Source organism: Engystomops pustulosus, chromosome 7 (genome assembly GCF_040894005.1).
Source record: "Engystomops pustulosus chromosome 7, aEngPut4.maternal, whole genome shotgun sequence".
Classification (NCBI taxonomy): Eukaryota; Metazoa; Chordata; class Amphibia; order Anura; family Leptodactylidae; genus Engystomops; species Engystomops pustulosus.
In genome coordinates, this window is record NC_092417.1 from 69,614,791 (window position 1) to 69,728,807 (window position 114,017).

A 114,017-nucleotide genomic window follows, 5' to 3' on the forward strand; every position below is an offset into this window, starting at 1 on the left:
TTACTAAGGGCCCTATTCGCGTTTTCCCTACGTGTTACCCGAATATTTCCGATTTGCGCCGATTTCCCCTGAATTGCCCCGGGATTTTGCCGCACGCGATCGGATTGTGGCGCATCCGCGCTGGCATGCACGCGACGGAAATGGGGGGGCGTGGCCGAACGAAAACCCGACGGATTCGGAAAAACCGCCACATTTTTGTGGAGCTTGCACTTACCTTCACTCAGCCCGGCTCGGTGTATTCCAGTGCGTTCCAGGGAACTTCAGCGCAGCAGCGCCACCTGGTGGACGTCGGAGGAACTGCCTTAATGAATCCCGGCCAGACCCGAATTCACCGCAGAGAATGCACCGCTGGATCGCGAATGGACCAGGTAAGTAAATCTGCCCCAATGTCGTGCCTGTGGAGCGACCTGTTGGTACCACACTGCAGCAAGTCCAACCCACTTTACGGCGGGCTCTGGTGAAAACCGGTTACCCAGGGGCGTTGCTAGGGTCACAAAAGATCTGGGGCACGGGCCCCAAAGCATACGTACCAAATTCTTAGTTGCGTCCTCTTTTGCACATACTCCCTATACACCTGAAACAGCCATACTTAAAAACAACTGTACAGCTACAGAAAACACAGTAGATATGCTGATCTGTTATATCCAGGGACTGCAGTAGTTGTTCTTCATGTTCTCCATTAAGCCCCCTATCACCATTTCTCTTCTTCCAACCAAGCGCTGTGCCTATGGAGATTACCACACTTATCTGCAGTTTTCTTTTGTCCCCTAACAGTGTTATCATTCTTCTACCCCTAAAGCTCTTCAACCAAAAAATGTATTACAGATACATACAATGTCCTCCTAAAATACTGATAATGCCCTCTAGTGTAACATGTTATAAAATCCACAGCTGTAAGCCGCAATTTCCAATTAAGCCACAATTATGGCAACAAACTTAACACCACACTCCTTCCTTGTGCCCCTCACATTTAAATTAAGCACCCACATTGTGCCACCAACCTAACAATGATCCCTAAATGTGGCCTGACATGTAACAATGCTACCTACGCTCTATAATAGAACCCCACACAGTAAGTGCCCCCTATACTCCCTAATAACCCCCTACACACTTAGTAATATCCCCCACACTCAAGCTCCCACATTTAGTAATAGCCCCCCACACTTAATAATATGCTCTTATATGCTCACTAAAAGCCCCCACATTCAGTAATAGCCCCTCACTATTAGCCCCCCACATGCACTAATAGCCAACCACTTAGAATCTCCACATTCAAAAAAGATCATTTAGTAATGATAACACTAACAGTAATGCCCCCGCATTCAGAATTATATATAATATTAGTAATATTCACTTTCTAATAGCCCCCCTAGATGCAAAAATAGCCCCCCACACTCAATTATAACCTCCACAAACACACTCAGTAATATAACTAAATAAGGTTTAAACCTAATAAAACCCGTTTAAATGTGGTGCCCGCGTAATGGACAAAGATAAAAACATTACAACAAACATAGAACAAGCCATAACGTTTGGCAATATAACACAATAATATAAACTAAAAGAAACAGAAAAAAAAAAACTCCTGGCCCAGCCACGCACACACACTCAACAAGAAAACAAACAAAACCCTCCATCCCCCTCCCAAACCTAACACCTACACCCCAAAACCAAACTATATACACATATAAACTATAACTATACTCTATAACAGTGGTGGCGAACCAATGGCATGGGTGCCAGAGGTGACACTCAGAGTCCTCTAAATGGGCACCCTTGCCAACACCTCAGGGTAGAGTTTGCCAAACAGGACTCAAGGCCTCTTGCACCCCCAGGCAGCCCAGGACCCCAGACAGAAGCTACAATGATAATCCAAACTTCTTCTCCTTCTCTCTACTGTATTGGTGTCCTAAGGTGCCTACACAATTTAAACCCATGAAAGAGCAGGGAGTAATAAGTTACTGCTTAAATTGTTGCATTGGCACTTCGTGAAAAATACGTGGGTGTTGGTTATAGTTTGGGCACTCAGGTTTGCCATCACTGCTCTATAACTAAATATACACTGTACATTGGATACAATACATATAAAGACACCGCATAAAGCCCAGGTTTGGCGCCTGCAAGCCCTGCATCCCTCATATACTAACAAAACAAAACATAAATCTACAGTGCAGCATCAGCCCAACACCAGGAGGGAAGCTGACTAACACTAAAACACTAATAGAACCCACTCCAAAGGAGAGTGGCCCTCCCTGTGCCCAGCCTCTCATTCTCCAGAGAGTGTACCTTCACCAGGTCACCAAGAATGCTCTTAACCACCTCATCCACCGGAAGGGTTTTATGTTGAGATGATACTAGATAATATCCGTTCCACATGAAGTTCCTGACCACTGGACTAACTAAAAATAAAGTGCAGTGGTCCCTGCCACCCAGGCCTCTGAATGCCTCATATGCCCACTCCGTGTAGGAGAGACCCGCCAACCAAAGCCAATGGATGGAATCGCCCACCCTGTTGTACAGCTTTGTGTTAAAGGGACAATGAAGCAGGAAGTGGTCCATGTTCCTCAGCAGGTCCAACCCCTTTCTTAAGAGCTCCAACACTTCAGATTGCCCCAAAACTTCAAAGGAATCCTAATGGAATTCAAAAGACTTAAACTCAGCCTCATATCCCGACCAGAGGCTTCTGGAAACTGGTAAACTTTTCCTTGACCCCACCACTGAATCACCATTAGAACCGCAGTAGCGTAAGCCGGAAGATGCCTATGCTGTGTGTTGAGATCTTTCACTTGCCCTCCTGTCTCCCATTCATGGAAGAAAACCCGAAACCATCCCCTACGGGAGTATACCCACCAAGGAGCCTTCTCTTTCCAGAGGTTTACAACATAGATCTTAAAAAAGGTATACACAAGGAATAAAACAGGGTTGACCATACACAACTCTCCTTGTCTCCTCATGTGCTAAGTTACCTCGCTCTTGATTAGGCTGATCCTATTTCCCCATTACAGCTGGAAGAACCGACTGTAGACCCAAGTCCAGAGAAGCTCCAGCAAGACGCACACACTGCCCAGGTATATCAGTAACGGGAGCAGGGAAATTTTTAATCAGGTTTACCCTTTCCATTGGTCCACCTTCTGAGCGGCAATCTTAAGCAAGCTGTCCCAGTTTTGCATGGGGTAATCTCCTCGGCCAAAATCGATGCCGAAAACTTTGGCAGAGTCTTGGGGCCCTGGAAGAGTGTCTGGGAGATTAAAGCCTGCAACTTCCTCTCCCAGCCAGAGACTCTCACACTTATCCCAGTTGATCTTGGACACAGAAGCCTCTGACATCACCCGATGCGCCTCCCGTCTCAAGGACACAAATAAGGTGACATCATTGGCATATGATACCACCCTTAGAGTGTCTTCCGGTGTCACCTGGTCCATCTCAACTTCCACCAATGGGCCACAATCAAACCTCCTAAGGAATGGGTCTATTCTGAACACATATTGCAGTGGGCTTAGAGGACAATCCTGGCGAACACCAGATCCAACCTCAAAAGAGCTGCCAATCCAATTGTTCACAAGCGGGAAACTCTCTGGCTGAAAGTTTTTTATGCAGGGCCAATCTACAAACCCCCCAACAGGCCATACTTCAAAAGGACAGACCAGTGGTACTTGTGGTTAACAAGCTCTAACACTTTTGCCTGATCCAAACACAGCAGGTTTCCAGTGACCTGCTCTGCACCACTGCCTCCCGGACACAAAGCACAGCACTAAATCTACTGCAGCCTGAAACAGAGCAGTACTAGGTCTCTGAAAGGAGCTGGGGTGCAAACTGTACCAACCGATTAAACAGCACCTTTGCCAAAACTGTTCTGTTTGTATTGAGAAGCGATTTAGACCACAGGTTATCAACACGAGATCGGTCCTTACCCTTTGATAGGACGATCATTGAATACTTCAGTCAAGATGGGAACCAAAGGCATCCCTAAAGGTCTTATAAAACTCAGATGTTAAGCCTTCCAGATCTGGTGATTACTTGAGGGTGAGCCCTTCAAATGCCAGGCTGACTTTCTCTTTCCTGATCATCTCTGTCAAAACATCAAGCTCCTGGCTCAGGTACAGTTTCAGCCAGGAAAGCCAATATTACATCCTGATCTAGATCCTTCATACACCAAGAGGTGTGATTAGAAGGATCTAACGACATCCACAATCCCTGATCTGGACATTTTCAGGGATGCTGTACTGTCAACCAGTACTGTGACAACTTTACCACTCACTGACATCTTGCAGTTTCTGTAAGGTTCGGGCGAGCTGTATTTCCCAAAATCCCTCTCAAAAACTAATGCGTGTCTAATGCATGTCTATCGTACTGACACCTCTTAAGTAAAGATTTCACTCACACTACCTCTAGTTGAGACAAGAAGCTCGAGTTTCCTCCTCAGGCCCTGATACAGGCGGTACCTGTCCAGACTTCTGAGGTTTTAGAGCTGGGGGAAAAATCTTACCACCCTTTTCTTGAACATCTCCCACCACTCTGATTTATTGCAACAAAGGCCCAGAAATGGTACCTAGCTCTAAGGAAAGTCTTACCTCTGAATTGAGCTTCCAATAGTCTCTTCCCATCCCAGGGGTCTCTTTAACATTCAGAGAAAACAAAATTAGACAGTGGTCAGAGAACTCCACCTTAACAACAGAAGAAATGGCTTCCTCCTTTTAATAAAACCTGCCTATTCTAGACCTGCAGTTACCCCTTTAATAGGTGAATCCTGTGTGATCTGGGGTGTGCCAGATGTGGACATCCACCAGGCAACCCTCACTAGCTTTGCTACTAAGTGCAATGCTATCATAAGTCAGTTTGTCCCTGGAACAACATCAGACTTAATGCTGGCAACATTAATGGAGTGGTTGCCAACATACTGAGTGATTGGGCTAGACAGCTTTTTTTCTTACTACTTAACTTCCCCCTATTGTCTTCTGAAGAGGATCGTATTTTTCCCTTCAGAATTGAGGCAATTTCTCTTCAAAGAAATTGAGGTGTCCATATCATTAGGGGACTTCGTGGTCCCTAAAGACCCACCCCCTTTTTCCTCACTGTCTCCTGACTCTGAGTCAGTCTCCCACTCAGAAGACCCTGCATCCCCAGAGGAATGAGACCCCCTTCAGGCTCCTCAGCCATCTCCAAAACCCCATCCTCACCCCCTCCTTCCGAAGAGGTGATCACATCGTGGGGGAGAAGAGTTGGAAAGTTCATCCAGAGGGAGGAGGTTTTCCCTTCCTTAGGTACCTTTGTTGGGCCATGTTTTTATCTTTTTAGCCATCATTTGTCAGGGCCTCAGTAGCAAGATCTTCATTGACTTTGCTTTGGCGAGACACTGCTTGGACAGCAAAGTCTCACCAGGCGGGCTCGTTCTTTGCCAGCTCATAATTTGACCAGAAGAGGTCTAAGCCCTCTGATTGAACTTTGGAAAACCATAAGGATGTATCAAGGAAAACAGGTCACTAGCCTTGAAGTCCATCTTCAGAAGGAACTACACCAGCCCTGAGCTTGGTGGGCATGTGCCACTGCCCCTTCAGCGAATGCGAACCACATTCCCTAAGGGCAGCTCCAGGCCTAGTTGTGGGAAAGACCATACCACCCCCCCCCCTTTGCACTCAGAAAGCTGCCAGGCCATGCTTGTCTATCCAGAAGGACAGATCAACCACTCTCCCCTCTACAGTAACATTTTTTTCCCCTCTCTTAAGAGCCTTCAGAAGACGCCTTTGCAAAATGCTATCACGAGAGCCAGGAGACAAGGAGCTTACTCCACTTACTTCAGTTTTGACATTCGCAGATGGACCTGAGGGTGCAGATGTACCAGCACTCACCACAGGGTTACCCCCCTCAGCACTATTCACCACCACCACACTATGTACATTACTGCCCCTGCATCAGACACACCAGTTGGGCCAGGAGAACTTGGGGTTGCCTTGGGATCATAGACACAGGGGGTAGAGCCACTTCCATTGCTTATTCAGCCTGAAAAGAGACAGCTCCAATCCTGATCTTATCTCTGCCAAGCGGACATTAACCTCTTGCTGTCCAGGAGGTTTTTTTTAACATTTGTGCTCTGCTGTTCAAACAATGCTTGAGGCTGTTTGTCTCTAGAACATCCTGACAGTCTCTGCTTGTCCTTAGTGGTAGGTAGTTCTTGGGCTAATGACTGCCTCTATGTTTTGGTGGTGGTCCCAGGATGGAATACTGTCACTCCTTTTAAGAGAGGAGTGACAGTATGCTGGGCAATGTGGGATACGTGACCTGGGGATGGGCTTAGTGTGTAAGCAGTCTTGAGTAGGGCTATAGTTAACAAAAAGGGGACTGGTGGTGCTACTCACCCTCTTTGCCGGAAATCTTCCTGCCCTCCATCCCTTTTAGTTGTGCTTATCTGGATTGCTTATGTCACAGCTGTCAGTCTCTAAGTGGGTTTGTACCTACAAGTAAGTAGGCCTGTATACAGGTGCCCAAGTTTGATGGTTTACAAAGTTGCTACTATATGAGTAGAAGTTTACAGTTATTTATTTCTAATAAAGCTGTGGCCAACTCCCAGTTGTCTTACCACAATTTAAACTTAAAATGGCGTCTGTGTTTATTATTATTGGTTAAAGGGAACAGTCGGGGTAAGACTATGGTGTGAGTTAACAATATGCAGGCAGTCTTTACAGTACACTGCACCAATATAAAATGTTTTTTTTTCTGTGATTCTTTAACTTTAGCTGCTTCTAGTGATGCAGATTTATTATGATGTTTGAGAGGTACATTGTCACCAGTCCCAGCAGCCCCCACTGCTATCTGAAGCAAACAATAGCCACAGCTCTGGGAGCCACAAGAGCCAACGGCACCGAACCACAGTACCAGAATTTACTGGATTTCCTTCACTGTCTGCCCTTTTGGCCGATACCTTCCCTTCAGCAACCTTGCTATTGCAAACAAAGCTGATGCTCTGCGCCATGATTGAACCTGACTTTGACATTTCCCTGCACACTCGCACCTAGTCCACTCAGGCTGGGCTGGGTAACGGGGTTTATAACAATTAAATAATTCATTTATTTATAAAGCACTCACAGATTACGCAGTGCTGCACAGTGCGTGCCAAATCAGTCCACAATGCTGCCTGCCCGGAGGACATAAGGAGGGGTACTTACACCAGGCTCACCTCCCGAGACGCCTGGTATTCTCGTCTCTCTTCCTCTTTTGGCTCTCATCTGGCAAAATATTGCCAATGGTAAAGTTCTGGAGGTGAACTGAGGACTCAAGTTGTCTTATCTGAGCCATTAGTGCCATTCCCTGGCCACTGCCATCACTTTCCTCCTCTAGGCTGGCAGAGCCTCAGCTGGATGGTAATGCTGCCTTCTCTGCAGGAAGCTTGTCGTGTGAGGCCTGCAGGTGTTGGTGCAAGCTACAAGACGGACATGGCTGGTCTTCCTCATCCTCCTCATCATTACCATCCTCCAACTGGATCTCAAGCTCCTTCAGATTTCTATTCTCAAATCTGGTTTAATTCTCCAGCTTTTCCCATAATAGACCGCTGTTCTCACGGAGATGTCCCTTTCTTCCTGAGCAGTGCCCTTGGCTTTCAGTCTGTTGATGGTTGTCAGAAGATCAGATTTTTTCTACTTAAAAGCCACCTCCAAGGGCGGACTGGGAATTTAAAGTGTCCCTGGAAAAAACTGTAAAAGTGGCCTCATTTTGTGGGTGGGGTCAAAACAAGTAGGTGTGGTCATGCAATGTGGGTGGGATTCCTAAACTCCACACAAACTGTTTATAGATGGTCTAAATTAACACGTACAGGAATAAAGCTTCTTTTTATATACTTATATATATATACAAAAAACTCCTACAATACCTTGTCCGCTAAATAAGAATATAGCTACTATAATACTGCCCCAAAGGTTCAGGAAGATAGCTACTATAATACTGCCCCCTATGTACAGGAAGATAGCTACTATAATCAAAAGCAGAAACAAAGGTACGGACTCCAGCAATGGAAGTATAGAAGAGTTCGTTTTTTTGGATAAAAATTTCAAAAAATATTTATTAAATCTTCAATTAAAAAAACTTGCAATGGCAAGAAAAACAGGCATGGGTGCACACAAGACATGACACAAAAAACAGAGCTTGCGGTAACGCGTTAGGGACTTTAAGCTGTGTAGTCCTTACTCATACCATCACTCATACCATGCGAAATGCATACCTTACATCAGGTATGAGTAAGGACTACACAGCTTAAAGTCCGAAACGCGTTACCGCAAGCTCTGTTTTTTGTGTCATGTCTTGTGTGCACCCATGCCTGTTTTTCTTGCCATTGCAAGTTTTTTTAATTGAAGATTTAATAAATATTTTTTGAAATTTTTATCCAAAAAAATGAACTCTTCTATACTTCCATTGCTGGAGTCCGTACCTTTGTTTCTGCTTTTGGACATTTGCCTTCTCGGCGGCCCTAATACCGGATGGGACCCTGGACTCCGTGCAACCTGCCGTTCCCAGGCCATACAAAGATCTAGTCTGGGTGAGCTGTTTTTCTCTTTTCTTATTTGCATAGCTACTATAATACTGCCCCCTATGTACAAGAATATAACTACTATAATACTGCCCCCTATGTACAAGAATATATCTACTATAATACTGCCCCCTATGTACAACAATATAACTACTATAATACTGCCCCCTATGTACAAGAATATAACTACTATAATACTGCCCCCTATGTACAAGAATATAACTACTATAATACTGCTCCCCTATGTACAAGAATATAACTACTATAATACTGCTCCCTATGTACAAGAATATAACTACTATAATACTGCCCCCTATGTACAAAAATATAACTACTATAATACTGCCCTCTATGTACAAGAATATAACTACCATTACTACTGCTACTATGCCATATAACACGCCAGCCAGTCCCCTCTATATAGCCAGCCAGCCCCCCCAGGTATATAGCCAGCCAACCCCCAGTATATAGCCAGCCAGCCCCCCCTAGTATATAGCCAGCCAGTCCCCTCAGTATTCAGCCAGCCAACCCCCCCAGAGTATATAACCAGCCCCCCACAGTAAATAGCCAGCCAGCCCCCCCTCACAGTATATAGCAGCCTACCCCAGTATATAACCAGCCAGTCCCCCCGGTATTCAGCCAGCCAGCCCCCCCAAAGTATATAACCAGCTCCCCCACAGTATATAGCCAGCCAGCCAGCCTCCCACCACAGTACATAGCAGCCTGCCCACCCAGTATATAGTCAGCCTTCCCCCCAGTATATAGCTAGCCAGCCCCCCCACAGTATATAGCAGTCTACCCCAGTATATAGCCAGCCAGCCTTCCCCAGTATATAGCCAGCCATGCCCCCCACAGTATATAGCCAGCCATCTCCCCCCACAGTATACAGCCAGCCTGCCTCCCCCCAGTATATGGCCAGCCCCCCACAGTATATAGCCAGCCCCCCCCCCACAATAGATAGCCAGATGGCCTTCATCACCACAGCATATAGCTAGCCCCCCACAGTATATAGCCAGCCTGCCATCCCCCTCCCCCCTGTATACAGCCAGCCTGCCCCACAGTATACAGCCAGCCTGCCTCCCCCCAGTATATGGCCAGCTTCCCCACAGTATGTAGCCAGTCCCCCAAAGTATATAGCCAGACAGTCCCCACCCTCAGTATATAACCAGCCCCCCACAGTATATAGCCAGACAGCCCCCACCCTCACATATATAGCCAGTCTGGCCCACTGTGTACAGCTAGCCAGCCCCCCACAGTATGTATCCAGCCCCCACAGTATGTAGTTAACCCCCCCACAGTACATAGACAGACGGCCCCCACCCCAACAGTATATAGCCAGCCTGCCCCACTGTGTACACCCAGCCTGCCCCCCCCCCCTATACAGCCAGTCCCCTGCCCAACACATAAACAAAAACAATTAACTCACCTTTCTGATGCTCCAACGAAGCTCCGCTGATCCAGTCCGGCTGGCAGTGACAGCTCTGTGAGCTTGCCGATGCCATATTCTGTGCACGGCCGTTCCCCTGCTGTGCCATAAAAGCAAATCTACCGGTGGCTCGACACAAATCTAATGGGCTATATGGGGGGCCAAGCGACTGCCCAAATTACTCACACTGTAAAGCACCATTGGTGGGGGCCCCATAGGAACACAGTGGTGGGGGCCCTGGGGAGTGCGCCCTGGGAGTCCACCCCATAATTCGGCCTTGGTGCTGCCTTCGGACTACAGGAAACAAAAAAAATTTGATGAGCAAAAGTTCGTCCTCGGGCAGCACTGAATGGGATTTAATACGCTGGGGAATAAGGGTGGGATTAGGATGAAGCAGTCTACTCCAGATCCTACATTTGTAAAGTTTCATGAGTGGAAATAGAAAAGACAAAACAGCAGCTTTGCAGATTTGATCCATTGTTACTTGCGCTCTTTCTGCCCAGGAGGCCGCCACTGACCTGGTAGAAAGTGCTTTAATCTTAAGAGGAGAAGAGAGACCCTCCAAAGTGTAACACATCGAGATGATACTTCTCAACCACCTGGCTAAGGTTGGCTTACTTGCCTTTTTACCTTTGTTATAGCCCCTCTATATTGTAGAAACAACGCCTCTGTTTGTCTAATATCTTTACCTTAGATAAGTATCAAAGGATACACCTTTTCATATCTAATAATTATAGGTTTTCCTGTCCCACTTCTTCTGGTGCTGGTGAAAAAATGCAAAGAATGATCTATTGATTAACTGCCAACTAGGATAGTACTTTAGGCAAAAAAACCTGGCATGGTGCGAAGAATAATACAGTTACCCATAACCCTCATGTACGGATCTTTACAGGAAAATGCCTGGATCTCACTCACTCTTCTTGCAGAGAATATAGAAACCAGGAATACTGTTTTCCATGAAAGAAGGTGAAGAGGGATATCCTGAATAGGTTTAAACAGAGGCAGGGCTAGGCACTTCAGGAAAACCAACAAGTCCCAAGATGATAATGGAGATTTCTTCAAACCCCTGAAAACTTTGAAGCAGAGGGTTATCTGAAAAAATACCTCCCAAGATGGAGTTTATAGCTGTCAAATGAACTAGTGTATTAAACTTAAGACCTTCCTTAAGACCGTCCTGAAGAAATTGAATTTTATGGTTTTAGTTTTACTGGAAGCGAATAATGTCTCTATGACCTCCTCAGAAAAGCCAGACCTTTTTAGCTGCCTCCTTACAGCCTTCGGGCAGTAAGATGAAGGTGATCTGGGTTGGGATGAAAATAACTGCCCTGAACAAGAAGGTCCTTCTAGTAGGGCAGCTTCCAAAATATCCTCTGAGAGAGACCAAGAAGCAGGAAAAATCATGAACTCCTTGCCAAAAGGGGATGATTGCAATGACTAGAGTTTTCTCTCTTCTTATCTTTTGTAGTATCTTGGGAATGAGAGGTAGAGGGGGGAACTCATAAAGGAACCAATTCTCCCAACTGAAGAACAGAGCCTGAAAAGGTTTCCCTAGCTTTTCAAAGAACAAAACATCAGTAGTTTTCGTCGCCATTAGATCCATTTGAGGACAGCCCATTTTTTGAATGACCATCTTAAACACTTCCCTGTTCAGGGACTATACTGCCAGATGGATTAGATTTGGGCTCAGCTACTCCACTTTCACATTCAGGAAGTCCCTTGGATGTATTGCCATCAGGCCCAGGGCCTTCTTCTCTGTTCATCTCATTATGTGAGCAAATTCCTTGGAGAGTGAGGTTGGCTGACCAAATCAAAATCTCTTGATCCTACAGGAGACTCTGAAAATGCTGGAGTGTCGCACTCCAAACTGCCTCTAAACCCCCTTCTGGTTTTCCTGTTTTTTCTCATCGAAGAGAACCTGTGATAACTAAGACGGCAAGACCTGTAAAACTTCCTCCTAGCATTAACCCCTTAAGGACGGAGGGTTTTTCGGCTCATTTCTCGCTCTCCAACTTAAAAAATCCATAACTTTTTCATTTTTCCGTGTACAGACCTGTGTGAGGGCTTATTTTGTGCGTAACAAATTTTACTTTCCCGTAATGTTATTTATTTTAACATGCCGTGTACTGCGAAGCTGAAAAAAAATTCCAAATGTGGAAAAATTGAAAAAAAAACGCACTTGCGTCACGTTCTTGTGGGCTCAGTTTATACGACTTTCACTCTTTGCTCCAAATAACATGCCTACTTTATTCTTTGGTTCGGTGCGATCGCGGAGATACCAAATTTATATAGGTTTTATTGTGTTTTAATACATTTTCAAAAATTAAACGAATGTGTACAAAAAAGAAAAAAAACATTTTTGCCATCTTCTGACGCTAATAAGTTTTTCATACTTTGGCGCACGGAAATGTGTGAGGGGTCATTTTTTGCGAAATGAAGCGACGTTTTCATTGCTACCATTTTGAGGTCTGTGCAACATTTTGATCATTTTTTATTTCATTTTTTATGTTATGTAAAAAGGTGCAAAAGTCGCATTTCGGACATTTGGGCGCCATTTCCCGCCTCGGAGGTCACCGCCGCCCGTAACCGTTCTTATATTTTGATAGATCGGGCATTTTGGGACGCGGCGATACCTAATATGTTTGTGATTTTTACTGTTTATTATGTTTTATATTAGTTTTAGGGAAAGGGGGGTGATTTGCATTTTTAATATTTTATTAATTTTTTTTATTTTTTAAACTTTTTTTTTCTTTTTTTTTTCACTATCTTTTAGACCATCTAGGGTACATTAACCCTAGATGGTCAGATCGCTGCTACCATATACTGCAATACTTCTGTATTGCAATATATGGCATTTTTGCAGCACATTCATTACAATGAGCCACTGGCTCATTGTAACGAATCTGCAGCTGCCACATAGCCTCGTGTCAAAAGAAGACACGAGGCTACCATGGCAACCGATCGCCGCCCCCCGATGACGTTCGGGGGCGTGGCGATCGAAAAAATCGACTTTGCCGGCGGCAACGGGGGGGGTTAATAGCCGCGATCGGTGCTAGCTATTAGCGGTGGGGGTTTTATGCATTATGCAAAAACCCCCACCTTTGTATGAAGAGGACTCAGCCCGTGAGCCCTCTTCATACATCCCTTATACCTCTGCGCCGTAGAGCTACGGCGCAGAGCGTTAAGGGGTTAAGAAAAGAAGAACATTATAGGCTTTCAGAATGTCCTCCAATTCAGATCCAAATAAACTTGATGGTTGAAAAGGAAGAGCAAAAAAATTAGCTTTTGCTAGGACATTCGCAGGCCAAAGCTAAATTCATAACGCTCTACGAAGAGAATTTACAGTGGCTAGATTTGCAGAAGATAACTTACCGTATATACTCGGGTATAAGCCGAGTTTTTTAGCCCAACTTTTGTGCTAAAAATTCAACACTCGGCTTATACTTGGGTATACAAAAATAACTTTCATAACCTAGAGATAGCTACCATGCGCGGACACTGGAAGGGACATGAGGAGAGTGCGGCAACAGGAAATATTCCTTAAGGCAACAATTAAGTCTTGGAAATGCAATGACCATGTACACACATGACCATGTACACCCAAGCACCTAGTCACTAAGCTCTGGGACAGGGAGCCAAGCTCCATAAACCTTCTGAATCGATATCTGTGTCCAAACACATGAGATGGGTGTCTCTGAAGTATCTTATAGGGAGTAAGCTGCCAATCATTTTGCTAATCAATTGTTATCTTCTGTCCAATAGGAGGAAAGTAGACTCAACCCATTCAGTGCTGGCTGAGGACGACCAGAAAATGTTTAATGCTCGTTGAACTCTGACAAGATTAAAAAGTACATATACTTAGGTTTTAACAACAAAGTCCGAAAGATGGTGTGATAACCATCTAAAAAGAAGCGTCGGCACAACCAGACTCGTATAGGAAATTCACGGACAGCCCCGTATTGTGGCGTTCAGGTAAGGAACATTCCTAATGCACGGGTGGTGCTCAACCAGAGAAGGAATGCATATATGAATCAATAGGTAAGGAAAGTGCCGCCTCTTTCCTTACCTATTGATTCATATATGCATTCCTTCTCTGGTTGAGCACCACCCATGCATTAGGAATGTTCCTTACCTGAACGCCACAATACGGGGCTGTCCGTGAATTTCCTATACGAGTCTGGTAGTGCCGACGCTTCTTTTTAGATGGTTATCACACCATCTTTCGGACTTTGCTGTTATTTTAGTGGATTCCTATACCCACGTCAGAGCACACCGGTAGACTTTTTCGAACATTTGAAGAAATGGAAATGGACATGACTCAGGAATCGGACTCTAGCAACACCGCATTCAACATTGGCAGGGAGGATGCAAACACGTCCTTTTAACAATGTGATCGGAAAGATGAGTTGCAAGTTCTTAGCACTCGAGCATTGGAACAAAAAATCTCACAACTAGCTGAAAAAGAAGTACGCCTATTCTGGACCATCAAATCATTAAAAACATACAGTGAACACGATCGGGCCCCCAGAGGCTTACGCCCGTATAAAGAAGCATCCCAATATCAAGAGGATCCGACTTTTATTGCAAAATGGAATGCCATCCAACTCACTTGCTCGCTGGAATTAATGAGATTAGTCTTAAGTAAAAACGAAGAAGAATACGAACACGTCACTTCAGAGTTGTGCAGAGCCAAGACAGAGCTGAGAACCCGTCTAACCGATAAACAGAATGAAATGTTTCACAAAAAATTTGAAAAAAGATTAATCCCCTTACAAGCAGAAATTAAAGAGAAGAAGCGTGATAAGTTCATGCGAGATAAAAGTGACTTTGAATCTGGTCGAGTGTTTATCTGGCGATCCAAGAAACCACTAAAACGCAATAAATTCAATAAACGTCGAACAACTGATTTCTGGACAACAGAATCTGACTCCAGCAGTTCGGAAGACCGAGGCTCCACAACAACTATTAATAGAGAAGACCCCATTTCGACAGCAACAAACATCCCTTTAGGGGGAACGAACCGAGACGCAGAGTCTGAAGGGGAAGGTGCCGGAAAAGGAAGAGGAAGACGGAGATCGAGCCAGAAAAGAAAGAAAGTTTCCTGGCGATAACCTCAGCAATCCCATTCCCGCAAGAACTACCGGGATCCAACGTAATCAATTTGTCCTCAGTAAATCTAGACAATGCATGTTTATCGGCCTTATCCAAAGGCCTGAATTTCAGTTTCCCCAGAGACTTTGACTTTGTGCAGTTCCAAGTTGATTTGTATAAATCTATTAGAAATATAGCATTAAGAAAATTGTCTGACAATACTTCTTTCTCTGGAGGAAATTATAATGTAAATAGGTTGGAAGGCGAGACACCATGCATAGGCCCTTTAGGTTTTCAGGTTGATACTCCCCCTGAGACGATCGATCTCACCTGTCTAGATATATTAGAACAATTACTGAGAGAGAATGATGGCGTTGAATTTGATGCATCAGCCTCTAATGATATAATCGCAACCGATTTCAGAGGTGGCAATCGATCCACTTTTTGTCCCCCCTTGGCGGCCGGCTCATCTATCGATATATTTTATGAACAAGTTTGCAGAGAAGTTAAGGCCTTAATCTATCCCAGCCAAAATCCTAACTTAACGAGTGAAGAATGGAAAGCCTTACAAAAACTTAAAAAAGAGAAATCGATAGTTATTAAGCCGGCCGACAAGGGGGGCAATATTGTGATCATGCAAAAAGAATATTACATAATAGAGGCTGAGAGACAATTGAATGATCCCACGACATATATACGTTTGAAGGGAGATCCAACTACAAAATATCTTTCACAGTTACGTACCATCTTGAGAAGAGCGGTAGAAAATAATATATTGACAGCTAAGACAGCTGAAAAACTCCTTCCAAAATTTCCAAAAAACCCCTCATGGTACTTCCTCCCTAAGATTCACAAATCACCGAGCCGACCCCCGGGCCGCCCTATAGTGGCCGGGATCGGCTCGGTGACTGAATCTCTCTCACAATTTTTAGACTGGCTATTAAGACCTATCCTTACAGATATACCTTCTTACCTGAAGGACACAGATTCGTTCTTGAGGGCCGTAGAGAATATCCCCTGGAGGGAAGATCTTAAACTTACATCTATAGACGTCGAAAGCCTTTACACGCGGATTCCACACCAAGAGGGAGTCGAAGCAATATGTTTGGTCCTGCAAAAAGCGGGTAAAAGTGGGGCCTTTGTCGAGTTCGTCCGTGAAGCTCTCATGTTCATCTTGACCCATAATTCCTTTTTATTCAATAATCAATGGTTCAACCAGATTACGGGGACGGCCATGGGCACACCTGTCGCATGTACCTTTGCTAATATATTTTTGGCGGTCTTTGAAAGTAGATTTATTCTTAATACCACCAACCCATATATATATATAGTATATACATACATATTTAAGGTACATCGACGATGTGTTCATGGCCTGGTCCGGATCTGAGTCTGAATTCCACGATTTCGTGATATTTTTAAATGAGGGTAACAAGATGAACATGAGATTCACGAGCAATTTCGGCAATAAACACCTTGAATTTTTAGACGTCCAAGTGGACATTGTCGTGGACCGCATTCAAGTTAGTGGCTACCGGAAACCCACAGCCACCAATGCTTTACTGCATTTTAACAGTGCACACCCAGACCACGTTAAAAAAGCCGTACCATACGGACAATTTGTCCAATTGAGACGTATTAATGACACTGACGACTCATTTCAGAGACAAGCACTTGAATTGAGGGATAGACTTAGAGTTAGAGCGTACCCGGATGAGATTATCGGGTCAGCGTATGAGAAAGCTCGACGACTCGACAGGAGACAACTTTTGTACAGGGAACGAAAAGTGCAGAGAGAGACGAAAAAAGATAGATTTACATTCACTTTCGATTTTGGACCCAATGAGGAAAACATTAAGAAAGTAATACGGAAAAATTGGAGGATTTTAGAGAGAGATCCAGATTTAGAAAAGGTTACCAGAAATGCACCCATAGTAGCCTTCAGACGAAATCCAACCATGAAGAATTTGTTGGTTAGAAGTAGATTCGGTGAAAATACGACCACTTGGTTGGATAGAGAAATCCCAAAAGGCAACTTTCAATGCCACAACTGCAACTTCTGTAAATTCCACCTTACCACCAATACCCTCCAGATTGGGAGTACCACAACGACAGTGAAACAATTCATTAGTTGTAAAACAGATTATACAGTTTATGTCATCTTTTGTCCCTGTAAACGTTTTTATATAGGAAAAACAATTCGACCCCTCTATATCAGATTTAGAGAACACCATCGCTCTATACATACGGGGAAAGGGTCCCCAAGACTCATACAACATGTTAGAACAGCCCATGCAGGTAACCCAGATGTACTTTCCTTTGCAGGCATCGAACGGGTCTTGACCAATACCAATGGGGGAGATAGACATAGAGAACTATTGAGATGCGAGGCACGATGGATTCTAAAGACAGAAGCAGAGGGCCCAATTGGCCTTAATGACAAGAATGATATGGCAGTATTTCTATGATTCATGAGCTAGTTGACAATAATATGCAATAATAATACTCATCATTCTCCCAATATTTCATTGTTCATATGGAGTGTTTTTAACATGTTTTGGTTTGTGTTAAGTTCATGTTACGATGTATTTGTTTACCCTTACCTTTGTGGTTGTGGCAATCACGTAGGTCCGGAGTGTACACGCATCTGATTGCGGTCACATGACATGATCTGACCACGTGACGCCCACCACGTATGTACACACCCCCTGGATTTCCCACATTACATGACACTTCCTGACGGGTGACTTCAGCGGAGGGTGTATATACACCCACATCCGCTCACGCCCCCCGTATGGCCAGACGAAGCGCAAGATAGCGCGAAACGGCCCGTTGCCATTTTCACAGCGTGTAGCACCTCCCTGCCCCATGCATTGGTGTTGAATTAAAAGAAGATTTTCCTATTTGGGTGAGTGCCGCCTCTTTCCTTACCTATTGATTCATATACTTAGGTTTTATGTCATTTCAGGGAATATTTTACTGTTACCTTCTAGTTGCGTACACCTTCCTACTCCCCTTTCCACTCCCGTCCCCCTTTCCCCCCCTGAATGCTTCTTGTAACACTTTTATAAACTATATACTGGTGAAAACAGGTTGTTCCGGTAATCTCCAGGAATCATTTGTCTTCCATATATTGTTACATTTTGTAAAATTCAATAAAACATTTTTAAAAAAACATGGGAGGTTAACCTTTAATTAAAAGGCAGTTGTAAAATATTGAGCGTCAGAGCTGGTACAATGGTTTCTGATAATGCAGTTAGCGACAGGTGTTCATTTTGCAGACAATTTCCTGCAGAAATATTTCTTACACAGATAACATGAAGCCGTAGCCTCCGGCTGACTAACAAAACAAGTGCGCAACATTCGCCTTTCTCCTTACACAATTAGTCAGAAGTTCTGATGTTCAACAGAAAAGGAAAAATAAAAGTGAGTGGGCCTGAAGATAAACAAGGATATGAAAGGCAGAAGCGGCCCAGTGTTGTTAGGGACAATGCAGCTGAATAGGCTCTTGGTGTTCTAATCACTGACAAACACGATCAGGTAATAAAGGGCCGCTGTCCTGTTTACAGACCGTATGGGAAGGAGCAGACTGTGCAGCAAGTTCATTATTTACAGAAAGAAAACAAGATAAATTCAGCCTCAATTATCCACAGAACGTTTACTTTCCCATAATTGATCCATAGTCAGACGAACTGTGTGACTCAGGACCGGCTCTAAAAGCAGGGCTAGGACTTAAAGGAGAAGAACCAAAAAATTTACACACAACTGTGTCAAGTCTCGGATTGCAGGCACACCCGTGCCACCCTCCTTGACGGGGCCCCGTTCTGAGCTCACTCACCATTCCACGTACCTAATCCGGTCCCGGCCGGCTAGTGCGCGCGTCCCTGCTCACTATGGTGGGCGCACCGGCAATCGCAGATTTAAAGGGCCAGCATGCCTCTGACAGGCGCTGGCCACTTCTTGGCTTCCTATAAAGACTGGCGGCTCCCAGCATCCGGTTTCAAGCCTTTGAGAAAGCTTCCCTTGCACAATACCTGTGTTCAGACTTCCTGTTGTGACCCCGAACCTCACCTTGATCCTTCGCTGCCAGCCCTGACCTCCTGCTTCATCCCCGACTTCACCATCTGCCTGTCCCTGACCAGGAGACTGCCTGTGAATCTGTACTTTAACCTTGGCAGCCACCGCGGATAAGCCGCGCCTGTGGAACGACCTGGTCCATCCTGCTTTGTGGCGGGCTCTGGTGAAGAACAGGTGCCACTTATATATCAGTCCCAGGTGTTGGCTTGTGTGATTGTCCGCGGTGGTCCCGGGGGTTCACTACCCCAGAAGCATGACAAACTCCAACGTAAGGGCCAATTATCCTTCTACATTACAGATCATATCTGTTGGTAAGGACTTTATTTTTGAGTCTCTTCCTCTCCAATGTTCCCCCATCATTCTACACTCGCAGAACTCAGTTCTGGTTTGCAGTGTTGGGGCTGTGCGATCCAGGCAGCACTCGTTGCGAGTTCATTGCATCACACTCGCGAGTGTAGAAGGGGCCTTAGTCACAGTCCATCCACAGGATTCATGTACTTAGCTTCGGAAGTCATCTACCATCAAGCTCAAGCAAGATAAACCAGGGGCACTTACTCATAGATCCAGGCACTGTGACTGTGGTATCTCCTTATATGTGATATCCATGGCCTCCTTCCTTCTAAAATACACTTTTAACGTTATGCTTATGAGCCTGGAGGGTTTTCCCAGAGCCCATTGGTGCTGTAGTTTCACAACCTGTTAAACTGTCTCCTTATGTAATCTCACTGCAGCAGAGGAAGTTTCAGCACACAGTGAGTGGTGGAAGTGCTCCTTGCACACTGTAACAGCCTGTGAATCTGCAACACAGAGGGGTTCTGGCGACACCCACAGGATCCTTTTAAGCTCATTAGCATAATTTTAAAAGTAGAAGGAAGGAGGCCATGGATATCATCTATAAAATGACCACATACATAGTGCCTGGATTTATGAGTAAGTTCCCCTGGCGTTTGCGTGAAAGTCATGTGACCAGTATCACTATTGCGTGGAGGAGATAATCAATCGTATGCATGTAAAACACACATACAATTAATTATCAGAGCGCATGGGTAGAGGCATATTTGTGCACACACTACTTACCCCCCCCCCCCCTAACATTGGGGCTTACTTACTAAGGGTCGCGGATCACACTTTCGTCAAACAGTGCACCATTTTCGGGATTTGCACAGCTAAGACAGGTATTTAACAGGGGCTTTGCGCTGGGATTGTGTTGCACATGGTCAGATTGTGGCGCTGGCTTTCAAGCAACATAAATCGGGGGGGGGGGGGGGGGGGCGTTGGACTGATTCAGACTGAGCACAGTATTTAAGATTCAAATTGTGTTGCAAGACAATGCACTTACATACACCAGGAAAAAGAAAGTGAACTCCGGCGGACCTGAGCGGGGAAGCGACACATGCAGTATATCGGGTGCACAATCTTTGTGAATCGCGGCAGAGTGCATTATCAGCGGACAATGCACTTGCAGTGAACTCCGCAGGACCAGGTAAGTATGTGCCCCATTGTGTGATGAGGGGGCTTGTCACTGCTAATGGTCAATTTATTAGTGAGGGGAGGCTGCTGCTCCTAGACATCTTATTATTGATGGGAGGTTATCACTGAACATCTTATTCCTAGATGTAAGTCTGATGAGGCACATTGGACTCACATCGAAATCAAGCTGCACAGCATTCCTACGGCACGTGCGCAGTGAAGTTGGGACACTCAGGTGCTGAGTAGAGTATAAAGTATTGAGGTTCTTGTTTTCACTTAATGCCTAAAAATCCAACAGGGTGATTTGGGGCACTGCACAACGGGACGGGGAGCCGGTTGTATGACGGGGCGCTGGCTGCATAATGGGGTAGGAGGTTGGCTATATACTGGAGCGCAGGGGCTGTTGGCTATATGGGCTGGCAGGCTGTATAGTGGGGGGCAAGGGCTGGCTGACTATATAATGGGGGGCAGGGGCTGGCCAGCTATATGCTGGAGGCTGTGACTAATGCATTTCTCACCCCCGCGAATCCGTCGGGTTTTTCCCGAATATTTCCGCTTTGCGCTGTATTTCACAGGATTGTGGCCCACGCGATCGATTTTTGGCGCAATCGCGCCGTCTTTTGCGCGACAGAAATCGGGGGGCGTGGCCACCGGACAACCCGAAGGATTCGGAAAAACCGCAGAATTTAAAAACCCATTTGTGTCGCAAGATCAAGCACTCACATACACCAGAAAAAAGCAGGTGAACTTCGGCGGACCTCGGCGCAGCAGCGACACCTGGTGAATATCGGCGGACGAACCTTAGTGAATCCCGGCAGAACCCGAATCAGCGTCGGAGAACCCACCGCTGGATCGCGACTGGACCGGGTAAGTAAATAAGCCCCAATAAGTTTTTCCAGTTTTTTTGTGGTAAACTAAGGGGCCTCTACTTAAACTCGAGTATATATGGTATTTGGTATTTCAATGCTCATTACAGAATAGAAAAAGAGCTGCAAGTTTTAAGATAAGTTAACTTGTGAGATCCGTTGAGAAAAGAAGATGAAGGATGGTAGATGACGATGTGTCCCGGTGACCTCCCCGTCTCTGCATTTCCTGTACTGTGACAATGAAACGGGCTCCAGCAGGAGACCTTGTACAGTTCCCGGTCACAGTGTCCTGTTAACTCTTCATCTGGGCTGTGAGGTTTCAGGACAAAAGGCATTGTAACATATAAATACAACATTACCAATTATAAAACTGCAAACCTCTATGGGTAACTCCAAGGTTCTTTTTCTGCATACAGAGCAGACATCTATATATACATTATGTATGCACAAAAAATATAAAGATTACCTATGATGTGTCAACATTACTTCAAATTATTATACAGATTTTTCATGTAGGTATCACCTCTGCCCTTGGTGTTTTGAAGTCATTATGCAATGAACTGACATCCTGCCAAGCTTATCGGGGTTGTACCAAGTTTCATGGTTATCCACTATCCACAGGATAGAGGATTACCATCTGGTAAGAGAAGGTCCATCTGCTGGGACCCCCAACGATCACGCTCACATGGTATGGAAATGATAGTCAGAACACATGTCTGACAAATACCTTGGAACAGCGTGGGTAGTGAGTTGAATGGAGTTGATGTACATTTGGGAGGGGTTACAGACAGGGGGCCATTATTCGTGAGGGGGCTAGAGAACAGGTGCTATCATAATACCCCCTTTTCTGTGGCCTGTCCTTAAAAGCATGAAAAGACTATTGGTTACTGTGGGGCAGGTACTGTATCGCACACTATCAGCTACTGTAGGACATTGGGGCACTTACACTATTGGCCTTCTGGTTGACACTGACTAAAAACTGGATTGGGGACACTATTGGCTACTGGTTGCCACTCTGAGAGTGGACTGTGACTACTGGCTAGTATGAGAGCACATATAGTCCCTGCCGATGTCTTATTCCTATCATTTTAACTGATGAAAATTTTATTTCATTATAACGTCTCATTTTGCTTGAATATGTACCCCATGATTTGTAAACTGCTGCAGAATATGATAAATATTTTGACCATTTAGATTGCAGATCATGCATTTAGCACCCCCTAGTGGTCAATATCTATATGTAACTCATTGAAAGACAAGAAAATCAAATCAGCAAAAAAAAAAAAAAACATAATTTGTATTTTATTAATATTTCATTGTACTTACTAAAATATTGCACTAGTCATTTGACAGCCCACAGTTAGGTTTATACAGATTGAAAAAAATAATTATTTACAGTTAAAATGATACAGGTGCAAAGGAGACAGAGCAAAGGACAGGAACGTTATAAATTTACTCTCCATTTACATTAAATGTTCCTGCTTAAAAAAAATTGAATACAGTATTTGGCGCTACAATCCAGGCAGCTGCTATGAATCATTTGTCATTCCCTTTAGTGCTGTTCTTATATGGACTGATAGCAGCATAGGGGCTTGTGTAGTTAAGAGGTTACTGGCTGACAGCTGGGATTTCTTAAAAAGTAATAAAATTCTGCGTAGTTTTTGATAAAGAAAAAACAAAAAGCCCAAAATGTCCACCTGCCATAGATTGTACCAGTGGCATTGGCTGTGTGAGCTGCTGGATAATAACCAGTAATGCTACCTAAATTATACAGAAAATAGACATCTGTGTCTCTTTTACATAGGCTTCTCATTTCAGATCCTATTTCCCCGGGGGGTGGTCATGGTGCATTTCTGGGGTATATGTAAGAAGAACAACCATTACCCAAAGATGAAGCAGTGCCTGCAAGTTAAGCAATTTAAAAATGTTAATGAACACTGATAATGATGTACAGAATATATTTTAGCATTATCTAAAAAGAATTCCACATCCGTGATATAAAAATACTATGGATACTGCCGAGTTCCAAAATACACATATTATCTAGAAATACTTTAGATGTCATCTAGGTAAGAGATTCATCAGTTGCAAGCAATGATGACGGGCTGGATGTAGCAGCCAAAAGAGAACAATGAGCAATACACCTCGCAGAGGTCCTTTCCGGCTTCCTAGATTACATTTTATATTAATAAAAGACTAAAGTACTGAATCCTGCAATGCTCACATGTTATCTACACCAGGGAACTCTACATGGACCTCAAGGAGTCATCTTCAGACCATTGTTGCCTCTGTCCACGAGGACAGTAAGGTGCATCACTAAATACTGTTTCTAGAGCAGAGCAGTTTTAATTAAACAAAAATATGTGACACAATAAGGAGTTTTGATGCTGTACAAAATGTAATTAATAAAAATAATCTACTGTATACTTACCATATAAATAATAATAAATACCCGAGCAATAGGATAGCGTCGAAGAAATACACCAAGTCGGATGCTAAGAAGAAGAAAAAAAGTTACTTATTTAAAAGGGTTAGATTTTATTTATTTAACCTCCTCAAGACTGTTTTTGAGTTTCTGTTTTTCTCCTTTCACAAGCCTTAACTTTTTTATTTTTTTTGTTTACCAAGCTATATGTGGGCTTGTTATACGCAAGACAAGTTGTACTTTCTATTGGTACCATTGAATATTCTGTGTCATATACTGGGAAGCTAGAAAAAAAAAATTCAAAAAGTGGTGAAATTGGAAAAAAAAAACCCAAACAGCTGAGCCATATTCCGATGGGCTTTATTTTTATGGCTATTCTATGGATCAGTACGATCACAGAGATAACTAAACTATATAAATTTGGTATGTTAAAATACCTTTAAAAAACATCTAAAAACCTTTATTAAAAAACGGCTATTTGCCATTATGGGGTTCATTGCAAGGAATAATTGTTTTTATATTGTAATAGACTGGATATTTTGGGACGCAGTGATACCTAACATTTGTATGATTTATTATTATTATTATTTCAGCCTCACTTGGGTACTTTAATCCTAGGGGGGGCAGGATCACTTATACAATAAACTGCAATACAACTGTATTGCAGTATATAGTAAATTTACTGTTTATATTACAGTCGGTCTCAGGCAGACTGTAATATAGAATTACTAATGACAGCTATGGGATGACACCACGGAGGGCGCCGACTTCCATTTAAAAGATGGCGGCGCCCAGCTGAAGGCATGTTAGGTGATGTGGTCAGGTTCGACCACGGCGCCCAAAAAGTTTGGGTACATTGTAAATCCAGCTGAATAATTCTAAAATTAATATTGAATGTGAATTTACTGTTGATAGAAATACTAAAAATAATGGGGACTTCAAATGTATGACTTGTAAAAAAATACACAGACATACCGAATATACTCATATATAAGCAGAGTTATTCAGCACAAAAAATGTGCTGAAAAACCTCACCTTGACACACACACCACACACCACACACACGTCAATAAAAAAAAAAATAAACATACATACTCACCTTCCGATGCGGCTCCCCAATGTTGGCGCAGCTCCTGTTCTATCTTCTCCGCGATGCTCTGGTCCCCACAGCTCTTCTGTCTTTTATCTGCTGTAAAAGCAGTCAGAGACGTTTCCATGCGATCTGCCAGCCGGCGCACACCATGACGTAATCAGCAGCCGCATCATAGTGCATGGCCGTGGCTCTGCCGACTGTTACAGCAGAGAGAAGACAGAAATGGGGACCGGAGCATCATGGAAAAAACAGAAAAGGAGCACGGCCGAGCATCGGGGAGCCGCGACAAACATCGGGACCACCCGAAGGCGAGTATGTAAGTTTATTTTTTTTAAGTGGTGGGGAAACTGTGGGCCGCCCGCGTAGTACAAGGGGGGCAGGCCGCCCGCGTAGTACAAGGGGGGCAGGCCGCCCGCGTAGTACAAGGGGGGCAGGCCGCCCGCGTAGTACAAGGGGGGCAGGCCGCCCGCGTAGTACAAGGGGGGCAGGCCGCCCGCGTAGTACAAGGGGGGCAGGCCGCCCGCGTAGTACAAGGGGGGCAGGCCGCCCGCGTAGTACAAGGGGGGCAGGCCGCCCGCGTAGTACAAGGGGGGCAGGCCGCCCGCGTAGTACAAGGGGGGCAGGCCGCCCGCGTAGTACAAGGGGGGCAGGCCGCCCGCGTAGTACAAGGGGGGCAGGCCGCCCGCGTAGTACAAGGGGGGCAGGCCGCCCGCGTAGTACAAGGGGGGCAGGCCGCCCGCGTAGTACAAGGGGGGCAGGCCGCCCGCGTAGTACAAGGGGGGCAGGCCGCCCGCGTAGTACAGGGGGCTGGATGGCTGTATACTGGGAGGCTGTGACCAATGCATTAACCACCCTCGGCCTATACTCAAGTCGATAGGTTTTCCCCGTTTTTGGTGGAAAATTAGGGTCCGAGGCTTATACTCAGGTTGGCTCATAGTCCAGCACATACAATAATTATTACACAGGACAAAAAGAAGAATGAAAATGTGACATGTACCTGAACTTGTCAATGGTGCTAGCAGCTTTCCGGACCTTCCCGTACATTCCTGAAACATTTGTGTCTGCATCATTAAACAGAACTGGAACATTTCTCATGCGAGTTCCCACTAAAAGGAAAAAAAGATTAAGCCAAATCAAAATCATTAGCCTCTACATGGTCCCTGATGTCTTTTTTAGTCTTTACTCCACCGCTTCAGTGTCACATACTATCTTGCCACTTATCAAGATAAGGAAATGGTATATGGCAAGGTTTACCACTCGCACTCTTATTGTTTGTGAATTGGATGCCTTGCCGCTAGGCTTCATTTATCTGTTAGGGGAGTCAGGATTTGAGATAAGTAATTTCATTAGTCAATGATATGCATTTGACGCACCACAGATTACTCAAAGGATATAGCAAATTGTCAGGCTATGAAGTTTAGGAAATAAATCTTCCCACTAAATATTCTAATTATAGCTACAAGTGGCATAACCTCTTCACTAGTGGTACATTTTACTTGTATCCATTATCTCTATCACTCTCTTAAACAACTGAGAGAAAGATGGCACAAATTAGGCACATCTCTTCTCGTCAGCTGTTGTATTGTGTTTCGAAACACAGTGGCCCACATTTATTAACCCCCTTGCATCAGTTTTTTTGTCTGACTTTGCACTTTCTTTTCAGTGCAAACTGCTTCCACATGTATTTATAAGGTGTCCGCAACACTATACCCCATGCAACACAAAATTCTGCACAGAAAGGCAGACAAAATTGATGCAGTGTCCGCCAGAATTGTGTCACACGCTCTATGTTAAAGATGCACAAAGATGGTGTACTCTGTTGGGGAAGTACAGGGGCGCCAGATTCATGAAGAACATGGGCAACAATTAATGAATGTGGGGTACCCTGCACACTTCACAGGCAAACTGTACATTATGCAGTTTGAGCTGCTTTTGATAAAAGTGGGCCAATGTAAACACCCACACGTTTTATATACACAGCTGTGTGTTTTTTCAATCCTTCAGCACATCCTTATGGCGTCTCCCACTGTGTATCTTTCTCTCATAGTCCGCCTCCCCGTTCCTTGTGTTTGACAATGAGACAGAGGGAGCAGGATGAGTCACAATCTCCTGCTGCTGCCCCCCCTTCATCAGTGCTCACTTATGTAAACAAAGATCCATAGAGTGTTTGCATACAGCACTAAAGTGAGTAACAGGAGTGCCGAATCACTTGATGAACATTCAGGGATAATTATAAGGGCAGTAAAGGTAACTAAAAGAGTTAAATAATAATAAAAAAAAGATTAATAGACTCAACAGAAACTAAGTCTACACACCTTCAGTGCTGTCCACAGCAGCCATGTTTATGGTAGAGCCGCTACTACTGTTCCCCTGTAGGTTCTTTAGCTGATGCTCCAGTCTCTCCAGCTGATAGACCAATGAGTTCTTCTCTGTACTCAGACTTTCCAGCATAGTCTGTTTTTGGATCAGCGTTTCTGTAAGCTGGTGCAGTCGGTTCTCCAGTTCGCTCTGGCTGCTACTGCTCAGTGTTTTGTTGGTGAGCTGTGTATAAGGTTTTATAAATTATATGATTGAGAAACTCTATAAGGAGATGCATATGTATAATTTAAATATCAGATGGACAACCTCAAAACCTGTGCAGCTGTACCGGGGCCCAAAAGGCAAGAGGAGTGCCATTGGTTGGCGAGGTATGGGGGATAAATATTATAACATTTGCAGTAATAAAAATAAATATTCTACAGGTATTGAGAGTTGTTGGCATCTATAACACACATATAAGATGTTATTACCACTCCTCGTTCTTAACAAATGCAGAACTACGAAAGAAATCAGGAACCTTCACATGTCTGCAAGTTCCAATAGATCTGGCACTTTATTAGTCGTCCATCTCTCAAGTCTAAGACAAGAACTGATTTTTAAGTAACAAAATGCAAAACCTGATTCCTGAGTTTCTGGATTTCATCCTCCCGATCTCTGATTCTTCCTTGCAAGGTGTTCTTTGTCCTGTACAGATCTTCCTGAGTATATTGCAATTCCTGTAAACAAAAATAAGCCAATTCTTGTCCATCAATGATTTACAAATGAGAAGTTTGGCAGGTTTGTATTTGGCACAATATAGCTGTACGATCTAGATTTCGCAAGACAATAAATGCAGACCATCTGGTTTCAAGGGTGCTGGAATCACTGGATGTTTACCTGTTTCTGACGCTCTAGTTCTGCCTCTAGTTCTTGTTTAGCTCTTCTGTGGTCTGCAATTTGCTCCTGAAGGTCCTGAAGCTGTTCCCGAGCAGACTCTGCTTCACTCACCTGCTGAGCCTCCAGATCCTGCAAACAATTACATGAATGTTATGTTTTCCTCTCATCCAGTTTTCTTTAATAAACTGAGTATTTTTTATGAAAAGAACACTCATCGAAATAGTACCATGGACCCTTCCCCCACCCAAAATAGTCTTGTTTAGTCTTAAATCACAGATAAACAACATCCTGGCTGAAACAGTCAGTACAAAATACAAAGTGTCCCAGCCATAACACAATAGAAGATCCTCAGTAATTTAACTACACAACACAAACCAATCCCACGGTCTCAGTCATACCAGTAATAGATTCTAATTAATTCTGAATCAACACAAAACGATAGACATGGGCACCTCTGATCATGTAAATCCTCTGGTTCTAACTTCAGTAGCCAATGTATTTTCACTGCCTAGCCAATGCCGAGCTCTTAACTTACAGGCCATGAGTACCACCATGACCTTGCCAGGATTAGGGTCACATATCTCAATATACTTTTAAAACAAAGAGGGAATGTACTACAGAAATATGCCTTATATATAACCAATTTACACTACAACCTTTCTGGGTCATTATTACAGGTATGCATCACTAAAACTGGATAACAAAACATTTTTTCTAAACTGTATTTATTTTCCTATTGTAGATTTTTTTTTCTTGCCAGAGCTATAGTCACAGTATTTATTACCGTATATACTCGTGTATAAGCCGAGTTTTTCATCACAAAAAATGTGCTGTAAAACGTCCCCTCAGCTTCTACACAAGTCTATTACAAAAAATGTACCCACTTTATAAAAAAAAACAAAAAAAAAAAAACGTATATACTCACCCTCCGATGTCGGCGCGGCTCCCCGATGTCAGCGCGTCCCGTCTTCTTTCTTCTCCGCGGCTCCTCTTCTTTCTTCTTGCTTCTCTCATGGACGCGGCCATGTTTTCTTCCTGGTCGCGCATACTTTGACGTCAGCAGCGGCCCCGTCATAGATGCCCCTGCTAGAAGAAAACATGGCCGCGTCCATGAGAGAAGCAAGAAGAGGAGCAGCGGAGAAGAAAGAAGACGGGACGTGCTGACATCGGGGACATCAGTGAGCCGTGCGGACATCGGAGGGTGAGTATATAAGTTTATTTTTTTTTTAAAGTGCTGTGAGGGCTGTCTGTACGCTACATGGGGGCAGGCTGTCTGTACGCTACATGGGGGCAGGCTGTCTGTACGCTACATGGGGGCAGGCTGTCTGTACGCTACATGGGGGCAGGCTGGCTGTACGCTACATGGGGGCAGGCTGGCTGTACGCTACATGGGGGCAGGCTGGCTGTACGCTACATGGGGGCAGGCTGGCTGTACGCTACATGGGGGCAGGCTGGCTGTATGCTGCTAGGGGCTGGCTAGCTGTATACTACAGCGGGCTGGTGGCTGTATGATACTAGGGGCTGGCAGGCTGTATACTACTGGGAGCTGGCTGACTATATACACTACAGGAGGCTGGCTGGCTATATACTGGGGGTGGGTCTGTGACCAATGCATTTCCCACCCTCGGCTTATACTCGAGTCAATAGTTTTTCCCAGTTTTTGGTGGTAAAATTAGGTGTCTCGGCATTTACTCAGTCGGCTTATACTCGAGTATATATATAATTTTTACAGCAGAATTAAAATCATGGGAAACAATAAACTGGAGTTAACTTTTACAAGCAGTTTTCTAGGCATGCTAAGGGGAATTTATAAACTGCTGCATTATTTATTGTCATCTATAAAGGTAATATCTTCTATTGTAATCCTGTGTGAAACAATAGAAAACCCTTATAAAGTTTTATGACAGGGTAAGTATAAGACCCTAATAGGGTCATACATATTATGCTTCACCTATTAAAGTTCATCGTTCACCACCAGGAGCTGTGGGGTCATTTGCCTCCCAGGACTCGGGACTTCCTATAATGCCTTGTGTCTTTCTGATAGATGGAGGGGTCTGTGCAGCCATTACTGTCTTCACGCCCTCTGACATAACCACTACATGCGTAGCCAAAAGGTCAAATTTGCTGCCAAAAGGTGCCCATAGTGCCCACAGTATTAGAAAAGTAATATGTCAATAGTTAGGAACAACAGTGTATTGTTGGCTTGGTATAAGCCAGTGGTATGGGTGTGGACTCTGATATCGCCAATGGGGCTCAATAGCAATGAGCACAAAAGACAAGGACCCTGTTGTATGAAGAGCCACATTTAAATACCCCCCTTCCTCTTCTCATAATATGCATAATTTCACCAGGTCTCTATTTGTCCACATGAGATTGTATTATTGTTTCCATCCATACATGCACATGTATACAGCTAGCTGCAGCACCATAAATGTCACGACTCCTCTCCACTAAATGGTAGGCTAGAGCAGTGGTGGAGAACCTATGGCCACCACTGCCATAGAGGAGGAGCAAGAGGAGCGGTGTGGACAGAGCCGGATTATCATTGGGGACCCTTCTCCGGGCCTTTGATTCATGCTGTTAAGTGGACCTTAAACGGAAGCTGCAATGATAATCCAAATATCTCCTTCTTTCTACTGTATTGGTGTCCTCAGGACGCCAATACGTTTGAAACCTGTAACAGAGCAGGGAGCAATAAGCCATTTTAAATTGGCATATTGGCACTTTGTGAAAAATATGTGTCTTTTGGTTGTAGTTTGGGCGCTCAATCTCTAAAAGGTTCGCCATCACTGGGCTAGAGGATAAAATATGCAGTCAGCCTCACCTGTAGTTCTATCTTCAGTTGCTGTATCTGTGCCAGAAGTTTTTGGATTTCTTCTCTTTGCAGGTCTCGTTCATGCCTCATTTCTTCCAGTTCCATGGTGTTGGTTGCATGACTGTCTAATCCTTCAATGCCAGAGCCCTCTTTCAGACTATTAATAAGTTTTTCTTTAGACTGTGAACAAGTTTAGAAAAATGTAAGTGATACAATGGCATGAATATTTATAGACACCTAACCTGCATTAAACCCAAACAACTAAAATTGGGAAATCAAACTTCCAAAATGTAAACCTAATCCATAAAAGTGGTTGTGACTGCGGCTTAGCCTGTACCTGTAAGATGCGTGTTGCCTTTTGTTTGTAATCCAACATTTCTTGTTTCACAGTCTCTGCTGAAGCTTTTGCAACCTTCAATTGCTGCTGAAGATCATCACCCCTCCTCTTTTCTTCCATGTACTTTTTTTCTGCTGCAATGATAGACTCAGCCAGGTTCTGACGCTCAGCTTCCACCTTGCTGAGGCGAGTTGTGAATTCACTCTAAAGGAATATATATGAAATATTGTGCATAATGAAGGACTGCACAGAATTTCCTTCCTGCACAAAATGACTACATATTGTATTTTATTGTATAATATACCTGCATTTGTTTGAAACCATCTTGCTCCCTTTTCAAAGTAGACTCGGCTTCCCGAAGCCGCTCCTGAACAGTCTGTAGTGCCTGGCTGTGTAGGCTGCTACCTTCATTGTGGTCCTGCAGAATCCTTGAAATTACAAATGACCATGAGCATATATTAGGAACTAATAATTTATAATGTAAGGAAAATATTCCTGTGGCATTGGATTCTATGCCCTATATCATACCTTGATTTCTCATTCTGTAGCTTTTCTAGAACCTCTGTTCGACTGCTCAGTAACTGGTCAGCCTCCTGCAGCCGAACCTTTAGCACTGCAAGTTGTGAGTCTTTTGCAGCTACAACCTCTGTCAGGTCATCTACCTGTGCACGGAGCTCTCTGACGGTCCGATCACTTTTAGAATTATCCCCATTCCATTTCTCTATTCGTACCCGGGAATCATTCAGTTCTGCAACATGACAGTATTATTAGTTCTGGCTCCTTTGTTGCAGTATCAAGCTGCCTTTTGAAATTTTGCATTCAGGACAAGATTCTTTTTTTACACAAATCATAGATACAGTAAGTACTGTTTTTGTCACTCAAGTTTATTACAATTTTTTTATCATAATTTAACCAGGCTAAACAATGTGTGCAGCACACTTGCCATTTAGTCTGTATGTAAGAAAGGGAACAGGAAACCCCTATCCCCAGAGGTGGAACCTGTGTGTGTGTATATGTATATATATACATACACTATCCGAGACATATCCTGTGTTAATGTCAGCAATAGCCCAGAACACAAAGCCCTCTTTAAATGTGCCATGATTGCATATGTTTTAAATAGAAGAATCAGAATTTCAACATATCCAATCCTTTGTTCATATTGGAGAGAAGATGCCAAAGTTGTCCTATCCGTCCCCCCCCCGCCCCTTCCATTAGGTAAATATTCATCCCGGGCCTAGGGGTTGGTGAGGGTTGAGAGGTATAAATAAAAGATTTACAGGTAATTGTGAAATAAAACCTGCCGGGCAGGTTAGAAATACAAAATAATATATATTAAAGGGACCCTGCCATTTAAATTAACCCACCCAAAATAAGTAGCTTCTGCGATAATTAGCATATTTATAAAATAAAGTTTTGAACAGATTAGGAAAAAATAGGTTTGGGCTAAGGACAGAAGGAGGAACATACCATTGTATCTACTTTAATAGGTAGATTCCTAATGGTAGGTTTCCTTTAAGAACAGGATCTGCTGAGCTCAGCAATTTCAACTATTGAATTTTAACATGTCAATGCCTTGGGATATCATACCACCAGAGGTGTCAAGCAGGAGATTATTCCCCTATACACAGTCATAATACATACACAAGCCAAAATTGCAAGTGTATGGGGACAAGGGGTAGGTAGAAAGACAGGCATATAGCCCACAGCCATCTAAAGTACATTGTCAGCTAAAAAGAGAACCTGTTATAGTATTCTCCATTGCCAAACGTTTAGGCACCCATTGACTATCAACAACCAAACCCAACATTACCGTCTTGCATCTCCTTGGAGCGCTGGATTAATCCAGCCATCTCCTGGTTGAGAGACTGGACTTCACTTCTTAGCAGCTGGTTTTCTAAGCGAAGATTAGACAGTTCTTGAGACCTTTGATCTCCATTAGTCTGGCCAAGACTTGGAGTTGGTTCTGACCCTATTGTGTCCTGTTCTGTGTCCTCTAGAGCAATTTCTGCAGGTTGGTTGTTGAGATCACCTAGGCAGCAACACACAAGTAGTAAAAACAAGTAAATTCTTCGCAGTTTTTTCAAAAAAGGCAAGATAAAGAATCTACCAAATTATATGGAACTAATAGATTATGATGGAAGCAGAATATACTAGTGCCCATAATGTATGCCCCTTTGCCCATCTTATTACCTTGGATTGTAGGCGGGGTGGTTTCAGGTGGCTTGACACTTTGTTGGTTGCTTCTTCCAGACTGACTTGTGGATACCGTTTCCTTGTTATTCTCTCTTTTAGACTCCAGGACACCATTGTGCACTTTGTCTGAGCTATTAAGGAAATCAAATAACTGTTCATCATCTGGCTCTGATTTCTTGCGTCTCACAAACTGGCTGGCCGTCCGGTGGGTCGCCACATTGGAAGAAGTACTGTGAGATATGTCTGTGCTGGTTCGTATAGTGGATTTAACATTTGCTGTGCCAGCCAAGAGAGTCGCCTTCTGATGCTTTATGTTATCAGCTGCAGAGGAGATGAAACTGGCCTTTCCGTAACTCTGACTTCTTGACTCTTGTGGCTTTTCCTGATAATAGTCTGTGGGGCTCTCCACTGTGGGAATTTCATCTTTGCTCTTGCTTAATGCAGTTGCAGCTCCTTGATCCACTAAGTTTAGTAGATCCTCTGCTTTTCCAGCCAGGTCAGCAAACCAAGACATAGCGGAAGAGTCTTATTTTTCTGACTTTTCTGAATGACAATCTGATTAATGAAAAGAAAGAGACTTTTAAGAAATGCTGGAAGTTGGTGCCGCACAGTAACCTTATGATATATGGAAATATAGAAATTGTTACGTGCCTGTGTATAGTGCAGGGGGGGCAGATTCATGATTTCTGGTGCTAGTTCTTCATGAATCTGGTTCCCCCTGCGCTGATCCGACATAGTGCACCACTTTTTTTGGCACACCTTTAACATAGGTTGTGTGATAGATTTGTGCAGGACTTTGCATGTCCGGGCGCACGGTCAAACTGTGCATCAGAACGCCCATTTCAATGACTAAATTTGTCTCGTGCAGCTGCGCCACAAAAGGGTCGCGTGTGACTCTTAAATACCTGTGCAAGCAGTTTGCACTAAAAGAACGTGCAAAGTCCAACAGAAAACTGGTGCAAGGTTCTTAGTAAATGTGCCCCATTGTGTTTCATTTCCACACAATTTCTCATGATCCAAGATCTCTACTTACTATTGGTTTAGCATTACTTTCCAAGGAATTAAAACTAAATGTACATCCTTACTATCACTTAAAATAAACTGCAAATGTGCATGGAAGTCAAGAATGCACACCTGCACTCCATTTGTAGGGGACCCTGAAAAAGGGTCTACAGTTTGCACACATCCTCATTTGCTTCTATAGGCTCATGAGCATGGCTGTGAATTTTACAGCCCCCATGCATGAGACAACACATAAGATCCTATTCCTGCTAGTCTTTGCGTCCCTGGAAGCCATTTTAACGGGCAGCACAGTGGCTGAGTGAGTAGCACCTCTGCCTTGCAGCGCTGGGGTCCTGGGTTAAATTCCCACCCAGGTCAACATCTGCAAAGAGTTTGTATGGGTTTGCTCCGGGTCCTCCGGTTTCCTCCCACACTCCATTACATACTGGTAGGTTGATTAGATTGTGAGCCCCACTGGAACAGGGACCAATATGGCATGCGTTGTGCAGCTCTGCATAATATGTAAGCGCTTTATAAATAAAGAATTATTATTAGTAGTAGTATTATTATGGTCATCTGTGCATGAACAGATCTTACCCGTGGAAGACTCACACTATACAAACAAGGGTCCCTAGACCCTTTTTTTTGCATCCTAGATAGCTGCACATGTAATGTGCAGGTAGCCTCAGAGTATCCCCCATTCTGTGCACAGGAAATAAGTCTATATACAAGCGTTTTTCATTTAATGCATTCCTCCAGCCTAATGAAATGGACAAAAGCAAAACTGTCTGGAGCCTCCATTCAACTCTTCTGCAATCTGTGATTGCCAGGACAAGAAAGAAATGTCTGTATTGGGCAAAACTGCTTTACATGAATCTATTTTTTTGGCATATATTTATGAATATACACAGCTCTCTATTCATATCTATGGGAATTGACAGTATTTTATGTTAGGTTGACAGTTCTCTTCCATTAAAAGGGTATTTCTACATCAGGTATTTTTGACATATCCACTGGATAAATCAAATTTACCCAACAGCTGGCCAAGCTTAGCTATTTTCTGCACTCTTATAGACTGTAATGGAGAGTAAGTGGTCAGGCTGACCATTACACCATTGAAGAAGCATGTGAGATGGAGATCCTCTGATGAAGCCACATCTATCAAGCATTTTTTTCTGATCCATACACTATATTAGTGGAATCAGAAAAGCAGATGTACACACAGACCAGTCATAGGACCTCATGGCCTCCATCTTCCACACCTGCCATAGACATCACACCACTTGATATACAGTGTATGTTCCTGCTGAAAACCTTCCTAGCAGAATTCAATCACATACAAATCCTAAGTGCCTTAGTAAATATGCTGGGCAGCGTAACCCTGTGCTGGTGGCTGCACACGTATGCAGTAGGTACATGTCTGAGGTAAGTACATGTACAGGGAGCCACCAGAGGTGAACGGCGGACACTTACCGGCTCCTCACCGCCTCTGCTCCGTCCGCAGCTCCATCCCCCACCGGAGACGTGGACCCGGAACTGCCGATACACGTCAGGTCCCCAAACAAGGCGTCCACAGAACTGCCTGACTGGAGCTAGAGCGGCGCTGCTTGTCTGTACACGTAAAACGACCATAGAGACGGGGTTTACCATAGAGATTAATGCTGGAGATGTTTCCTAGAGGCGAGGGGCTTCGGAGCTTTAGGGAATGACGCTTCTACCTGCTGCCGATGTCCCTCATCCATTAGATGCTGGGAATAAGTTCCCAGTCTTTCTGTCAGGAACCTAAACAATAAGTGAATATAAAAGGGCAGACTAGGTGACAGAGGTGGTCGCCCCTGCTCCCTACGTGTTTCTATAAGGGTTGCACATGCCAGCCATCTCTATTGAATATATGTGTTCGTAGGAGGTAGAAAGAAAAGATAATCGACCATGGGCAGCGTTCACACGTTCCGTTTTTCAGATGCAGTTTCTTATGTTCAAATAATGAGTGAAGTGAAAACAGAGGAGGAGCAGCTTCTATCAATGATATGCTCTCACCCATTATGATCCACAGCTGCTTTTAGCATCAAAAGCTGCATCTGAAAAACTGAATGTGTGAATGCACCCATAGAAGGAATGCAAAACATTACAGGCAGTCCCCGGGTTACATACAAGATAGGGTCTGTAGGTTTGTTCTTAAGTTGAATTTGTATGTAAGTCGGAACTGTATATTTTATCATTGTAATCCCAGTCAGAACTTTTTTGGTCTCTGTGACAATTAGATTTTAAAAATGTTGGGTTGTCATTAGAATCAGGATTAACACTAAAGCTTCATAGTAGACACCTGTGATAACTGTTACAGCTGTTTATTGTAGCCTGGGACTAAGGTACAATAAATTATCAATTTCCAGTGGTCCGTTTGTAACTAGGGGTCGTATGTAAGTCGGGTGTTCTTAAGTAGGGGACCGCCTGTATTGTGTCTGCTGAGGTCCACATTGTCATATTGTTCAACTTCAAGGGGCAACACTTAAAATATGCTACCCTAGAAGCACCAAATACCACAGTGAAAATGATACACAAAAAAATCTTAATCAAATACATAATGAAGATTCAGTGACTGTATAACCTGCCCATGTGTTAGGGCTGTGGATCAGTTGAGGGCTACACAGTGCAATTGCTGATGTTATTGTATCCACCTGCACAAGAACACATATTACTCAGACCACAGGCTGGAAACTATGGCCTGGGCAGTGTGTGAGGTGGTACAGAAAGAAGCAAAGATATAATTGGCCATCTCTGCCAGGACACAATTGAAATGACTTATTGGGGACCCTGTGACTATTGGTTACTATTGGGCACAGTGTTTATTGGTTACTGGGGGGTACTGTGACTACTGACTAATGTGACTGTTGGCTAATGGAAGCAATGTGACTTCTGGCTACTAGGCCATTATGACTATTGGCTAATGAGGGCACTGTTACCTTTGCACTACCTCAATCTGGTTCTCCTGTGCGGAAGACGATTCTCACACAGACCACGTGGTATACACTGTTGGTGCTCTGCTCTGAGTCCAGACAATACAATCAGGCAAACGATGAAAGAAACGGCGCGTCACCTGCCGCGGTGTTCTCCATGTCCGTATCGCTATAAAGTCTGTGAAACCTCGCTGTGACTATTGGCTACACTAGACATTGTGACTATTTATAACTGTGGAGATCTTTGACCATTGGTGACTGTGGGGCATTGTGACTAGTGACTCCTGTGGGGCATTGTGACTAGTGACTCCTGTGGGGCATTGTGACTAGTGACTACTGTGGGTGTCCTGTGATTGATTATTGTGGGGCACTGATACTATGATGGCTACTGTGCGCGATGTCTATATTGGCTACTATGAAGCACTGTATATTGGATACTTAGGGAGCCCTGTAGGAATTGTTATGACTGCACATTGCATGAATTTTGCAGAAAGAGACAGCGACGTCACCGGCTCTTTGAACGCTCTGTAGGCCGAGGGAATGGATAAATTCCATCGCGGTAGAGCCCAGAGATTCTCTGCAGAGCACCTGAAGCACGTTTGTGTTTTTTTTTTTTCAAAACCTCTTTTTCTGTGAAATGTGGTCGTTTCATACTGGTAGGTTTATTAGATAGTGAGCCCCATGGGGACAGGGACCGATTTGGCAAACTCTGTGCAACGCTGTGTAATCAATGCTATATAAATAAAGGATTATTATAATTATTATTCCAATCTATACTGACAGAGGATTACTACCTGCTATAGCTTCACAGGCTGTAACACTGTGCATGAGAAATCCCCCTCCCCCTCCTACTGTGTGACATTACATCAGGTAGAGGGAGATGTAAGTGCTAACAGCCTGTGAAGCTACAGCACAGATGGGCTCTGGTAACTCCCCCAGAGCAAGTCTGGCTCATAAGCATAATTTTAAAAGGTGATTTTCGAAAGAAGCAGGCCATAGATAACAAATATAAGACACCGTGCTGGATTTATGAATAAGTGCCTCTGGTTTATCCTACTTGATTTTAATGAAAGTTGTCCTTAATGGTGACAAAATTCCTGAATGATCCATAAAAATAAGCTTTTTCCAGAAAATTTGATTTTGTTTTTTCTCTTTTTAAATAAAACTGAAGGAGTGTGTACAGGTGATTGACGGTTTATTAAATGCACAAGTATTCATATCAGACTTCATTTTTTTTAAAAATTGGGATAGTTTTTAAATTTGCCAGTATAAAGTTCCCAATGATTTCTCTTCAGAATGTGTCCATGGGGCGGCGCATTTCTGATCCTACCTCTACTGGGAGCTCCAGGAATTTGAAATTCCCCACCAGCCCCAGAATTCCAGAGAAATCGATGAGTCAGGGTCATGAGCATCCCAGAGCACATGACTCGTGGGCGGGAATATTTGGGATGGGTAGGACTGTGATTGGCTGCTCCTGCAGGCCGGCTGCTCTCGCTATTCCTTCATGCTGATTGGTCTCCCGAGCTGCCAGTCACTGTGTGGCCGCCCCTTCTTGTTGTGTGTATAGAGTGCGGGGCTGATGTCCTGATAGCGCAGTGTCTGCAGTGCTGTGTAGCCGGACGTCACCCAAACTGACCGCAGACCGCCGGGAGCAGGTAATGGCCGATGTCCGGGGAGATAACGGCCGCAGGCATCTTATCTGTCAGTAAGACGATGTTAATCTCTGTCAGGAGCGGTCACTATTAGTTTACAGCAGCAGTCCTTTATTTCTGGACGTCTGCTTAGAGGAGCAGTTCCTGTATTGTCCCCATCAGTCTAGGTGAGAAGTCCCTGTATTGTCCCCATCAGTCTAGAGGAGCAGTCCCTGTATTGTCCCCATCAGTCTAGGGGAGCAGTCCCTCTATTGTTTCCCTCAGTCTAGGGGAGCAGTCCCTGTGTTGTCCCCATCAGTCTAGAGGAGCAGTCCCTGTATTGTCCCCATCAGTTTAGGAGAGCAGTCCCTGTATTGTCCCCATTAGTTTAGGAGAGCAGTCCCTGCATTGTCCCCATCAGTCTAGAGGAGCAGTCCCTGTATTGTCCCCATCAGTCTAGGGGAGCAGTCCCTGTATTGTCCCCATCAGTCTAGGGGAGCAGTCCCAGTATTGTCCCCATCAGTCTAGAGGAGCAGTCCCTGTATTGTCCCCATCAGTCTAGGGGAGCAGTCCCTGTATTGTCCCCATCAGTTTAGGGGAGCAGTCCCTGTATTGTCCCCATCAGTTTAGGGGAGCAGTCCCTGTATTGTCCCCATCAGTTTAGGGGAGCAGTCCCTGTATTGTCCCCATCAGTTTAGGGGAGCAGTCCCTGTATTGTCCCCATCAGTTTAGGGGAGCAGTCCCTGTATTGTCCCCATCAGTTTAGGGGAGCAGTCCCTGTATTGTCCCCATCAGTTTAGGGGAGCAGTCCCTGTATTGTCCCCATCAGTTTAGGGGAGCAGTCCCTGTATTGTCCCCATCAGTTTAGGGGAGCAGTCCCTGTATTGTCCCCATCAGTTTAGAAGAGCAGTCCCTGTATTGTCCCCATCAGTCTAGAGGAGCAGTCCATGTATTGTCCCCATTAGTTTAGGAGAGCAGTCCCTGTATTGTCCCCATCAGTCTAGGGGAGCAGTCCCTGTATTGTCCCCATCAGTCTAGGGGAGCAGTCCCTGTATTGTCCCCCTCAGTCTAGGGGAGCAGTCCCTGTATTGTCCCCATCAGTCTAGGGGAGCAGTCCCTGTATTGTCCCCATCAGTCTAGGGGAGCAGTCCCTGTATTGTCCCCATCAGTCTAGGGGAGCAGTCCCTGTATTGTCCCCATCAGTCTAGGGGAGCAGTCCCTGTATTGTCCCCATCAGTCTAGGGGAGAAGTCCCTGTATTGTCCCCATCAGTCTAGGAGAGCAGTCCCTGTATTGTCCCCATCGGTTTAGGGGAGCAGTCCCTGTATTGTCCCCATCAGTCTAGAGGAGCAGTCCCTGTATTGTCCCCATCAGTCTAGGGGAGCAGTCCCTGTATTGTCCCCATCAGTCTAGGGGAGCAGTCCCTCTATTGTTTCCCTCAGTCTAGGGGAGCAGTCCCTGTGTTGTCCCCATCAGTCTAGAGGAGCAGTCCCTGTATTGTCCCCATCAGTCTAGAGGAGCAGTTCCTGTATTGTCCCCATCAGTCTAGGGGAGCAGTCCCTGTATTGTCCCCATCGGTTTAGGGGAGCAATCCCTGTATTGTCCCCATCAGTCTAGCGGAGCAGTCCCTCTATTGTTTCCCTCAGTCTAGGGGAGCAGTCCCTGTGTTGTCCCCATCAGTCTAGAGGAGCAGTCCCTGTATTGTCCCCATCAGTTTAGGAGAGCAGTCCCTGTATTGTCCCCATTAGTTTAGGAGAGCAGTCCCTGTATTGTCCCCATCAGTCTAGGGGAGCAGTCCCTGTATTGTCCCCCTCAGTCTAGGGGAGCAGTCCCTGTATTGTCCCCCTCAGTCTAGGGGAGCAGTCCCTGTATTGTCCCCCTCAGTCTAGGGGAGCAGTCCCTGTATTGTCCCCCTCAGTCTAGAGGAGCAGTCCCTGTATTGTCCCCCTCAGTCTAGGGGAGCAGTCCCTGTATTGTCCCCCTCAGTCTAGGGGAGCAGTCCCTGTATTGTCCCCCTCAGTCTAGGGGAGCAGTCCCTGTATTGTCCCCCTCAGTCTAGGGGAGCAGTCCCTGTATTGTCCCCCTCAGTCTAGGGGAGCAGTCCCTGTATTGTCCCCCTCAGTCTAGGGGAGCAGTCCCTGTATTGTCCCCCTCAGTCTAGGGGAGCAGTCCCTGTATTGTCCCCCTCAGTCTAGGGGAGCAGTCCCTGTATTGTCCCCCTCAGTCTAGGGGAGCAGTCCCTTTATTGTCCCCATCAGTCTAGGGGAGCAGTTCCTGTATTGTCCCCATTAGTTTAGGAGAACAGTACTTGTATTGTCCCCATCTGTTTAGGGGGGCAGTCCCTGTATTGTCCCCATCAGTCTAGGTGACAAGTCCCTGTATTTTCCCCATCAGTTTAGGAGAGCAGTCCCTGTATTGTCCCCATCAGTCTAGGGGAGCACTCCCTGCATTGTCCCCATCAGTCTAGAGGAGCAGTCCCTGTATTGTCCCCATTAGTTTAGGAGAGCAGTCCCTGTATTGTCCCCATCAGTCTAGGGGAGCAGTCCCTGTATTGTCCCCATCAGTCTAGGGGAGCAGTCCCTGTATTGTCCCCATCAGTCTAGGGGAGCAGTCCCTGTATTGTCCCCATCAGTCTAGGGGAGCAGTCCCTGTATTGTCCCCATCAGTTTAGGGGAGCAGTCCCTGTATTGTCCCCATCAGTTTAGGGGAGCAGTCCCTGTATTGTCCCCATCAGTTTAGGAGAGCAGTCCCTGTATTGTCCCCATTAGTTTAGGAGAGCAGTCCCTGCATTGTCCCCATCAGTCTAGAGGAGCAGTCCCTGTATTGTCCCCATTAGTTTAGGAGAGCAGTCCCTGTATTGTCCCCATCAGTCTAGGGGAGCAGTCCCTGTATTGTCCCCCTCAGTCTAGGGGAGCAGTCCCTGTATTGTCCCCCTCAGTCTAGGGGAGCAGTCCCTGTATTGTCCCCCTCAGTCTAGGGGAGCAGTCCCTGTATTGTCCCCCTCAGTCTAGGGGAGCAGTCCCTGTATTGTCCCCCTCAGTCTAGGGGAGCAGTCCCTGTATTGTCCCCCTCAGTCTAGAGGAGCAGTCCCTGTATTGTCCCCCTCAGTCTAGGGGAGCAGTCCCTGTATTGTCCCCCTCAGTCTAGGGGAGCAGTCCCTGTATTGTCCCCCTCAGTCTAGGGGAGCAGTCCCTGTATTGTCCCCCTCAGTCTAGGGGAGCAGTCCCTGTATTGTCCCCCTCAGTCTAGGGGAGCAGTCCCTGTATTGTCCCCCTCAGTCTAGGGGAGCAGTCCCTGTATTGTCCCCCTCAGTCTAGGGGAGCAGTCCCTGTATTGTCCCCCTCAGTCTAGGGGAGCAGTCCCTGTATTGTCCCCCTCAGTCTAGGGGAGCAGTCCCTTTATTGTCCCCATCAGTCTAGGTGAGCAGTTCCTGTATTGTCCCCATTAGTTTAGGAGAACAGTACTTGTATTGTCCCCATCTGTTTAGGGGGGCAGTCCCTGTATTGTCCCCATCAGTCTAGGTGACAAGTCCCTGTATTTTCCCCATCAGTTTAGGAGAGCAGTCCCTGTATTGTCCCCATCAGTCTAGGGGAGCAGTCCCTGCATTGTCCCCATCAGTCTAGAGGAGCAGTCCCTGTATTGTCCCCATTAGTTTAGGAGAGCAGTCCCTGTATTGTCCCCATCAGTCTAGGGGAGCAGTCCCTGTATTGTCCCCATCAGTCTAGGGGAGCAGTCCCTGTATTGTCCCCATCAGTTTAGGGGAGCAGTCCCTGTATTGTCCCCATCAGTTTAGGGGAGCAGTCCCTGTATTGTCCCCATCAGTTTAGGAGAGCAGTCCCTGCATTGTCCCCATCAGTCTAGAGGAGCAGTCCCTGTATTGTCCCCATTAGTTTAGGAGAGCAGTCCCTGTATTGTCCCCATCAGTCTAGGGGAGCAGTCCCTGTATTGTCCCCCTCAGTCTAGAGGAGCAGTCCCTGTATTGTCCCCCTCAGTCTAGGGGAGCAGTCCCTGTATTGTCCCCCTCAGTCTAGGGGAGCAGTCCCTGTATTGTCCCCCTCAGTCTAGGGGAGCAGTCCCTGTATTGTCCCCCTCAGTCTAGGGGAGCAGTCCCTGTATTGTCCCCCTCAGTCTAGGGGAGCAGTCCCTGTATTGTCCCCCTCAGTCTAGGGGAGCAGTCCCTGTATTGTCCCCCTCAGTCTAGGGGAGCAGTCCCTTTATTGTCCCCATCAGTCTAGGTGAGCAGTTCCTGTATTGTCCCCATTAGTTTAGGAGAACAGTACTTGTATTGTCCCCATCTGTTTAGGGGGGCAGTCCCTGTATTGTCCCCATCAGTCTAGGTGACAAGTCCCTGTAATTTTCCCATCAGTTTAGGAGAGCAGTCCCTGTATTGTCCCCATCAGTCTAGGGGAGCAGTCCCTGCATTGTCCCCATCTGTCTAGAGGAGCAGTCCCTGTATTGTCCCCATTAGTTTAGGAGAGCAGTCCCTGTATTGTCCCCATCAGTCTAGGGGAGCAGTCCCTGTATTGTCCCCCTCAGTCTAGGGGAGCAGTCCCTGTATTGTCCCCCTCAGTCTAGGGGAGCAGTCCCTGTATTGTCCCCCTCAGTCTAGGGGAGCAGTCCCTGTATTGTCCCCCTCAGTCTAGGGGAGCAGTCCCTGTATTGTCCCCCTCAGTCTAGGGGAGCAGTCCCTGTATTGTCCCCCTCAGTCTAGGGGAGCAGTCCCTGTATTGTCCCCCTCAGTCTAGGGGAGCAGTCCCTGTATTGTCCCCCTCAGTCTAGGGGAGCAGTTCCTGTATTGTCCCCATTAGTTTAGGAGAACAGTACTTGTATTGTCCCCATCTGTTTAGGGGGGCAGTCCCTGTATTGTCCCCATCAGTCTAGGTCACAAGTCCCTGTATTGTCCCCATCAGTTTAGGGAGCAGTCCCTGCAACTCCCAGCATTTTACTTCACTGTAAGGGTCAGGCGTGTGTTTTAGGGGATCTCCCTCTGTATGGCCCCTGCCCTTTAATGAACTGATCACCGTATTGTCCCCAACATTATGGAGGATATGTCCCTGTATGGTTCCACTTTGGGATATGCGCCAGGGGATCCTATTGTTGCAGTTTTTTCTGTGTAATTTGCATATCTTGAACTTGTGTCAGAACAGTTCCTTGTTGTCCTTTGTGCTCGGAATTTACCTGCAGAACCTGTTACAGTGCCATGTTTGTGTATAATTGAATTATGTTCGGAGATGTGAAGAGCTCATTCTGCTGAATGAGTGTCGCTGAATGTCACGGGATCAGGAAGGTGAGGACATGGGTTCACCCTGTGTTCCCCTTACAGTGGACCTCTGATCAGTTACAGGGGCGAGGTGTACCCACAGCATTATCTGCCATCACATCATATGTTGTTTAATCAGCTGGCACTCATGCCCATGCATCTCTGTGGGCTCATACACATGGCTGTGGACCTTTTCTTCTTTCATTAGTACATTTTTGTGGTCCATGAATGCACAGGTAGCCTAAGTTCTGTTGCCAGTTCTGCAACTACCGAGGCTCAGTGGGGGTCAGGGTAGTTCAATGCTCATCGCCCAGTTATAAGAAAAAGTTTAAAATCCTCAACGTTTTTAAGATCTCTTCTTGCTTTGAGCAAATGAAAACATGGTTAAAAATAGATGAGATCTTGAAGATGGTGATGAATTGTTACACATGGCCTATTAGAAGGTGGCAGGATTTTTTAGTGTCCAATAACTAGATTTTATGTACAAAACTCTTAGGGATCATCTCCTTTAGTCAGGAAATTTGCACCTGTTTCTTTTCTTTTTTAGGCTACTCTGATTTATGTTAGGCTCCATTCACACAAATGTATTGGCTGCTGTGAACTGGCTGCACAAATGACAACCAGATCATGGCCCCCATAGAGGTCTGTTACACCCACTCAAGGTGCGGTGAGCACAAAACGTCTCAGCACAACATAACCAAGCCGGGGGGCGGCCACATAGCATAGTATAGAGCAGCTCCTCTTTCTGGCCTGACTTGTGGTGCAGTTACTCAGCTCCCTAGGGAGGGGAGAGGGGAGGGGAGAGGAGAGCAGCACTTCTCTTCCCGGCCTTGTTGAGAAAATGTTCATGTGAATGAGGCCTTGGAGGGTAGTATCTCTGGCCAATGAGTTTTTTGCGACTTCTTTTAAAAAGTTGCACATAAGTCGCAAATTTTTGAGCAACTCATATTTTCCTATGCCAAGGGGGACTGCAGTTATCTATAAGATCCTGCAGTCACTTGATACTCCAAATTCATCACAGTCCTGTATGTGGGGAAGAAGATTTGCCCTGCTGCTAGGTGTTAGACACGCTCATTATCTGGTTTATTTTGCACTAGAAGAAAATGGTTTTGTCAAGTTTCTGTGTCTTAGACACTTGGTAAAGAGTCAAGTAGGGTACAAGCATCCTTTTCTTTTGGGTGCAAATCAATATTAAATGTGCCTGGTTTGTGCCAGGAGCCAGGCATAAGAAAATGGTAAGTGTTTGGTTGCTTTTGGTGCACTCTTTGGTCTTTATTTTTTACTTTACTGACTGAGAAAACACATAAAATAAATGTTGAAAATTGACAGAATAAACGAGATGCAGCCCTCCCCTCTCCATTGAATGCATTACATATGGCCCATAACACTGTGAAATATAGGACATGTCTCCCCATGTACGGAGCGTTACGGTGCCCCGCATGCGCAGCACTGTATTGCTGCGTGCAGCCATTGCCGGTCTAAGGGGGACAAATGTAAGGCCGCAAGCTTGAAGCAGTACATGCGTCCCTCTATGGTCGTGTGAATGCGGTCTAAACTGGAGACTGTTAGCTGTCTTTATTGTCCATACCAACCAATCAGTGCACAGCTTTAATTTTTCAAAAGCAATATAAAAACTAAAAGCTGCATTGTGATTGGAAAGTTTTCTACATCCGTTACTATGTGTAAATGAGGGCTGGACTCCCCCTTATCTTGCGTATCTTGCCTCCAGTCTTGGGGGTTAGGGTGAAGACACACATGGCGTTTTTAGGCCGTTTTTAGGTTTTTTTTGAAAACGCATGCGTTTATTGTCCGTTTTTCTGAATTTGCGCAATTAAAAACTTCACGTGTGTCTTCACCCTTAGCGCCTCTCCTGCAGTTCTAGTCCAGGGCCTGCTGAATAGACAAGTCTTTCCTCTCCTGTGATCTTTCTTCCGTTTCCATCTTGGGTTTGAATCTTCGGACCAGAGGGCAAACTCATGACTGGATGTTATAAAATAATTTACAGCCGCCCTCCAAGCCCCTACCTATCTCTCTATCACCGATAAACAGATTTTGCTGTTATTTTTTGAGGGTGCGCTCACACGTAGCGTAACACATGCTTTTTCAAACGCATCACAACAGCAGAAAGGAGGAGATTTGCATAATTACATTGCTGTCCACATTTCGTGTAAATGCAACGTGTGAACGCGGACTCATATTATTGAAACCCCATAAGCTGCAGTGTTCCAGCAGGGCTCACATCCCCTTCATTTCACAGGTATGAGAATTCATGCTAAGGAATGAAGAGGATTGAACAGCTGATGATGTTATTATGGGGCAATACTTTGTCAACCTGGTTTTAACCCACCTGCGGCGTCACATGATAGTTCAAGCTGTGATGCAATTCTCTTCTCTGCCGGTTTATAAGAATTCCTGGAATGAGATGATTATTAGTCATTTCCAGCAAGGACACAAGTGCAGGGTGTGGTTGTTGGTTATCAGCTCTCAGCAAAGTCTCAAAGTACGTATATGTTCATTAAATTTGGCCAAGTGATAGGAAAGTTGTGGTTTATTCATAGACTTTTTGGTAAGCAGCCATAATTGGGCTTTGAAAGGAAATCTAAGATCAAAATCCATCATGATAAACCAGAGACGCTTCCTCATAGATCCAGGCACCGTGACTGTGGCAATTTTCTTATATTTGTTACCCATGTCCTCCTTTCTTCTAAAATCAACCATTAAAATTAAGCTAATAAACCAGAAGGACTCCTGGGGGTGTTACCAGATCCCCACCTTGCTGTAGTTTCACATGCTGTGGCCCTGGTTTATCATGATGGATTTGATGGTAGATTTCCTTTTAAAGGAATTTCATACAAGACAATTGCACATGTAAAATATATCGGGAACAAATGTGTGCAAGTTACATAAAAACTGGTTAGAGTTATAAGGAAGCCGTTTCCTATATATCTGAGTTTGTATTCAGGATGAGATTTACGGTTTTACTACCCGTACGTCTGAGTTGACCCTAACTAAAGGGCATAAGCCATATAGCAGAAGCTCAAAACTGGAAAGACACACATCTGCTTTGAAGCTTATTCCCGTATCCCAGTTAAGTGTTTTTGCACTCTTTCAACCCATGAAGTTTATAGTCCGTTTAATGCTGGGAGTAATGGAGCTCAGACAGGAGAATTGGTGCAAAGTACAGCGAATCCGCTAGCAAAAAACCTCCTCTTTCTGCTGTGCCTGTAGGGGAACTACAGGAACTATATGTGACATGGATACAAGTTTACATATAGATATTTTGTGGTGCCTACCCTCAGCTGAGCTTGTGATAAACTTGTTGATATAGACAATAATTGTTAGAACTGTGTAGTAGTCATCAAATCACATGGAAATGAAGGGGAGGACATCTCCTTAGACTTGTGTGTAACCACCTTCTAGGCACCGTTATGTAACAGATACAATGTGCTGATCAGCCAGAATGTTGTCCTTGTGACTTCCCATATGAGAAGCTGCTGGTCACACTGATTCTTGGTGGCTCATTACTGAGCATTAAGCTCTGAAATAACAGATCAAGTTGTAAAACAGTTGTGTTTATGGGAAAGCTGGTTGAAAAGGAGTCCTGGAAGCTTAGTTTAACACATACCTAGCCCACATTATACGTCCTGGAAAGGGTACACAACCAGACTGTTAAATTTTCAGGAAGCCTCTCAAACCCAAAAAGGTTCATTTAGAGCTCTGATATCTCTTATGGGAAATGTCTTAATGACTGCAAAGTCAGCAATTTTCTGATGATAAATAATTATAATTTTAACATACAGCACACAGGGGAGCTTTTACATTTTTAGGAAACAAATGTACCGTATATATGTATTTAATTCTCATCAATGACACTAAGAACATTGAAATCCTGTATCTTCTTATCTCTCTAGGTTCACGATGATTACTAAAATATTTCTGCTGGGCCTGGTGGCTCTGTCCACAGCAATGCCCATAGAGGATCCAGAAGACGATGGCAAACACTGGGTGGTGCTGGTGGCTGGCTCCAATGGCTGGTACAACTACAGGCATCAGGTGACTTTCACATGTCTGCAAACAATTGAAGTTTCTCTGCCTGCACTTATGATTACAATCTTACAAGACAATAGAAATAACCCAGATAGAAAGTCCTCATTGGATTTTTCTGACTTCTACCTTGTCAAATAATATCTTTTTGTGGTGGAATTCCATTGTCTTGCATTGAATACTGCAAAAACTTGAAGATAGATTCCAGTGTTGGCCTGAATTAATTCACCTAGAAGAAGGGAACCTTGAAAAAATTTGGGTAAAGGATAGTGGAATGGTGGAGCACTTCTAATTAATATTTAAATTTTTGAGTCAGCTAAAGTTAGTTAGTTACATTTTCTGTAATGCCTCCAGTAAATCCATCATGACTGTTAAGCACTGTTTAATCCTATGACTCTGTGATAATACACCTAGGGTGACGTCAGCAATCTGGAACCCTTGGCTGATCTCAAGTTTGTAATTGGCAGCAGTGATAGGAAACTTATACACTTATACCCAGAAGGGACAATATATAAAGTAACACTTCAACTATGAGAGGAGTTACTCAGAGAAAAGCCCATGAGCAGTGGACAAATTCCAGACCCACATAGAATGGGGGGTATAAAGGATGTGCAGTCCTGCATATGTCCCCATACAAATCAGATACAGGCGGTCCCCTACTTAAGGACACCTGACTTACAGATGACCCCTAGTTAAAGACGGACCCCTCTGCCCAATGTGATCTCTGGTGAAGCTCTCTCAATACTTTACTATAGTCCCAGACTGCAATGATCAGCTGTAATGTGTCTGTAATGAAGCTTTATTGATAATCCTTGGTCCAATTACAGCAAAAAAAATGTTGAAACTCCAATTGTCACTGGGCCAAAATTTTTTTTTAGTCTGGATCTACCATTATAAAATATACAGTTTTGACTTGCATACAGATTCAACTTAAGAACAAACCTATGGACACTATCTTCTATCTAACCCGGGGACTGCCTGTATTGTAGTTGCCATGTTAAACATTATCCGTCACAGTGATTCACTAACTTCTGTTATGTAGGACTATGCCCACACATGCAAGCCATACATTTGTCTTTTTATTGGCAAGCTAATCCATGGCATAACTTCACTATAAAAATATGCAAATTATCTGGTTTAGTAGGGCACCTCAGGGCTTTAGCTCCCCATCCCACTGGACCCAGGAATGACGTATCTGAATTGGGAAGGGTGAGAGAAGTATAGTAGGGGCGCTGTTATTGCTGTGTACCTGGAGCCCTGAGGTTCTCTGCGAACGTCCACCAAAGCACTGTTTATTTCTAAAATTGACGTTTGGCACAGCAGGAGCAATAATAACAGTGGTGTGGGTGGCATGTGTAGGCATAGCCAGCCCTACATAACCAAGCGGTTATTTTGGGTAGGTAAATCATAGTAAAAAGAAAATCTACCACTCATTAAAAGTTAAAAAAAACCCACATACTCACCTGTTCTCCTCCTTATTTTGTTCCCGGCACTTGTCTTCTTTAACCCCTTAAGGACGGAGGGTTTTTCGGCTCATTTCTCGCTCTCCAACTTCAAAAATACATAACTTTTTCATTTCTCCGTGTACAGACCTGTGTGAGGGCTTATTTTGTGCGTAACAAATTTTACTTTCCCGTAATGTTATTTATTTTAACATGCCGTGTACTGCGAAGCTGAAAAAAAATTCCAAATGTGGAAAACGTTCTTGTGGGCTCAGTTTTTACGACTTTCACTCTTCGCTCCAAATAACATGCCTACTTTATTCTTTGGTTCGGTGCGATCGCGGTGATACCAAATTTATACAGGTTTTATTGTGTTTTAATACATTTTCAAAAATTAAACGAATGTGTACAAAAAAGAAAAAAATTTTTTTGCCATCTTCTGACGCTAATAACTTTTTCATACTTTGGCGCACGGAGATGTGTGAGGGGTCATTTTTTGCGAAATGAAGCGACATTTTCATTTCTACCATTTTGAGGTCTGTGTGACATTTTGATCATTATTTATTTCATTTTTTATGTTATGTAAAAAGGTGTAAAAGTCGCATTTCGGACATTTGGGCGCCATTTCCCGCCTCGGAGGTCACCGCCGCCCGTAACCGTTTTTATATTTTGATAGATCGGGCATTTTGGGACGCGGCGATACCTAATATGTTTGTGATTTTTACTGTTTATTATGTTTTATATCAGTTCTAGGGAAAGGGGGGTGATTTGAACTTTTAATGTTTTATTTTTTAAACTTTTTTTTTCTTTTTTTTTTCACTATCTTTTAGACCATCTAGGGTACATTAACCCTAGATGGTCAGATCGCTGCTACCATATACTGCAATACTTCTGTATTGCAATATATGGCATTTTTGCAGCACATTCATTACAATGAGCCACTGGCTCATTGTAACGAATCTGCAGATGCCAGATAGTCTCGGGTCAAACGAAGACCCGAGGCTACCATGGCAACCGATCGCCGCCCCCCGATGACGTTCGGGGGCGTGGCGATCGAAAAAAAGATGGCGGCGCCGCCGTCTTTTAAATGCTGCCGGCGACTTTGCCGGCGGCAATGACAGGGTTAATAGCCGCGATCGGTGCAAGCACCGACCGCGGTTATTAGCGGTGGGGGTTTTATGCAATATGCAAAAACCCCCACCTTTGTATGAAGAGGACTCAGCCCGTGAGCCCTCTTCATACATCCCTTATACCTCTGCGCCGTAGAGCTACGGCGCAGAGCGTTAAGGGGTTAAAGGGAACCTGTCACCAGGAGAGCCATTTTTAGCACTCCCCCAGTCCCCACAGAGCATAGTACATACACTGCCAGAGTGTTTTTGTATTAAAAATTGGTTTTACAGAAAAAAAGATATGTTATATTGTACCTTTCATTAGCATCTGCTGTGTGACTAGGCAGTTGCCAAAAGGGAGGAGCTGGAAAGGAGCAGTTCCCCCCCCACCCTTAGGGAACAGCTACTCCATGTGTCCTTTTCAAATATATGAAAGCACCCATCACTGGGCTTAGCGACGCCCCCTGCTCCTCTATAGCCAATCCCGAGTGAGGGGAGTTATTCATATATTTGAAAAGGTCACATGTTTCGCAAGGGTGGGGGGGGACTGCTCCTTTCCAGCCCCTCCTATTGGGCAACTGCCTAGTCACACAGCAGATACTAATGAAAGGTACAATATAACATAGCTTTTTTTCTGTAAAACCAATTTTTTTTTATACAAAAACACTTTGGCAGCGTATGTACTATGCTCTGTGGGGACTGGGGGAGTGCTAAAAATGGGTCTCCTGGTGACAGGTTCCCTTTAATTTTTACACACCGGGATCACCAGAAAAAACAGACTTATATAAGCAGTCTGGAGCGTGGTAATGAATGTGAATAATTAGTAGCCCGGAGCGCCGAACATCGTGTCCCCATGATTCAGCCTGCTTTTTAGAAGTCTTTTTATGTGTAGTTTTTCTTTTTTTTTTTTTTTTTTTTTTTTTTACTTTTGTTGAGTGGTAGATTTCCTGCAAGTCAGCCATCATTGAATGTACAGGCAGTCCCCGGGTTACATACAAGATAGGGTCTGTAGGTTTGTTCTTAAGTTGAATTTGTATGTAAGTCTGAACTGTATATTTTATCATTGTAATCCCAGCCAGAACTTTTTCGTTTTTTTTGGATTTTAAAAATGTTGGGTTGTCATAAGAACCAGGATTAACACTAAAGCTTTATTGCAGACACCTGTGATAACTGTTACAGCTGATCATTGTAGCCTAAGGCTAAAGTACAGTAAATTACCAATATCCAGAGTGTTCTTAAGTAGGGGACCGCCTGTATGTCCTCATCCCCCCCAGCAGTACAAGTCTATATAAAGGAGGATTGGGCATGTCAGATTTCAACATGCACAATTCTGTTTTTCTTAGTTTAGCTGCTTTCTATAGTTTCTTTGAGCAACATATTCCCTTCTCCTCAAAGCCATAAAGTAAAAAAATGCCCCATTACTCAAATGTAGGATCTCTGGTTCTGCTGGTTCTCAATGGATGTTTATTGCGCTGCAGTAATGATATTTCCGACTTCCCATGTGAGCACTGTAGACAATTGCTTTTCTAGAGCAGTAAGGGTTTTATTTGGTGTTTATGGGTGCTTCCTCTTTGGCACAGTATTTGATCATCTTGAAACCAATGTTAAGAAGAATGAAGGGTGGTTACATCTGTGTGAGCTGGAGAAAAAACACTTCATGCTTTTTTCTTTGTATGAAAGACAATAAAGAAGAAAAGTGTCTGTCTTTAAATAGTTGTTTGTATCCCTTAGGTGTGGAGGGTGGTGCATGTTACTATATTTTACACTGTCTGTACCCTACACCTGGCAATGAGGCTCATAGCTGTGTTTATGAACCAATTTGCATGTCCACATATGAGTGGGAAAGAAAAAGTTTAATATTTATTAAAATATAAAAAGCTCAAAAATACTCAGTGATGGTGTAATTAGGTAACCTTGTCCAGAAAAAAAAACTGATACTATATACATGCAGTATCGCCCACAACAGAAAGTTATGATGTTATTTTTACCACATCATAAAAAAAATCCCCATGTAACATTAGATAATGTGGAGGAAAGTTACTTCTTTCTTTCCAATGTTCCCTTGCGCTAAGCATTCAAGTTACTTTCTGAATTTTCAGTTTTTTGAATCTCCAGACAAAATCAGAGATCTTCTAGAGCATAAATTTGTCAGGACGGGTGCTGAGAAATTTCTAAACCAGTATTGTCTAAGCGCTCCGGGCTGATATACCTTATATACTCGAGTATAAGCCTAGTTTTTTAGCACAAAAAAATGTGCTGAAACCCCAAACTCAGCTTATACTCGAGTAAAAAATATATAGGTTTTACAAGGTTTTTGTGGTAAAATTAGGGGCCTCGGCTTATACTTGGGTCGGCTTATACTTGAGTATATACGGTATGTATTTCACGGTGGCTTAGTGGTTAGCATTACAACCTTACAGCACTGGGGACCTGGGTTCAAGTTCCAGGGTCAACATTTGCAAAGAGTTTGTATGTTCTCTCTGTGTTTGCGTGGGTTTCCTCTGGGTCCTCCGGTTTCCTCTCACACTCCAAAACGTACTGGTAGGTTGATTAGGTTGTGAGCCCCATGGGGACAGGGACCGATTTGGCAACTCTATGTAGTGCTGTGTAATCTGTGTGCACTATATAAATAAAGGAATTGTTAATTATTACCGAACTTGAAAACTCTATTAATACCACATTGTTACCTTTTTTTCCCTAGGCAGACCTGTGCCATTCTTACCAAATAGTTAAGAAGAATGGTATCCCTGATGAGCAGATTGTGGTGATGATGTATGATGACATTGCCAACAATGAGGAGTAAGTGTAAACTTTTCATCAATCACAAGTATGAGTCGGTTCACATCTCTGTTAGGTCTTCAGTTGTTTTTAACCAAATCCAGGAGTGGGGGAACACACAGAGCAGGCGCAAGTCTTTCCGTTATACCTCACAGCTGTGTAGTTTCCTCATCTGGTTTTTGCTTCCAATAACTGAAGACCTAACAGAGATGTGAACTGGTGCTAAGAATAGGGGCACAATGTTTGAGACAAATGTCCGACTCCATGACGTCCATTACTCTTTCTATGGCGGTGGTTTCCCACCAGATCATCAAATGTGCTAATGTTTATTAAAGTGAAATCTACAAAATGAATTTACTTGAAGTATTATAAAATGTGTTGCTTTAGGGATATCGGAAAGAAGTGATAATCCATGGAGGGAGCACCAGCCTCTGCTTTCAGGGTTTAGAACCATAAGGATGGGCTACTAATCCACAGTGATTAATGTCCATATATTCAGGGAATTCTGGGTCACCTTTAATATGTTTGGACATATATGTGGACAGCTTCATGCTAAGGGTTGTGCTAGATTTGCACAGCAATACTAGGTTCAAGTCCCTTCTGTGTAAATAGTGGGAGTAGACCGTTTGAAACGGCTTCTTATTTGCTCTTATTGAGCTTATATTTGTTCTTATTGATGTCAAGTAGGAAAGAGAATGGGTATTTTGAAACTTTCCTTATTCCTTGAGTGTTTTGTGCCCTTTATTAGTTTGGCACACTTGGTGTGGAGCAATGCCTTGGACTTCAGAGACGGGCCAGCTCCTGTTCTGAGTAGGTAGATGAATATAAGGACAGTACATTTAGCTGATTTATTAGGTGTCTTAACAGAAAAATCAGATATTATTCTCTAGTGTTTGGAAAAGTGTAGACCAGCAAGTGCGGCACACAGTTTACTACCAAATAAAAATTTTCTCATTTAATGTTATTAAAATTTGTTGACATTTTACTTGGGTTTTACAGTCTCATCTTTGTTGATATGAATTTTATTTTCGACAAAGTAGGAATGGTTCTCCCTCTATTCTTTATCCAGGGACAGTCTCCAGTCAGCACTCACACCGGTGCTAAGTATTACAGGAAATTGTTCTAGTGTGTCTCAGGCAGGATTTGAACTCCACACCATTGGTATCAAGATATAGATATATCCATATCTTCAGTTTTATCTGCTTGTGAGAAATTACTTTTTTATTTTTACCCAAGTCATATTTTTAATAATTTATTAACATTAATGTTTTGCACTCCAGCCTTAAAATCTGCCCCCATCCACCCACCACTGGCACTGTATGGGTTTATACTCCTTCCTGCCCCACTCCCAGCTCTATGCCAAGTCATGTCAAAACTAATGCCAAAACTAATGTGCAGGGCTTAAAAGCCTAAAAACTCCTTGATATGGGGCTTATTACCTGTCTTCTCTGTCAAAAAACTGAAGAAGTCATAGTAAATGTCCACCTTTTTTATTTTATTATGAATAGTAAGGTAAGATTTGACTATTGAAAAGCTATCCTCTTGTCAAGCCATCAATAGTTGATGGGTGGGGGCTCGAGTTGTTTTAATTATTTTTAATCAGAACATCTTAATTGTGGTTTTTAAACAAACATTCTATGACACAAAAGACCAAAACAATGAAGCATTAGAACATCCCAGTCTTTCCACCCCCACCCTTTACCCTACAGCAGACAGTTGAAGGCTTAATTTGTGTTCGTACCAAAGGACCTCCTATCTATGCCATATATGCCTTCTATCATTACAATTCAAGAGCATTAGGAAGACCCCACAATGAAAAAGCCCAAGATAGCAGAGCACCTATCTTTATGTTCCAAACATCATCATTTGATAGCGAGAGCTGCTTCGCAAATCCGTCAATGCTTTGTTTGGTAATCCCGCTGTATCCAGCCACCTACCCCATAGCTTATCAAATTTTTTAGGACATTTCCTTTTTATATACACCCCCCCATTCCAACCTAATTATGTTATTGACTTTATTTATAAACTCCTGTATTGTAGGTGCTGAGGTCTGGATCAACTGAGCCGCTATGGCTTTGTGTACCAAGTATAGTAATTTCTGTGTACATAACAGGGTAACTCCTTCTATGATGTCACTTTCGATCAATCCCAACAAGCAAACCCTCGGGTCCGGTTCCAAATTCACTGACCGTACTCTACGAATTAAATGAAGAACCTGTTTCCAGAATTCCCCCAACTCCCTGCACTCCCACATCATATGGAGCAGTTTATCATTTGGAGTTGAACATCTGGGGCAGCAAGAATCAGATTGAATTCCTATTTTATGGAGCATGCTTGGCGTCTTATACACCCTATGCAGGATATAGATCTGCGCTAATCTTTGGGCCTCTAGCTGTTTTATGGCACATGTAAAGAGAGGACAAGGAGCAGGAAGCAGTAGTCCGCCCCCACCTATCTGGTGGATATACCATCCATAGTTATTCCTAGAAAACCTCTTCAGTGCTCTAACCTAAGCAAGTTCCAAATTGTTCTATATAAACAGAATAACATAAGCAAGCAGAATGTTTCTTGGTCCCCTAGAACTTATCTTGCTGGATCCCCAGCTCCTAAAGATGGCTGTCATACCAACCATTCATATTAGAATATGTGTGAGAAGCATAACATGAAATACCTGTAATCTATCAATTTCTTGTCATTTGCAGAAACCCAACCAAAGGTATCATTATCAACAGACCGAATGGGACTGATGTATATGCTGGGGTGCCAAAGGACTACACTGGGGAGGTAGGTTATAGAATATCAGCACGATTTCTTTAAGGGAAAATTCACCCTACTTTTAGCTTGATTGGCACATTAGCTGGAGTACATCTGGAGTAATATTGCACATACAAGCAAGGAGCCATTAGTAAGGAGCTCTGCACAAGGGAAACTAGAACCCCCCCCCCCCCCCCTTACCCAACATATACATGTAATAATAACCATCCTGGTCGATGGGAAGTAGTGAGAATGTGAAAGTTATAGAAAGTAGGTAAATGGACAAATAATATTCTTGCACATGTATAGGGTCACAGTCTTAATATTCATGCAATGTTTTATGTTGTCAGATATTGCCCTTCAGAGACATTCATAGACCGCATAAATGGGTTGTGTTCACGATAATTTCTTCTTAGGATGTTACCCCTGCAAACTTCCTGGCTGTCCTGAAAGGCGACTCACAGGCCGTCAAGGGAAAAGGATCTGGGAAAGTCATTCACAGGTCTGATGATAAATAATATGCTGGTTATAACATCACTCAAACATTGACATAGACAACATGACTACCTATATGCACTATAAATATGTATAAAAGGGTTGATGAGATAAGCGTATATATATATATATATATATATATATATATATATATATATATATATATATATATATACTTAGTAACTATTTATCTTAATGTAGGAAACAGTATGTTGCACTGGGGAGATTGGTGTAGAGATATTTGACATCTGCTTATTGTCAAGCTTGGGCATGTAACAATGTATCATTTTGGTGTATTTGCACAAAAAGATGGTCTTGGAACATGCCCCCCCTATTTATATTTAGTTACAGAGTATCAGATAATGTATTACAATATGTATCCACTCTTTATGTTTCCAGTGGACCCAATGACCATGTGTTTGTCTACTTCACTGACCATGGAGCTCCAGGACTTCTGGCTTTTCCCAATGATGATGTAAGCACTACCCTGTTCCTACTTTGGGTAAAATATTCTCCATCTAGGTTAAGGCTTTTTTTATATAAAGTGGTATGCCATGTGATGCCGTACAGATGTTGAAAACACAGAAATGAAACCTGCATAAGCTGTAATGAGAGTTGAGTTTTATTAACCCCTTCATGACATGTACTGGCAACGGCAAATGCAAAATATAGTTATTGACTTCTGCATGGAGACATGAAAATGATCCAGAAATCCTAGACTGGTCTCCTTCTTCTCCAGCTTACCCATGGCAGCACTAGAAGCCGTAGCCATGTTATTACTCTCCTCTACTAGAGAGATTGCAAAAAATAATTTGTTATAAAAATCGTCATTTGCAATATTAGTTTAATTATTTAATTGATATGATTGGTCATATAATGAATTATGTAACTCTTCTCTTTTGTTACAGTTGCATGTTAAAGATCTCAACGAAACAATTCAGTACATGTATGATAACAAGAAATATAAAAAGGTAACTCCCTCCCATGCACTGACATTCCTAATAAATTTACATATATAAATGTTACGGTCTCATTTTGGGGGACCTGCTCACTCATAGGGGTTGACCAGAATACAACAAATCACAGGCAGGTCTCCCTGCCCAACTGGGGGCTAGAAGCCCTGTGACGTATGTGTAGAAGCACTGAGTGCATAGGATCAAGAAGTGACTTTCCAGTAGATTGCTGTTGATCTGGTGGATGGTGACTGGATCTCTAATTTCCAGATTTTTGATTTCCATAAGTGGAATTTTGCTCTTTGCATTTTCAGCTGAGACTTTGTTACATTGTGTCATAGCTAATCTACCAGGACTTCAGGCTAATCATTCTTGCCTAAACTGATAGGTTTACGATGATCCTCGCTTGGTTGTGAACAATTGATTGTAAATCATCGATCTTCCATTACACCTGGATTATTGCAGAACATTTCATTAACAGTGGTTTAGCTTTATGTACATAATATTCGAGCAGCCATTAATAGAAAGCCTATCAGTGATGTAACCCTGATGTCTCATTTTACTTTTTCCTGCAGATGGTTCTGTATATTGAGGCCTGTGAATCCGGTTCTATGATGAACCATCTTCCCAATAACATTAATGGTAGGTTTAGAAGAAACTTTCTTCAGTCTAGAATCTAATTGGCGTCTCTGGTACAGCACCTTCATCAAGAGTTGTGGCAAAGTACATTCAATTTTCCTGTAATGGTATAGAGTCCACAAGAAGAAGAAAATGCAATCCTAATATACACCACCTCTAGTGCTGTATTCACACTAGAAAAATTTTTTTTTCAGAATTTAGATTTATTTTTCCTGTACTGTATCCTGCAATTTTCCCACTGGCCAATAACCTTAGTAAAGATTGATACTTAATTCTATAAAGGTTTTGCAGCAGTCACCTCTATGACATCACAGACAGAGTTTTCTTTTATTTTCCCTGTCACCATGACTGCACCACCAGATATACCAGGTGCCGTTGTGGCTCGAGGAAATATCATTACCGTTAAGTGACGACTGTTTTATAACAGGATAGAGTAACAGACTCCACAAGCGGTGGTGTTAACTTGTCCTTATTATCACCTCCTATCTGCATAGAGGATGTCTAGAAAACCCTCTGTAGACCCCTTGCAGTTGGCTTCAATCTATATTACTGCTGCCTATGAGGCTTCTGTAAAGTACACTCACCGGCCACTTTATTAGGTACACCATGCTAGTAACGGGTTGGACCCCCTTTTGCCTTCATAACTGCCTCAATTCTTCGTGGCATAGATTCAACAAGGTGCTGGAAGCATTCCTCAGAGATTTTGGTCCATATTGACATGATGGCATCACACATTTGCCGCAGATTTGTCGGCTGCACATCCATGATGCGAATCTCCCGTTCCACCACATCCCAAAGATGCTCTATTGGATTGAGATCTGGTGACTGTGGAGGCCATTTGAGTACAGTGAACTCATTGTCATGTTCAAGAAACCAGTCTGAGATGATTCCAGCTTTATGACATGGCGCATTATCCTGCTGAAAGTAGCCATCAGATGTTGGGTACATTGTGGTCATAAAGGGATGGACATGGTCAGCAACAATACTCAGGTAGGCTGTGGCGTTGCAACGATGCTCAATTGGTACCAAGGGGCCCAAAGAGTGCCAAGAAAATATTCCCCACACCATGACACCACCACCACCAGCCTGAACCGTTGATACAAGTCAGGATGGATCCATGCTTTCATGTTGTTGACGCCAAATTCTGACCCTACCATCCGAATGTCGCAGCAGAAATCGAGACCCATCAGACCAGGGAACGTTTTTCCAATCTTCTACTGTCCAATTTCGATGAGCTTGTGCAAATTGTAGCCTCAGTTTCCTGTTCTTAGCTGAAAGGAGTGGCACCCGGTGTGGTCTTCTGCTGCTGTAGCCCATCTGCCTCAAAGTTTGACGTACTGTGCGTTCAGAGATGCTCTTCTGCCTACCTTGGTTGTAACGGTGGCGATTTGAGTCACTGTTGCCTTTCTATCAGCTCGAACCAGTCTGGCCATTCTCCTCTGACCTCTGGCATCAACAGTGCATTTCCGCACACAGAACTGCCGCTCACTGGATGTTTTTTCTTTTTCGGACCATTCTCTGTAAACCCTAGAGATGGTTGTGCGTGAAAATCCCAGTAGATCAGCAGTTTCTGAAATACTCAGACCAGCCCTTCTGGCACCAACAACCATGCCACGTTCAAAGGCACTCAAATCACCTTTCTTCCCCATACTGATGCTCGGTTTGAACTGCAGGAGATTGTCTTGACCATGTCTACATGCCTAAATGCACTGAGTTGCCGCCATGTGATTGGCTGATTAGAAATTAAGTGTTAACGAGCAGTTGGACCGGTGTACCTAATAAAGTGGCCGGTGAGTGTATATCATTAAATGCTTTTACTAGAGCTCTGGCAGGATGGCAGCCCCCCGTATTAGTTCCTTAATAGTCTTGCAGATGTCAGACGTTTTGAAATATGTATGAATAATTCTCTCGTCGTTCCCCTAGTCACACATGGTGGCTCAGAACTAATGTCTAAGACTTGTGACTTATCCTCGTCATCCCTCACTTTGTACACCGCAGATTACAGAAGTGAAACTGCCAAAGGTTTCAGCATAAAGTTTCAATAAAGCGTCATAACTCGTGATAACCTGCGCTTTATGGTCATGTGATTAGCTGAATTACATTCCATCAGCAATTTACTACTCTATTAGTGTCTTTCTGATGCTACAGAGTTTGTTTAACGTAGAAACAGGCTAAGATTCCAAATAATAAATTATACTTTTTTTTTTTTTACTGTTCCACAAATGCTCCTGTTACAATATTTTGTGGTTTCCCAGATATTGGTTATACAATTGTTGGTGTATTAGGCACCAGGTGCTGGCAGCTAACATAAGGAACCTTTCTGCAACAATCTTTAGATGCCATCTAAGAAGCTGGGGTTGAAGGCAACAGTCCCTGACATTTCAACAAAATATTTAATTGTTTATTGGGTGATTCTGGTATGATAGACATTGTAAGACCAGAACCCTATAATAATGAACATGTAAGAAACAAATACTTTGTATCTGCAGTCTACGCAACTACCGCCGCCAATCCTCACGAATCGTCATACGCTTGCTACTATGACGCAGAGAGAGATACTTACTTGGGGGACCTGTACAGTGTCAGCTGGATGGAGGACTCGGATGTGGTAAGTCTGACTGATTCTATGGGAAGTACATCTGACCATACAAATATCACTTTCATTCATTGTTGCTCCTATGTTTTCTTGTCCCCACATACTACATTGAAATGGTCAAAAGCGTTGAAAAATAAAGTAACTGTGCAAATTGTGTTTATTAACAAGCTACCATTGTGTGTATACAGCTCCTTTGCTGGCCTGTGTGTCTCCTTGATTCAGACTACAAAGAATACTTGTGTTGTCTGTTCTTGCAGTTTGTGTTGCTCAGCACAAAAGGAAAGGGGAGCGTGGAGTAACACATGGCTGAATCCACTTTGCACCCTGGTGAAAGATCTGGCTAGTTTTTTTTTTACTGTACCCTTATTTGGGGAGCCCACCCATTTAAATGTTGGTTGGTTGCATAAATATGGATAACGTAATGGAAATTTTTTTTTTTAATCCCCTCAGAAATATATACAGCATAAAATTTGGTCTAGAAAAACAGGTGATGCATACCAGTGATCTTTGCAACTCTTCCCAGTCTTGCATCTAAAATATTAGAAAGCTCCAGTCATTTTCTTTATTTTTATTTTCCAGGAGGATTTAACAAAAGAGACTTTACACCAACAATTTGCGCTGGTCAAGCAACACACAAACACCAGTCATGTGATGCAGTACGGGAATCGGGTGAGTTTAGCCAATTTAGTCCTCTATAGATACCACTTCAGGTTTTGGCTTACAAATACTGCTGCTTCAGTGACCTGACCTGACCTACCAAAAATCTGCTACTTATTAGAAAACAGCCTAAATAGTCACTAATAAACTGGCACACAAGTCAGGACCCTGTTGTCGATGCTCTTCATAATTATGCAGGTAATTGCTTACAATTTCATAAAGGCTGGGGGACCCCAGCTGTAATGATGACCTTTCACTCCATTTTCCAATGATGGTAAAAGATCATGATTAAGAAACTTCTCTGCAGAGCTTACAATCTACAGCGAGCGAGCCTGTAGCCTGAACATCTCCTCTTTGGTTTTCACAGACCATCTCTCATATGAAGGTAAAGCAGTTTCAAGGAACTGGTAAAACCGTGGCCCCTCGTCTCAGCTTGCAGCCAGTTAAAAAGATGGACTTGACCCCAAGCCCAGATGTTCCTATGGCTATCCTGAAAAGAAAGTTTATGGCCACTAATGAAATGACAGAGGCCCGAGATATTCTGACGAGAATCAAGTCACTTCAGGAGGTAAGAAATAGTAATAACTACATGTCTGGTTCACAATTTGGTGGCATGGACTGTTGTGTTCCTAAAAGAAGTCAATGGGGCAGATTTACTTACCCGGTCCATTCGCGATCCAGCGGCGCGTTCTCTGCTCTGGATTCGGGTCCGGCCGGGATTTATGAAGGCAGTTCTTCCGCCGTCCACCAGGTGGCGCTGCTTCCCTGAAAGTCATCTCATCGCGCCGGAATGCACCACCTCGGACCAGGTGAAGGTAAGCGCTCCCCAAGCGACACTTTTTCGGTTTCCGCCGATTTCCGTCGTGCGCATGCCGGCGCCGATGCGCCACAATCCGATCGCGTGCGCCACAATCCCGGGGCAATTCAGGTACAATCGGCACAAATCGGAAATATTCGGGTAACACGTCGGGAAAACGCGAATCGGGCCCTTAGTAAATGACCCCCAATATGTTTTTTTTCTGAATATTTTTTTTAGTTTTTAGTTATGTCAAAGGCGAATAGCTATATCAAGGTTTCACTTTCTTTGTAAAGCTTTAGCATTAATCACAGAGAAACGAAAAAAACGTATATAGGCCAATGTAATACTACATTTTTAGTTGTCTTGTGTTACGTATTGGCATTGGTGAGGAATCTTCAGCAACAACTGTAGGAGTTGTTACAATGTTATAGAACAGTGATGGCGATCCTTTTAGACACCGAGTGCCCAAACTACAAGCAAAACCCACTTATTTATCGCAAAGTGCCAACATTGAAATTTAAGCAGTAACTTCTTGCTCCCTTCTCTGTCATAGCTTTTAATCGGATCAGTATCCTGAGAACACCAATACAGTAGAAAGGAGTGATAAATTCAGGTTCCCCAAAATAGGAAGAATTCTCGCACCTGAAGTCGGTGTTACAATGGTAATCCAGATCTGCCCACACCTTCCCATTTCTCTTCTAGTCTCAGGCAGAACTGTCTATTTAAGATAGCACTGAGACCTAGGCTGCCTGGGAATCCATGAAGATACCTCGCATCCTCTTTGGTGTTGGCCTTGGTGCCCCCTGTAAGGGCTCAGAGTGCCACCTCTGGCACTCGTGCCATAGGTTCGCCACCACTGTTATAGAACCTAATACCGAGCTGGTGTGGAGTTGAATGCTAAAGAACATTTTGTCACATTAACAGGCGTTTCTGAGAATCTCTGAGACCCACTGCAGCCTAACACTGATGGAAGGCGGTGGTATTAGTGGATGCCAGTACTTTCAGCCCAGCTATTTTAATTTTATTTTTAGGAACCCGGCCCTAGCCCCCATTGGGTTCCCCTGGAAGCTCCTAAGTCTTTCATAGCATTCTACTGGGATGTTCCTACTGATTCTGGCAGGAAATTCTCTTTTCTAGGCTTCATAGTTGCACTATTCAAGAATTCCCTTATTTTCATGTCCCATAAACTGTTAGATTAACTTGAATTTACTGTTTAAATTTCAGCTTTGTGCTGAACCTGATTTATATGACGGATTAAGGCAACTGTTGACTTTGGTCAATTAATCAAAACCTATCACAAGAAATAGACTTGTCTCAAACAATGATGGACATGTGTCACATATAAATGGGCACAATAATGTACGACCATCCACTCGTTAATATATACAATACCGAACAAAGAAAAATGAGCATCGATGGTATCAATAAAATCACAATTTTATTAGATATAATTAAAAAAGGGGGGGGTAACATGTAACAGAACAGAGTGATTACGCAGCAAGCATAAGGTGCTGAGCAGAAAAAACGTTCAGTGAACTTTACAATCATTAAGAGCATAATGTGCAAAGTGCTAAAGTGCATGAAACTGAACATAAAGTGAAAAAAGTATTGATAAATCTCGAGTAATTGATAGTACACAAACCGCCATAGGTCATAATGGTAAGTACCTTGAATCCAGGGGCAGTAGGGTACAGACAAAGGAATTGCTGCTCAGCACCTCCCCGACACGTGTTTCGTCCGCTCAGGACTTTGTCAAGGGGTGGTGCTAGGAAGGTGTGAGCAGATTATAAAGGAGGCCTGACCAATAGGGATACACGCCACACCTGTGCTGAATGAAGAGGCGTGCAAGGTGGTAAAATGTGTGGCGCATGTCCAGAGGCATGTGCGTCACGACGGGGGCGGGGGGCGGGACAAACGCATCATCCGGAGCAATCATGTGATCCGGACGATGCGATGACCGGCCGCACGCGCACAGCGGCCGCGGGGCATGCGCACAACCACCAATGAAGGTGAACGCGATTTTGGAGGTGGGCAAAAAAGAAGGAAAATACACTGGCGATGATGTTAAATACCAGAATGGGATAGAGTGAACGCTGGCACATATATATGAAGGGGACAACTACAATGATGGTCATTGAGCAAAGAATAAAGTGCAAAGTGCTGTGCAAGCAAATATATGTAAACATTGTACAGAAAACAATTCAAACCTAAAGTGCAAGAAGCATGACAATAAAAACATTAAAATGTGAATCTAAGTGAGTCAATGTTGCACACAAACCGGCAGAGAGTACTGTTGCCGTAATGAATTCATATAAATATGTGTAAACTAACAAAAGGCATAAAATATTAAATAGATCAAAAAATAATACATCAAAGAGTAACAGATGTCAGCAAGAGTCTGCATCTGTATGCTGGGTGATACACGTGTGGTGATAAACCACGTCAAGGATAAAGTGCTGAGTGTCAAACCGTGTATGTGGCAGGAATACTGCCCAAAATGCCGTTTATATAAATACAAAAAATGTAAACCAGAAGGAAGCGCTGGCCAATCAGGAAGTTGTCCCACAGTCGAGTAACTGAGAGCGCGTGTCAATTATGCCAGAGGACCTATAGGGTGCGTGAAAAATGGGTCAGATCATCCCGAGACAATGCTATACTATGAAAAGACAAGAGGTAGAAGAACATATTAGTAAATTCATATAGAAATAACAAAATAAAAATAGATTAAAAACAAGGACTGCACCACAGGTAGAGGACGCAGAGACCAGCAGAGAGACCCAGTGGGTGGAATAACCAATCAGAGAAAAGCAGAGAACCCGAAATTTTCATTTAGTCCCTGGGGTGACACAGTTTGTAATGTCCAGATCCATTTCGATTCGAGCTGGAGCAATTTCCGTTTTAGGGCGCCCCCACGGAGATCCAATTTTACGTGATCAATCCCGATGACTTTGAATCCAGCCGGGTCTGAATTGTGGACTTGCCTGAAGTGGCGGGGGAATAGGTTTGAGCTTGAGAATGTCCTCCTCCAATGGAACAGATGCTGCAGACAAAATTCCTGTGACGTGTTCGCGGATTCTAACTTTAAGTTCCTGAGTTGTCATTCCTACATAGATTTTCTTGCATTATACATTGGTCAATTAATGTATAATGTTTAGCATGTTTTCTTGTGTAGACGTCCTACTAGATGAATCCGGATTCTGGTACAGTCACAGCATTGTCGTGCTTCCTCTTATTTAGAAATCAATTTAAGGATAACAGGAAGAATGATGCTGAAAAATGCTGAGCTGAACAGAATCCTTATTTATGACTAACTGTTACAAAATATTCACATGACAATTCTGCAGCGGGTGATGGTGACCACCACCTCCGTAGAGCTCTGGCCACACACTGACATTTCCTTTGTGGATGGAGTCCAACATCAGTAAATACCAACCACCCATTTTTGTTCTGATCTAGAGTTTCTAGCCATTAGGGTAGCACCCTAAAACAGAACTGCCACAAGTTGCCATGTTTCCTGATTTTATTATTACAGTTTAAAAGTTAGACCAGACAGGTAGATGCTGCACCAATGTGATAAATGTGGGGCAATTTCTTTTCTAAATATATATTTTGCTACATGTACTCAACACTTTCCTTATGTTGCCTTGTGGTTTGATTAGGGACAGTTTACACCTCCGTTTTTTTATTAATGACCTGCATTATGCATGGTGTGATAAGCAGCCGCGCCGCAACAGATGGGGCAGGTTCTGTTCCTATGAATATAGGAACCCTATGAATATAGCCTAACTGGTGTAAAAAAGACCCGGTTCACATCTGTGTGTGAACATTAGATTCTCATTTTAAGGAAACTTAAAACGGAAGGTCGTCCATTTACCTTCTGTTCATTATTGACTTAATTTAAATTTCTGTTACACATCTGTTATTTGCGCAGCAGCCTGCTATTATTTTCTCTGCTATTAATATTTGTATGTGTCACGGAACCTGAGCTTGGCATAACTTTAGCATGATCTCATTTATGCATTTAGAGAATTTTAAAACTCCAGTTTGTTTTTTGCCACAATTTGTACATTTATTTTCAGCTCTCTATTCTAGTTCAGAGTAGAAGCCTGAAGCTCTAGGACCTGCACTAAGTTATTAAATGCCCTGAGGGGTAATTTTTAAGGACTTCCCTTATACGCAGTGTGCAAGAACCAGAGCTAACCAGTCAGTGTGACTGTCACCCTAAATGCTGTATAGATATGCATTCCCTGCTGGTGCTGCCTTCTGATGTTGCTTGACTTCTTTTTTTGACAGTCAAAAGCTCTGATAAAAGAATCGGTGAAAAAGATTGTTTACCTGGTGACGGAATCTGAAGAGATGGCGAATGAAGTCCTCAGTGACCAAGTGATCATCAATGACATGTCCTGTTACCGCTCTGCAGCAGAGCACTTCAAGATGCGGTGCTTCAACTGGCACATCCCACTGGTGAGACCCCCGGGGGCAGCATGGCACAGCACGCCATACCTTTCTGGGTATCTGTTTAATTGATATATTTTGATGCCGTGTGGTGTAGCCTTTGGGTAGAGTGCCAGCCACTGAGCTCAGCTGTTTTTGTATAAAGTCTTATATTTGATATTGTAGCTATGTAGAAGTTACATCCTCTGTTATTTTGTAATTGCAGTATGAATATGCCATGAGAGAGCTGTACACTCTGGTGAATTTATGTGAATCCGGTTACCCCCTGTATAGGTAAATACCCATCATTTTCATTCTCTGTTCACATCATATTTGGCAATTCTTTATTGCTGAGTAATGTTTACATTGATGCTGCCAAACAGTTTGTTTAACCATACTCTTGAGATTAGACCCCTTGCACACAAACGTTTATGTCGGCAGCTAACATAGGAGTGCATTGTGATAGAGTGTGTTATATCTTTAGCCCAGCAGCACGCCTCCCTATTGAGAGCTGACGCTCAATTCTCCTCCACCCTAACTTATGCTACACCCGGTTCCCGACCCGGGTGTAGCACCCATTTTTGTGAAAGGAGCATTTGAAGTGTAAATCCAGGAGAATCTATTACATCTATTACATTAACAAGTACCGAGGTTTCCATTTTGAAGCTGCAGAATTTGAGCACAGCTGTGAAACTAGTGCTGTAACTCAATATATAAGTAATGAATATACACATTGGGGCACATTTACTTACCCCGACCCCGGAGTTCACCAAAGTGCATTGTCCGATTCCGATGCACAGTGCCGCAATTCACTAAGATCATGCGCCCGATGTCCTGCATGTGTCGCTTCCCCACTCAGGGGTGCATGTAAAAGCTTGGACCTGCGACACAAATCCCTCGCTCAGCCTGAATTGGACGGATCGTCCGACGGCACAACCCCTAAATTGGGTCACATGGAAGCCAGCGCAGCCGCACTAAAAACGGATCGCATATGCCAAAATCCGAGTGTAGACACTTGTTGAATACCTGTGCAAGCCGTCTGACGAAAGTGGGCAGCGCACCCCTTAGTGACTCCATCATTAGCATAGTAAGTGCAGCTCTGGAGTATAATACAGGATGTAACATAGGATAAGTACACGATAAGTAATGTAATGTATGTACACTGACTCCACCTGCAGAATAGGGAATGCACCTTTCACGATAAGTGTAGGATTGTATGAACACAGCAGGAGAGATATACTAAGCAAAATCTGCCAAAAGAAACTTGTCTAACCTCTCGTAAGTTACAATGTTGTGTGCAATATGTTGGTGTTAAAGTGTAAACCAGGCCCGGCACCAGCACTGGGCATACCTGGGGAAGTGCCAGGGCCCAGAGCTGCTGGGGGGGCCCACATAAGGCTGTACATACAAAAAATCCATGGGGTGACTGGATAACTTTTAGACAGTTTTAGTATACATCCTTCAGTGTTTATGAAGGTAAATATACATAAATATAGGGGGCTGCTCTGTTCATTCTTGTCTTATCATTTTGCAGAATCCAGGAGGCTATGGATAACGTGTGCGCCAATCTGCACTGATGTAGCAAGTGATGCAGGAAGCTAATGGAAAGTAACTGGAGATAGAGATGGTCAGCACCCTCTGCATTCCCTGCAGCTGCTACTCCACATCATTGGCTCTGCCGTGCAAGACCTGTGACTCCCGCTGGAGGTTGTCACCATATTACCCAGGACTATCAAATTAGTTAAGTTGTAATCCAAAGCATGGAGAAAGATTTTCCTGCAACTTCTCTTGATCCTCAGTGACTGAGATCATAGAAAATTGAAATACTACAGAGGTGAATGTGATGTCCTGACATGCTGCGATAGGGCTCATCCCACTATGAAAGCCTTTGATCCAAAAAAAGATCCGTTGTTTAAAAGAAAAAAAAAACAGACTTTGTTTATGTTAATCCAATTCTACAAGTTGTTATAATCAGAACTGTCAAATACATGTAAGATTTTAGATTTTCTGTATGTAGCTTTTTAATTTTTAAAGAATTGATCAGTATTGATTATCACCTTAAAGGACATCTACTACCAGGATGAAGGGTTGTAAACCAAGAACACTTACATGCTGGTGTGTGCCCCCTCTAGCAGGATCTGCTCTTCAATTAGCTTCTTATGCCCTGTTTTTTTTTTTTTTACGGCGCTTGAAATTATGCAAATGAACCGGAGGGGCTTTGCGTTCTGTACGTGTTAAAGGAGACTGGAGCACCTCAGGTCATTTGCATAATTTTTTTAAAACTTTTTTTTTAATTTAAAAAAATAAGGGCTTGGGAAGCTTAAAGAAGAGCAGATCCTGCCAGAGGGAGCACACACCAGTATGTTGATGTGCGTGATTTACAATTGTTGAACCTGGTGGTGGATGTCCTTTAAACTTTGCTTGATGATCTCAATTCTCATATAGAGTAAAGCCACTTTGCTGTACTGATATGTATTGAATGTTGCTGTTCCTTATGCTCCAGACACTTCAAAAGCTGCAGTGAAAATTCTGTAGGACATCTTGGTGGGTGTTTAGATTTTTCTACATAGCTGGTACTGTGCCAGCACCTTCACCACATTTCGTTACATGCACGATTCTTTGCTTCTGCTGTGGTAGCTGGTCCATATGGAAATGCAGTACAGCTCTTGATGTGACTGATGTTACCAAGGAGCAGAGTATTTCTTTCTGGGCAGATTTGGACTTTGCAGTGAGCGTTGGCTTTTTATTGTAGCACACTAATGGAGACTGATCAAATCTGGTATAAAAAGGTCACCCATTGTGACCAGTCAGATTTCACCATTTATCCCTGAGATTACTGTTCTGTGTCTGATTCTGAACATGTATTTACTGTCTATGATTAAATATTTTAGGACACCAAATACAATGATTGTGTTCTCCTTATTATAGGATCTGTATTATGGCTTTATTGTGGATGTCCTAGACCTAGCCCAATCTAGTAGCAGCATCATAGCTGTTGCAGTATGTGCCGCTATAGTACAGACCAATCCATGTGTCAGATATTCTGCCGCATTCAGACGGTAACGACACATTGCCAACATTGCAGTGCATAGTGAGCGATGTGGCTATATCTGGGTGCACACAAAATGGAGAGGCCACATGTACAGAGGACAACATTTGTGCTGAGCCTCTGGAATATAATGCAAAATGTGCAGATTCTCAGTTATTCAGGCTTCTATCTCATGTGACTCCGAGGGATCATGTGAATATTTTACTTGCTGCACAGGATTTCCAGGATAACAGGAAACTAGTCCAAGGTTTTCACTCATTAATCGCTATTAATGAAAATTCTAGTTTGAACCAGTTAATCATTATATTAGGAAACTGCAAAATAAGTGTTTCAATAATAACCCTTTGAGTGGATGGATTTCTCCTTTATTACTTTTGCCCTTATACAAATCACAGACCACACATGGAATATATAGGAGAGCAACCAAGATTATTAGGGGATTGGGGGAACTAGAATACACTGACAGATTAAAAAATTTGGGATTATTCAGTTTAGAAAAAAGACGACTGAGGGGAGACCTCATTACAATGTACAAATACCTGAACGGACAGTACAAGGATCTCTCCAAAGATCTTTTTATACATAGGCCTGTGACCAGGACAAGGGGGCATCCTCTACGCCTAGAGGAGAGGCGACTCTACCATCACCATAGACAAAGGTTCTTTACTGTAAGAGCAGTGAGACTGTGGAACTCTCTACCGCAGGAGGTTGTTATGGCGGACTCTATGTACATGTTCAAGAGAGGCCTGGATGCCTTTCTGGAGAGCAAAGAAATCATGGGTAATGGGGATAAAACATTTACTTAGTTCTTAACCCCTTCCCGATGCATGGAGAGGGCTCGCGGGCCGAGCCCTCTCCATAGCCGGTAAGTCTTTGCTGCATATTGCAGCAAAGGCTTACCGGTAACACCCGCAATCGGTGCTAGCACCGATCGCGGGTGTTCTCACCTCGATCGCCGCCGGCAATGCTGCCGGCGGCTTCAAAGAGATGGCGCCGCCATCTTGTTGTGGATCGCTGCTCCCCGATGACGTCACGGGGAGCGGCGATCCGTCGCCATGGTAACCTCGGGTGTTCCGAATACCCGAGGCTACTTCGTTTTAACCCATGCATTACAATGTGCTAATTGCACATTGTAATGCATGGGGAGTAAAATGCACATATACTGCCATATATGATAGGATCGATCAGACTACCTAGGGTTAGAGTACCCTAGGGAGTCTGAAAAATAGTAAAAGTAAAAATAAAAAAAAGTTAAAAAAAAATTGTAATAAAAAAACCTAAAAATTCAAATCACCCCCCCTTTCCCTAGAACTGATATAAAAATAAATAAACAGTAAAAATCATAAACACATTAGGTATCGCCGCGTCCGAAAATGTTTTTTCACGACGTTTAACCCCGTAACGGAAAATAGCGTCCAAAGTCGAAAATGGCATTTTTTTGCCATTTTGAAAAATATAAAAAAATTAATAAAAAGTGATCAAAAGGTCGCACAGTCCCAAAAATTATAGTAATGAAAACACCATCAAAATTCGCAAAAAATGACGCTATCCACAGCTCCGTACACCAAAGTATGAAAAAGTTATTGGCCCCAGAAGATGGCAAAATAAAAAAAAAATATTTTGTACAGGAGGTTTTAATTTTTTTAAATGTATGAAAACATTATAAAACCTATACAAATTTGGTATCCACGTGATCGTACCGACCCAAAGTATAAAGTAGACATATCATTTGGGACGCAGAGTGAAAGCTGTAAAATCCAAGCCCACAAGAAAACATCACAAATGTGGTTTTTCACCATTTTCACTGCATTTGGAATTTTTTTCCCGCTTCCCAGTACACGCCATGGAATATTAAATACCGTCACTATGAAGTGCAATTTGTTACGCAGAAAATAAGCCATAACACAGCTCTTTATGTGGAAAAATAAAAAAGTTATAGATTTTTGAAGTTGGTGAGTGAAAAATGGAAGTGAAAAAACTAAAAAAGGCCAAGTAGTTAAGGGGTTAAAGGTAAGACTTGATGGACTTTTTTTCCCGGCCTTATATACTATGATACTATGCAGGAGCCACCAGAGTCATGGAGCTCAATTACACCTTTATCTATTCTATAAACTTGCAATCCCTTATAAAGAAGCAAAGGTTGGATGGTTTTCGTGGGTCTTTCAGCATTTATGGACAATAATGGCTTATAACATGGGCTGCCCGGGACCCACAGCTTCTAGGGGGCCCATGACCATCTGAACAAGTTTGATACTGCCCTATTGAGATAATAAAGAGAACGACCTCTAGCCCTGAAATCATCAACACAAAAGATTTTGAAGGTCCTCCAATCATCATCAAACCGCAGAACCAAAAGTGGACAGAAGGGGGCCCCCTTCCTTTCCCAAGTAGCTTGATACTAGTACCATGTAAATGCCATTAATTAACTTGTAATGGTCCACAATTTTCATGCAGCCCATGACCATCTTAATCCGGTCATTTGGTTATGGAACTCAGGATATTGATGTGAATTTAGTAAATCTTACCCGGATTTATTTTTATAAATAATCCAAACTCTTCCATATTCCGACACACTGTGCATCATTTTGTTTTCTTCCCTCATTTGGGTGACATAAACGTGTACTGAACTCTGACCACAAAACAGATCTGTAATACGTTTTTGCGTTTCGTGTGTAATCTGTTAATGAGCTCTATGTCTGCATCAACTGTCCTCAGGTTTTGTGGACACAGAACATAAAAGGAAGGCTGGCAAATTCTGTCACAAGCTTATCCCAACCCCTTGAAGATTTAAATGTTACCTAACGACGGATCCACAAATAGAAATGACACCCATATTATTGAAACTCTCATAGACCTTGTTGGGAGGCCAGAGCTCCAAACACAGGCAGGAGTAAGACCAGTAAGGCCAGTTTTGTACAGCCACCATGAAAACACAGTCATGTGCATGGGTCCATTGAAATGAATGTGTCAGTCTGCCATCCGCAAAACAAACTCATGGCATGAAGACAAAAAAACATTAATGTGTATGTAATTGTACCCTGCAAGGGAACATGGCTGCAGATGTGCTTACATTGATTGTAGGGCTGACCAGGCTAAAATTCAAGACTGGGGGCATACATATACACTGCTCCATCCACCAATGTCACATTACACCAGAAAAAAGGTTGTTGTCCAGCTTCCAACGAAAGGCGCAGGAAATAAGTTAAAAGTCCATTTTTATTAGAAAAAAATGCATGATAAAAACATCATAGGGCGTCCATGAGGAGAAAAACTGACGCGTTTTGGACGAAAAACGTCCTTAGTCATAGCCTAATCTATGGAACATGGTGCAGAGTATTTAAGCATTAATAAAAAGGTCACATGATACAACATAGTGAGACATTTCCGGTACACAGCAACACACGAAAAGTATATGTAAAGCAAAAAGACACAATAATAATGAAGAAAATCCGTCTTATAATTTAAACCTAGTGGTTTCCACTCGTTCGAAACATGTCAGTTTTTCTCCTCATGGACGTCCTATGATGTTTTTATCATGCATTTTTCTAATAAAAGTGGACTTTTAACTTATTTCTTGTGCCTTTCGTTGGAAGCTGGACAACAACCTTTTTTCTTGTTTGCTGTTTGCTTACTGGTTCCCCAACACAGATGTCCGTGCAGCCACGCATCGCTACCCTTATCATCTACATAGGTGACCTGAACATAACATATATTTTTTTCCGTGCACATTGCACCAGAGACTGTCCAGGAGATGGCAGATGCTTGAGTCCAGGTCTGGGAGGAGATACTTTGGGAGACCATCAGCAACCTCATCAGGAACTTGCCGAGGCGTTGTAGGGAGGTCATACAGGCACATGGAGGTCACACACAATACGGAGACTCATTTTGTCTTGTTTTACGGACATTACATCAAAGGATCAGCATGCAGTATGTTTTTCCACTTTAATTTTGTGGGCAACTCCAAATTTATGAACCAATGGAGACCTGGATTTGATTTCCATTGCATTCCTGAAATCCTGATGGTGGATGTCCTAAGGGGCTGCACCAGTAACCTAGGTGTACCAACAACCACAGAATAGCACAAAATGCCAACCCAGAAATCATGAATAGCACAGTATAGTAATAAATACCACCCCAAAATCCAAATACTGCATTCAGAGAAGACTATTATAGTGGAGACCACACAGCAGACACAGTGGAGGACCTGGGAGCAGTAAGGACTTCTCAGCTGCACTCACCACTACCCGGCCTCCTGCACCAATGAACACTTCCATTAGTTACAAGTGCTCATTGGAATCTATCAGCAGGGTGTGGGATGCAACTCGAGGATTGACTGGCTTCATGTGGCCGACCAGCAACGGGATTTTAGTTGAGATGAATGTGCATGTACACGCTCAGTAGTGTAAATCCTCTGCTACAGATAAGAGGAATAAGGCACTGGGAAGTAATGCATGCAGTCATGTTAAAACTGATAGACGGATCGGGAAAACAGGGCTGATTGTAACAATCTAATTCTTATACCACCACCCGGGTGTCTCATTAGGCTGTATAGGAGGTTTAGGGGACATCAGATTATTATATAATTTAATATTCATTTTTACGGTCACAGACCAGTCATACAAATATAATAATGAGGATATTAAATGAGGATACTTTAGATTAAATACACCTCAAAAAGACATTGCACAAAATGGAAAGGCTTAAATAGCAACCACAATATGGTGTTATTACCACAGTGACTGCAAAAGTGCTCAAAATCATGATGGTTCCCTGCATAGCTGTAAGCAAACATATAAAATCATGGAATGCACCTTAAAGGAAATCTAAGACTAGTTGTTAGATGTCCTCTAAACTAAACATACTTTCCTATCACCAGGATGAAAGACTGTATGCAAATGAGTCTGAGGGGCTCTAGGCTCTATTAACACCTATGGAGTCTGGAGCCCCTCAAGCTCTTTTGCATACAGTCCTTCATTCCGGTGGTAGGTGCCCTATAATTTTACCATTGTCCTCTTGTTGGAAAGGAAGGCGACGTCACACAAGAGGCATAAATAATTAGTAGCCCACAGCACCGAAAATTGTGCCCCACGTTCTGTAGCTGCTTTATCTTTTTTTCCACCGATCCTGGTGTTGACATTAAAGAAGACCAGCGCCAGGACGGAGGAGAGGACAGCTGTAAGTAAGCATATGTACTTTAATTTTACTAACAAATAGTGGTAGATTTCCTTTAAAAGACATTGCTATATAAACAATCCTCATTTTCTCCTTTGAGACTCAGCTTCACATTTCCTACATTTTGCTTCTGCTGCATAAAAAAGTAACAATTAAAAAAAGAAAAAGGTACACAGTGTAACATCCAGCCCCTTGTAGGAGATCCCTCTATGTATGAAGTCTGGGTCATTCTCTAATCATCCAATGTGAAGCTGTAAGTGTTGGTCCAGCCAACTCCAGTCCTTGATGGAAACAAACATGGCTTCTGCCTTGAGTCACGGTCCTCTGCCTCAGATCCTATAAGAGCAGAGCTAGAGAAAGTCCAGCTCCTTCATCACCGTGTCCTGTGCACTGGTCCTTTTGTACAGGAAGTGGAAGTCCAGCTTTTGCTCATTCTTCAGCAGTCGTGATTTCACCTGTTGTGGGAAGGAGTCATTTGTGAGTCTAAGGCACCGATCATTTACCAACACGAACAGTCCATAGTTTTTGGGTTCTGACACTTCAAATTTTTCAGCACATTGGCAGACCACTTCTTCTACACTCATGTCTGGTTTTGTGGCCAAGGTCCTTGTTTGGGAGTCCAGATCCTCAAATGAGATAGTGATGAAATCCTACAAGTGGAGGAAACAAGTCATTTGAGAATAGACCCATCATTCTGCATCCATGTAGATTCATTATTCATTGTAACAACAAGGGAAAGGACATAATTGAAGGGTTCTGGAAACACTCCTTAGAGACCCTCAGTCTAATTAGCATAATTTTCAAAGTTGATTTTAAAAGGAAGAAGGCCATGGATAACAACTACAAGACAATGACCACAGTCACTATTAGGATGTACTCCACAAATCTGGACTTTATGGAAAAGTAGCAAGGTGAAAGGCAATTTCTGAGAGCAGACCATAAGCATGTGACACTTTTCAGCTTTTTATTTTTGCAAAATTACATATCATTTTCTTTACACTTGTCTTGTCCGAGCACTGATTTTGTAGTAAGTGGGATAGGGGAAAGCTTCACCCAAACATCACATGTTAAAAGTCCCAAGGGTATGAATATTGTTGCAACCCACTGTATAGAGCAATTGCCTAAGCTAACTGTCTAAAGCCATCTAAAGGGTTACATTAACAAACCTACAAACATTGCCTCCCCAGGTTACCTGTATGGATGAGCGCGACACCCGGGCTTTGTTGAGCGTACGTCTTCTCTCCCAGCGGTGGATGGAGTCCTGAACTTCCATGCTAAGTTGCCTGGTGACTGTGATTTTATCATAATTCTTTATATGCTCTAGAGCTCCGTAAGTTGTGGTTAGGTAATAGGAGCCTGAAAAGAATCGGTGCAGTTAGCAAAAAAGACAGAAGCTCTAAAATCTATTCCTTTCAGATCAAAATTGCAACCCAATTTAAATTTGTTAGATGTAGTATTGTAATGTGACCACTAGATGGGGACGAGGGACTGCTGAGTCATCTAAAGTTGGCACGCAACTCCTACAGTACATTTTGATGAAGTGGCCAACCTCACCCTTTAGGCAGGGTGTGAAATATCCTTTGTAATAAAATAAACGCGACTAATAAGCTCATCTGGTGTGTTATAATTAGCAGACTAAGGACAGTTTCACAATATCTGTGATCAGCCCATGATCACGGACTGTGCAGAGTCCTGTTATTGATTACTGTGTCTGGGCTTTGCCGTTTGATAGGGAAGCAGGGACTCCTTGTATTACAGATCGATATGATGCAAGGAATCCTATCCCCAGCAGTGTAGTCACCCCATGACACTGTTCCATGATCACAAGCTTCTCAAGGATAGCCACCATAAGTAGTGGGTTTTAAGACACTGATCATCAGGCAGTACCTTCCCCAAGCTGCAGGGCAGGGTCCATTAGCTCCATCATGTATTCCACATCCAAGAGAAGAGCCACTAGGTCACACTGGGCCAGAACATACATGAGAACCGGCAGGAAGTCATCAGCCCCATGGTGCTTCCCTAGAAGAAATGCATAGGTTTACGTAAAGCTTCCAGTGCATGCTTAGCCTTTATTAAAGGAGGTGTCCCACAAAAGTTATGATTTATATCAAGCAGCAAAATATTAGATGATTTTAAATTTAAATAAATAAATGAACTGAAAACGTTTTGCAAAGCGCTGCACTGTTTAATTGTACTACCATTACTGTGTCCACTTTAGTGAAGACTGCTGAGCAAACTGAGCTTCATTTTGTCTTACATAGGACTGCAGGTAACACCTACTACATTTTCTGTAGGCAGAATTATCGCATTGGTGTGTTAGGAGTCACCTAGTGTCCTACGTAACAATACACATAATTGAGTTACAACTCTTTAAACATCAATAAGTATATGTGGTGCTGCTTGGGACTGGAAGCAGAGCCCCCCATGCACATTAACAAAAGTCTATTAGATGAATCACACAATTTGAAATACCTGGGTTTCCTGCAGCCATGGAGTCATAGATAAGTTTACATGATTTGAGGAGGTAGGTTATCTTCTTTTCTGGGGAGTAGGTCTTGTGCATGGTGCCAAACTTATGCAAAATTTTCTCCATGATGCTGCTGTCTGGCACGCTGGTTGTGACCCCTAGGTCAGTAGTTGTCATCTCCTGGATGACTTGCTGGTTCTCGGTTAACAACCTCAGTGACCCATCCTTGTTGTGAATCTCACGCAAATAACATTCAATGGCCGATTTCAGGGGCTTCAGCACACACTTACATAGAGCGGCCTCTACAATTGTGTCTGCTCCAAGAGAAAGAGGCAGTGGTTACTGAGAGAAAAGTTTTTTCCAGAAGATCTGTCATCATAAATCTAAATATAACGTTCCTTTACAATCATCACCATCTTTCTGCTGTCTTAACATTATTGGTATTGACTTAGTTTATTCTCACTTCTAGTGGTCTAATGATCTATGACTGATGCTGACAATCTACATCAATAGCTGGCATACACTTTAGATAGCTTTGAAATAAATGATTAACATTCTGCATAAAGAAAGAACAGAAGCCTGCTACCAAATATGTAAGAACGTCTGAAGAACACAAAGACTGCTCTATTAAAATACAACTGCCCATATTTCAGCTCACCTGACAACATAGATGGTGAACCACTCTCATAGATAGTGAAAGCTAATGTCTATTATGCATTAAAAAAATACGGGATCTGCCAATGATTTGCAGCTAAATCAATAGATCTATAGGAGTGGAAGAACTAACTGAGGGCAAGTCAAATGGTTCTTACCTATTTTGTCATCAGTGTAGAGCGTATGGTCCACCATAGCCTTCAGCTCCGTGCTCTGTACAAGGTAGCTCTTCAGCTGAGTCATCATCAGGCGGATCTCCTGGAGCATCTCGGTACTGGAGCTTTGTTTGGCCATCATCTCCAGGCTATAAGCCTTATAGTCCTGGACCAAGTTCCCAAAGTATGAGTCTTTATCATAAGCAAGCTCTGTGATCCTCTTCTGCAGCTTCCGATCTGCAGGCATGAAGGCAGTAAACACATTGGTAATGGCTACAATAGACAAACGATTCTTGGCCCGGTCCAGCATGAATGAATGTGACTTCTTGATTGAGGCACTTGTAGGTTGCTCTGTGTCCTCATCTGCACTGCTTGTAGAGTACGAATCAGCTTCCGGATTCCCCAGTGTATTATCTGATCCATGCGAGTGTAGAGATTGATCAGATGTCCTTGGCAGAGGGGTGGAAAATCTTTTCTGCCTGGATACTTTTCTGTCAACTGGTTTACCACCAGTTAAATTGCTATTGCTTTTTTGAATATTTGAAGGTTTTTCTGTCTCGAAGACACTTTTTGCCTCTACATGATCATGTGGCACGGAAGATGACCTTGTGGACAGTTTCTTTTTTCTTGGTGGTGGTACTGGAGGAGTATTCTTCCCGTTTACCACTAATGGATCCTTGGATGATAACTCAGATTTATTGCTTAATGGAATATCAGGTTTTGTCAGACTTCGACTTTTCCTAGCCTCCAACTCATCCTTCATTGTAAAAATTCTGGCTTTATCCTCAGGCATTTTACCAGACTGTCGTCTTCTTGGCACAGCTGGAGGAGCACGAACTGGAGTTGGAGTCTGGGGTCCTTGTGGTTGAGGAGTATCATTACTAAATGTACTGATTTTCATGTTTTCTAAAGGTTCCTTTAGAAGGTCTACATCAGCATATGCCACTGGACATGCCTCAACCGGATGTACTTCTAGGTCTTTTGTGGTGGGGGTAAAGGAGTCTGTATGTAATGCAAGAGTATAAGGGACAGAAATAGAAGTAGATAAAGAAAAATCAATGTGGGATTCAGTTGGGGAAAGAAGATCAGTTAAAGAAACTGTAGAAGGATTGGATGAAGGAGAGCCAACTGATTGCTCAGCTACTGAAGAGTGATCAAGTAAATCCACAAGATTTGGTTTTGGAGTTTCAGGTGAGGTGGACAGACTTCGAGAATGAGATTGTTCAGATAAGGAACATTGAGTATCAGTATCAGCAGGGATTTCAGATGAAGATGGAGGCTCCGTAGGCGAAGATTCAGTTGAAGATGTCTCTAGAGCAGAAGACTTTCTTTCGGATGTTGATGGTCTTGAGCATGACCGTGTAGGAGTTCCTGAAGAATGAGAGTCGCTGTGTGGATGTATATAATTAGGAGGAGGAGCAGATGGAGGAACAGAGGGTAGAGGAGGTTTATGTAATGGCGGGGGAGGGGGAGGAGGTCTCCGATGCATGATTTTGTGTTGCTGAGCGTCAGGCTTCGCAATACAGTTAGTAAGCGGAAGTTTGTCAGAAGTGTCTACATTGCCACATTCTTCTATAAATATAGGAGTAACAAACCACAGCCGGTCATTTCCAGCAGAAATCTCTATTTCACATGTACAGTCACCAAGTTCCCTTGAAACATGTTGTACGCAGCTGGTGTTGTTAGTTTGGAGATCCCCAAGAGTAGTAGATTTCCCACACTGAGAAGAGCTTGAAAGGTTTTTGTCTTTTACCAAAGAATCCCAAAATCCTGTGAAAATAAAACACATTATGTGATTGTCAAAAGCAACAATGCACAAAGCTGGGCTTTAACATATAGAGGGGGACACAACAACAGATAGCTGTCCTTCAGTCAACATCAACCCGAGTGTGTTCCTTGATGGCAACCAGCAGACAGCTGCAGTTTTACTACACCTCTTGAATGGAACATACGAGGATGTCAGCTCTTGGCAACTATATTGAAATTGTCCAAACCGTAAATTCATTTCATAAGCTATCTTTATATCAGAACTGCATCTGTATAATCACAGGGTTTTCCAGTATTTCCAGAGGTCCATGCATGCACGGAAGGTAAACAATGAATCATAGTCACAATTATTGTCAAATTAATAATAATAATCGCTATATAAAGATTATTATTATTTTGACAATAATTGTGATTATGGTTAAAAAAAAAAAAAAAAGTTTATTGTGAGAGTGAATAAGTAGGTCATGTGTGCAGTAGATAAGCATGGAATCAGAGTTTTACATTTTAATATTGGCACTTTAAGAAAAAAAAAGCAACACCATGAGTTAAGTACCACATCTTCATCAGACTACATCACGGGCTAGGTGAAAGCCTCCCACCTTATACAAGAGAACTACTCCAAAAGACACCAAGATCCCCCAGAGTATGACGGTTATACCACTTTATTTCACATATTACAACCACAAGTTAATACAGCACATGTAATATGGAAGAAACCAATATATGCAGTCAGGTCATAAGAGGACTGGACTATAGCTAAGTCCCAATCAACATATCACTAGAAAGTCAATTTAGAAGCAGGGACAAACACTGAATAGACTAGTACGGTATATTATAGTATATATTACTAATTTGACTTTCTAGTTATCTGTTGATTGGGACTCAACTATGGTCCAGTCCTCTTATGGTATATGACCATTACTGTAATGGACATACTCTTGATACTATGTATGTGGTGTAGCTGTAACAGACTGCATATATTGGTTTCTTCTTTATTATACCTGCTGTGTTTACATGCGGTTGTAATTTGTGAAATAAAGTTATATGAATGTCTTATTGTTACCTGTTGGTAGTATAATACTTTAAAGGGGTTGGCTTCTCTTGAACATGTGCCTTTACTGCCTTAATGATAATCCCTGAATGTTCATCAGGTGATTCAGCTTTCCTGATACTTACATTTGTGGTGTTTGCAGATTCTCTGTGATGCTTTGTTTACATGTGTTAGCTCTACTGCACAGGATGAGCTGAAGCAGGAGAGTTATGACTCATCCTGCACCTCATCCTCCCCTCTACCTTTGTCCTTTAGTGGTGATGGGCAATGAAAAGAGACACAATGGGAGATGACATGAGGACGGGCTGGAGCAGAGAGAGAGGAAGCCATGTATACATGCAGAGGGAATCATGCTGAGAATAGGGAAAGGCTGCGGAGACAAAGATATATATATATATATATATATATATATATATATATATATATATATATATACAGGCGGTCCCCTACTTAAGAACACTCGACTTACATACGACCCCTAGTTACAAACGGACCTCTGGATATTGGTAATTTACTGTACTTTAGTCCTAGGCTGCAATAAACAGCTGTAACAGTTATCACAGGTGTCTGTAATGAAGATTTATTGTTAATCTTGATTCTTATGACAACCCAACATTTTTAAAATCCAATTGTCACAGAGACCAAAAAAGTTCTGGCTGGGATTACAATGATAAAATATACAGTTCCGACTTACATACAAATTCAACTTAAGAACAAACCTACAGACCCTATCTTGTATGTAACCCGGGGACTGCCTTTATATATGCAGAGACATGTGTAATGGAAGAGATTTATTGAAAAGTGCCCTTCATATTAAAGGAAATCTACCAGTGAAACCAAGCATGATAAACAAGGGACGCTTGCTCATAGTTCCAGGTACCGTTACGGTGGCAATCTTTTATTTTCCTATACATGGCCTCCTTCCTTCTAAAATCAACTTTTAAAATTAACCTAATGAGTCATAAGGGCTCTGGGTGTGTTACCTGAGCCACCAGTGCTGTAGATTTACAAGCTGTTACACTGCACTACCCCCTCCTACTGTGTGCTGAAACTTCCTCTGCTGAAGTGAGATTAAATAAGGGAGAGGGAGCAGAAAAAGGGCAAGACAGTGCAACAGCCCGTGAAGCTACGGCATGGGGAGATTCTGTGAGCACTTCAGGCTAAATAACATAATCTTAAAAGTTGATTTAAGTGTCCCCAAAGTCTGACTTTAACTTTACCTTATCCCCCCAACACTGGATCAACAATGGACTAGAATCTAGAAAAACAATGACGAATTACCAGAAAATGTATTTTAAATTAATTTGAATAAATGCTCCTAAATAAATCCTGCTGCAGAGGTGTGGAAAAGATAACAGCCTTGTGACAAGTAGGTAAGATGTTAGCCACACAAAACAAAGGAGTGGCCAAAATTCTTGAGTCAAACCAAACCATATGAAACATAGTAGTTCTGTGTAACTTGACTCAACAGTTGACCCTTTATAGTTTGATGGTAAAAGCATTTTTCAGAGAATCCCCACCCCTTTGCTCTGTTGGAACTACATTTAATGCAATTTCCCAAATAAACCTTAGTCAATGTGTGGTCAGTAATTCTAAAAAGGCAGTGTGCGTCTGTCTGTGCAGGTACATATAAGAAAGTACACCTTCCAGCTGTTTCTAGTGCAGGGGTGTCATATGAATATTTCTTGCTTACCTTTGCCAAGGTTAGAAATCTCTTCCAGATCTTGGAGGCTTTGGGCGCTGGATATCGCAGATGGCAACTTCAGGACAGATGGTAAAACATCTCTGAAAGAGAGAAATTTTGGATGAGAGAACACATAACAAAAGCTGCTGGCATCTACAGAGAGTTCTGCAAAGTTTACAAAACGCAGGAGCGGAAGTTTCTCAACTACAAAGCAGAGGGCCGCATACTAAGAGCGCTGAAAGACTTCCAGATCTTAAAGGATGGAACTTCACTGCTAATGATCCCAAGATTTTCCTTCTAAAATAAGAAAAGGTCATTGCCTGCATACCAGTATGTAAGAGATTGTGTACCTTGCCTGAAGATTTTATGTTATTTGGAACCTTAATAAAAGCAAAGATTTTATAATCACATTCCCCTGAGACGCTGGATTACCTTCTTTCGTTTGGAATTGCAAAATAAGAAAAATATATAGAAATGTCCAAGGTCAAGTCAGTGGATACAAGGGGTTAAGTGAAACATCTGGCAGCTGTTGCATCACAAGGGAGCCCTTCTCTTTATGTAACCCTATGCTGCCCTAATGCTTTACCTACACTGCAGAAGCCAAAGTCTGGACTTTGACCAAGAGGGAACTTGATCTTTAGCATTTCAAGCAGGAGAAGGAAGAATAACCAAATTTTGAAATAGACATGTCCAATTTTCTACACAGTTTACACACACATATATCATACTCCAGCTTTGTACTCACTATTCAACTAGTGGAGTCACTGGGGCAAATGTATCAAGTGTCTGAAAGTCAGAATATTTCTAGTTGCCCATGGCAACCAATCACAGCTCCCCTTTAAAATATTCATGAGAACTGGTAAAATGAAAGCTGAGCTGTGATTGGTTGCCATGGGCAACTAGAAATATTCTGACTTTCAGACACTTGATACATTTGCCCCAGTGACTCCACTAGTTGAATAGTGAGTACAAAGCTGGAGTATGATATATGTGTGTGTAAACTGTGTAGAAAATTGGACATGTCTATTTCAAAATTTGGTTATTCTTCCTTCTCCTGCTTGAAATGCTAAAGATCAAGTTCCCTCTTGGTCAAAGTCCAGACTTTGGCTTCTGCAGTGTAGGTAAAGCATTAGGGCAGCATAGGGTTACATAAAGAGAAGGGCTCCCTTGTGATGCAACAGCTGCCAGATGTTTCACTTAACCCCTTGTATCCACTGACTTGACCTTGGACATTTCTATATATTTTTCTTATTTTGCAATTCCAAACGAAAGAAGGTAATCCAGCAGAAACTTGATAAATCTGCCCCACTGTGTACATACATTACTTATCCTGTGGTGATCCTGAATTACACCCTGTATTATACACCAGAGCTACCCTCACTAGTCTGCTGGGGGAATCACTGTATAAATACATTACTTATCATTTACTAATCCTGAATTATATTCTGCATTATACCCCAGAGCTGCACTCACCTGTGTACATACAATATACATACAATACATTACTTATCTTGTGCTCATCCAGAATTACAATATATTATATTGGACAGTGCTGCACTCACTATTCAGCTATTTGTTAATGGAAAGAGTGAATGTCTACCTACTTGTGTCTTCATAAAACTACAAAAAGCCTTGGCCAGTTTATAATATGCAATGGATTACTTACCTGCTTACACAGTAGAAGGCCACCAGCTTAAATATATCTTTAAAAACCAGCATGGACCCTTCCAAGTACATCACTGTGGGAAGACAGGAAGAAGATTTATGATAGATAATGCAAGTGGGACTGCAATTCCCATCATGCAGCTCCAGCTATGCTCCCAAACTGCGACCATATAATAAACATAGGGAAGGAATGTAAAGGATAAATTCCTGCGACATAACTGGCCTCAACCCAATTTCATGCAGATCCACTTCATTTTTAGTCACAGTGTTTCAATAAATAATATGAACTGCCCAGACAGATTAGGCAGACAATAGATTGTATTGTTCAAATTCTACAACTTGTTGACATTGTATTTTAATTCCTCGCCATTTTTATGACACCTGCTTGTTGTCAGTGAGCGGGAACATTCTTGTTTAAACCAAAAACTCTGTGGAGGGCATTTATTATTGGCTTTCCACCAGTTATTTGGCAGATTTAAAAATTGTTGCAATTTTGCTTCCTTTCCAACATACCTATTTCTGTCGCTCAAATTGGGCGCAGCTTTTGAATCCCAACACTTTTCCTGCTCTTTTTGGTTTACAACAATTTTTTTGGCGCAATTGTTTGGCGTATGCTTATCCCAACAAAAAGCTGCTCTACCAAGTTATAGTTCACCTTCATGAATGTGGAGTCAATTCAGAGACTTTTCAGTCTTCCTCCACTATCTAACATACAAGAACCACACAATTGATGAATGCTCCCCTGTGATCGCAAATATAGACCAAAGCATTTCCTAGTCCGAGTTGTGCAGTCCGAGTCGAACTAGCCCTATTTAACGCTGAATATTCAGTATGTGGCCACCCACAGTGGTTTAGCACAGGAAAAAAAGACTGGATAGGACAGACCATTGGTAAAACCAGTGGTGTCAGCACTCATTTGATGAAAATCTTGGAGAATTCAAAAAAATCCTGTTGAAAAACTGTATCCGTATAATAACATTATCTGAAGCTCAGCACAAAAGCACTGAAACTTACTTGTTTTTTCCTCTCTTATATTGTAATGCAGAACATCCACTGCGTCTCTACATTCTGAAGAATGGACCCAGAGAACCATACACTTCATATCCACATCCCGGGTGACCAAGAAGACCTGTAACATCAAGACACAAGGGACACTAGATAATCGTCATGTTACTATCACCCGGCCTCTTCTGTGTGATACTAATTCTAAGCCAGTAATTAGTAATACAGTGTTAGTAAATTACACTATTTTACAATATTTCCTGGGGGACACTGCTGCTGGTAATCGATAACTGCACATCTGGACATGGGTGTGTAATACTAATATAATTCCAGAACTATGACATGAATGTCTAAGACAATGCAGAGACATCTGCAGACTCAAGCAGTGAACTCCACCCTTAAGACTTTATTAAAGGGGAAGCAAGTCTATTACAATGCAGCACACAATCTTCCATCTCTATAGACAATCCCATTGCATAGGTTAGTCCATGGAGTGAGAATTTTAAGAGCTGCATTATTCAAAAAAAGTCCTTCAGTTTTTGCACCCAGTATAATTTCCAGTGTAATATAATAATGTCGTACATTATAGGTTTGTTGTCATTATGTACAGAGGTAGGGATATACTTTATATGACCACCAGGTGGTGCTGTATGTAGCTTTGTATTCAGAGCAGACCCTACTGCAGTCATCATACAGAGAATATTATATGAAGGACCAGTGCTTTTATTATATACGGTTTATAGTTTATGAGGCCAAGCTTCTGTTCAGGTTATACCAGTTCTGTGGTATTTGTAGATGGGGTTTATAAATTACAGACACAAATCACACATCTGATACAAATATAAAAATACATCTCTACATATTCATTCATCCCATAGACAAGTATGGACACCAGAACACCGCCTTGCGAGAGTATTTGCCCCCCTTGAACTTAAAGGAAATCTACCACATAAAAGTGGTAGTTCTAACCCACAGATACATGGCACCAGCTCAGGGTGAGCTGGTGCCGGAGCACATTTTCATGAATGCAAGAAACACCCGATTGCTGTTTTATACCTTATATTAAAAGCCGTTCTGGTGCACCATATGAAGGCACAGTGAATCATGCATACGGCCGTGCGTGTGGCTGATTTTGAAGTGCCGGAGAGCAAAGTTGCGCAGGCACGAGTGTGCCCGAGAGCTGGTGACGTCACCTGCTGGTGATGTCATCCGTGGGTTAGAACTACCACTTTTAGGTGGTAGGTTTCCTTTAAGTTAATACTTTGTAACGCAGTCTTTAGCTGCAATTACAGCTGCAAGTCGCTTGGGGTACGTCTCATATATCAGTTTTGCACATGAAGAGACTGAAATTCCCTTACATTCTTCCATGGTTTTGTGTTTGTGTACAGCAGTTTTCAGCTCTTTCCACAGATTCTCGATTCAGGTCTGGACTGTGACTTGGCCATTCTAACACCAGGATACATTTATTTGTGTGCCTTCCATTGTAGATTTCGCTTTATGTTTAGGATCATTGTCTTGTTGGAAGATAAATCTCCATCCCAGTCTCAGGTCTTTGGCAGACTTCCAGAATCTCCATCCATCTTCCCATCAATTTTATCTATCTTCCCTGTCCCTGCTGAAGAAAAGCCCAAACCATGATGCTGCCACCACCATGTGTGACAGTGGGGATGGCTGGGTTGCTTTTACGCCATCGTTTGGCATTGATATCGTTTGGCATTGTGGCCAAAAACTTGGATTTTGGTTTCATCTGACCAGAGCACCTTTTTCCACATGTTTGGTGTCTCCCAGGCGGATGGTGGCAAACTTTAAACAATACTATTTATGGAAAAGGCTTTCTTCTTGCCACTCTCCCATAAAGGGCAGATTTGTGCAGTGTACGACTGATTGTTGTCCTATGGACAGACTCTCCCACCTCAGCTGTAGATCTCTGCCTCTGATCATCTAGAGTGATCATGGGCCTCTTGGCTGCATCTCTGATCAGTCTTCTCCTTGTATGAGATGAAAGTTTAGAGGAACGGCCAGGTCTTGGTAGATTTGCGGTGTTCCGATACTCCTTCTATTTCAATATGACGCTTGCACAGTGCTCCTGGGATGTGTAAAGTTTGTGAAATCTTTTTGTATCCAAATCCGGGCTTTAAACTTCTCCACAAGTTCACAAGTATCATGGACCCGCCTGGTGTGTTTCTTGTCTTCATGATGCAAAACCCTGAGACTATCACAGAGCAGGTGGATTTATACGGAGACTTTGCTGCACTGAAAGTACAATTTTATATCTTTATGTTTGAAGCCTGAAATGTGACAAAAGTTCAATGGGGCTCAATACTTTCGCAAGGCACTGTATATACATTTGTTTGAAAGACTCAGTTCCTTCTTAAAGGGATTGTCTGGGGATTGAAAAACATGGCTGCTTTCTTCCAAAAATAGCTCCACACTGGGTCATGGTTTGTGCTGTTATTGCAGCACACCTGTATAGAGATGAATGGAGCTTAGTTGCAATACCACGCACAACAAATGGTAAGGAGATCTTCGGTTTTTAGGAGAGAGCAGCCATGTTTTTCCAGCCAGGAGCAACACCATTATAAATGACCTGTGTTGTATCGTGACTAAAAGCCCAGGTTGCAACAACCTTGAAATCACAAAAGAATCAAACAGAGCCACCAAAAGTGGTGGTTACAAAATCCTCAAGAATATTAATGAAGAATTCAACAATGTAATCTTTGATCACATGGGGGAAGTCATAGATCTAATTGAACATACCAATTCTTCCTATGTAAATTCCTGTTGTAAAGCCCTCATGATGCATTATTATAAGTATATTAATAGCGCCGCTCTGGTTTCTGTGAGCTGCATACACAAGCACCTGAGGTATCTGCTATTTTATTACTATATGTGTATCCCTCATTTAAAGTGTACCTTAGTTTAAAGGCAACCTGTCACCAGAAGACACAAATTCACTGGTGACAGGTTGTAATAGACATTGCCTAGTACAGTGATGGCGAACCTTTTAGATACAGAGTGCCCAAACTACAACCAAAACCCACTTTTACGTTGCAAACATGACAGTTTAGTGTAACCTATTGATCTCTTCTGCATCACAAGTTTCAATCGTATTGGCGTCCTGAGGATACCAATACAATAGAAAGCAGGAGACATTTGGATTGTAGCTTATCTCCAGGCTCCCCTGAACAGGAAGAATCAGGGAACCCAAAGCAGAAGCTTCTAAGATAATCCATCTCTGCCCACACCTTCTCTCTCCACCTGTAGTCCTGTTAGCCAAGTAGGTGTCACTTTAAAATAGCATTGAGCGTGGCGCGCCCTGGGCTGTCTTGGACTGAAGAAGGAAGCCTTGGTTCCTATCTGGTAAATTCTGTGCTGGGTGCGCACAGAAAGGGCTCAGAGTGCCACCTCTGGCACCCATGCCAAAGGTTCGGTACCACTGGCCTAGTACATTACGTTCCTGAAATATCCCCTGATAAAGCTTTCCTGGCTCCCTGCCAACAAGTCCTGGCCAAGTCCCTGGTTCATGTCTCTTTTCAAATCTGACATCCGTTGGTTAATTAGCGTAACGCAAGGCACTGCCCCCGTTCGTTAATATTTTATTCCTAACCCTCCCTCTCTGACGTCGGCTCCGTGAGCCATTATCATCTGTCTACCATACTAATGTCTTACCAGACTAGTGTCTTACCATACTACTGTTTGTAATCTACAATGTGTTATTATTGTGCAGGGGTAAAGGGAGCCTCTTACTGTATGTGACTGTTTATAAAATGCTTTGACTGAAAACCTGTATGGACACAATACTTTGACATTTGGGGAGTTGTTCAATGTACCAGTACAGACTATGTTCTCTGAGCAAAACATCAGCAGTATAAGGCCTCTTGCACACTAGCGTTGCGTTTCACGTCAGGGTGCAATGCGTGAAAAACTGACGTTTTGGCTGCGTTTTTGTTCCATTTTTCCTTGGAGTAATTAGCGTTTTTGCGTTTTTCACGCGCGTGTTGTTAGCGTTGTTTTTGCGTTTTCGGCGCATTTTTGACGCGCGTTTCAATGGGAGACTCGAGCAGTTTTCAAAGGGACCATGGTTTGGGATTAAAATGTGTTATTTAATTGAAAAATAATGTCTTCTGATAATTTGCAAACATCTGCGATCTATTCTTCACTGTTCCGCGCGTATATTATCTCCCGACAATTTAGCAGATGTGAAGAACAGTGAAGAATAGAATAAAATCATTGTACACAGTGAACACAGTGACCACAGGATCATTTAAGATAAAAACACAGTGCAGAACACAGTGCAGAATAGATTACAGATGTTCGGCACATCTGCTTACTTGTCGGGAGATACGCGCGGAACGCCGCGAACAAAATAGCATGTGAAGAACAATATATATGTGTGTGAAGAACACATTGCAGATGTTTAAATACATCTGCAATGTGTTCTTCACACATATATATTGTTCTTCACATGCTATTTTGTTCGCGGCGTTCCGCGCGTATCTCCCGACAAGTAAGCAGATGTGCCGAACATCTGTAATCTATTCTGCACTGTGTTCTGCACTGTGTTTTTATCTTAAATGATCCTGTGGTCACTGTGTTCACTGTGTTCACTGTTTTTATTCTATTCTTCACTGTTCTTCACTGTGTTTTATTAATTAAATGATCGTTCGCGAGCAGGGGAAATAATGTTATTCTGGTCACCTAGCAACCCTTACGTTTAAAACGCATTGCACTCGCATTGCACTTGCAATGATTGCGAGTGCAATGCGTTCTTGATGCATCTCCATAGACTTGAATGGGGCGTGAAAAACGCACGTGACTCGCAAAAATAGAGCATGCTGCGATTTTGACGCGCGTGCAAACGAACGCAAGCACGCGCGTTCAAAACCACGCTAATGGAGAAAGACCCATTGAATACAATGGGACAGAGTGCAATGCGAGTTCTGAGCGTCAAATGCACGCGCAGAACTCGCGCGTGAAAAACGCCAGTGGAGAAGGGGCCTAAGTCTATGGACTCCAGATAGAAAACCTGCTAACAAATAACCTGTAACAAAGTGGAGAATAACAACTTCACTGGAAAGAGAAGGCAGTTGTTTGCAATATGCGGCGCTTACAAAAGAATGTTCCAAAAATTTTTATAGAAATTATTTTATGTTTTGGGTTATCAACTCACTCCAGAAGCCTCTCTGCAAAGTATCTCCATCGCCTGTTGCGCTCCCATACATAGCTGAAGCCACACTGGACAGGTTTTGATAAGGCGATCCAAGATGCTGATTCCGGAAAATGATAGTTGGCCATTCTGTGATGGATCTGAGGAAAGTGGAGTCTCTGTGGCTCTGACATCTGTAGAACTTAAAAAAAAACAGAACAGTAAACATAATTTCCATCAATACTGAGACCTATAATATTCTTGAGACTATTCATACGGGGGTGTTAAGGCCTTTAACTTTCATTCATCTTTAGCTGTTAACTAAGAGAATCCTAAAACCAAAAGTAAAGACCGACACACATAAATAATGCAGAACAGTAGAGAACTGTTTTTATGAATGAGCAACTTATGTACTGGTCATTCTGGGTCATTAGAAACCTGATAAAGAGTCATTGAACTCAATAAACTTTTTAAATGATTTTTATTGAAAGTTTATTGAGTCAACTTTTACATTTTTTATTGTTTTTCATACCATCTTGCATGTATAAACTTCTGCCAGCCATTCTACAAGCCTCTAAATGGATGGTCTTGACCAAAGTGTCATCAGAATATAATGGCAGTTACACAGGCACTTGAAATAGGTTGATAATCAAATGAAACCAGGGCTTTGGAATGCAGTGTATGGAATTTATTACACAGAGACGGAAAAGGGAAGGTATCCGGACAGCTCTCACAGAATTTCCAGGAGGTCCGATCCAAAGATGGGACTTTTAAATGATGTAGACACTCCAATGGCACAGCCTTAAGCTATAACTCAGAATAAAATAAAGAATACGTAACACAAGAAGTATATCTAGGTACCCTGCAGAATTCTTTTTACAAAATTATGTGATACTTAGGTAAATCAGAGTCTGAAAGATGGCCAATGATACCAAACACATTGGGACACATTTACTTACAGGGTCACCAAAAGTGCATTGTACGTCTATAACGTAGCTTGCGGCGATTCACTAAGAATGTGCGCCTGAAATCATGAATGTGACGCTTCCCTGCTCAGGTCCGACAGAGTTCACCATCTTTTATGTGGTGCATCTTAAACATAGGGCTTGCGACACAATTTAAAAGTTAAATGCGGCGCTCGGTTCGAGTCAGTCGGACTGTCCGTCAGCACGCTCCCTAAGCCAGCGCAGCTGCGTACACACTTATTAAATACCTGTGCAAGCCGTTTTAGCCCCGAAAAAAGGTGCACAGTCCGACAAAAGTGTGCAGCGCAACCCTTCATAAATGATCCCCATTATTGTTATTACTAAAATGATGTGGTAGATGGTAGAGAATAGCTCCTAAACATTGCTGAAAATGTGTTAAATCCAATCATGCAGCATAGAGAATAGGTATATGGTGAACCCTGACGTGCCCCACATTTCTGACAGTTTCCCTCTTATTACAAATATTGGAACAGGCCAGGATTTCCGTTCAGACGCCACTCAGGAAGATGTCTCTCCAGGTTCTCAACCTTATCTGCATCCTGCCGGAGTCTCCCCAGGTCTGAGCCTTTCCTGTATAATACACAGCCCCTCCCGTTACAGTGTGTCAGAGGTTCCAGCACACAGAATATCACAGCTGAGGTTTTGATACAGTTTGTACCAAGTCCAGTCAGTCCCGTGCAAGCTTCTCAACTAGCAACTGCTACATTTTAAGCTGGGTTCACGCCAGTGTTGTCCATTTGCTGTTGTTTTAGTTGCTCTGCTCCTATAACAACAACATTCTCAGATCAGCCATATGTTGGACACCAAAAGGCCCTGACATACCTTACTGGCCTGTTAGATTTTATTTAATTGAGTCTGTCTCTTTACTAGATTCACTAACATTTCAATGGAATTGGTGGTGAAAGCTTCTAAGATGACCACCAACAAAAATGTGAACACAGAAACAGAAGACAGAATAAATCTGTACTGCTACATTTACCTTATAACGGAGATTAGAACAAAGCAATAAGAAATCAAGCAGTTAACAAAAAAAAAACCCTATAAATACTGATGCCCCCCCTTCCTTTCCATCTTGATTCTGGCACTGTCTTTTGCTAACTTTGACACGCCGGTTCCACCTAGAAAAGAAGGGTATAATTTGCAGTCCGCAGCACGGGAACAAGATGTCCAGTCCTCCGGGCTGCTGATTATGCATGCCCCCGCCATGCTGGGGGAGAGGGAGGTGACGTCACGCAAGGGGTGTGAATTCACGTCTCTCCCATGCCCCCAGCTGAGTATTTCTATTTTTTTTTTTGTTTCTTTAACTGGTTGATTTCCTTTAATAGCCCACTACGTGCAATTTGCTATACCAGAAAACCGGAGCACAGTTTTCATGAATGTGGCGCAAGCTGCCAATGTGCATACGTTTTTTTTTTCTGGTGCACTCAGTTTAAGAGGCGTGCGCGAGATTTCAGACTTCTGATATAAATGTGGCAGTTTTTGCGACACTTCATAACTACATGTGCAAACAGTTTGCACATGTATTTATGTGCAATCTACGCCAAAAGATCATAGAAGAATGGTAGCATATTCTTGTTTCATCTATCTATTTTATTACTCTAAAATGTCCTATTTTGTTTGTATATGTACCCCATGATCTGTAAAGTGCTGTGCATATGATGGTCCTATAGAAATCAAGATTTATTGTAATTATTAGCCTATATGCAGGCGCAGTCTGGCAATGTAATCTGCCAGGAAATTTTGCAGTGGTCTGGTCCATCACTGGGCCAATGGTCAGATATAAGGCTGGCAGTAGGACAGGGAGAGAAGGAGCTCTGCCTCCAATGCAGAACAATTGCAGATTGGTGTAGAGCAGTAATCAGATGTCTGTGTGCTCTGCAGCTGCTCAGCCAGGGACTCTTGCAAGTAGAACTATGTGGAGAAGTAGCAGGTTGAACAGCCATGTCATTTGGCAGCCTGCAGGTTCATGAGGGTACGTGCTGCTCTCATATCACTTCTTTCATGATGCTTTGTGTGGAGAAGTTCAAGAGCAGAGATTCCTCCTTTCCCAGGTTTAAAGACAGATGCAGAGGGTGCATGTACTTTAGCAAAGCATATTCTGCATCTCCTCCTGAATTCTGACTTCAACTGACAGGCTGGAGAGGGCCCATATCAAACAGCCATAGGGTGCATCTAGCCACATGGCGGTCGTGAAGGGCTTAATAGCGGAGGTCCGTATGCAGGTGTGAAAATAGTGCTTACGGATTCCACAATACAACTGCAGATCTAGCTTCTCTACAATCCATTACACAATAAGTCTGATCCAGGATTCTTAGCCACAGTCTTCCTGCCAACAACAAATAGCAGATCCAGCAGGGAGCACAAGGCAGTTATTATAAGATGTATCAGTGCAGTCCTATAAAGCAATAACCAGTGGCACATGATACTACAGGGCTGTATGCTGCATTTCAATAGATGCAGGATTCCTCAGAACTTGCTTATGCCTGTTCAGCAGAATGCCAGTAATGGATTTTGCAGATTGGATGAAATTGAAGCTTTCACTTCCACTTATTTAAACCACATTCTCCCCCTTATGTGCAGTTATGTCCTGGCACTGGGTGTGCACCTCAGGCCAGGTCAGCAGAAATGTGCATTGAGCAAATATTTATCAAACCGTATATGAAAAATATATACAGTAAATTAAAAAAAATAAGATAAGAGGAACCACCATTCCATTTACTATACTGAAAATCTCCCAACACTGTACAGACAATACAGAGGAGACAATAACATCCCTAAATCAGCACAAACGGATTAGAATATCTCTGGGATGGAGATAGTGAAGTAAAACAGGGCATCATGGGCAACGTCATCATGTATTAGGAAGTTTTGCGCAAGACTTGCGGTTCTGCAGCAACACAAAAGAAACATATTTTTGCATTTTCGTCTGATTTCTATCAAAATTCAGAAGAATTTGTTCATGCCATGCACAATGAGAGTTTGTGTAGAAGTGTAAACTCAAGAATAAGTTGGAAGAGCTTTGGTAACATAATTCCCCATATCTATGAGGAGACAATATTTTGTATGTGGAAAAAACAATGATCCTGAGTCACTGTCTATATGGATGACTGGGATCCTGAGTCACATATCATACTCCAGAGCTGAAAACACAAGTCTGCTGGTGCAGTCATTTACCGTACTTCATAAATTAGATATCAAAATACTGGGTGACATTTACTAAAGCCCCTGCGACAGTTTTCTGTCAGACTGTATTTAATGTACCGGTATTAATTAATGTATTCATTTTATGTTTTTTAGTTTCAGCGCCACATATGTGTCGCAGGTGACTCATTTGTGTCGCTGCTACACTATACCCGACACAACACGAATTTCTGCTCGTAAAGGACACACAGATATACTGAACAATTCAGCCATTTGGTTGGGGTTTTCGATCCTAAAGATCTATGCACTAAATCCTATGGAGTCTTGGATACATTTGCTTTCCTAATATTTGTATCCTCTTCCATAACACCAGCATCCTCCTACACACGATCAAAGTATATGTGATTTATACCAATATTGTAAACCTGCAAACTTAATTGACTTGATACAGGAAATGCAGAAGCCTCTTGTGTATACCGTGTACTGTGAGGCGGAAACTGACCCAGGAAATCTAGAGCAAGAGGTGAAATCTCGTGGTATAAATAGATACTGCAACAGGTATTCAGTCATAACTGCAACAAAACAATACTGCAACATAATCCAATATTGTTACTTTAGGAGAGTATCCAGTACCATGCCCCATCAATGTATGGTTAGTGGAGATTTACTCATTCACCAACCTGTGAACTTTGAGGGCAGGTAGGGATCGGAATCCCTAATGTCATTCTACTGTATAGTAAAAAGTTTACATATCTTTTAGTAAACTTTGTGGGGGACATGTATCCGTTTGTAAATGCAGCGCTAACGGTACATGTGACGGCACCCTAAGGCTAAATTCACACAAACGTATGGGGGAAGTATGTTCGGCCATATGTCCCTGATAGATGGTACACGGGGAAAAGTTAGGACATGTCCCATCTTTACCCGTGTGCAAGGCCGTACGCCGTGTATCTCTATGGAGAGGAGGCACCCCTCCTCCTCTCCAGCCCCCCAGATGTATGCCCACCCAGCTGTAACTAGGAAATGCAGCCTAAATGTAATACTTTTGAATACATTCAGTGCATTATTTTAAACCGTGTGATTGATCCGTTAAATAATAGAGCATGTCCTAGTCGGAACTGTTATTCATTGATTTGTAAAGCGCTATGGAATTTGATGGCGCTATATAAATAAACATTATTATTATTGATTACTCATGGACTATAATTTATGAGGATCTGTGAAAACGAGATTCCAGAATGATGCCAAGTCCCAGTTTTACAACCAAGATTGATGCCTATGAGCCTTTATCAACATGTAATAGTGTTGATCTGTTGGTTTCAGTGTTGCACCTGCATATAAGCTTAGGAACCCCTCCTACTCCCATTAAACCAAATAGCTGCATGATTTTGCAGGCGAATGTGAGTTACACCTCAATGCAATAAAAAAATCATACATTTATTGAGTGAGGTTGTTTTAGTGGTACTTCAGTAATGTGTGACTGCAACATTGCACCTCGCCTTTCATGAATTCATCCTCAGCAAAAGTTGTAGATTGTCACTGTATCGCTAGTATTACAGTTTAATGGTTTTTTTTTTTAAGATAGCTATCTTTATATTAGGCAAACTCTAAAGTGAAGAAGCTATGTAGAGACCGGCCCAAAAGACTTTAGAGAAAGATTACAGTGTGTAAAGATAGATGATCAGTGCAGCAGTCACTGGAAATTCCGGCAGTGTAGAATTCAATCCAATACACAATGTAGGTCACAGGCAGCATCATCTTATGTGAATGACAATACTGTAATCATACATAAATCATACTAAACTATTGACATAAATAAGAGTTACAACTGTAATACATGTTTAGCGCCACATATATTATATATCTTTTCCCGCCTCACCGACCAATAGGGCAGGGCATGGATTGCTATTTACTTATTTAAAGTTTGGACAGATTTAGTCTAAAAATCCAAACATCCATCATCAACCACTGCTTAACGGTTAGTAAATCTACCCCAATATAACAAACTCTCCCCACCGAAGAGATTGTATAAGTGAGGTGTTTAGCTGACAAGTGGTTTGTAATAGAACCTGGCAGCACTGTGTCTGGACTTCATATTCCAATAAGTGTATATAAGCGGCAGTGTGTTACCTTTTCAGGCCCCTGGCGGTTGCCCTTGAACCACGGCTGCTGACAGCTTCCCTGGACCCCCGATACCTGGTGCCTGCCCTCCTGGCCCGTCCTGAGGAGCCCTTTTCCCATCTCAGCCTCTCGCTCTCCATAAGGCAGCAGGCTCCTGTGGATGAGCAGAGCTGCAGGACAAGCTGGGATGTGTTCAGGGTGGAGCGGGCGTGTCCTGCAGTAGGAACATTCCTCAACTACCGAGCAGAAAATTCCACGTTTATCTTTGAGAAACTTACTCCATACCTCGGAAAACTTTGTAAACAATGAGAAAGATTTCCAGGAACATTCTGTGTCCCCCAGATGACACAATCTAAAGCAGTCAATCAGAGCCTAGCCTCACTAGCACAGGCTGAAAACCTCTCACAGCTTGGGGCTCATTCAGATATGGACCTGTCCAGAAAAACTACATCTGTATACAGTCCCATTCTTGTCTGTATTCTATGTGATTTTTCACTTCTGTATGGCATCCTTTTATTCCAGATCCCCCAAAAATTAGACAATTAGATAGGAAACTCCTGTTTCTCTGAATAATATTTAATTTGTGGCTGTCCATAAATTTTTGTGGACATTTGTGTGTGTTTTTTTCTTTTGTTTTTGTGACTTTTTACCACAATTGAAGCAAAATTTGCAACTTTTAAACCCGTCCTGAAAAGTTCACTGTAATAGGGTTTTTCATTGTGGCACCTAATACATCTTATGAATACAGATGTGGACATATCAATAGGTACACATTTGTGCAGAATTGCTTGAAAAAGGTGAAAATTAACTCCAGTCCAGAGCAGGCATAGGCAATAGTTTAGAAGAGTTACTTGAATATTTGTGACTTTAGCACAACTTTTCGGACAAAAGTCTCAAGAAACCAAGAAACTCACATGCCTCATTTATCAACCACTAAGATAAATTAAGCAATTTTGTATCTGTTAACCCCTTAAAAACCAGGCCCTTTTTCGTTTGAGTTTAAATTTTTCACTCCCCACCTTCAAAAATCTATAACTTTTTTATTTTTCCATGTAAAGAGCAGTATGAGGGCTTATTTCTGCTTACCGTATATACTCATGTATAAGCCGAGTTTTTCAGCACAAAAAATGTGCTGAAAAACGTCCCCTCGGCTTATACACGAGTCAAGCCGTGTAAAAAAAATAATAAAAAATGGACTAAAAAAAAAATAAACTATTTACTCACCCTCCGGTGGCCCCGATGCGCAGCGCTGCTCGCCATTGTTCTTCTCCCATGTGGCGCCTAGTATGACGTCAGCAGCGGCGCATCATACTAGGCGCCGCACGGGAGAGAACAGTTGCGGCCCCCAACGCGATGTTAAAGAAGATAGAAGACGCCGCGGAAGCAAGAAGAGGAGCCCGGAAGCCAGAAGAGGAGCCGCAACGACATCGGGGGAGCAGCGCTGCGCATCGGGGCCACCGGAGGGTGAGTAAATCATTTTTTTTTTAATTATTCTGGGCTGACTGTATACTACTGGGGGCATGCTGTATATTACTGGGGGGCAGGCTGGGGTGGCTGTATACTACTGGGGGCATGCTGTATACTACTGGGGGCAGGCTGGGGTGGCTGTATACTACTGGGGGCAGGCTGGGGTGGCTGTATACTACTGGGGGCAGGCTGAGGTGGCTGTATACTACTGGGGGCAGGCTGGGGTGGCTGTATACAACTGGGGGCAGGCTGGGGTGGCTGTATACTACTGGGGACAGGCTGGGGTGGCTGTATACTACTGAGGGCAGGCTGTATACTACTGGGGGCAGGCTGTATACTACTGGGGGCAGGCTGTATACTACTGGGGGCAAGCTGTATATTATAGGGGGCTGGCTGGCTGTATACTACTGGGGGCTGGCTGGCTATATACTTGGCTGGGTCTGTGACCAATGCATTTCCCACCCTCGGCTTATACTCGAGTCAATAGGTTTTCCCAGTTTCCCAGGGTCTCGACTTATACTCGGGTAGGTTTATACTCGAGTATATATGGTAGTTTACGGAGCTGTGTTTTGTGTGTGTGGCGTTTTTAAGAGGAGATGATGTTTTTAATGCTACAATTTTGAGGACTGTCAAGCTTTTTGATCACTTTTCTTTTGATTAAATTTTTTATATTTAGCAAAATGGCGTAAAAGTGTCATTTTTGACTTTGGGCGCTATTTTCCGTTAGGGGGTTAAACGCCGGGAATAATCATTACTACATTACAAAGATTTAAGTTCATGGCTGCCAGATTCCACGGATCAACTGTCATGAGATTAACCACAGAGTTGCAGATCTGCTGCAATGTCCCAAAACAGTTATGCAAATTAGATTTAATTATTCTACAAGGATATGTTCGGGACTTTCTTAAAGGTGAAAATGTAGCCAAAAGTTTTTACATTGAACATGGAGACAATCCTCAGTGAGAAAATTCAGCATTAACAAAAAATGTACTCTTGTTCTGGATACCATGCTAATAGCCCTGATGTATGGTAAGACAAGTCATAAGGACAGGCTCCTCATGGTTATTTTATATAAACCCCCCTCGCCCTCTATGGATTAATTACAGCCCACCTCACCCCATGGATTCCTTATGTTCAGCCGTATGTGGGCCGCCCAGCAGCTCTGGGCTCGGCACTTGCCCGGGAACGCCCAGTGTTGGTCCCAGCTCTGGATTCCCCAAAACTAAAGGATGAGTATAGTTTTTTTAGATGTTGTTTTTGATGTCCAAACCAGGAGTGAAATAAAAAATGAGCAGAAACAACTGCTCTCAATGATATGTTCTCACCCCAGATGGCCTACAATGGAGATGGGAGGGGTGAGGCTCTTACTCCCTCACTTTTCTTCATCCAGCTGTGTGCTATGCCCAGGGTACGACCTGGGCGAACACACGGTCATGTGCAGGAGCCCTTAAGGTCATAATTATGCATGGATCCAGTAAGAAAATTTCCACTAATCTCCATTTCTTATCTAGCTCTAAATAGTCATTGACTCCCCATTATACCCAGTGCAATAAAGCATAAGAGTACCCTTTTAATAAGAGAATGAAAACAACCAGATGTAATTGAAGGAGAAGGGATTACAATTATACCATAGTACTATTTAACTTACAGAAGAGATTTTGAAATAGTTTTTTTATGCCAATTTGTTGATTGATACATTTTGCATTTATTTAGGAAAAAATATACAATTTTCAATCACGTAACTGTAGACCCGGTGACAGTGCAGGCTCTCCTCCTCTCTTCATTGCGCTTCTTCAGCTCGATGCTGCGAGGATCAGAGAAGGAAGATAAGTAATAAACCACATCTCTCTTCTCCCTAGGGCCTTCGGCTGTCTCGGACAGCAGTAAAACTCGGCCCTGCAACAACGTAAAAAGACATGGCTGCAGACTCGGGACCCGCACCTGCACAAAATTTGTGCTGAAAAACCCTAACTTGGCTTATACTGGAGTCTGTAAAAAATTTTAACACTGTATTCACCTTTCTAAAGCCCCCTGTAGGTCCTCCTCTTGCCTTCGATGCTCTGTGTCATCTTGGGGCCCTTCGCTCCTCTTAGGGTCCACTCGCGATGCCGGCGGCTCCCAAACAATGACATTCGCAAGTGACTGACGTCATTGTGTGTGCCGGCCAATCGCTAAGTCCCAAAGAGCTGAATGACCCGAAGAATGGACGAAGAAGACCGAAGGACCCGGAGCAAGAAGAGAACCTACAAGGGGCGTTGGAAAGGTGAGTAAAGTGTTAAGGTTTTCCACTTTTTTTGTGATAAAATTAGGTAGCCCTGCTTATACTCGGGTCGGCCTATACTCGAGTATATACAGTAAATAAAGAAGTTGACCACTCTTTTACATAAGTTTACCATGTGACTTTATACTGCCTTATGGATAATGCCCGAATGTTCATCAAGTGATTCAGAATTCCTGCTACTTTCTTTAAAATTGTGTGCAGACTCTGTGATTGTTTGTTTACATGTCTGAGCTCTGCTGAATAAAAGGAGCTGTAGTAGGAGAGTTATGAGTTATCCTGTTCATTTCAGAGATGAACATTATCACAGTGCCTGGATCTATGATTAAGTAAACCTGGTTTATCATCCTTGATTTTGATGGAAAATTTCCTTAAAATGTTTGTAGGAGAAACTTTTCAATGTTCATTCTCTCTCAGGATCCCATTAATCTTTTCAACAGGAGGGATAAACTATGGTGGGTAATGCCTGACCACTGCACAAACCAGGTAAAAAAAAAAGAATTCCCTTCTTTGAATCCACAGCAATAACCTTGGATTTTAGTCACAAAATGTGGATGGGATTTGTATAAATCTCATCCGCTATGCTGCTGAAGTAGATTGTGAGGGTTAGCCACAAAATGAGCTCTGTGTGTCCCTGTTGTAAAAGATAGACAGTGAGGAGCATCAACTGCTTTAAGTCTTCACACGCCTGCAGAGGTGGCCTTAAATGGCAAAGTCTCCCTAAGGAGTGCTCTTACTTCCCTAGTCAGAAGCCTCTCACTCAGTTAAACCAGTTCCCTGCGCTGTACTGCTGAGATGCAAAGCCGTAAAACAGCTCTGTCTACAGTTGGGAATCTGTTCCTTTTTGGAATAAATGTATTGGTTGGGTTTAAAATCCTGCATCATGTCATTAGACTTTGTGAAAAAGTTATGCTTGATGTTAAGGGGGTTGTCTTACAAGGTCGTCAAGAGGCAATGTTTTTCTCATCCAATCTGGGAAACGTTTTTCACAGAATCATCCATAATATCCACACACCTGCAGAGGTCTCCCTAAGAAGTCTTTTACTTCCCAAAAGAGTTTAACAGTCTTATACCGTAATATGCTGGTGTAAACATGGTATAATTTGAGTTAGTGAGATATTAGCACAATTTTTGGTGTACAGTAACACAACATAGGCCACAGCCACTTTCTGCCAAGCACTTTCATCATAAAGCCAGTCTGAAAGGTGGCACTCCTATAGAATTTGGCCCCAAACCAGTTTTTAGGGTAAATTACACCAGAAGTCTGTTATATTTTGCTTAGTTTGTCTTAGCCTTGTTTCATGTTACTTTCTTTTCAGAGATATTAACATCTATATGTAATACTGATGTCAGTCACTATAACACTGTTATGCTATTATAAGTGCCAAACATTGATGTTACTGTCCCTTTAATAATGACTTTTCATGGGGGAAATATAGGGGGAAGAAGAAGCAATACAATCCTGGAGAAGGAGAAATTGGAGACTGCACAAACATAGGTGTCACACTGGCAGCCACAGAACTGACTCAGAGAGAACAACGATAAGTATAGAACTGAATGGCTCCAGCACACAAAGAGTTAAGCACAGTGTACACTGAGCCCTTGTTCTCCTGCCTGATTCTCCCTGGAATTGAAAACTTCTTTCATGTTATTTTATAGACACATTTTGTGAAAGCTGGGGAATCAAGAGATTAAAGGAGCAGTGGAGGCGGAATGTGGGAGAAGAGGCTAACATCATCTGGCCATTCTACATACCCCTCTTCAGAAACACTCTGCACTGCAGGGGACCATGCATTCCAATACTGATTTTAAATACACATTATGTCAATTTATGCTGCAAGTTTTAAACATAAATCACTTTCTAAAACTATCCTGAAATACTTAGTCCAGTTCTTTGTACTTCATGCATTGACATTCACCTTGTGGTAGGTTCAGGCTCCTCCAGCAGCACAGAGCATTTCAGCAGCTAGTCATCTAATTCTATTCATTTCCAATTATATCATTGTAAAGCGCTACAGAATATGATGGCGCTATATAAAGATTATTATTATATTGTGCTTTGAGTGGTACATTGTGACAATAAACCGATTGATGTATCCAGATACAAACTTGTTATACTTGAAGTCATAGATCCTAAATTAACATGACATTACATTTGCTCCGCAGACAGTTCCCAGCCATTCTGTAATAACTGGCTGAAGAAATAGGGGCAATCCTGTCTTGTAATATATATATATATATATATATATATATATATATATATATATTTATATAGCTTTATATGCACCCTGATCCATTGTCAGCTCCTTCTCCCTGCCTGTATGCTGAAACCTATAAACCTGTGAAGAGCGCTGCCAACAATAAAGAGCTGGAATGATGACATGCTATAGGAATGAACGCCTTACACAGCCTCCCACATCTCACTGCTGAGATTATACATTCAACTTTAGGTCTAAAACTTTAAAAACTGTTAAAAAGGAAGTGCCCCACATTTTCACTAAAAACTTATAGGTAGCCGGGGTATTCAGCTGCTGGGGCACATTAGTCACTGAAATCTTTCTGTGATCCCAACCCAATTGCATTCTATATGAGTTATCTCTAAACACCATATAAGACCATATAAGTTCACAAAGTAAGTTTGTATGACTGCTCTCACCATGGGTCCTGGGGAGTCTCCTCCATCCCTTTAGCTGCAGCCTCTGACATCCTGGGGCGGTCACCAGGGGCTCCTGAGCAGCCTCACACAGGGGCCCCTGTCCATGCTGGCTGTGCCTGGAGCTGTTTGCACTAAGTTTCACATTCAGTAGAGCAGAACTTCCTGTGTAGTGTTATGTTGGGGGGATTCAGGAAGGGGCAGGACTAGTGGTCAGGTTATATGAAGCTGCAGCTGAAGAAGGCAGGGGAATCCCTTTAACCCTTTCTGTTTAGTATCTGCCACATTAACCCCCCTGCCCTGAGTTGTAAACCCTGCAGATATAACCACATGGGGTACCACTTGTTTACTAAGTAATTACATGCAAAGTAATTGCAGAAAAATATGCAATATACTTGAAAATGAATAAAAAGAGAATTGAATAAATAGAAATATGCAATATACATACTGTATACACTCACCGGCCACTTTATTAGGTACACCATGCTAGTAACGGGTTGGACCCCCTTTTGCCTTCAGAACTGCCTAAATTCTTCGTGGCATAGATTCAACAAGGTGCTGGAAGCATTCCTCAGAGATTTTGGTCCATATTGACATGATGGCATCACACAGTTGCCGCAGATTTGTCGGCTGCACATCCATGATGCGAATCTCCCGTTCCACCACATCCAAAAGAAGCTCTATTGGACTGAGATCTGGTGACTGTGGAGGCCATTTGAGTACAGCGAACTCATTGTCATGTTCAAGAAACCAGTCTGAGATGATTCCAGCTTTATGACATGGCGCATTATCCTGCTGAAAGTAGCCATCAGATGTTGGGTACATTGTGGTCATAAAGGGATGGACATGGTTAGCAACAATACTCAGGTAGGCTGTGGCGTTGCAACGTTGCAAATTCTGACCCTACCATCCGAATGTCGCAGCAGAAATCGAGACTCATCAGACCAGGCAACATTTTTCCAATCTTCTACTGTCCAATTTCGATGAGCTTGTGCAAATTGTAGCCTCAGTTTCCTGTTCTTAGCTGAAAGGAGTGGCACCCGGTGTGGTCTTCTGCTGCTGTAGCCCATCTGCCCAAAGTTCGACGTACTGTGCATTCCGAGATGCTCTTCTGCCTACCTTGGTTGTAACGGGTGGCGATTTGAGTCACTGTTGCCTTTCTATCAGCTCGAACCAGTCTGCCCATTCTCCTCTGACCTATGGCATCGACAAGGCTTTTCCGCCCACAGAACTGCCGCTCACTGGATGTTTTTTCTTTTTCAGACCATTCTCTGTAAACCCTAGAGATGGTTGTGCGTTAAAATCCCAGTAGATCAGCAGTTTCTGAAATACTCAGACCAGCCCTTCTGGCATCAACAACCATGCCACGTTCAAAGGCACTCAAATCACCTTTCTTCCCCATACTGATGCTTGGTTTGAACTGCAGAAGATTGTCTTGACCATGTCTACATGCCTAAATGCACTGAGTTGCCGCCATGTGATTGGCTGATTAGAAATTAAGTGTTAACGAGCAGTTGGACAGGTGTACCTAATAAAGTGGCCGGTGAGTGTGTGTATCACATAACTTAAGTGAATCTAATATATGGGACAAAATATCTCACAATGCCACAGAAGGTAAACAGAATATCTTATTACTCCAAATAATACATCTTCGGTAATGGTTTATGGGTCAACCATGGAAATAAACAATGGAATTGTCATCTAAGAGTCATTGTAAGACAGTGGGAACAACATACAGGCACTATAAAGCAGCTACTAAATGACACTATTTTCTTGGACCACGCATGAAACTATATATGTATGGTAATATCTAGAGACTGTAAATACTATTTTTATAGATATTGTAAATTATTGTTATCTGGCAATTGCAAGAACAGTGCAAGGAACAGTGAGCAGCATATGTTCCTTTTCTAAAGTTTGCTTCTTAGGCCCCTAGGCGCACCACGACGTTATACTACGTCCTCGGTGCTACATGCTTAGCGCTCCGGGACGTAGTATAACGTCCTGCTTCTGGCACCGGCTCACGAACGGAGCCGGTACCAGAAGCAGCGGCTGTCAGCTGTCTAGTACAGCTGACAGCCTGCGCTAACACCCGCGATCGGAGCCGACTCCGATCGCGGGTGTTAACCCCCTACACGCCGCGGACAAGCATGACCGCGGCGTGTAAGGGTCTTCCCCCTATGGATCGGATCCCCCGTGCCGCTTACCGGGGGATCCGATCCACTTCTGGGCAGCTCCGAGGACTGGCTTGTGCCCCGGAGCTGCCCGGTTGCCATGGCAGCCAGACCCCTTCCGGGTCTGACTGCAAACTGTCTGAGCATGCGCAAGCTTGCTCAGACAGTTTACACTGCTCTACAATAAAATAGTATTGTAGAGCAGTGTATTGGACTTAAACCAGTGATCAGAGCATCGCTGGTTTAAGTTCAAGTATGTAAAAGTAAAAATATGCAAAAACACTTAACACTACACATTATAATAAATAAAAAATAAATACATAAAAATATAAGCCCCTAAAATGTCACTTTCCCATAAAAACACTTAATAAAGTATAAAAACCATAAAAACACAAAAAACCCCCGCATATTTGATATTGCCGCGTCCGTAACAATCTGCATAATAAAACAGAATCAAAACTGGACCCGTACGGTAAACGCCGGAGGAAATAACCGCAAAAAACGGTCCGAAAAAAGATAATTTTTAATTAATACCCTATAAAAAATGCTCTAAAAAGTGATTTAAAAAGTTTTATGCACCCTAAAATAAGCCCACTAAAAAGAACAACTGTTCTCGCAAAAAATAAGCCCCTAACCAGATTTGTCAGCCAAAAAATAAAAAAGTTATGCATATGACATTAGTTTTTATTCAGTACAATTGAATAAAATACACAAAACCCCCACATATTTGGTATCCCTGCGTCCGTAACAATCTGCATAATAAAACAGAATCGTTATTAGATCCGCAAAGTGAACCCCGTAAAAAACAACCTCAAAAAACTCTCTCTGAAAAAAAGATGATTTTTTATTAATGCCCTTTAAAAATGCTCTAAAAAGTGATTTTAAAAAGTTACGCAATCTAAAATAAGACCACTAAAAAGAACCATCCTTCTCGCAAAAAATAAGCCCTTAAACCAATTTGTGAGGTGAAAAATAAAAAAGTTATGCATATGAAAGTCGGTGATGCTAAAATTAACAACAATTTCGCCAAATTACTTTTTATTCAGTACAAATGGGAAAAAATAAAAAATATATATAAATGAAGTATTTTCGTAATCGTGGCGACCCATAGAATAAAAATAGAAAACTGTTTTTATGGTATGGTTAACGGCCAAAAAAAAAACACATAAAAATTTTCCTAAAAATTGATGATTTTCATTTCCTCCACCAACAAAGAGTTAATTAAATCTCACCAATTAGCTATAGATGCCCCAAAATTACGTACCAGAAAAGTGCATCTCATGTGGCAAAAGAAATAAGCCCCTATAGGTCCACAATAAAAAAAAGAAAAAAATTATAGCATGTACAATGTGACATAGCAAATCTGATCTGGATGGCGCCTCCTTCCCTTCTATGCCCGGCCGTGCGCCCATACAGCAGGTTACCACCACATATGGGGTATCCGTGTACTCGGGAGAGATTGGGTAACAAACTTTGTGGAGCCTTTTTTCATTTAATCCATTGTAAATGTTTAATTTTCCACCCAAAATGAGTGTATTGTGAAAAAATATTGCAATTTGCAGACTGCACCTCCATTTTGTTTTAACCCCTATAAAACACGTAAAGGGTTAACAAACTTCTTAAAAGTGGTTTTTCATACGTTGAGGGGTGTAGTTTCCACAATGGGATAATTTATGAGTCTAGCTATTATATAGGCCTCTCAGTGTCAATTAGAAGTTGAGCAGGTCCATCTAAATACAGGTTTTGGTGATTTTACAAAAAATGTGAAAAATGGCACCTAAATTCTGAGCCTCATAACATTCTAGTAAAATATGTGGAATCTTAAAAAACCATGCCAACATAAAGCAGACATTTGGGAAATGTAAGTTATGAATTTATTTGGGTGCTTTGACTATCTGCATCAAAAGTAGAGAATTTAGAACGTTGAAAATAAAGAATTTTTCCAAATTTTTGCCAAATTTTGTTTTTTTCATAACTAAACGCAAAAGATTTCATCCAAATTTTTAAACTAATTTGAAGTACTATGTGTCACGAGAAAACAATCTCAAAATCCCCTGGATATCTCATAGCGTTCCCACGCTATAACCACTTATAGTGACACAGGCCAGATTTGAAAAATGGGGCCGCGTCCTTTAGGCCAAAAGAGGCTGCGTCCCGTAGGGGTTAATAAAAATTAGTTGAAGAAGGAGATTAAATAGTTGTCTAAGAGGACAAATGTATAACTATACTGATCTTGTACTAAACCCATTTCCAGGTTTATAACCCCCCTGTAACCCTCCCACCCCTTTTCCTTATCATACTAAACTCTGTGAATTCCCCCTGCGAGGGTATGTGTTTTCCCGTGACCTATTGTAAGGCAACATTCTGTTTTCCTTTAATAAAATTTTGTTGAACTAAATTCAATTTGCAATTCCCCTGCTATAGGTTATTCTGTTGATAAGAATACATTCCTTATCTGCAGCTGGGAACCCCACCAACCAAGCAGTTGGGGGGGGGGGCTTTTATCCCCTAATTTACTCTATGTACTCCATGGCACTTTTGGAGGTAACCGCATTCTCATTGAAGCAGCAGGGAATAAGTGCGATCATCTGCTCTATTCTTCATGGGAAAACTCACTGTCACCAGAAAACCGCTTTAACTTAATCTTCAATTGAAACTACTTTTTATTCCATTTGTCAGACTGCTTTCCTGCTTTCAGCATTACATCTTACATAGAAATCTATGGAGAGGTGAGGCGACCAGTAATAACACACATGCTATGACTGCTGCATAGCTCCCAACCATCCCAATTTTGCCGGGAAAGTCCCGTTTTTCTTACCTCTGCCCCGCGTCACGGGCAGCTAAGAGATTGTCACGGATTCTCCCCCCAGGTCCCGCTGTGTCCCGGCGCCGCATCATGGGCAGCTATGAGATTGTCACGGATTCTCCCCCCAGGTCCCGCTGTGTCCCGGCGCTGTGTCCGCATAGTAAATACTTTGAAAGCCTGAACTCACAGTACAGAATGGCTTCTACAGACATCGGGAGGGAATCCTTTTCAGAGAAGTGTCGGGCTTAGCGGAGAGCAGGGACCACATCATCAGCTTCAGATCAGCATCTGTCCATATATGGTCACTGCATCTCCTAGGGTTCCCCAGAGCAGACATCGGGAGGGAATCCTTTTCAGAGAAGTGTCGGCTTAGTGGAGAGAGCAGGGACCACGTCAGCAGGTCAGATCAGCATCTGTCCATATATGGTCACTGCATCTCCTAGGGTTCCCCAGAGCAGACATCCGGCAGGAAATCATTTTCAGAGAAGTGTCGGCTTAGCCGGAGAGCAGGGACCACGTCATCAGGCTCAGATCAGCATCTGTCCATATATGGTCTCCAGGGCTTCCCCAGACACAAGCTCTTTATTTAATTAAATTAAATAAAGTTTTGCCCAGGCTGAGATTCGAACCTGGGACTCTCTGCACTGTAGACAGAAGCTTAACTAACTGAGCTATAAACCCAGTGATACAGAGCTGAGGATTTCTAGTAACTAAGAAGTGTTATCTGCCACTGTTACATTGTGACACAGACTTACTGCACTGATAGAGAGGGATCTTCTCAGAGATTATTATTGTAATTATTGAGACTATTATTATTATTATAAATTTTATTATTTTTTATTATTATGGAGATGATTATTAATAATAGTAAAAATAATAATAATCATCTCAATAATAATCTCCATAATAATAATAATCTCCATAATAATAATAATAGTCACAATAATTACAATAACCTCTGAGAAGATCCCTCCCTATATACCAAAGCATTAAATCTGTGTCACAGTGTAACAGTAGTCATAGTTCTTAGTTACCAAAATTCTATATCTTGATAATCACAGAGATTATAGCTCAGTTGGTTGGGGCACTGTGTAATTATTGTACATGGACACTGCAGGTTCTGGGTTCAATTCCCAATGAGGATAATTTTTTTTTTTTTTTAATTGAGATGATTTTTATTATTATAATATGGCTAAAATTTGGGGCGTGGCCAGGGATTGATTAGGGGTGTGGCCTTGGGGGATCGCCGCGGCACGCCATTTTCTCCCTCTTCCCCTTTCATAAATGTTGGGAGGTATGCTGCTGTGAACATCTTTATTTAATAAGATTGCTCATGTAGCTCTACGCTGCTTGCTTGCCTGCAATGTAAATGTGGGCCATATATTACCTATTGCTGGCTGGAGGGCCCCTGAGATAGGTGGGCCCCAGGCCCTGCATTGGAAGTGCTGGACAGAGTACCCTCACATTACAAAGCAAAACAATCGTTCAGCACTCGGCCAGTGTAGATAAAAACGTTTCATCCATAAAATTCCATCAGTACAAGTATACAATCCCATCAGTACATGCTTGTGATCGACACGTTTCAGTCAGCCAGGCTTTGGCCATGATCTAAAATGTGCCATGACATGCTTGTACTGATGGGATTGTATACTTGTACTGATGGAATTTGGATGAAATATAGTTACATTTTTATCTACACAGTGGTTTAAAGCTGTACAATGGTGGGCCCCAATATCAAATTTTACAGGGGGCCCTTGGCATCCCAGTCCAACACTGCAGAGATTATAGGGAGGGGAAGGAAAGCAGCCTGATACAGTAGATACATACATAGATAGGATTTTCTTTTATAAAATATATCACCTATATTATTAAGTATCTCTGAATACTTGTTTTATACCGGTAATTGGAGTTATACTTCCACATTTTATGTCTTGTAAAAACATCTCAAACGACCTACTTTTCTGTTTCTATGATTACACAATCTATAACATTTACCCTAATTTATCATTCCGGAAACCTAATTTTAAATAATAAAAGAAGGCAACAAGAAAATTGGGCAACAATCTAACAGACTACAAGATAAGATAATTTTTGCTCAAAACTATATTTTCTACTGAAGTTGTTTTTTGCCTTTCTATTGATAGCGCTTTGGTAAAATATAGGGTGAGAATTGTGGCCAAAGGTTGACATATCACACTTTCTGACAATACAGTCTACAATTCATACCAGCATGAATTGCTTTAAGGGAACTTGTTACATTAAAAAAAAACTACTTGTATCTGCTGGCAGCATGTTATAAAGGAGAAGCCAATTAGATTTTTGTGGGAAAATATTACGTACCAGTGATTTGATGATTGTTATCTTTGTATGTGTAAGCATAACCCTCCTCAGCTCCTCCTGCTATGTATTGTTAGCTGCTGATTAGACACCGTACACAATTTGACAAGCTCCTATTAAACAGCACAAATACCCACATCAACATCCAGTATAAAGCTCTCTCACTCCTAGGGCAGATGTATTATCATATCTGCGCCTAAAAAATGCCGGGATCTTCCGTTTTTTTTGGCGCAGAATTGTTGCGGATCATTTATAATGACCTTGCGCCAGAAAGAACAGATGTTTCCGACTATCCCGACTCCCCCGTTTTTTCTGGGGTTTTTTTGCGTAGTGGGCGTGGCCTAACTTTTCCACACTATCCATCACATTTATGTGTATTTTGTCGGCATTTTCAGGCGCAAATTTTGGCGCACAATAGACCAGGAAAAAATGGTCAGAGATCAAAATTAAGGCTCAGTCCATGTAAGATTTTGGCGTACATCTCATTGATGTCAGCATTTTTATGGTGCACGACTGATTATTACCGTCTACACATTATTTACTTACCTGTGCCGTGCGCCACTTTAAAACATCGGGCTCTGCTTTCCGGGGACTGATCTCCGATGGTGACAGTCATGCTTGCGCCAGAATTAGTAAATCCCCCCCCCCAGTGACTTACATTCTGTGACTGTTGGACATTGGATTTAAGTAGTCAAAAGATTCAAGTTAGCAGAAACAATCAAGGTGCATGTCCATCCAACGTAAGCAATGTCATATCCAATGCCAGGCGTTAATACTCTTTGGTCCGAACTATACTATGTGGTGCTATTTGGTGGTTGAGTTACTGTATATGAGAATTTAGTGCTTAAAAGATATGTAAACATTCTGAGGCAGTCATTTATTATGTGGTAAATATAATTTCCCTGGTCATTTTTTTATTTAAAAAATGTGCTCGGTTTTTATACCGTAGATGCCTCATCTTACTATGGCTGCTGGTCTGCTTATTCTTTCTGCAGAGACATCTGTCAGAGAAGCAGCCTGATGGCTCTGTGTGTACATCTTTATCTCTGTTCTATTAGGTAGCTGATAACACCCATGTTTCCAATCATTTATGCAGATTAAAGTTATGCACTGAGGAGGTTTCTTTCCCTATTATTTCTCTGCAACAATAACAAACAAGCCTGCCATGAGTGTAAAATATACCTACAAGTGAAGAACCAAGAAATGCAATAACTCAAAAACATGTACACATATTTAATAATAATACCAATACCACATCACCCCATAAAAAGTCTTTAAATACTGGCCAAATAATGCCAACATTCAATAACCATATTGTACTCATTACATTATGTAAATCATACCACTGTTACTATAATATCCCAGTTCTAGTATAAAGACTAGTATATGGGCATGACAGGAGGGGGAGCCTTGTTAGGGTGGGATAATTATTTTACTTTCTTTTATAAAATAAAAACATTCCCCACCCATATCACTGGTAGTTAAATATGCAGGTTGCAGTGGATGGTGTTATGGCTGCTATAAAGATACTGTCTAAATAGGGTTATCCCTGATTTGAGCACTGTATAGATGTTTTCTTGAGGGCCATAATGTAGTTTTATTTAGACACTGATGTATTGTCATTTGTATGATATTGCATAGTTGTACAGACATGTGTTGACATTACAGGCGGTACCCTACTTAAGAACACCTGACTTACAGACGATCCCTAGTTGCAAACGGACCTCTGGTAATTGGTAATTTACTGCACTTTAGCCTTAGGCTACAATAAACAGCTATAACAGTTATCAAATGTGTCTGCAATTATTTTTTTTTTATAATCCTGGTTCTTATGACAACACAACATTTTTAAAATCCAATTGTTGAAATTGCAAAAAAAATTCTGCCTGGAGCTACAATTATAAAATATACAGTTCCAACTTACATACAAACTCAACTTAAGAACAAACCATCAGAACCTATCTTGTACGTAACCCGAGGACTAACTGTATTTAGCCTCTCTCTTATTTGATCTGGGCATTATAGGGACCTCCAAACTAGACCAGACGGGCACTACATGTAATGTAGCAAAGGTAGCAATTGTACTCAGACACTGGTGCCTGGTCCAAGGGCTCATCTCCCACATGTGGAATAACATTGTTATTTATCCATAACCAGGTGTAAAATGTATGCAACATGATTTTTCATATTATGTAATGTGGAAGCAGAGAGGTCCATTTTACATTTTCAAGCTAGTAAAGTTTACAGGTATTATAAGGGCCATTTACAGAACACATGAAAATTCCAGGAAAGCAGCTGCTCCAAAGGACATTATCTAAAACTAATATTTACAAAGCTAATATACTCTCCAGCATGGGGTCAGGCCTCAGCCTAGAATGTGTTATCCCTCTTGTGGTCTCTCTGAGAATATACCACTGTATACTCAAACATCGCCTCATCAAGTTATAAACTCCTCTTCAAGTACCACCTATGCTTAAGGTTATGGTCTGTGTAAGGAAAAGTTATACAATTTTCCAATATACTTTCTTTATGAATTCCTCACAGTTTTCTAGATCCCTGCTTGCTGCTCTGCTATAGAAAGTTTCTATGTTTACTTCCAGTGGATAGATATCTGTCCACGTGATGTGACTGACAGGCAGGTGCACAAACCGTTATTATCACAGAGAGTAGTAGGAACTGTGAGATAATAACGACTTGTGTACCTCCATCACATCACATGGACAGATTTCTATTCACTGGGTAAAAATAGAAGCTTTGTATAGCAAGACAGCAAGCAGAGATCTAGAAAAAACCATGACGAATTGAGACAGAAAGTATATTGGAAAATTGTATAACTTTTCCTTATACAAACCATATCAAATATCTGCTGAAAGTGGACAACCTTTTAACTCTATACTTCACCTTTTTAAAACATTCACCTTTGCTCTTCACCAGGCTCCAACTCTACCCATGTCCTGTCTAGGCCTCAGGCATTACACATGAGTTCTGCTCAGGGGTGTAACCAGGAGAGGCCTCAGGCATTACACATTAGCTCTGCTCAGGGGTGTAACCAGGAGAGGCCTCAGGCATTACACATTAGCTCTGCTCAGGGGTGTTACCAGGAGAGGCCTCAGGCATTACACATTAGCTCTGCTCAGGGGTGTAACCAGGAGAGGCCTCAGGCATTACACATGAGTTCTGCTCAGGGGTGTAA

The 114,017-nt window shown here is 42.6% G+C and overlaps 3 protein-coding genes across 4 annotated transcripts; 1 reads left to right on the forward strand and 2 right to left on the reverse strand.

The window, feature by feature from the left end:
• Positions 1–22,724: 22,724 nt before the first annotated feature.
• Positions 22,725–36,259, reverse strand: GOLGA5 (golgin A5). Its single transcript, XM_072116533.1, has 13 exons — positions 35,979–36,259; positions 33,501–34,058; positions 33,121–33,339; positions 31,836–32,055; positions 31,612–31,735; positions 31,308–31,511; positions 30,980–31,150; positions 28,156–28,284; positions 27,897–27,995; positions 27,276–27,501; positions 25,958–26,066; positions 23,874–23,937; positions 22,725–23,344 (listed from the first exon to the last, which is right to left on the reverse strand). Exons 2-13 carry the CDS (start codon positions 34,015–34,017, stop codon positions 23,264–23,266), a joined length of 2,163 nt encoding a protein of 720 aa, XP_071972634.1. The 5' UTR covers positions 34,018–34,058; positions 35,979–36,259; the 3' UTR covers positions 22,725–23,263.
• A 2,697-nt stretch (positions 36,260–38,956) lies between these two features.
• On the forward strand, positions 38,957–69,026 carry LGMN (legumain). Its single transcript, XM_072116536.1, has 14 exons — positions 38,957–39,114; positions 48,261–48,402; positions 53,646–53,743; positions 56,425–56,506; positions 56,893–56,978; positions 57,371–57,446; positions 57,880–57,942; positions 58,500–58,566; positions 61,053–61,171; positions 61,739–61,828; positions 62,184–62,384; positions 66,909–67,079; positions 67,276–67,343; positions 68,584–69,026. Exons 2-14 carry the CDS (start codon positions 48,268–48,270, stop codon positions 68,624–68,626), a joined length of 1,299 nt encoding a protein of 432 aa, XP_071972637.1. The 5' UTR covers positions 38,957–39,114; positions 48,261–48,267; the 3' UTR covers positions 68,627–69,026.
• Positions 69,027–74,668: 5,642 nt separating this feature from the next.
• RIN3 (Ras and Rab interactor 3) lies at positions 74,669–103,687 on the reverse strand. Of its 2 annotated transcripts, none has more exons than XM_072116538.1 (10): positions 103,511–103,687; positions 90,886–91,063; positions 85,728–85,842; positions 84,715–84,787; positions 83,058–83,149; positions 78,550–80,316; positions 77,743–78,051; positions 77,158–77,289; positions 76,463–76,626; positions 74,669–75,920 (listed from the first exon to the last, which is right to left on the reverse strand). In XM_072116538.1, the coding sequence occupies exons 1-10, from the start codon at positions 103,558–103,560 to the stop codon at positions 75,621–75,623; spliced, it is 3,180 nt and encodes a 1,059-aa protein (XP_071972639.1). In that variant the 5' UTR covers positions 103,561–103,687; the 3' UTR covers positions 74,669–75,620. The 2 variants fall into 2 exon arrangements, with proteins under 2 accessions (XP_071972639.1, XP_071972638.1); XM_072116537.1 differs by lacking the exon at positions 103,511–103,687 and adding an exon at positions 97,119–97,339.
• Positions 103,688–114,017: the final 10,330 nt, after the last annotated feature.

Excerpts from the sequence above, each read along its gene's own strand:
- RIN3 (XM_072116537.1), bottom strand. The coding sequence starts at position 97,249 with ATGGAGAGCGAGAGGCTGAGATGGGAAAAGGGCTCCTCAGGACGGGCC. Across the intron at positions 84,788-85,727 it reads TATAAGAGAGGAAAAAACAA|TGATGTACTTGGAAGGGTCC; the intron begins GTAAGTTTCAGT and ends GTCTTCCCACAG. Across the intron at positions 78,052-78,549 it reads CTACACTGATGACAAAATAG|ACACAATTGTAGAGGCCGCT; the intron begins GTAAGAACCATT and ends CTCTTGGAGCAG.
- LGMN (XM_072116536.1), top strand. The coding sequence starts at position 48,268 with ATGATTACTAAAATATTTCTGCTGGGCCTGGTGGCTCTGTCCACAGCA. Across the intron at positions 56,507-56,892 it reads CAAAGGACTACACTGGGGAG|GATGTTACCCCTGCAAACTT; the intron begins GTAGGTTATAGA and ends ATTTCTTCTTAG. Across the intron at positions 61,172-61,738 it reads GGATGGAGGACTCGGATGTG|GAGGATTTAACAAAAGAGAC; the intron begins GTAAGTCTGACT and ends TTTATTTTCCAG.
- GOLGA5 (XM_072116533.1), bottom strand. The coding sequence starts at position 34,017 with ATGTCTTGGTTTGCTGACCTGGCTGGAAAAGCAGAGGATCTACTAAAC. Across the intron at positions 27,996-28,155 it reads AACTAGAGCGTCAGAAACAG|GAATTGCAATATACTCAGGA; the intron begins GTAAACATCCAG and ends TTTTGTTTACAG. Across the intron at positions 23,345-23,873 it reads TATTTATTATTATTTATATG|GCACTGCTTCATCTTTGGGT; the intron begins GTAAGTATACAG and ends CTTAACTTGCAG.